The 144,179-nt window shown below is 45.4% G+C and overlaps 1 protein-coding gene across 1 annotated transcript; it reads right to left on the bottom strand.

The window, feature by feature from the left end:
• Positions 1-35,523: 35,523 nt before the first annotated feature.
• On the bottom strand, positions 35,524-115,189 carry LOC146785516 (uncharacterized). Its single transcript, XM_085633379.1, has 3 exons — positions 114,779-115,189; positions 48,651-48,921; positions 35,524-37,216 (listed from the first exon to the last, which is right to left on the bottom strand). Exons 1-3 carry the CDS (start codon positions 114,803-114,805, stop codon positions 36,789-36,791), a joined length of 726 nt encoding a protein of 241 aa, XP_085489505.1. The 5' UTR covers positions 114,806-115,189; the 3' UTR covers positions 35,524-36,788.
• Positions 115,190-144,179: the final 28,990 nt, after the last annotated feature.

Below are 144,179 nucleotides of genomic sequence, written 5' to 3'. Positions count from 1 at the left end.
GTCCAGTGTATAGCTTAACCATGGTATGGAATAGGCCTTGTCCAGCATTAGGCAGTCAAGTATAATGCCCGTACAAAGCTTAGCTGCTGGGTTCAACCAAATGCTAACCCATAATAGGAGTGGTGCCAACTGGACTTTACCTGCTATGAATCCCTGGTTTAACTCAAAGTGGGCAATAAGTCTAGAGGTGGACAGTGGTAAACTCAACAACTGTCGCAAGAAGAGATTTTCCTCAACCTGTAAAGAACAACATTTATTAAAACCTCAAACTCCTGCACCATACGTATCTGCACTGAGTTATATACCTTCAATGGTGGTAGGACAGTCCCCCTAATGTCTGATCTAATAAGGTTACAGACAGTACTGGCAGACTTGCTTAGTTTAAGGCTAGCCTGAGGGATATGGGTGTACTATTACCCTGATGAGCTGAAGGTTAACCCTAGATAACAAAAGTTATCAACACTTGTCAATTCTTGCTCATTGATACTAATTTTGTTCAGTCTTAATTTACCCGGGCCACACAACATAAAGTGTGACTTGGTCAAGTTGATTTTTAGGTTCAGGTTTTGCATAAAGGAGGCAAAACAGTTCACCTGGTGTCTCAACACATTTGGAGTTAGGGCTAACAATACCGCGTCATCAGCATACAGTAGCGCGGGAATTGGGGAGCCTGTGATTCTAGGTAAATTGGGATGGGGGAAGATAAATGGGCTGTTAAACTGTTAATATATATAATAAATAATAATGGTGCCAGTATACACCACTGCCTTACTCCACTCTTCAGTGGGAAATCAGAAGAAAGCTCACCTAAGAATTTAAGCGGACTTTAGCTGAGAGATCTGTATGTAGAGAGCGCAGAACATTTGCCAAGGGGGGGGTCCATGCTTTGATCCAGCAACATTAACCAGAGTTTAGTTCTGTTGACTGAATAAAGGAAGTGGATAAGTCCATAAAAGCTAGGTAAAGGGGGGCGAGTCTAGCCTTAGGGTATTTGGACATTGTCAAAGCCAATGGTGATTCAATGGGCAATGTGTCCAAAGTATTGAAGTGTACACTATAAGAAGTGAGAGAAAATGAGGAAGTGTCACTCACGTAGGGCCCATCCAGGCACTTATTGGAAGAATGAGAAGAATGTAAATTCGCCACTGAATTCTCAGCAGGGGTGGATTATATGCACGCCAAATTATCTGTTAAAACGTACCCTAGTGAGGGCGGGAAGGGAAGTGAACCAGCGTAGAAATGTAGGATTCCAGAATAGTATGGGCTGCATTAGCTACTGTCACATTGGAGTGATATGTCTGTTCTGAGGTGCAGTGAGGCTGCGGTGTGAGGGCCTGCATCGTCTTCAAGCATCCCGTCAATGAGGGCTTGTGATGTGAAGTCCGGTGTTCAGAATGCACAGCAGAGTGGGGGTGATGTATTACTTCCGAGGAGCTGTGAGGTTGCGACTTCGAAGATGTCATCAAGGCTGCTGTTGATGAGGGATGCGAGGGGCTAAACCGAGGATGTATTGTGCAGATGCCGTTCCGATGAGGTGGCTTGCTGCAATGTGATGCGTGTCTTTGCAACGGGGAAGTTCCACGCATTGGCAGAGATGTTCTGATTCTGCCTGGGGCAGCAGTGCACAGCAGAGGTGATGCATCAGTTTTAGTGGATCAGGTTGGCAGAGCCTCTTAGGCCCACTTCCAAGGGTCAAGGACAGGGGTGGCACTCCTGGGCATGGTAGACTCACATATGGCAGTGTCCAGGTGCTGTGCTGGTTCAAGACCGCCTTCCCTTCCTTAGGCTCTAGCAAGGAGGCCAGCCACCTAGCCCTTGGAGTCACTCTGGTGGTCCTGGCGTCAACAGATGTAGGCCCAGTCCTTCTCACCCAGGCAGAAGGGCAACAGACAGCAGGTCAGCACAGCAGGGCAGCAGTCCTTCAGAACAGCAGTCCAGCAGAGTGGCAGTCGTTTCAGCAGCACAACAGTCTTTCTTCCTGGCAGAGTATCCACAGGTCTAGAGTATACTGAATAGTTGGTGTCTGGGGTCCAATATTTATAGCTGGGCCTTCCTTTGAAGTGGAAGAAGCTTCTAAAGGTTACCCTTTGAAGTCCTCAGGCATCCTGTCTTCCCAGTCCTGGCTCCAGACTTATTAAAAAGGTATACAGCCCTTTATGTGGAGGCAAGACACAGCCTTGGCAAAGTGTAAGTAGGGCTTTACCCAGGTCTGCCTTCCCATCCTGCCAGTGATGGCCCATCCAGGCACACCTAAACTTTCTATTGTGTGTGGCTATCTAGGAGGAAAACAAAAACCCCAGCTGCCAGCTACACCCAATCATGTGACCCAGAGACAGGCTGCAGGCACTAAATGGCTGAGGCAGGAAAATCCCAATTTTCTAAAAGTGGCATTTTAAAAATTGTAATTTAAAATTCTACTTTACCATAAAAGAGTATTTTTCATTACAATTCCACACATTATCTGGTAACCTGTTCCCAATTGGAAATTATAGCTTATTAAATGCAAAAAGGTAACTCCAATGTTATCCTATGGGAGAGATAAGCCTTGAAGTAGTGGATAACGAATGTAAGAGTTTTTCACCAGCAGGGCATGTCAAACTTAAGATTACATGTCCTAATTTTTAAATACATTGCACACTGCCCTGAGGGCTGTTTAGTTCATTCCCTAGGGGTGACATATGCAATAAAAAGGAGGGTTTGCTCCTGGAAAAAGGTTTATTTTGTCAGGTTAAAATGGCAGTTTAAAACTGGCACACAGGGTGCAATGGCAATCCGGAGATATGTTTACAGGGCAACTTAAGTGGCTTTAAGGGCTGGTTGGCTAGCCTCCTGATAGGGCCACAGGGACAGAAGGCTCAAACAGCCAGGAACCCAGCACATGGACTCTGCCATCTGTGAGTCCTAACCTTCCAAGTGGTGCCACCCCAGTCCTGGTCCTTTGGAAGTGGGCGAGAAGATGCTCTTTCAGCCCATCTATGGATCCAGCTTAACTGAGGTATTTCCTCTGCGGTGCAGTGCAAACCCAGCAGAACCAAGGCATCTCCTCTGCTGTCAGGATTCTCTCAGCTCAAGGACTCTGCATTAACCATACAACTCGCATCAGATAAACTGCTGTGTGAAGCTTCACTGACCCAGGCCCTTGCATCGCAAATCTCTTGTTGATGGCAGCCTCAAAGACACAGGTTCTTGCATGACAGTCGCGCAGCTCTTTGGAATTGACGCTTCGCCTCGACTGTGTGAGGCATCCTCTATGCAGCGCTTTGCATTGCAAGCCTTCAACAGGATTCTCGGTGAAGATGCAGGATCTTGCATTGCAGCTCCTTGGAACCGATGCATCGCCTCTGCTGCGCAATGCATCCTTGATAAGGGACCTCGCAACGCTCCACAATCAGGATTTAAGGTACTTTTGTTCAGCGGGCCTAACTGGGTCCCTTTAACCAACCTCCGCTGTATTGTGGTCAGCCTGAACTTGTGACTTTGTCCCAGTGCGGCGTGATCACATAAAAACAGTTAGCACTTTCTGCTTGTTGGCGTTATATTTACTGAAATCTTCAAAATTGCATATCTCCGGCACTACTGGTTGGATTTTTCTTGTTTTGCTCTTGTTTTATATATTACAATTTACTCTCTTTTTCTAAACTGGTTTGGGATTTTTCTTCTGTTGTGTTTTCACTTTATTATGTCTGAAGTGCTGCATAAATACTTTACACATAGCCTCTAAGTTAAGCCTGACTGCTCTGTGACAAGATACCAGACGGTTGAGCACAGGTTAATTTGGGGTTCACTTTCCACCTCGCCCTGACAAGTATTGTGGTTGCTGCTTGAGTAGGGTTTTACCCCATCAACCAGTAGGCTTATTTCTCACAACTGCGAAAAATACATTAACCCTTCCCAGCTTCCTGTATTCCAAATTCAGCTAGTACCAGGAAAAACTGAGCCAATTAGGATTTCAAGTTGTATGAACATGTTGCATGTGGCATTAACAAATCCTCTGGGCGTTCCTTGTACATATTCATTTGGTATATTTAGCAAAATATGTCAGTGAAAAATACTCAGAATTTGGGAATAACCTACTGAAACTGGTGTTGCTGCAGTAATTCCCCATTCCAAAGGGAAATGTCATAATACTCTAGTAATTATGCACCCAATAACACCCGCCTCTACGTTATTCATAATTGTGTGTGTGGAATTACTGAAGCGTCCGGCATTGCTCGTGGGTGGAGGGGGCGAGCGTGAGGCATCGCGGGGGGAGGATCCGTGGGGGTGTCGCAGGAATAAAAAAAAAATCATCGTACCTTTCTGCCGGGTCCTGCGTCTTCTCTGCTCCTGCTCTCCTGCCTTTGACAGGAACAGGAAGCAGGCAGCAAGGCTCCCTCTCCTAAGGCAATCACAACGCTGCAATGCAGTGTTGTGATTGGTCGGGATAGCGCCGAGCCAGGAGCTTGTGGGGTGGGCATGTTCTCCATACAGGCTGCAATGCAGCCTGCATGGAGAAGGGCAGAGTGCGCATGACTAGTTTGGGCCACCCAAGAGGGCCGACCAAACAGTCTTTGCACACTCAGGAGTGGGCAAACCTCTCCTCCCTGGTAAACATCATTTACAACGGTGTTTACACATCGCATGCCATTACAACGCAGTCATAAAAACGACCACGTTGTTCCATCGCATGCCATTACAATGCAAGCCGTTACAACGACTTGCTGTAAGGGGCAGAAGGTGTTGGATTTTGAATCCAACACCTTCCCTACTGTTGCACAGACTTGAGTTGGAAATTAAATGATACTATTCCAACATACAGCGCCCCCCCCTACAGCAAGTCGTTGTAATGACTTGCGTTGTAATGGTCTGTGATGTAACAATGCGGTCGTTGTAATGACCGCGTTGTAATGGCATGCGTTCTAAACGCATGCCGTGTAACATGGCTTATTCCTCCTCCCCTGCCCTGCACGGAGAGCAGAGCAGCCCCGCCCACCCTCCCGCCCGCAATGCGCAAAGCAAACATAAAATGGTAATAACTAAAAGTTATTACCATTTTAAGTTTTGGCTTTCTCGCACTGACGCTCCTCCGCTCTGGTGGAGGAGCCGCCCCTGGGGGAGGATTGGATTTCATACTACAATTGACACGTCATCAGATAGTCACTTGGTGAATGATGCACTAAATATTAATTATGCAGTTACCAGGTTTTCCACAATTTCACCAAGAGCTAAATGTGTGTTGATAGGTGCATACACTGTCATCGAGGCACACCCACTTCCATTGTTCGAAACAGACTTTTAATATAACAACATATTAAGCCAGTTTTACTTTAAACCGAGCATTGCAACGCAGAATGTGACAGTATTCAAAATCACACAACCTGATTGTTTCCCTGGCAGAAAACCCCTGCGCCTCTCTGCCATTTACAGCAGGATATTTGTTCAGTGTACTGACACAGTCACCCCCATGGGCTCGCTGACACAAGTCATTCGGGTTAAATTACTTTCATTTCCTGTTCCAGACATTTCTCTCAAGACATTTGAACAAAAAGTCAATAAATACGTAAAATGATTTCGAAAATATAATTCCCACCGTAGAAGGAGATTGTTTTACCTCACTCCATCAAAAATGCCAGACACATTTATTTCAAGGTTATCCTTTGTAGATTAAAAATACCTTAAAAACGGTACTTCCGTTGGCCATCATGTCTGGACAAAACCTGGTTACTTCTTGTTCGTCGGCTACTCACTGAATAAAGGAGCTCTTCCAAAAGCCAATGGGGCTGACTCATTCCGACTTGTTTCAGATATCAGGCAATCTTGTCGTACAGTATCTCAGCAGTATTCTTCAGATCTCACAGGCTACCAAGGTGGGGGCATATTTCAAGCACCTTGTGCCACCAGAGCGTCACTTTTTTTGACGCCCCTGTGGCACACAGTGTACGCCCATACAGGCCACCCAGAGCCACCCTGCATGACTTTCCGTGCATGGCCTTGTAGATAAGGAGTAAGGTCACACATAAAGTATTCAAGGTCACCACGAATAAGTTCTGCTATCATGCATCTAATTAAATGATCCAATACAAATAATATGGCACATTCGGTGGCATTATTATGTATCTATTGTAACGTTTTTACAAGGGATCTGTGAAATGTGTGTAATTTGCTTTTGCGTGATTCTGCAAAATTTCAGAAAAATGGCATGAAATTAACTGCAATTATGCACAATGCAAAACTGGCGTATGGCACTATATTTTAGCACAAAATGCATATTAATGTGAGGCTGCACTTTGCGCTAAATAATAGTGCATATAAATTCAACCACTTTGCACAAAAAAAGTACAAAAAACACAAGCACTGCAAACTCTAGACACTTGCATTGTAGTCAATCAAATTGTTCCCATGCACTTGTGCAAAATATTTGCCATAAATGGACCTCAATAATATGACATGGCATAAGGGAGTCAATTCGGAAATTTCAGGTAACAAGCACAATGCGAAATTACCGAAAGTATGCACAATTAAGCTGGACTAGCGAAAATGTTACCAAGGCCTAACTTTTACACAAGTAGATAGAGTTATACAATAAATTCCAAAGCTTTAAAAATTCAAGAGGTTATTTATAAACTAACTGAGCTAACACTATTGTTTTACCAACAATTAATTAAAGTGTCCTGCACGAATGCACAGGGAAGTCATTTTACTAATACTGTCCTTTACAGCTCCCAGGCTGATAAGCAAAAAGGCAAAGCTGTATATTCTTGTAATGAATGATATACTTATTTTATTGTGTGCATCACAGCCCTGTACAAATCATCTATTTGGCATCTCGGTGTTCATTTTATAATCGAGTGAAGGCTTACTCGGAGGAGGTGGAGTCGTCTAGGCTCAGATCAAATATAAATCAGACCTTTTAGGCTCAAGAAAAATAAACAGCCATTATCACAAAGAAAAAGAAACTATGTCCAGGCAAAGGTGTCTTCAAAATCCTCCAAAAACAACCCAGAGTTAACCTATGGGGCCTAAACACTACTGGAAGAGTGGTAGGTTAGCTTTAAATGTACTCGAGGATGGCTTAGCTGCTCTTGGTTACTACTTGGTGGCTATCAGATATGAACTCTAATGATACGTATCAAGCCCCGCAAGGTGCTGTGACTGGTACCACCGCCTGGTAAAGTGCAGAGTAGCGCAGCACGTTTAGCTCCTGATCCTGCTGAGTTCAAGAAGCAGGGTCTAGTAGAGTCACCAACAAGGGAAATACAATGGGGCATATTAACAAGGGCTTTATCTCTGCTTTTTTGGCTTTAAAAGCCAAAAAAGGAGAGATAAAACTAGCGCACTATCAACAACAGGGTGCTAACATGCAAATTTGCATGTTAGCACCCTTGTACTCTACGCTTCCCCTTGCATCTCTAATGAGATGCAAAGGGGGCGTTCCAGAGTAAAATAATAGGAGAAATGTCGCTAAGCGACATTTCTCCTATTATCAAGAAGGTCGCTAACCCTGTTAGAGACAAAAAAAGCAGCGCTAACCGCGGTTAACGCTGCTTTTTTACGTCTGGTATTTTTCAGACTTAGCCATGATATCCTATGGAAGGAGGATATCATGGCTAAGTTTGCCTGTCCCTATCAACAAGGTAACGTGAGATTATCGCTGGGTTTCCAGCGATAATCTCACGTTTGCCTGTTAGCGTGAGGATTTTTATCGCTATTGAGATAAGCGTTGCTAATAGCACGCTATCTCAGCGATAAAAATTCACGCTAGCCGGCGATAATTATCCTAGCGCTAAGTGCGCTTAGAGATAATTATCGCCGGTTGTTGTTGATATGGCCCAATGTTTGCAAGTGCAAAGGGAGCTATTGACCAGGCTGATGCAGACAACAACCCCCAAACATCTCCCAGTGTCTTCGAGTCCCCCTTGATACTCGGTTGTATGCTGGGGCTAACAGGGGCAAACTACCACAGTAACTGAAGTCTGGACCTTCAAGATGTGCTTTTCTGATGCTCCTGAGAAACTGGCATCTTCATAATGGACCAGCTGCCAGCGCAATTATTTTTATGCCCTGGAGGCCTAGGCATCCTGGGACACTAGTCGGATAGAGCTACCAGGGAAGCTTCAAAGGCCAATATCTCGACAGTCAGCGATTGCAGTAACAAACGTATTTCACTAGTCGTCCCAACAGGCCTGGGGAACCCTTTCTTAGGAATATGATGGCTTCCACTCAAGGGAGCTTGGTGGTATCATGAAAACTATGGAAGTCTCTAGTTTATGATGTGTGTAGTCATTGGCCTTGGACATTAAATGCTTCAAATGTCAATGGAGACATTCATGTGTCCTTGGACACCTTCATCGTCCACATGAGGATTGATCTCCTCCCCTCACTAGAAATCTGTATGGATTTGCACTCGAATAGAGCCGCTAGGTGTAGTTGAGGGTGGGAGGGAGATGCAGTTCCAAAGGTTCTTTCATCAAGGCAGTGGAGTCATCCCAACATTCATAATCATTACTTCAGAGATCCTCACCTGTGATTCCCAGTTCATTGTTCCAGATTCCCTTCTTGCACTGGATCTGATTTTTCAGTTTTATTTGTCCTTCACTCAAAGTCCACAGTCTCTGGGTCAGAGCAGGCAGGCCTCCATGGATGCTTCACTGGCTCCTCATTCTTTGGATGATTGGTCCTACACGCAGCTTTTCAGCAGCCAGCCAGTCCTCTTGTCAGCCCCACCATGGTTTCGGGCACATGAGTTGGGACGTTGGACTGCACTCCAATGTCTGTCAGTTCAGTTCTCAGAAGACAAGGTGGGCAGTGAAACTCTCTGGCAGGCGCCTGACTACTTACAACCTCCCCATATGCTGGTGTACATTTCGGCTGGTAACCAAAGACCACAAACATACCTGACAGTTTCCATATGCGTATAACCCCCTAGTACTTTACAGTGATAGGGGCGAAGACCATGCTATTAGATTCCAGGATGGCCCCCAACTCCATGTACAAAATACATGTTGCTGATCCCTATACATCCACCAACTTACCTTCCGCAGTTAATAGTCACTTTAGGCCCCTAAACAAATTGGTGTTGTCTCCCGCCTGAAACCAGGGCCTGTGTATGATGTTGAGATCTGGTGTTTGGAGGACCTGATGGCCTCCTTGGCAAAACATTGTGGTAAGAAATGTCCTGTCTAGCCGCCTGCAGGCATAGACATAGAAAAGTGACCTGATCCATGTGCTAATCAACACAATTAAAGATGGCAAACATTTTTATGAATTGTCAATATGCAGTGCCCAGTCGATCGTGTCCATGCCCATTTAGTCATAGCTGTATTGGAGTCTTCATAGTTTGCTTTGTTCCTATCAATATGAAAGGAAATCCGAATCTCACACAGACTCCTTGTCCATAGCAAATCTTTCACACCTCAAATCACTCTCTCCTGACTCCCTTTTCCTCTTTTATTCTGTTTTACCAATTCCGTGTTACAAACCTGCAGATAATGTAAGATACCTGGGAAAGCCTGAAGGGCTTATAGTCATCTTCTAGCACTTTCCTCGTTGTTCATGCTTTTTCATATAATTTTCTTAGGGCCAGATGTACAAAGCTTTTTTCAGCTCGCAAACCGGACATTTCGCAGAATCGGGCCGTTTGCAAGCTGAAAAAGCATTTTTGTAAAAATTTTTAAAGCCCAATTTGCGATTTGGTAAGCTATTACTGAATCGCAACTTGAGTTTGCGAGTCGCTATTAGGAAGGGGAATGCCAAGGGCGTTGTTTCCTAATAATGACTCACAAGGGCATGTATGAACGTTTTGCGACCGGAATGCGAAATGAGATAAATTATGAAAAGACAAAAGTCCTAAGATTCAGACATAAGCTGAATTGTGTATACACTTGAGGCCTGAACCGCAAACTGCACTTTGAAATACACTTTGTAGTACTACAAAACGGACTACAAAATGCGATTCACAAATTATGTGCAGAGTTTTGCGACTCCACACAATTCCCTATACTTATGTGTGCAGAGGTCTCCGCCGTGATTGTAGAGTTTCCAGGTGTGGAGAACTCCTCACACAAAAATAGGGAGCGTTGAGTTATAAAACTCCGCTCTTACTTTGTGAATACCTAATAGTCGTAAACATGCACAAAAGTGTGCATTTACATTTGTGAATCGGGCCATTGGAATTTTGGAGGGAAACTTATTTCAGTGTTCAAGCGTGCACCTATCTGGGAATCAAGGTGCATGAAAAAGGCCATTTGAAACCACATCTGCGAGCCATGAAAATTAAAGTAGCCACACTGGATTTTGTATTTCAAACACTGTCTAAAAATCAGGATGGCCCTTGAATAATGCCTCTTCTTAAAGCTGTCATAGCAAAATACTTATCATCTTTAAGTTATAGTATCAGATGCTCTTCCTTGCAAAATGAATTCCTGGATACATGAGGCACAAAGCAAATTGTTTAGAACCATCTTTCGTTTTCCTCATTCGACAACCCAAGCTCAATTGCACCTAGAGTTCAATCTAATTCACCAGCAACTTGCCATAAATAGAGCTTTTTTTAAATGCTGATTCCAAATAAATCCAGCAGATACAAACTCTTTCAAATACATTCTTAGTAAAGAATTTGACCATCTGAGCAATTTTGGCACAAATCCCTGTTATATTACAATAAACTTAATTTTACAAGAACTAAAAATGATTCCACCCTGGGGGCTAGGAGTGTTGAACAATACGTTTACGTGTCTCCTAAAAAAGCATATAATTCACAGATTCCTTAAATGGATCTTTAAGATTTAATAAAGTTCTCACCTGGATACATAAAAATGCTTGCTATAAAATAAGAAACAAGATTTCTATTGTTCTAGCAGAATGTTAAGATCCACTGAGAAATGTGTATAAGATGCTCCCAATCCTATTAGGAAAACGTCTTAGTAGAAGTCTTTTTCACGTACCACAATGTGGAAGTGGAACTCCCTTCCTAAGGGAATTAGATGCATTGGACATCTAGGTTTGTTCTATGAGTCTCTAAAAACATTCTAGTTTTGTTAAAAAAAAACAAAAATTCCGGTCTGACTCTATGCCAGCACTTAGTCCTCTTTGGGCAGTTTTAGTGCTACTTACAGGGCGTAACCTCAGGGGGCTCACCTGCAAGGTAAGGCGAGGGGGCCCCCCAATACCCATTTCCCAACTCCCTAGCTGCTTTAGTTTGCAGCCGGCCAGCCCAAGGGGGCCACCCTTGGAGGTGAGCGATGTGGGCCCAACATGCAACACAGGGACTGGGGGGACGGGGGGCTCCTTTATGCCCCTGTCCACATATAATTGCAAATCCAATCTAATGAATGAAAATACATGGCACATGGTGACAGTACCCATCATAAAACGTTACACTGTGAGTGTTTCAGGGCAAAGCATTGCAACTGCTGTTATATGGTAGCAGTACCCGGGCATATAGTGAAAGAATCTACTCCATATGGGAGCACCTGAAAATATGAGGGCAATACATTGAATGTTTGATGAGGGCCTGGCTATATTTATGCGATATTATAATCCAAATAGCTGACTAACATATACATCCCTCAAGTTACTTTCCTATTTCACTATACTAATTGACCACTAATCCTTTATGGGTTCTGGAGTAGCGTGCCGCTAGCCGAAAAAGCGATTCAACACCTCATCAGGGGTAGCAAGCACTATATAAATGCAAACCTTTTCCCTCTTCTATCCCTCCACTATCTTTCTCAATCCAAATAACTGACTTACATATCCACCCCTCAAATTACTTTCATATTTTTTTACTATACTAATTCACCACTAATCCTTTATGGGTTCCGGAATAACGTGCTACTTGCAGAAAAAGCATTTTGACGACTCATCAGCGGTAGTAAGCTCTATATAGATGCAATTACAATTACAATGTTGCAGAGAGTCCGATGCTGGTATACCAGTGTATCTTGGATGCACTTTTGTGTGTCACAATTTAAAGTGGAATAATGCTATTTAATAATCACTATGTGTATGTAAATTAATGTATCACATTTATAAATTCCCCAACGGTAAGCTAATAATCTTATTTTATATTAGTGAGCACATTTTTTTCAATTCAAGAGCAACAAAAAGGACGCTTAAAAAAGTGTTCATACATTCTTGGTACAAAAAATCTTTGCTATGAGCAAAGTCAAAACCTATAATATTAAACCTATTGCATGGGACTTCAGACTGCTCTATCTTAGATTGTGTTTTGGATTATTTGATCTAGAGCAAGTAAAGCAATCATCGGGGTTGAACTGGACACAAAATAGGCCCAGGCACCAAAATATAAGTGGCCACCATCGCAAATCAGATGGCTAAAAAAGTGGTGCACAGATGCAATCAGGGCACTTTTGAATTTGCAAAGACATGCTGTGTAAGTGGTTTGCCAAGTTTGGGGGGGCTGCATGCATTTGTGCTTACTGCAGTCCATGTCTGTGGTAATTTCAGGGAAATCAACGGTAAAACGACCATAAACCAGCCCACAAACAACCAAAAAATGGGCCCACACATTGACCTATTAGGCAGCCCTTTTGGCATTGCCAGGTCGCCCTATAGGTCAGTCCGATCCTGTCAATCATGGAAGTTCGAAAGGCAGAATGTTGTGAGCCGCTTTTGCAGTCACAACAGAGTGAACTCAGAGCACTGGATACACAGTATGAGAAATATTCTTTTCATTCGGTCCTATACGTAGTGTTTTTACATTGTATGATAATGTACTTACAATGTGCTAACGCCATTGCAACAAAGCAGTTTGGCATGGTCCTATTATCCGGAAAGCACTTCATTAAACAATTCGGTGAACTATATGAATCTAATTTAAAATATCAATCTCAACCTGTTTTAATCTTTCTTAATATGCACATGCGTGTAATGTTCTTTATTGTATGGTTTTAACTAATTGATAACTAATTAACTATTAACTCTTGGTGGCCGACAGCACTGGGGGCAGTACCGACACCCACCGACCACCCACGCAACCTGGGAAACATCCTCGACTCAACGCTCTCCATGACCAAGCAAGTCAACGCTGTCTCCTCCTCCTGCCTCAACACCCTCCGCATGCTCCGCAAGATCTACAGGTTGATCCCGACAGATACGAGAAGAACAGTCACCCAGGCCCTCGTCAGCAGCAGACTCCACTACGGAAACGCCCTCTACGCGGGAGCCCCGACCAAGCTCATCAAACGACTGCAAGGCATCCAAAACGCATCTGCACGACTGTTCCTCGCCTTACCTCGCCACAGCCACATCACCCCCCCACCTGAGAAACCTGCACTGGCTCCCCGTCAACCAGAAGATATCCTTCAAGTTCCTCATCCACGCACACAAGGCACTCCACAAGACCAGCCCAGCCTTCACGAGAGGAACCATGGCAACTATACAGCAGCAAGGGTGAGGAGTGCCGATGAACTGGGAAACATGGTCATAGACAAATATGGGGGCAGATTTACAAGCCCCTTGCGCCACTTTTGCTTCACTTTTAACATGGGACAAGTGACGCAAGGGGCTTGTAAATCTGCCCCATTGTTGTAAGCAGAGATCGAAGAATTCGTGAATGTAAGTTTGAAACTTTGCACTAGTGGTGAATATACAGACATTTAAACAGGGAGATAGGAAGACCTTACCGTTTCTGGATACAAAAAAAGACACAACCTGACTATGAATTAAACTGATGCCAGACAGTCTGTCACCCATGGTGAAAAGTGAAGCACTTTGATGTCTCTCCGGCCAAGCAGTCTCACTTCTAGTGGCTGGTGAAACCCGGCACCCGAGTGGTCTCTGGGACAGGAGAACATAAGGTGGAAATTATGCAAAACAGGAAATCGTTCAGGCGGAAATGCAAAAAGTGTCAGTAAGATGCAGCTGCGAAATGGATCGCTGAGCTTCCCTCTTTATAAAGCTTACTCATCAAATGGGACCGCCTTATAATGCCCATCCTAGCTTTCATTTTAAATGCACTGTTTGCATTGTTTTAGCGGCGTCCCTAATTACTCTAAATGATTGTTCACTCCCTGAAAGGTAAACATCCTTTCCCTCACTCGGTAACAGAGCAACTGACAGCCGTAATTGGGGGGCCTCTGAACCTGACTCTTTACACAGAAGCCAGTGGCCCATTCTGATTCATTCATTCATGGGCTCCTCTAGTGTTGATTTTACTGAGAATAGACTGTACCCTTGGATTCTACTACGTGATCAGATCTTCCGCCTGCCCGTAAGGCTAGATAAGGAGCCTATCCGTCCATCCATGCACTCAGATTCTGCGTGACTCTTCCATACCACGGAAGGTTGCTCATGATCCTCCATCTTTTACGTCCTGATGAAGACCCGCCAGTTAGGTCTTTAATTGCCACACTCATTATCAGGGTCAAAACGTCGATGACATACCTATACACGCATGGATTGTTTTCTTAGCATCCTAAAGACAGATGTGCTTCGATTGATCGGCCTCTTTCTCTTATAGGGATATGTTTTGTAAATATGCAAGACCTTTCCTGACAGGCTTACTGCACTGACATGGTTCTTTGCCACTGCTCTTATTGTTGCCTCTAACTTTCAGATTCATCTATTCCTCTTCTTTCACGCCATTTGAGCACTCCTACAGGCACTTTTTCTCATGCACTTATAGGAGCAACCTAAAAGCATTGATTGCATGCAAATGCATTTTTGTTTGTAAAAAAATATGAACAATTGAATTGATTTTCATGATACAATGTCCAATTGTTTTTTCTTTCTCTCGTGCATACCAATTTTGGTTGATGGAAATACAATATTGAGTATTATTTTGTATCCTTGCCAATAGGACCAATTGGTTTTTGTATTGCATTGTGCCCAGGTCCTATGGCCATGTTTGGGTTACCCCATTAGCTTGTAATGACTTTTAGAAAGTTGGAATTTTCTTGGCCTAACCATTTGGTGCCTGCAGCCTGTATCCTGTCACATGAATAGGTGAAGCTGATATTTGGTCTTTGTATTTTGCTCCCAGACAGTGAGACAAAGGGGGACTAGGTGTTGGCAAGATGGAACATCTCTGAATTGATGAGGGGGGAGCTGTCTCCTACCACACTTGCATGTCATAAAGGCTCTACCTAAGCACACTGCCAAAGGGTTTCACACCAGTCTATTGTGCCCCCAGACAAGTTGGGACCAGGGCAAGGAGGCAGGAAATCTCAAACACCTCTGGAGGGTGGAAACCTCCAGAACGCCTCCTACTTTAAAACTGGCACTAAGTATAAATATTGGACCCCCAGACCCCAAGTACTAGTATAGAAGACTCAGAAGAACTGCTGTGCTGCTCTGGTTCTGGAGGGTGCTACTCTTCTGTCCTGCTGCACTGCTGCCCTCCTGCCCTGCTGCCCGAGTGAAAAGGACTGGACTTGCACCCAGGACCACAGGAGTGACTCTAAGGGCTAGCTGACTGACCTCCTGATCAGAGCCGCAGGGACAGAAAAGGCTCCAGCCACCTTAAGCCCACCACCTGGACTCTGCCTGCTGTGAGTCTTACACCCAAGTGATGCCACCCATTTCCTGGACCCTTGGAAAGGGGCCTGAAGTTGCTCTGCCAGCCCGTCTGTGGTCTCTTGGGCAGAACTGACGAAGTGCGATGTATCTTCTTGCAACTTTGCATGTGAACTGTTGTTGCATGATGCATCACTGATGCGGGACCTCTCATCTCAACCCGCAGCTCGTTAGAACTGTCGCTGCACTACGCATCCCGGATGCAGGAGTTCACTTTGCAAGCCTCCATCAATGGCTTCCTTGACAGGACCACCCATTGTAAGCCTCATCAACGGCTCCATCGAACCCATCGCAGCATGAAGTATTCTTGATGCAGGACCTGGCATCACCTCCTCCAGCTCATCGGAACTGCCGCTGCGAGATGCATCTTCAAAGTGAGATCTTGAAATGCTCCGAAAACAGGATTTAAGGTACTTTGTTCAGCAGGCCTAACTGGGTCCCTGTATCTGTCCCTGGCTCCATCATGGTAGGCCTGAACTTGTGACTGTGTCCAGTCCAGCACGACGAGATAACCACAGTTGGTGCTTTGTGCTTTTAGGAACTGTTTTCATTTAAATCTTTAAAATTGCATTTCTCTGGTTCTCAAGATTGGATTTTTGTCATTATGGTTTCCAATAATTAACCAAATTTTACTCTATTTTTCTAAATTCGTGTGGGATTTTTCTTGTGTTTTATTTTCACTTAATTACTGTTTGAAGTGCTGCATACATGCTTTACACATTACCTCTAAGTTAAGCCTGGCTGTTTTTGTGTCAAGCTACCAGATAGTTAAGCACAGACTAATTTGGGGTTTGCTTGTGACTCCACCGTGATAGGAATTGTGGTTCCTCTTGAGTAGGATTCCACAACCCTTAACCAGTAACCTAATTTCCTACAGAAGCCTCGCATCTAGGTAGGCACCCTCGCGAAATAGTGCAAGGGTGTCTGCATTGTGTTCAGGATAGTTTTTGTGTAGAATGAATCCATTCCTGCACACAAAGTATCTTGAGACTAGTTCCCCTATTTATGTGCCTGCAGAGGGCAGCACATATGCCAAGAGGAAATAAAAATGCTCCTCTTCATTACATCAGCCTCAGGGAGGAGCAGGATTTTGGCATAAATCATTACCTACAAGTGTTTGCAGAAAGGCGTTAGCTTAAAAACTCGTGGAGGCATGAAAACGCCCATGTACCAACCATGGAATGCCTCCCTAGCGCAAAGTAATGAAAATTGTAATATGCGTTGGTTTGTAAATCCCACAAGAAAACTTTGTTTTACAGTCTGCGTTAAAAAAGTAACAAAACCTTGATGCAAAGTTTTTATGAATCCGAGCCTTCGTTTTTATAAGATAATTTTTGTATCATATTTTAAGGGGGCTCCTCTCCCCTTAAGTCACCGGCTGCTCCTTCCGTTTTTTTAATAACAAACTCATTTTTGAGGGTGAGGTTTCCCCCTTAACCCCAAGACCCTCTCACCCATCCCCCACCAATAACCTTCCTTTTTTTTAAAATGAACATTTATTCTTACAATTCCTAATTTAATAGGAATTGTAAGATTTTTATCCCGGACTAGGATTCAATTCCAGACCTGGTGTACCTTTTCAACGAAAACATTATTTTCCTGTGGAAAAAGTATTCATTATGCATTTTCTCCAAAATGAGGTTACACTAGACTGGCTTTCTTCATTTGGAGATTCATCATAATGGCAGTGTTCTAGCATGGCAACAGACAGAGGACTAGCAGTTTGGCACCCATTGGACTGTGGTGTCAGCAGTTCTGCTGACCTCACAGACTCCACAAAAAGAGGTAGCTGACACTCCCTGTAGTCCTGTGCTATGCTATCCTCAAAGATTTACTGCACAAAAGAAGGAGTAAGACACCCTAATGATTGAGTTCATGTGTGTTGCTTGAACCCTCATTGAACTGCAACATAGCACAGGTGTCTCAGGGACTAGCTAAAAAAGCTGACAGAGGGGTGTAGCAGTCAATGGAGCAAGAGGTGCAGCGGCACTGGCGTTTTGGGCAGTTATGTACGATCTGCACACTAAGGGGCATATTTACAAGCCCCTCGGGCTGCGGGTACGTCACTTTTCCCATATTAAGAGCGAACGCACTGGCGGCACAAGGGGCTTGTAAATAAGCCCCATAATATGGATTTCTTTGCTACTCAGCATAGGAAGAGCGCCTCATTTGCATGCTTGCATTGGAGCTCATGGCACCCGTGCTATACTTATGGGCTCACAGGAAAAGAAAGCCTAGGAGGACCCACTAGTAATGGATTTCCCTCTGTGCCTGCCGGTGAGCTCAGGTGAAGATCAGAAGTGCAAATGTAGTGCCTGCAATGCACACAAAGTGCTGTATATGCACTGGCACAGTAAAGAAGGGAAAGCACAACCTTCTCAGCAGGGATGTAATACTTCTAATGGAAGAGTACTAGCACTTCCGGTTAGCACTCTAGGATAGTGAGTCCCTGCCCTTTTATATTGTTATGTCAATTCCTGGCATTGTGCCCAGTGTTTTGCTGTTCTACACATCCCCACAAATGACAGTTGTCTCTCTCCACTGTGGGGCTGTTGGGCAGAAGTTATGACCCTGGACGGTGGAACAGTTACTGAGCAGACACAGACAACCCCAGGGCCTGAGACTGGTAGACCGACATACTTGCACATGTGTGGCGACACACAGAGGCTCGCAAACTTACATGCCCAGATGCGCATACAAGGAAAATACAAAACAGTGATGGATGGAATGCTTGAATTAATCTCAGCCACTGGTAAATACTCGAGCTGCTTCCCAGTCCATCGCTCTTTTTTTCCCCACCATGCCACCTCAGATTAGACTATATGCTAATCAGCCTTGGTCCTACTGCAATACGAGCAATTCACCCGAGCTTTCAAACCAAGGTGTGCATACGACAAAATTGCATCAAGACATAACACACCATTACATGATATGTGACTTTCACAGAAACAACCATACTGCCCAATGAAAAGCCCTCCATTGCTTCTAAATTGTATTATTCACCTCTTTGCCAGTCTCTCTTGCATCGCAAAACCTTTTTTTTTGCAACAAACGTCAATGATGCAAACTTTACCTCTCCCCTTCATTTGATGAACAGTTTATTATGCTAGGCCATGTCTGCTGTGGAAGAAAGGTGTTGTGGTACTCATGAAGTGGCTCTCTTTATTCTACATTTTTAAATGTGTGCTATGCTGTGCTGCCCCCTTATTTCCATGACCGGCCTTTGCACGCAAGTTGGGATAAGAGAGTTCGTGCTATCTCTTGAGATAGATTGTGTCTCTCAATACTCAGCATTTTATGATGGCGCTGCCTCTGACCTTGTTGCACACTCATTTATCTGAGAGGGCAGGTTCAGTAAACACTTTCGGCATATTTACTAATAGTTCACTGCCGTTTCCTAGCGTAGGATCGGCAGTTAGAGGTCGCAATATGCTTGCCGAGACCGCCATGATCCTGCCAAGCATATTACGAGTTTCCTCTCACCCAAGCTTTTCAAAGGGCGGTTCCACCACCATTAAAAGCTTGGAGGATAGGGAACAATGTGGGCCCTACATATGCCTCAAACATATGTGGATGCCCACAGGGGGGCATACCATGTGCCCCCCTGTGTGCATGCACATAGTTTCCTGCACGGCATGGACTTTCAAGTCCATGTCATGCAGGAACCTTGTGAGGCCTTCCCATTGCAATGCCTTTTTAAAAGGTGGCGGTGACCTTCGGCAGAGCGGTGGCACAGCGGTGGCACAGCGGTTTACACTGCTGTGCCACCGCTCTGCTGAAAGGTCGTAATGAGGCCCCTACTGTCCACTGCACAGCAAACTGCTTGTGAGATCAGATTAAGGCAGGATTGCAGGTTCCCAATGTTAATAAGCCAATTTTGAAAGAGTAGCTAACCATTCTCTCTCTTGGGGGCTACTTAGTGGAATTTTTGCTCTGCTTCCTATACTAGAGTGATGACTAACAGCCTTGCTGCTGAACCAACATAATTTTTACTCAGCTGCAGCCTTATGGGGCTCTATGGGTTGTTAGCTCTCTGTGGCACTGCTTGCCACATGGACACTCAAACTCAAATGTTATACATAATGACCCATATTTATCAAGGTTTTGTGTTGCCCTTGTGCCACACAAGGGGACCCAAGGGCGACATAAAACCTGAATGAGATTTTCCAAGCCATACAAACTCACCTTGCATGGCCCAGATTGGCTTGATAAATTGAGAGTAACATAAGGCAGTGCAAATCGCTGCTTTGTCTAACTTACTCTGTGGCAGGGAGGCGTAACATGGGTGGAGCATATGTGTTCCTATGCATCACCCATGCTTTCTGACCCATCCCCAGATTTACCAACACTGCTAGACTTGGGCAAGCATGAGAATTGTATGCCTCCCCACCAGAGGCGCAGCAAGGAGAAATATATGTATTTCTCTTCATTGTTTCTTCTTTATAAGTGTGCTGCATTTTGCAGGGCACTTAGGGCCTCATTTATGGGGATCTGATGTAGGGCAGAGCAGCAAGTCACCTTGCTGCTCTGCCCAGTATCCAAGTGAAAGGGCAGGAATGCATCGTATTTATGGAATACAGTGCATTCCTGTACTTTCCTCCAGCGCTGGTGCCGTTTCGGGAGCTTAGCGCCAACGCATACACCCTTGCGCCATGGTGCAAGGATTCCTGTTTTGTCAGCAGGTTTGCTTTTGTGCATAAACATTCCTGAGGTTTTTTTTCCGCTTTTAATATGTGCTGCAGAATGCAGCACACATGGAAAGAGGAATAAAGGAGAAATAAAGTAATTTCTCCATGTTACCCCAGACAACTAGCAGCCTCATGCATCAACCCAAAATCCAGTCGGTAAAATACCGATTCGGTAATAGCTCCCGGTATTAAGTAAAAAATACCCAATCCCAATGCATCAACCCAAAAGCAGAAATCGCTATTTAAGGAATCCTTAAATAGCGATTCTTTAAATAGGGATTCCTTAAATACCGATTCCTTAAATAGCGATTGCATTTAAGGAATCCCAAAGTGAGATTCCTTAAATGCAATGCATCAAAGTTAAAAAATTTGCGATTTCGCTAATAGGGGGAGCAAATTACCATGAAGATGAACTGCATGGTAATTTGCAAAAACTTTGAAAAATGCACTTTTGTGCATTTTTCAAAGTTTCATGTTGCGCACACACATGCCCTTAGAGCATGTGTGTGTGCAACATATGTGCACATATCATTTTCAGGGGTGCAACAGGGTGTCCTTTTGACACCCTGGCACCCTTGAAAGTGCTCCCGCTATTAGCGATTCGGTAATATCGAATCGCTAATACAGACTGGCTTTACATTCATTCCTATGGGCCTCCAAGCCCATAGGAATGAATGGGTAGGTATTCCTTATTACCGATTCGGTATTACCGATTCGGTAATAAGGAATATTAAGGAATCGCTATTTGAATAGCGATTCCTACATGCATAGCCTTTTGCTATTCCTTATTAGCGATTCCTTATTTTTCGCTAATAAGGAATCGCAAATGGCATTGTTGATGCATAGGCCCCATAATGTTTTGGCAGCTTCCCCAGGTTTACATGGTCTTGTAAATCTGGGGAAGTGTCTAAATCTGTGGGTGTTGCGTGGGAACACCTAACGCAATGCCCATGGAACACCTCCCGAGTGCAGAATAACGCAACGCAGTGATTGGCGCTGCCTTGTCTTACTCCATATCTATGAGGCCATCTAAAACTAAGCAAAGTGGCTTTGTGTGGCCTTATGGATTTGATTTTGCAGTTTACACTGCCAGAACATCACAAAAAAGGATGCTCCGGCAGCGCAAGGGGCTCATAAATATGGCACTTAGAAAGAGGAAAATGCCTCTGAGGATTATTTTTGTGCAGGAAAAAACAATTCTGCCTACAATGCACACAACCTTGCACCGTGGTGGAAGGGGGTCTGCGTTGGCCCTAGGCAGCAGTGTGTGGGCCAGCGCAGGCAGAGAACAGGAATGTGCCGTATAATGTTAAATACGGCGCATTCCTGCCCTCTCCCTTTCACTAAGTGCAGCGCAGCAAGGCGGCTTGCTACATTGTGTTGCGCCGCATGAAATATTGATAAATATGGGACAATGTATATAAGCTTCAACAAGATGCTATAAGTAAATCTATGTTACTAAATAATATTCTTTGCAGTGATATGAATCATAAAAATTACATTCTCTTTCTCAATTAAGAGATACAGGTAGCAGCAAATAACCCCTAGTCATTTGAAATGATAATCGACCTATACATCGAAAAATGGTTATTTGAAAATTCAAGGCCAGTATCATGTACGAAAAAGTTAATTTAATCGAATGCAGGTAAGAGAGAGGTCTCAAGGGGGTCTGAGAAAAAAATATATAGAAAGAGCAGAAACAAGTGCTACTCCAAAATAAGGCAAACTGAACTCTGAGAAACCTGACCCACTGAAAACCATTGTATCAATGGTGCCTAAGAATAAACCCCAACATTTCCAATCTCGGAATATGACGAGTTGCATGAAAATCAATCCTTCTAATTGATTTTTTGCCATTACTGCAGATATGGATGTCTGGTGTTACGGTTTATCTTATATCTTAACGCTTATTAATAATGCAAACATTAAAAAATAATGTATAAAGGGGAAATAAACAGACTCTAATATAATTATCAATATTAATAAAAATAACTGATTTATATTTAAGTCAAAAATACAGTATATCACGGCACCAACACACCGCCTAATGCTTATTTTTTACCGTTTAAATTCAATACCTTCCTTTTCCCAGACTCTTTAAAATAATGTGGTTTTCCTTGCATTACTATCGTGTTTCACTGGCTCAGAGAATTACATGCTGATGGTTGATTTCTTTCGAATTTCATCTGTCATGCTACCGTCCAGATATTATCTCAGGATGTTGTTTTTGGAATAATTACCTGTTTCCTCTTATAGCACTTTCATTGTTTCTAAACATTGTAATTAACAGGTGTTACTACTGCCCAATTGAATGGTACCCAACTTACCAAGGTTGACGAGATGGAAGGCTGGGCCAAACTTTGTTTTGAATTAAATTCATGACTGTAGATTAATACATTTTTTGTCAGTGAGCATGTAATTCACTTAGGCATTTTGAAAGCCCTTTACGGCAGTGCGTAGAGCGGGAAACAGCGTTTCCAACGCTGTCATCACATCTCGTTACTGTTACAACGCGATACCTTTACATCGCAAGTCATTAGATCGAATTGCTTTAGGAGGCGCTCTAACATGAGGAATAATATAATTTACTATTCCAACACCTTCCCTACTGTTGCGCAGGCTGGAATTGGAATAGTAAATTACACTATTCCTAAGTCCAGCGCAACCCCCTACAGCAAATTGATCTAATGACTTGCGATGTAAATGTATCTCGTTCTAACAACGCGGTCGTTTAACGACCACGTTGTAATAGAATGCGATGTGATGGTATGCGTTGTAACATGCTATATTCACGTAGAGATAGATGTAGTAAAACCAATTCAGAGCAAGTTACAATACACATCACAGCAAGACGGTCAGTGCTGCTATCCTAGATAATGGACATTCATAGTGGTTGGTGCCTTCACTTTAGTTTTGTCTGAGGAGATCAAGACTGAACCACTGGGAAAGGTTCAATTTCCAATATCATTGGTTAAAACCTTTAGGGCCTGGTTTAGGGTTGAATGATGGTTGAAAGTCTTCAGCTTTCTGGAGGAAATGCTTAATCTAGAGGAGAATGCACAGAAGCTAAATTAACATTTCATGATAAATGATTAAATGGAACCTAAATAATAGAATAGATTTTTGAGTTGTGTCTAATAACTATGAAAAAGTCTTAAGTGCATAATTCCTTTGTCGCCTGGGAAGATCCTTTAAAGACCATTTATTTTGGTGTGTCCTTTCACTTTTCTCTGTGAAGTGTGTGTGAATGTGGGGGAAGCAGGGGGGCAGCGTCATGCCCAATCAGACGTGGGAAGGTGCCTAAAGCTGGAAGGTCTGGTGAAAGTCTAGTAGGTGGTTCATTTTCTGACGTTTCCTGAAAAGCGTGTGGTTGAGTTTAGCTCTCACACAATATACTTGGGAACTTGTGTTATGGTGGACAGTTTTGTGATAACTTTCCTTAATACCAGAATTTAAAATTCACTACAAAACTTTGCTTGTTATTTTTTCTGCATTTTTATTATTGCTAAATGAATATTTTGTTCATAATGATTTGTGTGTTTATCTCCATCTTGTGGCTGTTCACTGGATCCAATATTTAGACAGAGGGCTTTATTCAAAATCCTGTTCATGGTTCATCAAGCAAATTCACAAAAAGCACCTTCTTTCTCATGTGCCTGGCCTTGTTCGCAGACCGAAGTCAGCTTTTCCTTTTTCCAAAGACCCCCTTCGTTGGACATGCCTTCTCCTTTTGAATTTCTAAGGCATGGAACAACCTTCCCTTCTAATTAAGGGACATTGGGTATCATGTGTACTTCTTAAGGCAACTCAAAGCGCCCTTGTTTTCAAGCACTCTATAAATCCTGTTTGATTGCTGCTCCCCACTTGGTCTAGTGCCAGGATGGCCAGTTCTCAGACTGGGCGCTCTACAAAATAAATAAACAATAGGTAGAGTCAGGTAGCCTGTAGAGCTCACAAAGGCATTCCCTCAGTGAGTAGTGTCAGAAAATGCCAGACACAATATCGTGTTCTCAATAGCACTTAAAAATATTTCTACACTGGATTTAATATTATAATATCTACGCTCAATCGGATTATATTTTAAATTTTTTTTAGAATGTGATGTTTCTGCCGGACGTAATTTCTGACAACAACATTCTTACATGCAACCCATATCAGAATCGTGTGACTTTAAACAAAATCAAGCTTTTTTAAAATCTTCAGTTGACGGAAAGCACTGAGGGACATATTTACAAGCCCCTTGCGCCGCCGGTGCATCACGTTTTTGATGCACCGACGGCGCAGTATGATGCTCCATATTTACAAGGCCACATAAAGCCACCCTGCGTGGCTTTTTGTGGCCTTGTAAATATGGCCAATTTTCACGCAGCACTTTGAGTGAAAGAGGAGTGCCATGGGTGTTGCTGGGGGTGATCCAACGCAACACCCATGGATTCTGCTGTATTTCCAGATTTAAAACATTTCATAAACCTCGGAATGCGTCCGAATTCTATGCCTCCCCAGGAGCAACGAGGAGAAATTCTTATATTTCTTCTTGTTTTTTGATCTTTCTATGCATTCTGCAGCACGCTCAGAAAGAAGAAAACACCTCGCAGTATTGTTTTGTGCAGGAAGTTGCCCCTTTCTGCACAGAAAAAATCTCCCCTAAACCACAGACACCTTTGCACCACGGCGCAAAAGTGCCTGCATTGGCCCATAGCAGCCACTTGTGCACTAGCACTGGGGAAAGCAGAGGAATGCGACATATTGTTGTAAGTGTGATGTATCCCTGTGTATTGAAAGTGATACAGCACGGCACAGCCAAGTGCCTTGCGGTGTCGTGCTGCATTGCTTTCTTGTAAATAAGACCCGAGCACCAATAAGTGTACCCAGCATGAATGCATGGGCGAATTCAGCTATACTGACCTGTGTCAACGAGCACAACATCAAACCTTCAAAGGAAATGATAAAATGGTTATTTATACTTAGGGTTAAACTACAGGTGCAATAACACTTTGGCACACCAGGTTGGTAGTGGTGTTGGCAGCCAATTTACAACTTTGCTTTAAAAAAAAATTGCATTAATGTGCGCAAACAATATATGGACCTGTTACTAATTATCGTGCACAGTTGCCCAGATCATTTATTGACAAATTGAAGCAACAAACATGTTGACCTCTTGATATTTTTTTGCCACCTGAGATCATTGCCTCTAATGGTGGCACACATGTTTTTTAATTAGGACTGGTACGCTCACTGAATAAATAGTCTTTAGTCTTGAGAGTTACCTGATACTTTTTAGTCTCTCACCACACCTACACTCACCTGTTACACATCTACACTTAGAGCCCTACACAGGCACTTCACATATGGCTTTTTATTTAAAAGATCTCCGCCAAAGAGACCCCTAGAGGGTGCCCGTCGAGCATTGCAGTGCCGGCTCAACGAGGAGCAAAAGCTCTATGATTAAGCATGACACTCTTTTCAGTGTGTGAGCGCTCCTATTCCAAAAAAGGAACCACCCTTTAGGTTCCACTTTTACTGACCTATTAGAACTCCAAGCACCTACCTGTTACCTTCCCCCATAGGAACTGCGTACACACTCATATTCCATAAATGTACTTGGACATCCCTTACTTATATTTTTTAACCCCTTTCTAGTTTCTCATAGAGCTGTGTTTGTTTCTGACAGTTATCTGAACCCCAAATCCATACTGATCAATCTTTGCATTTGTAGTTAAAGTTTCATACTGAAAGTGTCTAGTGCATCATCTTTAATCACTTTCACTAAGGGTAACGCTAACGCCACACGCCCAGCGTTGCGCCATTTTCTCTAGGGGTGGGCGGGATTTGAGAAATTCACTTTCGCAAATTATCACGGAAATTTTAAAAATCTCCGCAAACACGCGGAAATATCGCGAAGATGCGGAAGTTTTTTTCCCGCCCGTTCGCGGTATTTTCGCGGGCGCGGCCATCTTGTTTCCACTTGTCTCGCGGTGCATGATCGCGAGAAGAAAGACGTGATCGCGCGACGCATGACGTTACTGCGGGCGCGAACTGTCACGAGACAGCGCAAATGGCTACCAACAATCCAACATCTCGTGGAGAACGCGACCGGATCGGGAAAACTTGTCGGCGAACGCGGGGATTCAGGTAAGGCGATCGCGCGCACGCGAGAATGTATTATTTTACAGCGCGAGCAAGCAAAAAATTTCCTGTAAAATGCGGATTGCGGAAGTTTAGACATTTTCGTGCTCTCCGCGGAACGCGAAAATGTCAAATTATCGCAATTTCCGCGAGCGGAACGGATTTTTAGCCCAGGCCTAATTTTCTCCCCATGATCCTCGGAGCCTCACATGGTGCGAGAGAGAGAGAGACCCATGGCGAAGGAGAGCATGGCATCAGTAGTCTGGCAGCATTGCCAGCATCCTCTGGAGAGGCTGGACCAAATCAAAGCCTGCAGGCCAGAAAGCTTGCACCTCACCTGCTCTGGGACAGCATGTACTGTTAAATGTTAATAGTATGGGTGGCTGAGCAATACGCCCCCGCTCACAGAACTCCTAGGAATTCAGTGGAGTTTTTGGGTAACTTTGTTTAGACAAGAGCAATGCGTGTGTGACTTAAATACTAGGGTCTATTGTTGCATACATACTAGGCTCCAATGTGTTGACAGATACAAGAAAGAGGGGAAAACAGATAGGGCTGGCAGTCCTCATCCCGACCTCATTTCATTTTTAAAGGCAGAGTATTGGCTCTACCAAGCTGGAACTAGGTGCTACCAGACAGTAAATGTCTGCATTTTTTATTTTCCCTTTCAATTGCAGGCAATCTGCTAACCTGCACCTGTTAGCCTTCCTCATGTCAGAGCATGGCTGAAGACATGGCTCTACGGTCTGCATTTGAATGTCCCGAGCAATTAAAGTGATTTCTAGCCCTCTGCCATTCATTGATTTTTTTCATTGAAAAATCTTTCCTATTCCTGTTTTCTCATGATGTGCCTTGCTTCCAATTGTTTCTCTTTTCGCTCCCTCCCTTTATGTTGGCCAGGTACCTAAAGGCCGCTAGCAGAAGCACTAGGACTGATTAGATACCTGTGACTTGAGAAAGAGCTCTCCTTCCACAGGGGTCTTTCCTCAGTCCTGTTGTCTTGTCTCATTTCTTTTCTCCTGGTCCCTCTTTTATATCTTTCCTCACCATTCACCCACACTCACTGCTCTGCGGTATGTGTATGGTTGTTTTAAAGTGCTACATAAAGAAGCAATCCAATATCCAAGTTAACATTTTTTGTTCTTCAAAATATTACTAGAATTCTCCCGCTGTTTCTTTCTCTGTCCCTTTCTCTTCTTGATCATACAATGCTTCCCTCGATGATATGTTCTGGGAGCCATAGTGTATGTTTTGTAAAAGGAGTGGCAAACCTTTCAATATAACGGACATTTAGTCACTGAATTTCAAGAACATTAACCAAAACAATGCAAAATAGCACCACTAAAGAAAAGTTCGATAGTAAACCTCCCACATTGTCTGAAATTTGGTGGGCATAGCTGGTTTCAAAGCACACTTAGGCTGCTACATCACTGGTAAAAACATAGGGCCTCATTTATGAAAAGTGACGCATCACTGCGTGAAAACAGTGATGCGTCACTTTTCACTGCGCCCTCCCTGCGACTCCAATGATGCGTCATATTTACAGTATGACGCATCATGTCGCAAGGAGTCACAGATACGTCAGTATTTCTGACGTATCTGTAGGCGCAAAAGTGACGCATTGCTGGAGTGTGTCACAAAAGTGACGCAACTCCAGCAATGTGTCCTTTCACATGGGGCAAGCCCCATGTGAAAGGGCCTGCGTCAGTCTTACGCCTGCTGTGAGGCAGGCGTAAGATATTGACGCATTTGCACCCTAGAAGTGGCGCAGTGAAATCTCGTAGATTTCACTGCGTCACTTCTACGATGCTTACTTACGTGGGAACGCCCACCCTGCATACATTATATCTGACGCAGGTATAATGTAGCGCAGGGGTTTACAAAGTGACGCATCTAGGTAGATGCGTCACTTTGTAAATATGGCGCATCATGGCGCATATTTTACGCCACTGGTGCGTCACAAAAAGTGACGCACCGGAGGCGCAAAAGTGACGCTGGGGCTCATAAATGAGCCCCATAGTATGAGATAAATACCTTTTGCTTTTAACATGTAACAAAGGAGTATAAATCCACAAATAAGTGTGCCCTAAATTCTGTAGAGGAATTCTCATGATGCACAAGGCCTATCTCTATTTACCAATCATACTGCCACATGCATCAAAAGTAGGATTTGCGATTACCACATAGCGATCTTTAAGGAATCGCTATTTGGTAATTGCAAATCTTTATGCATGTAGGAATCGCAATAAATTTTGCGATTCCTAAAAATGAGCTAATAACAAATCGCTATTAGCTGATGTGACTCCATTCATTCCTATGGGCCTACAGGCCCATAGGAATGAATAGGAGTGCATTTACAAATTGTGATTACCAAATTGGTAATCGCAAATTGCAAATGCAATTCCAAGGGTGCCAGGTGGCCTAAGGCCACCCTGATGCACTCCCCCAAAAAGGTAAGTGTACACATGATGCGCACACACATGTTCTAAGGGCATGTGTGTGCGCCTCATGTCACTTTGAAAAATGCACTTTTGTGCATTTTTTAAAGAATGCGCAAATTACCATCAACTTGAAGTTGATGGTAATTTGCGTTTCCTAAATGCACAGTTTGCATTTAGGAAAGGCTTGATGCATCAGAAAATTGCCTTTTTCCAATTGCAAGCGGGCCGATTCTGCGAATTGGCCCGTTTGCGACCGGAAAAAAGACGGGAAAAAACGTTGATGCATGTGACTCTCAATCTCTCATGTGTTTCTTCCCTCACTGTCTCATCCGTGCTCTTCCTTCTCCTAATTGTTCTTCTATATTTTTAGGCAACATCCATCAAGACAGAGCATGGAATTGCTTTTCAGTACAAAAACATAACTTTGAATAATAAGGGCATTCTTCAGAATAGAGATCAACATAGGAAATAAACAAGAGCCTGGAAACTCTTAAAGATCATGCATAATGTGACAAAACCCGAGTCAGTCCTTGATATTCGGAGTACCACAGATACCTGTAAGAAATTCTTCCACTTCTGCGAAGATAAAATATTAAGAAAAGATCAAGTCATCTTTTGCCATCTCAAATTCGGTCACCGCCTCAAGAGGCCCAAACCTTCAAATCCACTAAGAAATGCTCATTCTTCAAGAAGATAATGCTTGCTAACTTGATGAACACAAACTCTAAACTTGAATTATCCTCTCAATTCGCATATTCTATCTCTGGAAAAAAAGTAAAATGTCTAAGTGCATCATGTTCTCCCATCTAACAAACACATATAACATCCTTGTCCCAGGAACTACTCAGAGACTTCTTAAAATCTGGTGAAATCAATCCTCTGCTCAAAAAGCCTGGTGCAGATCCAGAAGACCTCAACAATTTCACCCAATATCAAACTTTCCCTTCCTAGTGCAAAAAAACTAAAAGTGTTTCACTAAATAACTAAAAATCCACATTGATGAAAAACAACTCTTCAATGATCTTTGGTCAGGCTGCATAGCATGGTCAGTAGTACGAAAGCAATGTTAGAAATTGTATACTTTGTGTAAATTTGACAATGGGGAGTCTTGCTTCCTTGTGCTTCTTGACCTGTTTTCAGCATTCAATATTGGCATCATTGCCTCCCTCCTGAAAATCAGTGAAGAATATGGTTTAGCTGGATTGAGTCCTAACATGCAGTCACTGATAAGTGGAACTGTCTAACTTTATATGCCCTCGATTTCAACAAGAAGTTCCTTAGGGATCCAGTCTGCCTCTAGCCAAGCTACATTTCAATGATGCTCCTTTTTTCTTTCCTGAGAATATTAAGCATTTCTTCTACACGCTGATGACAACTATCTGTATTTGAAAGTCTACATGCCAGAGGCCAATCCAAAACAAGGAAAGATAGTAGAACACTAACAGTCAAGGATGACTCAATATTTTAAACTCCCAGAGAACTATTGCAAAAAGAGACTATGCCAAATCAGACTGCATTGGGAAACTAAGTCATTCATACCCACAATGACTTTAAACCTAGTTCTTTCTATGGCAACTTCTTACTGCCCGGCATTCAGAGAATCCACCTGCCCCCAATGCAAGTGGATAAACTTATCTCCTGGACCACACAATCATCACATAGCATCCTAAACTTGCCCCAGTTAACTACTAAGATTTAAACATTTACTAACCCCTCCTACATATAAATGATCAAGTGACAGCTCCTCAAACACTCCTGCTCCATTCACATAGTGCCTTTGCATTCAGGAGGCAAATCTTTTAAGTACAAAGGTATGACTAAATCTCTACTCGTAAATCCTAGACCTATATTTTAAATAAATAAATAAAAAAATACTAAAGTAATTTGTCCCTGTAATACATTTGTTCTCTCACTCCTTGATTAATATGTACATTAAGCCTTGAAGGCTCCAGATCACTTAGAAGCACAGAATTTCATGGAAATTCTTATTTTAAGCAAGTACTCTGTGGAAATTGTCTTTCCCACAACTAATAGGGATAGCAAAGCTTATGTTATTTTAAATACTAAGGGGCCCATTATGATGGTGGGCGGAGGCACCAGTGAGGTGCTGGCGGAAAGTGCTTTTTTCCGCACGCCAGCAGCGGTCCTCACGCCCACCATATTATTATGGCCAAACATAGCCCATTTCCCGTCCGCCGCAGTACGATGCGAACCGACATCAAAGTGCGCCCGCCACAGCGGCGGTGAGAGCCAATAGAGACTCACCGCCATGCATAATGACGTCCCGTCCGCTGTACAAATGAGGATGCTCCAAACAGCCAGTCGCACCTCAGCGGAGAAACCGTCCAACCAGAGACGGAGGAAGCACGACAACGGAGCGCAAAACCAGAGTCCCGGTCCCTTCCATCCGGTCCCGACCGCAATGGATCCAGCTCTACACGTCTTCCCGGTGCTGTACCTGATAAACTACCAGCAACTCATGCACCGTCATGGACGACGCAGCAGGTACGCTAACACACAACTCCGCACACAACACACAACTCCAGGGCTGATATACGGTTCCTGTCCACACCAGACACCCTGATGGGGACAGGAACACATCCACAAGTGTACCCACACATGTCTTACCTGTCACAAAATCACATCTCCGCATCCAGGTCACCCAACAGCCGATATATTGATGCAATGTCTCGGTCACGTCACCGCAGCAGTGAAGACATAGGAAAACATGTGCATAATGCAGAAGGCAGGGCCAGCGCCAGGCATTGGCAGTGCACAAAGATCATAGGGCCACACCTCCACCCTCCACACACTAGGGCCCCCTCCCCCACATGAAGGGACATGCCATGAGCCTCTCATGTGCTCCCCCATGTACAACAACCACCCAGGTGAACCCACACCCTGCACCACACACCAAAGAACTAGGGAGACATGCTCAGCAGGGCTGCAGAGGAACACGCATCACAGAAACACAGGGCAAGGACAAACCTCACACCACACCTACACTACACTCATGGCAACACAAACTGAGTCCAAGCACAAAATGAGCACACATACATTACAGGAACAATCATTCAACTGGACACACAGCCTGTCAAGTCACACAGACATACCCCACTCTGACACACAGCCACATACTCAGACCAGATGTCAGCAGTAATGGAAAACAGCAAATAGGAAGGCTAAAGTGAGGTGCACATAAATGGAAGGCCAAGGAGACAACCACTAAGCATGTGTACATCACATGCAACAGAAGGAACATATAACAACACCCTTAGCCCATCAAATCACACATAGCTTGCACAGTGAGTGAAATCAAACCACAGTCACTACTGTGCAATAACTCAGGGAGACAGCAAGGCAAACCATGTATAGGCACAGGGATGATAGGAAGTTTCTGAAGTCAAACAGTGAACAGCCACACATCTGTATCCAACTACATGACAGGTGTGTGTCAGCAGCATAACACACAGGGCCCATTGTTACACTCCATGACTGTCAAACACAAGTAGGATCCTTCACACTTACCCCCCCAAACTCACACCTGCAGCACACAACACCAGTGTCAAACACACAGAAGGGTGCCAATAATGTCCAGTCGAAACACTGACAATCAATCACACTCCCTGGGGGGCATCCACAAACATCACACACACACACACTCATGGATGCCTGAACCAATGCTGGCACAAAACAACAGCCAAAGACAAAACTCAAAAACAACATACACAGAAGTACAACAAGACCAGACCTGACCTGTGCAGCAAAACTGTAGAAAGGCAATGGGAGCCCAGACAGAACAGGAGAACAAAACATCATCACTCAGCAACAATGCACAGCCAACATACCCCAACCCAAACAAGAAGTGGATCATCTCAAAACAATCATGGGCACAAACTAGGACCAATGGGCCTACAATGAAACACAGACAGACATACCACACCACCCATCAAGTCAACATGGTGTCATAGTGTACCACATGCATGCACATGCACTATCCTGACTAATGACAGGTCACATATGAGAGGAGAAAACCCCAAGGATGCACCCAAAACAAGCCCAGAAACAAGAATAGCCCTAAGTGCATGTGATAGACACATAAGTAATGCACACTACACTGGCAACACACATCTGAATGAATCACAACACACTAACAAAACACACACACTGACATGCAAATAGAACATCACACGCAGAGCATCTGTCAGCTGCAAGAGACAACACAACCCAAACACTGCACACATCCACATCAAACACACAACAGATGCACATGCCAAAACATCACATTGCAAACAAAGCTGGACATCAGGGGGTGCACACCAGGCAAGGACAAGGCAAAATACACTCACAGCACTGCATGCACGATAAGCAGTGTGTGCACACCAAACATACCAGTCCCACACAGATATGAGTGACACAACATGAACCCACACAACACTAATCAGCACAGCACACAGACAACATCACACTCAGGAAGTGAAGCAGTACCACAGCAAACATACATACATCTAACCCAACACCCACAGATGCACAAGTCTGGGACTCCCAGGTGACAACATGACTAGAGGACTGTGCAGCACAAACAGTAGAACTGCATATGACCAACCATGGCTGCAAAACAAGACAAGAAAATCACATATAACCAATTGGTCAACTGTCCTGAGTGGCACATTGGTCCTGTCCACAGATCAGCACCACAAAGCATAGTGTAAAAAATGAACTGATGGGGAGGCACACACACTGGCAACCCAAGGGGACAGCTGACATGAGAGTGAAGTGATGTGTACGCCAGTAGTGGACAGGTCAGGAGTGACCCATACAAAAATAGATGGCGTGCAGACTCACAATGGGTAGGCATGAGAAGTACAGATAGGGAATGATATGACTCCACACCACACATGCCATAATGGAGCCAAAAAATCCCCAAGTGACAGCAATGCATGAGAAAACACACCCACAATGTCAGTGTGGCTGAGGAGGTCTGCACAGTGAGCACAAACAGTATCAAGACACATGGATGATCAACAAAACACTACACTGAACTGACAGTTACACACTCTGCCTACTCACAATTGCCACCAACAACAAGTAGGAGTCCCCCAGAAGTGCTGCAAGGACACACCCACACACTGCACAGTGCACAACCTACAACCCCCACATGTGCACACAATCACAGGCACAGGGCTGACCAATCAAACTAACAGGCACTCAGCTCCTGGGTGACACATGTGTGCAGTTGATATTGCATGGGCACACACACATCAACACTACAGATAAACTCACTCTCTCAACACTGCACACTTCTTGACCACCCAAGTGCACACATTGAAATTAACACATGTGACTAGGATGACTGCCCATCACAAGATGACCATACACCAACACTGCTCTGCACACATCAAGTAATATCACACATACATGATGACCCTGACCAGCCTGCCATCCTGTGGATAGAATCCCACTCTGTGCTGGCAGTGCATCCAAACATGACATGTACAATATAGCTAACCTGACAAAATAATGATAATGATAACAGTAGTTCATCAAAAACCACCATCATTGCCCCCCCCCCAAGCCTCAGAGTCAAGAAGAACTGAAGTGCCTATCACCTCTGTAAAACCCAGCAAAAGTGAGACAAGCCGTTGGTAATGTTGAAGTGGCATACAGAGCATGTGTCACAACTGTCTTTATTCACATATCACACAGATAGGCACAAAAGTAGACAAGAGCAAGGCCAGTGACCAGCACAAAGTGCAGATGAGGTACATGAGATTCTGCACAGGGAAGGGGCAAACTGCAGTGAACATCAGGCTAGTGGTCAGCACAAAGTGCAGAGTGTGTCCATGAGAAGCTGCACATGGAATAGTTTAACAGAACAAGGAGCAACAAGGCCGGTGGCCAGTCCAAGGTGCAGAGTATGTTCATGAGAAGCTGCACCTGGAATAGTTTAACAGAGCAAGGAGCAACAAAGCCAGTGGCCAGTACAAAGTGCAGAGTATGTCCATGAGATCCTGCACAGGGAATGTGTGTGACTGTACCCTGCCATGGTCAGCATACAGTCAGGAGGTAACAATGGGCAGTCCAGGCACTGCTGTGGGAGATACAGGTGTGTGAGGAGGACTTCCACTCAGACTTGGCTGTCAGTTGGAGTGGGAGGTGGCTGTGTGTCGGAGACAGTTGGAAGAATGGACCGGGGAGAGAGAGGCCCAGCTGAGGTATAGCCATCAGTGGCTTGGGAAGCCGGAGGGCTGCTTGGACCAGGTGGGGTGGTGGCACGTGGAGGTGGAGTCATGCTGCAGTGAGACACAGTGTGTGTGGGAGATTGTGGAGGGGTGCTTTTCCACTTTTTGGGGATTCTAAATGGCTTCCCTGTCTTGGGATAGTTGCGGGGATTCTGCTCATGCACAGAACTATGCATAAGAAACCAGGACCTCAGTGAATTGTGGCGTACCAAAAAACTCACCTCCCAGAACCCCTAACCGACTAGCATCAGTGTCTCATTCGTTCTCCATATCATTTCGAAGCTACCAATAATTAGACAACCAAGAACAAGCGACTTAGAATACTCTCAGGAATGGTGGGAATCAGAAACACCTTTTCATTGTTATTCTCATATCAGTCCACAACAGGAGTAATCAGAGACACAGAAAAGTTTAAAATGTTTATTTTTAACTACGTGCTCTAAGGTGCAGTACTTTGGCTAACACAAGCAGACAAATGATTAGAAATAAAACCATCAGCATTGTTACAATTCCATAGAAATAGAAGGGAGAAATCATATTATAATGATAGTGGAAACAGGTCCTATAATACCTTGTGAACAACCCTCCCCTGGCTAGTAAGCTAGTTTTATAAACTAATAGAAGGTCTCTAGGTTTGAATGCGGAACCCCATACCTCAAAGATCAGCTTAGGTGAATCACATCACAGGATCAGCTCTGCTCTCTGTGTCTGGAAAGGTTTTCTCTAAGTGACTGAATCATGCATGCAAATGCAATATTAAAGGCACTCGAGTTTCAGATATTTGCAGCTGTGTGCTTGTTATGTCTAGAGCGTGGGCTGATCAACCTGAATGCAACAGCATACATTGTTATTTGACCTTGACGGTTTCTGCACACAGTGTTCAGACTAAGGTAGCGGTGCATGTCTAGTGAAGAAAAAGCAAGCAAGCAGTTTTACTTGTAATAACAACTACCTATAGTGTCGTGTGCAAAAGCAGCAAAGTGGCAAGATGGCGTTTAACTTCTAAAGCGCTTATGCTAACATAGCAATGTGTGCACATAAAACCCTGTGTTCACTACAGGATTAGTGTCAAGTGGTGCAGACACAACAGGCACACTCACCACCAAAGCTGCATCAGGTGCAGACGGTGGCCCTCCCTCTGGAGACATGTTGGATCCAGCGGTACGCTTGGCCTGGCCTTGCCTTTGCCCCTCCATCCCCTGTTTACAAGGTGTCACCCCTACAGTGCCCTCCTTTCCCTGCTTCACAGGGCTCTGGATGGGAGTTGAGGTTGTGGGTGAATCTGCCTTGGAGCTCTTTTGATGTGTACTCTTTGCAGGCACCAGCTTCTCAGCGGGACTGCTCGTCTTTGCGAGATGCTTTTGGGACAGGAGAGTCCTTGGCTGGGGATGCCTCTGAGGCATGTGAGCCTGAGGCCTGCTTCTCAGCTTTATGGCCCGTAGTGTCGCCTGACGGGATATTGCCTTTGCGCTCTGGGGTGGTTTTAGTTTTCTGTGGGGATGGTGTCTGTGCCCTGGACCGCTTGGGCTGCTGCTGCTATGTGCTGCGTGTGCTGTATCTTGCCCTTGATGTCTGTGGTGTGTGGTCACTGTTGTCAGATGAAGCCACTGGCAGGGGGGTGGCCAAAGGGACTGGAGCTGGACTCTGTGACTGTGCCAACTGAATGGCTGCCGTCACTACAGAGGACAAAGACTGGACAGCCCGGTATAACCCACCCACGTCTGAATGAATGCCCTCCATGAAAGCAACAACCTGTGGCAATTTTTTGTCGTGGTCTAGGAAGGCGTTGATGAGAGTTGTCTGGCCCAAACACAGCTGGCGCAAAAGGTCCACAGACTCAGCACTGATGGCAGCAGTGGAGAAAGGGGCAGGGGCAGAGGTGCCTGGGGTGAAGGACACTCTTCCCTTCTTACTGGTGCGAACCCGGGCAGTACTGGTGGAAGAAGCTGGGAGGGTGGGCACTGGACGCTGTGTGGTGGAAGAGGAGGCAGAGTTCCTGCTCCCAGTGCCCGCCAACATAGATGTGTCACCGCTGGCATCAGATGACGTTGAGGTTTGTGTCTTAGGCTGTGATTCCTCAAGCAGACCCTGTCCCCCTCTGAGGCACTGATCACATCAGTGTCACTGTGCTCGTGTGTAGCAGTCGTGCTTGATGCCTCACCACTGGTGTCCACCCCCTGTCCTTCCGTGCCCACGGGAGATGCTGCATGAGAAAGAGAGATGTATGGTGAGTTCATTGGCATCAACACAACCATCATAGGCAAGCAAAGCATTCAAGAAGATGATGATCTCTCCATGTTGCACACAACCCTGTGCAGTAACATTGTGCAACCTCAATTCTGAATAGGCATGGCATGAGTGAGCCATGTGATGACCACACAGTCAAATTGCCTGCTGGTGGCTTCGTTTAACCTGACACACAAATACCTCTGAGCACACCTAGGGCCCCTGATGGGGGAAAAGATGCACCTCACAACATATTGCCACTGTCAAATCTGGAGGGAGCAGAAGGGTACAACACAGATACAGACTACAACATAACAGTCCACTATGGCCATGAGTCCATGCCATCCACCATGTCGTACTTTCGTGCACAAATACTGTTGCACATTAGTGTCAGATGTGTAGTCCTTACAATTCTGAGGCCAGGCTATGCACACATTGATGAAAGCACACTCAGATGATGCACACTGCCGTTCCCTTCCATGGGATGGCCCTGACTACCCCAATGCAGACGAAGCCAGAAGCCCACGACTCAGAATGCAATGTCAATGCCCAATACTCCAATGACATGAGAAAGTACAGCTAGTGTGAGAAGGTGGCCTGCTATATGCTGTCCACTAGTTCTAGTGGGCATCTTGTATCACTCCAAACAAACCCTTATGGTGATAGGTTAAAGACAACCTTTATTGAAAACTATCCTAGTGGTAGCTATGGAGAGCAACCTTCAGGCTAAGTCTTGAAGGAATGTAAAGCAACTTGTTTTACCAGTCTATAATCTCTTAAATGATCAAATGAAAGGACAACCACACCAGGGATATATTTAAAATATATGTATTAGGTTAAAACACACCCCTCTAGTCTCTTTATGAGACTGGAGTTCGAAGTACTTAAGTTACAAGATAGCAATCATCAGTAATAGCACAAATACACGTTTTGGGCCCTAGGGGCGCACCAAACCATATACCAAAAAAGCGGTATAAGAACCACGACTGGACCAGGCACTAGGTCTATTGCCTCTAGAATCGCTGGGACCCCAAGGAACCACCCAAGGTAGTGACACAGGGGACCCACGGGGACTGTATGCAGTGTGTAAACACATCCACGGGTTCCTTTTATCTTCTATGGGCAATGTCGCGGTTGGAAATTTAAAGATTAGGGACACTCCTAATCGAGTCTGGACCAAACCCTTTTGGACTTAAGAAGTTCTAGGGATAGCACCCACGTGAGCACCGGAGTACTCGAGTTACCTCACCCAGGGAAGCATAGGTGTCTTTTGATGTTGGGTCGCATCATCGATTTCAATGGAAGCCTGCAAAGAACTGCTGCTGCCGTGAAGAGGAGAAGTGTCCGAAGAGATCCAAGCCTGGATCTAGGATGTAAGGAACCTGAAAGTAGAGGGGACAGAGTCTGGGTCACTAGCCAGTGACCGAGGGCAGGATGGACCACTGCCCACAGATGTCGGGTGCTTCAGGTGAGTTGATGGGTGTCTTGACTCTTCAGCCACGAGGTCCAGGAGGCGTCGGAGAAGTCCACGAGCTGGATTCGAGCTGTCCCACAAAGTCTGTTGAGTGCTGCGGTGTCGGCGACCAGATTGGACCCAACAAGCCTTGGCAAGTCACTGGAATTCAGAGAAAGGACTGCGGTGCAGACCAGCAAGGTCTGAGGGACTCACCCAGCAAGGGTAAGGCAGGGCACATCTGGAGCAACCAGAAAAGCCCAAGCAGAAAAGGAGTTGCCTTCATGGGGACCTGCTAGCCAACGGGCTAGTGATCACAAAGGAGCCTCGAGCGGTTGCACTTGAAGATGGCCCACGGGTCACTCGTGGAGTGCAGGCCAACATTCTTCGGTGCAGGAGGTGCTCAAGGCTGGGGGTACTCGGAGCCCAAAGCACAACTTCGAGGAGGACCAGAAAGATAGTGTTGCTGCAAAAGTTCATGGTGTCCTGGGGTCACCGTTCCATGTCACCCACGATAGCCACGGGCCTCAGCTTTGCTGTGGACTCAGGGTAGCCTCGGGGAAGTCTGGAAATCTACCTCTGGTGTTGCAAAGACTTCGGCGTCCGGCGGGAGCTTCAGCGATGCAGACCGGTCAGTTGCTTCTTTGGTGCCTGCCAAGCAGGGGAGTCACTCCTTGACCCCAAGGGAGATTTCTTGAGTCTTCTAGTTAAAGTAGAACGTCGAAGGTCCAGGATATATGTTGCAGAGTTTCGTCCAGGGTAATCTAAAATCCTAGGGACTGGATTACTATACTTAAATTAAGTTTAGGGGATGGACTAACTCTAAGGCCCCACCTATGGGTGGGCCAGGAAAGAGGGGTGGTTACACCCATTTCCTTTGTCCAGTTTCGCGCTAGAGCAGGGGCAGGTAGCCCCTGCAACCGGTTTGAACTGGGCTATGCACAGGGACACCAAACGTGCCCCCAGTGCAGGACTTCAAAGCACCAGAGAGTGCTCCTGCCCAGCCACAATACACATCAGCCAGTCTGGGGAGGTGGGGACACCTCCCCTCAACAGGAAACCTATTGTCCAGGCCTCCCCTGCCGGAGTTTCGATCAGCAGCAGGAGAACAGACCCATGTCTGTGGCAGAGGCATCCATTTTGTGATGCCAGGGCTTAGGAAAATCCTGCCGGGTTTAGCCAGTGTGAACATGTCTCTCCCTCTAGGAGGGTGGAATGCTACCCCCGCCACCAGAATTGGCAGGGGGGGGGGGGTAGTATTCCAAAGCGTTTGACACCAAACACGACATGGTTTGATGCAGCCATCCCAAAGTTAGCATTTACCGCGAGGTTATAATGCACTTAAGAGTATATGGTATGGCTGTATCACAGAACAGCCATAAGGAAGTATTTCCGAATGCTGCAGAGGGGCTAGGCTCATGCTTGGGCACCCTCTCACACAAAACCAAGCACTCTGCCTTCAGGATTGTCAAGGCCTGCCATAGGAGTGGCTTATAGGTTTACATGTGTCTGTATAGGGTAGTGATATAGGTAGCCTATACCACAGTAAGGGGTGTAAGCACACCCTTCCCCAGGCTGCAGTAGCAGACCTGTGGTGCCAGTTTGGAGTGCTTCCCAGGGGTGGCATAATACATGCTGCAGCCCCTGGTAGGCCTCTGAGGTACCTATGCCCTAGGTACATAGTATACCATATAGTAGGGGCTTATAAGGCACTCCAGAATCCAATTAGATATGTACCTAATGTACATGGAAACCATTTTAGAGACGAAGCAGCTAGGCTGTGGTCCTGATTAGCAGGGCCACAGCCAGACTAAGGTCGAAAAACAGTGAAACACCAGCAAAAAGTGGGGGTACCCATGTGAAGCAGATCCGACTCTCCTACACAACCCCCCCCAAACGCAGGGACATTAAACTAACCTTGACCAGTTGAGTCTTCATGTTCTAAGTGGAAATACCTAGAGAGTTCATCTGCATTGGCATGGTTACTCCCAGGTCTATGTTCCACTGTAAAGTCCATCTCCTGTAGGGAAATGGACCACCTAATCAGTTTGGGGTTTTCACCCTTCATTTGTTTTAGCCATAAGAGGGGCTTATGGTCTGTATGAACAAGGAAGTGAGTACCCAACAAGTATGGCCTCAACTTCTTCAGAGCCCAAACCACAGCAAAGGCCTCCCTCTCAATGGCTGACCAATGTTTCTTTCTAGGGGTCAGCCTTCTGCTTATGAAAGCTACTGGCTGATCCTGACCTTCTTCATTCAATTGTGTAATGCCCCAACCCCCTATTCAGATGCATCAGTTTGAACAATGAACTTCTTGGAGTAGTCAGGACTCTGCAGAATGGGAGCAGTACACATGGCCTGCTTCATGTCATCAAATGCCTTTTGACAGCTAGCTGTCCACTGAACCTTTTTGGGCATTTTCTTTGAAGTTAAGTCACTCAAGGGTGTCACTATTGATCCATACCCTTTGACAAATCTCCTATAGTACCCAGTCAGGCCCAAGAAGGCTCTCACCTGAGTCTGGGTAGTGGGAGCAGTCCATTCCATTATGGTCTGGATTTTGCTCTGCAATGGTTGAACCTGGCCTCCACCTACAAGGTGGCCCAGATACACAACCAGACTCTGCCCTATCTGGCACTTAGTAGCCTTGATAGTTAGGCCTGCTTTTTGCAGGGCCTCCAAAACATTCCTTAGGTGGACCAAGTGATCCTCCCAGGTGGAGCTAAAGAAAGCAATATCATCTAGATATGCTGCACTAAAGGCTTCCAGGTCTGTGAGAACTTTATTCACCAACCTTTGGAAAGTGGCAGGTGCATTCTTCAAACCAAAGGGCATTACCATAAATTGGTAGTGCCCACTAGGGGTAGAAAATGCTGTCTTTGGCTTGGCATCATCAGCTAGTCTGATCTGCCAGTAGCTAGCCGTCAAGTCAAATGTGCTAAGGTACTTGGCCGAGGCCAAAGTATCTATAAGCTCATCTGCCCTTGGTATTGGATGGAAATCAGTCCTAGTGACTGCATTGAGATCCCTGTAGTCCACACAAAACCTCATCTCTCTTTTTCCACCACTGGTGTGAGGTTTTGGCACAAGGACCACTGGACTAGCACAAGGGCTATCTGAGGGATCAATCACACCCAAATCCAACATTTTCTGGATTTCTGTCCTGATACAGTCCCTGACATGGTCAGGTTGCCTATAAATCATATTTTTAATAGGCAGACTGTCCCCAGTGTCCACTTCATGAGTGCACCAGGTAGTCTGACTTGGAGTCAGGGAGAACATGTGTCTGAACTGATTGAGAACCTGTCTGCAATCAGTTTGCTGCTCTGCAGTGAGGCTGCCTGCCAAGGCTACACCATCAACTGACCCATCATCAGGGTTCCGTGAGAGGAGGTCAGGGAGTGGGTCACTCTCTTACTTCTGTCCCTCATCAGTTGCCATGAGCAAGCCCATGTCAGCCCTGTCCACATATGTCTTGAGCCTGTTGACATGGAGAACCCTTTGGGGACTCCTGGGAGTTCCTAGGTCCACTAAATAAGTAACCTCTCCCTTCTGTTCAACAATAGTGTGAGGTCCACTCCACTTGTCCTGGAGAGCTGCTGGGGCCACAGGCTCCAACACCCACACTTTCTGTCCTGGCTGGTAAACAGTCAGTACAGCCTTTTGATCATGCCAGGCTTTTTGCAGTTCCTGGCTAGCCTCAAGGTTTTTGTTTGCCTTTTTCATGTACTCAGCCATCCAGGAGCGGAGACCAAGTACATAGTCCACTATGTCTTGCTTTGGGGGCTTGAGAGGTAACTCCCATCCTTCCTTCACCAAGCACAATGGACCCCTGACAGGGTGACCAAACAGAAGTTCAAATGGGCTGTAGCCAACCCCCTTCTGAGGCACCTCCCTGTATGTAAATAAAAGGCAGGGCAAGAGCAGGTCCCATTTTCGCCTAAGCTTCTCTGGGAGTCCTTTGATCATGCCCTTTAAGGTTTTGTTGAATCTCTCAACTAAACCATTGCATTGTGGGTGATAGGGTGTGGTGAATTTGTAATTCACTCCACACTCCTTCCACATAGCAGTTAAGTAACTTGACATAAAGTTTGCTTCTCTGTCAGATACTACCTCCTTAGGAAAGCCTACTCTTGAGAATACACTCAAGAGAGCTCTTGCCACCACAGGTGCTGTAGTGGTCCTTAGGGGAATTGCCTCTGCGTACCTGGTGGTATGATCCACCACCACCAGTATAAATCTGTGCCCAGATGCTGTTTGAGGATCCATGGGACCAACAATGTCAATCCCAACCCTCTCAAAGGGAACCCCCACCACAGGTAGTGGTATCAGGGGGGGCCTTTGTAGTGCCACCTGCTTTGCCACTGGCTTGGCAGGTTACACAGGAGCGACAAAACTCCTGTGTGTCTTCAGACATGTGAGGCCAGTGAAAGTGAGGAACAATTCTGTCCCAAGTCTTGTTCTAGCCTAGGTGTCCTGCTAGGGGAATATCATGGGCTAGTGTCAATAGGAAACCCCTAAACTTCAGAGGTATAACCAACTTCCTGGATGCACCAGGCTTGGGGTCTCTACTCTCTGAGTATAGGAGTCCATCATCCCAATAAACTTTATGGGTGCCACTAGCATTCCCAGCAGCCTCATCAGCAGTTTGCTGTCTGAGGGTTTCAAGAGAGGGGTAGGTTTTCTGCTCCTTGCTCAGATCAGACCTGGAAGGGCCCCCTGTCCCCAAGAACTCAACCTGGTCAGGTTCAAGCTCCTCTGGGACAGTTCCTTCTGCAGGCTCAAGATCATCTCCCTGAGGAGACTGATCAGTATCCTGAGACAGGTGGGAAGGCTCTGCCTTAACCCTTCTGCTCCTCCTCTTGTGAGGCACCTGGTCCATTATTCCAGAATCCAGGGCCTGTCCAGTGTTAGACATTTTAGCCTGTGACCTAGTCACAGCAAAGACATGTGCAGGGATCCCTAAAATATCTGCATGTGTCCTGAGCTCCACTTCAGCCCAAGCTGAAGTTTCTAGATCATTGCCAAGCAAACACTGTACTGGTAGGTCTGCACTTACCACAACCTTCTTAAGGCCAGTTACCCCTCCCCAGGAGAAGTTAACAACTGCCAGAGAATGGTCTGCTCTGACATTGCTAGCATTGGTCACTTGGTACATTTCACCAAGTATAATCTGCCCAGGATCCACAAGATATTTTGTCACCATTGTGACACTTGCTCCTGTGTCCCTGAATGTTCAAGCGTCTACTCCATTAATTAAAGGCTGCTGTCTGTATTTGCCCAAGTTATTGGGACTCACAAAGGGGGACATATCCATGACCCCATCACTGACAATCACAGCCTGAGTTGGTTCTCTGACTAGGCCAGAGTCCATCTCAGAACCCAGGGTCAACCCTACTACACCCTTATTCTGTGTATTCCCACCACCAATTGTAACTGCACTAGGGGGAGCAGGTGCCTTAGGGGCATTGGTGGGGGCTTGAGTATTTTCTTTGGCCTTGGTGCAGTCACTAGTCCAGTGAGTTTTCCGTTTACAGATTTTGCACCAAGGTTTCTTTTGGCCTTTACGCTTTCCTTACTGTGAATCCCCACCTGAAGAAGATTTTTGGGGGCCCTGAGAAGACTTCTGGTCTTTGCCCTTGTCCCCACCCTTATCAGAGTTTTTGGAATCTTGCTTCTTTGGGTCACCACCTTGGTTCTGTACCTTCTGCCTCACCCTGGTTCTGACCCAATTGTCTGCCTTATTTCCCAATTCTTGGGGAGAGGTCAGATCAGAGTCTACCAGGTACTGGCGCAACAGCTGATTTTGACAGTTATTAAGAATCTGCTCCCTCATTATCAGATTGTACAATCCTTTGAAGTCACACACTTTACTGCCCAATAACCAACCTTCCAGAGCCTTAGCAGCACAGTCAACAAAGTCAACCCAGTCCTGATTTTGTGCTTTTTGGTTGTCTCTGTATTGTTCAGTGGTTAGGTCAAACCCATCTATTGGAGCACTTTTCAACACTTTGTAGTCATCAGCATCCTCTTCTTTTGCAGTGATGAGCTTATCTCTACCTTTGTCTGCAAAGGAGAGCCATAAGATTGCAGTCCACTGACCTTGAGGGACCTTCTGTACTTTACAGGCCCTCTCCAAGGCAGTTATCCATTTGGGGATGTCATCCCCACTCTGGTAGGGAGGGAAAATCTTACTTAGGTTTCTGGGGTCATAAGACCTCTCCCTATCTCTAGGGAAATTGCTGCCACCAAGGGACTCTAGTCCCTCCTTTTTACTTGCTCTCTAGAGCTCTAGGGCTCCCCTATCTAAGGCCATCTGCTGCTTTCTGAGGTTGAACTTGTCTTGCTCATACTTCAGCAGTCTCTATCTCCTCTCCTGGGAGGTTTACCTCCCTCTGTGAGAAGAAACAGAGGTTCCTATAGAGGAGTTAGAATGGATAGATCCCCTTGACAGAGATCTAGCCGTTCTAGCCCTCTTGTCAGGCCTACCAGGAGGAATAAAGGAAGTGGCATTATTGTCATCCTCCTCATCTTCATCCTGATGGTCTGTGTTCAACAGAGTCTGGTCATTGTCACCAGTCTGGTCAGCATTAGAGTTAGGGTCAGGGGAGTTTCCACCCCTAGACCCACCCTCAGGTGCTGCCCCACCCACACTGTCTACATCATCAGGCCCACTAGGCCCTGTGATATCATCCAGTTTCAGTATCTTTATGAGATGCTGTGGATGGACTTTTGCCTGTCTGCAGCTTCCCAATGGAACATAAGGCCCTAAGCTGAACAAAGGTGAGATCCTCATATTTATAGGGAAGGAGCTCACTGGTTCCTGGTAGGGACCCACTGGTTCCTGGCTGGTTAGACATTACTAATGTGGTGTGGTGTGTTGCACTACCTACACTAGTGTGGCCTACTAAACTCTCTTGAGTTGTAGAAAGGGTGTGATATCCCTTAACACACAACTCTAAGTTCAGTAGAACTTACTGTAGCTAAACTTGATATTATATGTACCTCAGGTACCTTTAGTGGTTTTCAGTTGATCAATTCAATTGAGATTATCTGGTAAAACAATAGCAAGCTGGAATCCCATACGCTGCACACCAATGTGAGAAGGTGGCCTTGATATATGCTATCCACTAGTTTTAGTGGGCACCTTGTATCAGTCCAAACAACCCCTTATGGTGATAGGTTAAAGACAACCTTTATTGAAAGCTATCCTAGTGGTAGCTATGGAGAGCAGCCTTCAGGCTAAGTCTTGAAGGAATGTAAAGCAGCTTGTTTTACCAGTCTATAATCTCTTGAATGATCAAATGAAAGGACAACCACATCAGGTATATATTTAAAATATATGTATTTAGGTTAAAACACACCCCTCTAGTCTCTTTATGAGACTGGAGTTCGAAGTACTTAAGTTACAAGATAGCAATCATCAGTAATAGCACAAATACACGTTTTGGGCCCTAGGGGCGCACCAAAACATGTACCAAAAAAGTGGTATAAGAACCAAGACTGGAACAGGCACTAGGCCTATTGCCTCTAGAATCGCTGGGACCTCAAGGAACCACCCAAGGTAGTGACACAGGGGACCCACGGGGACTGTATGCAGTGTGTAAACACAACCGCGGGTTCCTATTATCTTCTATGGGCAATGTCGCGGTTGGAAATTTAAAGATTAGGGACACTTCTAATCGAGTCTGGACCAAACCCTTTTGGACTTAAGAAGTTCTAGGGCTAGCACCCACGTGAGCACCGGAGTACTCGAGTTACCTCACCCAGGGAAGCCGGATGCATGGGTGTCTTTTGATGTCGGGTTGCGTCGTCGATTTCAAGGGATGCCTGCAAATAACTGCTACTGCCGTGAAGAGGAGAAGTGTCCGAAGAGATCCAAGCCTGGATCTAGGATGTAAGGAACCTGAAAGCAGAGGGGACAGAGTCTGGGTCACTAGCCAGTGACCGAGGGCAGGATGGACCAATGCCCACAGATGTCGGGTGCTTCAGGTGAGTTGATGGGTGTCTTGACTCTTCAGCCACGAGGTCCAGGAGGCGTCGACAAAGTCCACGAGCCTGATTCGAGCTGTCCCGCAAAGTCTGTCGAGTGCTGCGGTGTCGGCGACCAGATTGGACCCAACAAGCCTTGGCAACGGCAAGTCACTGGAATTCAGAGAAAGGACTGCAGTGCAGACCAGCAAGGTCTGAGGGACTCACCCAGCAAGGGTAAGTCAGGGCACGTCTGGAGCAACCAGAAAAGGAGTTGGCTTTGTGGGGACCTGCTAGCCAACGGGCTAGTGATCGCGAAGGAACCTCGAGCAGTTGCACTTGAAGCTGGCCCACGGGTCACTCGTGGAGTAGACGCCAACAATCTTTGGTGCAGGAGGTGCTCAAGGCTGGGGCTACTCCGAGCCCAAAGCACAACTTCGAGGAGGACCAGGAAGATAGTGTTGCTGCAAAAGTTCACGGTGTCCAGGGGTCATGGTTCCATGTCACCCACGATAGCCACGTGCCTCAGCTTTGCTGTGGACTCAGGGTAGCCTCGGGGAAGTCTGGAAATCTACCTCTGGTGATGCAAAGACTTTGGCATCCGGCGGGAGCTTCAGCGATGCAGACCGGTCAGTTGCTTCTTTGGTGCCTGCCAAGCAGGGGAGTCACTCCTTGACCCCAAGGGAGATTTCTTCAGTCTTCTAGTTAAAGTAGAACGTCGAAGGTCGAGGATATATGTTGCAGAGTTTCGTCCAGGGTAATCTAAAATCCTAGGGACTGGATTCCTATACTTATAGTAAGTTTAGGGGATGGGCTGACTCTAAGGCCCCACCTATGGGTCAGGAAAGAGGGGTGGTTACACCCATTTCCTTTGTCCAGTTTCGCACCAGAGCAGGGGCAGGTAGCCCCTGCAACCGGTTTGAACTGGGCTATGCACAGGGACACCAAACGTGCCCCCAGTGCAGGACTTCAAAGCACCAGAGAGTGCTCCTGCCCAGCCCCAATACACATCAGCCTGTCTGGGGAGGTGGGGGCACCTCCCCTTGACAGGAAACATATTGTCCAGGCCTCCCCTGCCGGAGTTTCGGTCAGCAGCAGGAGGTCAGACCCGGCATTCATTTTGTGATGCCAGGGCTCAGGAAAGTCCTAAAGGGTTTAGCCAGTGTGAACATGTCTCTCCCTCTAGAAGGGTGGAATGCTACCCCCATAGTATTCCAAAGCGTTTGACACCAAACACGACATGTTTTGATGCAGCCATCCCAAAGTTAGCATTTACCGCGAGGTTATAATGCACTTAAGAGTATATGGCATGGCTGTATCACAGAACAGCCATAAGGAAGTATTTCCGAATGCTGCAGAGGGGCTCAGCTCATGCTTGGGCACCCTCTCACACAAAACCAAGCACTCTGCCTTCAGGATTGTCAAGGCCTGCCATAGGAGTGGCTTTTAGGTTTACATGTGTCTGTATAGTGTAGTGATATAGGTAGCCTATACCACAGTAAGGGGTGCAAGCACACCCTTACCCAGGCTGCAGTAGCAGACCTGTGGTGCCATTTTGGAGTGCTTCCCAGGGGTCGCATAATACATGCTGCAGCCCCTGGTGGGCCTCTGAGGTACCTATGCCCTAGGTACATAGTATACCATATACTAGGGGCTTATAAGGCACTCCAGAATCCAATTAGATATGTACCTAATGTACATGGAAACCATTTTAGAGACGAAGCAGCTAGGCTGTGGTCCTGATTAGCAGGGTCACATGCAGACTAAGGTCGAAAAACAGTGAAACACCAGCAAAAAGTGGGGGTACCCATGTGAAGCAGATCCTACTCTCCTACAGCTAGGGCAAATGCATTACAGCTGCACCCAACACAGAGGCCACTTACAAGCCACTGCATCACACTACCAACATCACGGAGCCCAGCTCTGGCACAGGCTGTGAACGCAGGCAGCCACTCACTACCAAAGTCACCATTCTCAGAATACTCACCCCCAGCTTGCTGCTGATGCTCCTTCAAACGTGCATCCAGCTCAGGCTGTGTCACAGCTAAGATGCGGGCCATTAGTGGTATCATGCTACTGCGCGCCAACCTGCCAGTCCGAGGGAGCAGCCCCCGCGTCATCTCTGCCACGTTCTTGCTCAGCCGGTAGATGTCGTCCCACCTCTTGTGACAGTGCGTGCGCTGTCGGTTGGAGACACCCAGAGCCCGCACCTTGCATGCAATGGCCCTCCACACGGCCTTATGCTGGTGGACTTTGAGCTACAGGCATGAGAGACAAGAGGGTGAAAAAATCAGTGACACAATGTTATGTACCACTATCTCTCAGTACAGGAACATGATACTAACTTATCCCAACTTCACTGATATGTCTAGCAGAGCCAATAATGCATCTCACATGGTACATTAGCATGTGAGAACCATATGAAAATGCATGCAGGTATGAGGGTGGACACAGTACCTGCCCATCTCATACACATGCAGGATGCCAGCACGGAAAGCTATGTATAGGCTGCCCACATCTACTGTCCATTTTCAGGGTGAGAAAGTCATACATTACATTTCAATATATGTTCAGGGGAAGACTCACTGTGTCCAACACTGTGCAGCCCTCAATGTCCTTGCCCTGTGAATGGCTCACTGTGTCATGGAGGTCACATTGAGGGACATGATCTGACAAACCCACACCCTTCTCACAAGGCCTGTTGTGTGCAGTCTACAGGGCTTAGATGGCTCATTGATGGAGAGTCCAGCAAAAAACAAACATGTAACACTCTGTACATTCAGTGATGTGTCCTTGTCAGATTGGGCAGTGACTTTGCAGGCCAGGTGAGGTAAGACTGAGGTCCAACTTGGGGCATCAGAAATGTCACAAGAAGGGATCATTTGAGAACGTAAACAGTGCCTACACATGTGAGTCTGTACACATGCTGGTAGAAATGGAACGGTCTGCGCACAATAGTACGGCAATCTGCTGAGTCATAGGTGAATGACCACCAAGAGTGTCACCCTCGGGTATTGAAGTCCTGAGTGTAGTGCTGAACTGAAGATGAGGCACATTTTGAGTCAGACACAATTCCATCACTACCCTCTGGACGAAAACGTTTGCTAAATCCACAGATGGGCCTGTGAAGGACATTAGGGACCCACACAGCCATTCACACAAGCAATTTCTGTCCTGACTCCTGCATTACCAACTTGCTGTGTCAGTGCATGGCTGACAATACATGTCCCTCTAATCTTGATGTGCAGGCAGGCAAACGTGTGAAATAGGCTACACACCTTTTCCCCTGGAGACAGCATGCTAGGCAGTGCATGTCACAACCCCACAGTCTAAGGCACATTTTGCAGCAAATCAACTTCATGTGAGCCCCCCCTGCACTCTCACTCCCACTCTGGAAGACTTACCACAACATTTGGAGCACCATATAGCCTCGGACTCTGTGTGAGCACTTCGTCCACCAAGACCTCCAGCTCCTCGGTGCTGAAGGGGCTGGACCGGATCTTCTTAGTCCTCACCATCACTGTGGCCAGGAGACAGCAGCAGCAGCAGTTGGTGGTGAGGGGTGGCAGGCATCAGGTCCTGGAGACAGCAGCAGCTGCAGTTGGTGGTGAGGGGTGGCAGGCAGCAGGCCCCAGAGTCAGCAGCAGTAGTTGGTGGTGAGGGGTGACAGGCAGCAGACCCTGGAGGACCTCCAGCTCCATGGTGCTGAGGGGACTGGACCGGATCTTCTCAGTCCTCGCCATCACTGTGGCCAGGAGACAGCAGCAGCAGCAGTTTGTGATGAGGGGTGGCAGGCAGCAGGCCCTGGAGAAAGCAGCAGCAGCAGTTGGTGGTGAGGGGTGGCAGGCAGCAGGCTCTATGAGCTGTGGAAATGTGAGGCTCTCTTCCACACATATATAGTCCCCTGGGGTCGTTTCAGTGGTTCTAAGCTGCTGCAATTGGTGTTCCAGGTCAGCCTTTTTCAAATGCATCCAATGACCGGCTCTGTGGTGGCGGAGCACGCCTACCGCGATTTTCAAAATTACATTAGGCTACCATGATTGCGGTTCCCATTGGCTGTAGGGGCAGGGACCATGGTGGTGGCACACTGCAGGGGCCAGGCGGTCGCTACTGCGGTGGTGCATCTTTCAATTGCATCCAATGACCGGCTCCGCGGTAGCGGAGCACACCTACTGCGATTTTCAAAATTGCATTAGGCTACCGCGATTGCGGTTCCCATTGGCTGTAGGGGCATGGTCCATGGCGGTGACACACTGCAGGGGCCAGGCGGTTGCTACCGCGGTGGTGCATCTTTCAATTGCATCCAATGACCGGCCCCGCTGTGGCAGAGCATGCCTACCGTGATTTTCTAAATTGCATTAGGCTACCGCGATTGCGGTTCCCATTGGCTGTAAGGGCATGGTTCATGGCGGTGACACACCGCTGTGGCCCGGCGGTAGCTACCGTGATATGGCTGCCATACATTGCTTAGAATGACCGTGATTTGTGTGGCAGAGCATTCCAACCGCCATTTGACAATGTGCATATGCCTATCAGTACCGCGAGTGTGCCTGTGGCATTGACAGTGACACACCGCTGGGGCCAGGCGGTACCTATTGCGATATGGCTACCATACATTGCTTAGAATGACCGTGATTTGGGTGGCGGAGCATGCCAACTGCCATTTGGCAATACTCATATCACTATCACTACCATGAGTGTGGCTTTGGCATTGGCAGTGACACACCGCTGGGGCCAGGCGGTAGCTACCGCAATATGGCTGCCATACATTGCTTAGAATGACCGTGATTTGTGTGGCGGAGCACTTTGACAGCACCTATGGACACATCATGCTGTGTCAATGGCCAATGGGCAGTTCTCAACAGTGCATGGTGGCCACATGATTAATGGCACATCATTGTGCACACAATGCCAATGTAACATTTACCCCACTGCTGACTACACATGCCATGTTTGTGTATATGATTTTGAACATTGGCATGTACTCCCTCACATGTCACTTGTGATACTGAGGGGCATGTACACAGAACAGTGTTGTGAAGGACTCTCCAATGGGTACACATGTCAATGTGTGAAAGGGCTGAGAAAATCAAAGTGATGAATGTCTTAATGAACAATGTGCAGATTTGACTGTCTACTTTTCTTGGCTCATGCACACACTTGTTGTTTACGCAAAGACTGTGCTCATTGTGTTGTTGATGTGTGCCCTGTTCAACTTACGTCTGAAGGTGTGGCACGTACAGCAGCTAGGTATGAGACAGTTGCAGTTTCACACATATGCTGTATGAAATACTCTCAGGGCTGCTCATGCTAGATGTGGCCATATTCCTTTGTGCATTCTCATAGTCAGATATTGTTTTGGAGGTACTTGATGTGTGAAAGGGGGCAAGTATACGAGTAGTGTAGCTGAAGGTGTCCCTACATGTAAGGTGGTCTGTAACTCAACTGTGATGACAGTCATTGTTGGCGTTGTGTCAGTCAAAACGTAAGATGTTGTACACATCTCATGGTGTATTGCATTGACATGTGTCCCCTTTCATCTCAACTAGGAGGAGACCAAATGTGCACCGTCCCTTGACAGTGCTGGCAGACATGGAGGATGAGAAGGTCATACGCACATTCCGTCTGGATAGAGACACCCTACAAGACCTATGTGCTATGTTGGAGACCCACCTGCAGCCTCGCAGAACATATCCAACTGCTTTAAACCCATCTAGGGTGATGGTGACCCTGCAGTTTTTTGCTACTAGATCATTCCAGCACACGGTGTCCAGCGCAGGTGGGATGTCGCAACCTCTGTTCAGCATGGTGCTACGGGATGTCCTGTCCGCTATGATGATCTACAAGGACAGATATATCCATTTCCCCAGGAGGCATGAATTGGCGGGTGTTAAGGGTGATTTTTATTTCCCTTGGGCACATTCCCCATGTTGTTGGTGCCATTGATTGCACACATGTTGGGCTCCTTCCACCACATGCACGTGAGCTCATCTAAAGGAATTGGAAACATTTCCACTCCATAAATGTGCAAGTGGTGTGCCAGGCGGATATGATCATCTTGCACATGTGTGCCAAATTTCCAGGCTCGACCCATGACTCATACATCTTGCGTAACAGCATTGTACCACAGCTGATGGCTAATCTGCTTCCTGAGCGTGAATGAATGTGGGTGAGTATGCAGAGTCAATTAGCGTGCTGTATGTGTGACATGCTGTCCTCTGCCACAGTTACTTTACAAGGTTTTTCTGTGTTTCTTACACCTAGGTGACTCTGCATATCCCAACCGTCCTTGGTTGCTGAGCCCACTGCGGAATCCCAGGACACCAGCTGAAGTCCGCTACAATGATGCCCATGGGAGGACATGTCGTGTGGTGGAGCGTACTTTCGGTCTCCTGAAGTCACGATTTTGCTGCCTGGACAAGACCGGAGGTTCACTGATGTACTCGCCCAGGAAGGTGTTTTAGATTGTAGTTGCATGCTCCATACTCCACAACCGGGCCTTGCGCAAGGAGACCCCCCTGCTCCTGGATGCTGATGAGCAGCCAAGCCCCCCGCCTGCAAACCAATCTGTGTCCAGTGACGAGGTTAGTGGAGAGGAGGAAGGTGTCGACCTGCATCAACAGCTCATCAACAGCTACTTCACTTGAAGGTGAGTGACAATATACAATAGACCCATTGTCTGCTCATGTCGCTTTTGTTGACAAGGTGTATGTTCACTTTGTGACTGCAGCCGGTTGTTGATCAGTGGTGGCTGACAATGTTTCTGGGACAGGGTAATTTGGCACATCTACAAGATGTTTATGTCGGCACTGTTGCTCATTGTAATGTGTGCATATTAGAGTAGCCTGATAGGAAGTGTTGTGTGATGGCTGTGATGCCAACCCCTGACAATTGAATATTGTTCTGCTGTGTTTTCCTCGGTCCCTTCAGCCTCTCCTTGCCACATACATTCCATACTCCAGGTACATTGTATTCATGGTGAAGACTGCACATCCTGGAATAAACACAGAGCAGATACAACGACATGTGTGTGTAAGGAGTATTTATTTACAATGGTGACATGTGTGGGGGTGAATATTTACAATAAGGTGAATAGTGAAGCAGTGAGTTGTCAGTTATGGTACATGAGACAATAGAGTAGTCACCACATTGATGTGGTGACCCAGTCCAACAGATAGATGCCATTCACAAGGCAGTGTGAGTAAGGACAGTCCAAAACAGTAAATGCAGTATTGATGAGGGTTGCCATCATGGCTGGCTCTGTGACTGGCGTTTGGCAGGTGTTTTGTCTCAGGATCCTCCCAGGGATTTCTTAGGACGGCCCCTTTGTCATTTGGCAGGGGTGGCCTCTGCTGCAGGGCCAGTGAGGTCTGAGGACTCGCCCCTCTCTGTGTCCGCAGGGGAGGATGGTGAATTGTCATACTGCGGCCCACCAAAGGGAGGTGAAGGTGTTGGTTGTGGTGCAGGCCTGTCCCTCAGTACCGCCACTAGCTGGCCCAAGAGGTCCACAATTTGGCCCATGCAGGTGTCCATTGACCTCATCAGCAGGAGGAGCTCGCGTGAATCTTCCTCAGCCTGGCCCCTTCGTCCCTGGGCCTGTTCATAGGCCCCAAGGCCTCTGTTGATGTTGTGCAGGGCTTCAGTCCCAGTGTCCGGTTGTCTTTGACTTAACCTTGCCCTCCCACCGGCCCTGCTGCCACGGACCTTTTGCCTCACCACCCGCACCCTCTCCCTGCCCTCCTCAATTGGTGGTGTGGGGTGGTCATCCTCTGGGACAGGGAGAGTGTTGCGGGCAACAGTGGTGGTGGTGATGGTGGTGGTGGTGGAGGACGCACAGGCCGTTACAGCACGGGTCTGCGGATTAGTTGGTGTTGCTGCAGATGTGGTGGGGGGACGATGGGGTCCTGTGACCTGTTGCGCCCTGGCACACCAGATGGGCCGGCTTCGAGCTCCTCGTTCTCAGAATCCCGGGAGTCAACATCCAAGAGTCCATGTTCCGGGGGAGGGACTGGCTCTGCAGGTTGCTGTTGTTGTCCTCTGCAGTCAGTTCTTGGTCACATGTGAGACAGATGGGAAATGGTCATTGAAGTGCACCCCTCACGCCTGGTGTTAGATGTATCTTATTCACTGTTTATAGACCACACAGTTGGCTAGTTATCACATTGTTTATATGCACACTACTGTGCATCCTGACATGATGTTGAGGTACATGCATTACTTGTCCATGGTGTGACGTGTCAATACATACCATGGGCCACGTGCATATTTTGTGATTACAAGGACATGTTGCCATCTAATGACTAGCCAACAACAAATTTATGTGTGGCCTCTTTGTTGATTACTCTGCCTGGCAGACATTACATCTGAGCATGAACTGGCCATTGTTATCTCAGGCATACCTTTGTCATGTCATGTGCAAATCTCAATTTGTACTACCGACCATGCTTGCTTTTTCAGATGGTCCTTGCTGCTCTGGCCCCACGGCACTTACACATGGCATTCAGTGCTGTGCATGATTGTGCACAGACTTTCTTCAACATGTGAATTGGTGTGTCACACTTTGGTTGCTGTAACAGTCACATTCGCTTAGCTGTCTGCACACTGTAAGCGGTAATAGGATCTGTGTGTATTTTTGTGTGATGAGAGGGCTGGTGTTGTCATATGGTACCATCCTTTTTGAGAGGGATGGCTGGGTGCATGTACTGTCTACTTACCTGTTCTGTTTTCACATTAGGGTGGAATTTGGGACACATCTCTGTGTGTGTATGGTGGTGGGCTCCATAATGCTCAGGGGTGGGACACGAGAGCATAAGATGGCTACCTACCTGTTAGCTTAAAGTGTACAATGCAATGGCTAACACATGCATCTGGGTGGGAGGGAGTGCTCCATCTTGATGAGCTGGGGAACAAGGGGGCATGGTGGGAGTAGTAGTGCAGGCCTCCCACACACAAACAGGACAGCCTTGGTAAATGGCTACCTACCTGTTAGGTGAGGGTGAACCATACAATGGCTGCCACATGCTTCTGTGTGGGTGTGGAGTGCTGCATTCTGCTCAGGGATGGGACAAGGTTGCCTGGTGTGGATTGTTATGCAGGCCTCCCACCCCCAAACAGCCCTCCCTGGGAAGATGGCTACCTACCTGTTAGGTGAGGGTGAACCATACAATGGCTGCCACATGCTTCTGTGTGGGGGAGAGTGCTACATCCTGTTCAGGTGTGGGACAGGGGGCCTGGTGGGAGTTGTAGTACAGGCCTCCCACACACAAACACCCCTTCCTGTGAAGATGGCTACCTACCTGTTAGGTAAAGGTGAACAATACAATGGCTGCCACATGCTTCTGGGTGGGTGGGGAGTGCTCCAATTTGCTAAACTGGGGAACAAGGGGGCATGGTGGGAGTAGTATTGCAGGCCTACCACCCCCAACCAGCACAACCTGGGAAGATGGCTACCTACCTGTTTGATGAGGGTGAACAATGCAATGGTTGCCACATGCATCTGGGTGGGAGGGTGTGCTCCATCCTACTCAGGGGTGAGACAAGGGGGACTGGTCGGAGTTGTAGTTCTGGCCTCACACACACACACCCCTCCCTGTTAAGATGGCTACCTACCTGTTGGGTGAGGGTGAACAATACAATGGCAGACACATGTTTATGGGGGCTGTTTGAGTGCTACATCCTGCTCATGTGTGGGACAGGGGGCCCTGGTGGGAGTTGTGGTACAGGCCTCCCACACCCATATACCCCTCACTGTGAAGATGTCTACCTACCTGTAAGTTTGGTTGTTGTAATACAATGGCTGCCACATGCTTCTTGGTAGGGGGAGTGCTCCATCATGCTGAGCTGTGTGACAATGGGCCCTGTTTGGAGTTGTGGTGCAGGCCTCCCACCCCCATACACCTCTCCCTGTGAAGATATCTACCTACCCATAAGTTTAGTTGTTGTAATACAATGGCTGCCACATGCTTCTGGGTGGGGGAGAGTGCTCCATCTTGCTGAGCTGTGTGACAAGGGGCCCTGGTGGGAGTTGTGGTGCAGGCCTCCCACCCCCCATACACCCTCCCTATGAAGATGGCTACCTACCTGTAAGTTTGGTTGTTGTAATACAATGGCTGCAACATGCTTCTGGGTGGGGGGGGAGTGCTCCATCTTGCTGAGCTGTGTGACAAGGGGCCCAGGTGGGAGTTGGGGTGCAGGCCTCCCACACGCCATACACCCCTCCCTGTGAATATGGCTACCTACTCGTAAGTTTGGTTGGTGTACTACAATGGCTGCCACATGCTTCTGGGTGGGGGGGAGTGCCATATCCTGTTCAGGGGTGGGACAGGGGTGCCTGGTGGGAGTTTTAGTGCCGGCTGCCTTTACACATACAACCCTGGGAATGTAGCTGGCTACCATAGGGGGAATCAGATGGGGTGAATGTTACATCTGTGAGACCTGCGTTTGGTATGGTGGTGCAGTTGAATGAGATCGGGCCTAGGAGGTGTAACTTTGGAGTTGTGTAAGACAGTACATGGCAGTGTAATGGTATACATGTGTTTGTCCTTACCAGCCTGAACTCCCCCGTCTATTCCTGTGAGACTCTCTGGATGCAGTATGGCAAGCACCTTCTCCTCCCATCGTGAGAATACTTACACGTATGCCCAAAAATATCCCGATGATCCCTCTTACATATGATATTGGGATAAAAAGAATAGGATTTCTTGCTATATGGAGGCCTATTGGATCAGAATTTGGACAACGGAGGAATTAGAGATTTACAGGCAGACCTTGAGGGAGCTACTGCATTTGGATGTATTTGTCACTCTTCCCTGGTTGCCCACATCCGCAAATGGCTCTCCGATCTAGGTTTGAGTCGATACTGGTCAACCCCGAGCTTGCTGACCCCTGATTCAAAGAGAGAGATCAAATCTATATCCTAGGAATTCATAACGCACAAAGTCACTTTAAATCCTGAGTTGGGGAGACTGACGACTCAATGTTTGACTTTTAAACTGACTCCGAGCTTTGAGCCCTTTTTAGATGAGATTTAACCACAACTGGCAAAGTCCTTCTATATGAAATTCAGGTATGAGACATTACAAGTTAATGCTTTTACAGCTAAATGGGCAAAAGTTCAACTGAGGGCTAGTGATCCTAAATGCTCACTGTGTACATTAGGTGCTAATGAGGATACTGAGCATGTTTTATTCTTTTGCGCAGCATATGCCAGCCCCAGACGTAAGTGGATCAAGCCCCTGTGCAGATGTTTGAACATCAGGAGCTGCTTAGAGTCCCTTAGAATTTTAAAAGTTGACAGTGGCCAACTTATTGTATTTGGCATTATGACATTTTTGTTAGCTGTCAGTCATATAAGATATAGGAATGGGCTTAAGTTTTAAAAAGTTTAAATAATGGATTTTTAGAATTTTGTATGCATTTCTAATTTTTTAATGGTTTTAGTCGGGAATCATCTGAAAATCCCAGCAGTAGTGGAGCCCAAATTGGTACGCTTGTGCTAATTGAACTGTTATCTTTGTACTGTATTGGGAAGAATTTTAATCAAATTAAGTGCAATAGGGGTCAAGAGTAAAAGGAGAAATTTTAAACAGTATATATGTTTTGCATTTTAGACCCTTGTAAATATAATATGTTTTTTGTTTATATTTAGATGAATGTAAATTACAATATGTACAAAGATCTGTTTTATAAGCTTTGATGATTCTTTGAATTGAATAAAGATTTTGATGATGATGGTGAAGATTGGACAAAAGGAGTTAGTTATCAGATAATGCTCACCCCTGAAGATGCATAAGCAAAAGTTTACAAAACAGCTTAATCACAGACATCTGAAAGTGCAATTAGTCTGTAAATTGAAGGGTCATACATAGTAAAAGTCTTATACATCAGTAGAAGGATATGCCCTTTTTATGATTGTGCTATCTGTTGGTTAGATAGCAGACTTTAAATATCAGTTGGAGTATCAATGGCAAACTAATGGGATGTACCTGGAATACATAAAAATGGTGACCCTAGGTTCCTTGTGCCCTTGATGTTTACCTAGATCTAATCATGTTTACCACTTCTGACATTGCAGAGGCTAAACATTTTCCCACGATATCTATTTTCACACTGTAAAGATCCTCTATTTACTCAGATCATTCTGAACGTCCTTGCATCATTCACTTGTAGAAGGGTATTTTCTATAATCTTTTCATTAATCTACTAGAACATGTGATGGCAATTTGACATGTGGGACTTCAGTTGTCTTTGGTGCACGATTCCCATACTCTCTTGGCCTCTTCTTTTTCTCAGATTCATTTATCGAACAAAATGTTGGACCACCAACCTTATTCTGTTTAGATGGTGCAAAGTCCAAAATACACAGGTTTCCCTATTTTCCTTCAGATGTTGTGTGGACAATAGCTCTATACTGCGAAAGTGAAAATGTGTATTTTGGAGTTGTCTAAAGAAAACAAATGTAGTTGTAGTCCCTGATTCTTCTTTGCTGATGTTAGATTTGTTGGCTTAAGGTGGTCTTCCCCCAAACTTTTTGCCATCCTCCTTCATTTTTCTGATCTTGTTTTTGCTGACCTTAAGACATGGCTCCCCCCATTGGCTGCCCTTAATGTGGCCCATCCCCGCCCCCCACCACATCATCTAATGATGTCAGCGAGCACCACGCGCCGACGTAATTAGGTGATATCGGACGCGCTGGAAGCCATTTGCTTCTAGCGCGTCCGTGGAGGAGAAGGTGAGTTTCTCCTCGGGGAGGTTTAAAAAAGAGGCATCAGAGGAAAGGAAATAGTTTTCCTTCCCTCCGATGTCGCTTTTCAGCATTCCTGCTGCACGATCAGGCATGGGGCGCGATTGTGCAGCCAGAATGCTCACTAGGCACGAGGAATTTTTTGTTTTATTTTAGTTTTTTAATTAAAAGGATTGTGTTGCAGGGAGCAGCCCCTTGGTCAAGGGTCGCTCCCCTTTGGGGAGAAATTTGTTTGGCAATTTCTGCCCACCTGGGGGGCAGATCGGCCCAAATAATTAAATATTTTTATTGGGATCATTGTGGCCGTTTCTGCCCCCTTTGGCTTGGCTGGTGGATTGTGTGTGGACTGGTGCATTATTTGCATATGTGATTATAATGTTTTATTTCTCCTTTTTATTCTAGTGCAAAGCTTTTGATTCTTGTCTGCAGTTTCGGCAGTGGTTGAGCTGCAGTTTTCTGTAGTTTTGTTTTATTTGGTAAGAAAAACATTTTTGTTGTGTTTACTCCAAATGAGCATTTTTGTCATGTATGAATGATTTTTTCGGAAGTAGTGTCATAATAGCATCATATTTGGTGCCAGATGTACGACCCTTACAAATTGTGTCATTTTGCGACTCGCAATTTGCGACTCGCAAAATGCAATTTACAACAGTGTCTCAGATACTGTTAGCTATTTCTAATAGGGTCTCAAGTCATGAGGCAGGTGCTATTTGCGACCCCATTAGGAATGACCAGCACTCACAGGGATGGTGGCCTGATGGAGTCAGCAGACCACCATGTCTGTGACTGCTTTTTTAATGAAGCAGTTTTATTTTTTTTAAATGCAGTCCGTTTTCCTTTTAGGAAAACGGGATACATTTAAAAAAGAAAAATGAAACGTTGCTGTTTCCTTTTTTAAGGGCAGGCAGTGGTCCCTGGGACCACTGCCTGCTCTTAAAAAATATTTCTGCACAAACGCACAAAGGAGAAGGGGTCCTCTGGGGACCCCTTCCTGTTTGCAAGTGGCTTACCTCCTACTTGAAGTAGGTGGTAAACTGCGAGTGTTTTGTGACCACAAATGCGGTCGCAAAACAATGGTACATTCCATTGTGACTCGCTATTAGGAAGGGATGCCCCTTCTTAATAGCAAGAGTCGCAAACGCTATTTAGAGAGCCACAGACTCGCAAAATAGCGTTTGTACATCCCAGGACTCCAGGACCGATTGCCCTTGTGCGATTGCAAAAACAGTCGTACATTTGGCCCTTAGTTTGGGTTTTGAGCGTGAAATTCTTTGCGATGTGTTTTGCATTGTCTTCTGTGTAATTTCTTTTATTTTTAATTTTTAGTGGGATATGGTTGGTCATTGCTGTGTCTGTGCAGTGTAGGTGGTGGTGAGTGTAGCCGCTTCTGGCAAGTGAGTGGTATAGTTTTGGAGTATTTAGGTCTTTGTGATAAAGCCACATTTTGTTCATTACTTATTTTACAAAGCGTTTGTTGTTGTTGACTTGTTTGATAAGTTACCTTTATTAGTAAGGATTATGGCTAGCCACAGAATTCCTGCTCAGCAGGTGGTTGGTATGCTTTTTGAATCTTCCTCTGACCATGATTATCAGACTGACAGTGTATCTGAGGGAGAGGAGAAGTGCAAGATTCAGGCTGTCAATCAATCAATCAAGCATTTATAGAGCGCACTACTCACCCATGAAGGTCTCAAGGCGCTAAAGGGGGGTGGTGGGGTGCTGCTACTGCTTGAACAGCCAGGTCTTGAGAAGTCTCCTGAAGGTCAGCAGGTCCTCGGTCTGTCGCAGGTGAATGGGGAGGGTGATCCATGTCTTGGCGGTGAGGTGGGAAAATGATCTACCACCGGTGGTCGTTCGGTGGATGCGTGGAACGGTGGCGAGGGCGAGGTCAGCGGAGCGAAGCTGGCGGTTCGGGGTGTAGAAGGTGAGTCGTTTGTTGAGGTATGTTGGTCCAGCGTTGTGGAGTGCTTTGTGACCGTGGGTGAGGAGATTGAAGGTGATCCTCTTGTTGACAGGGAGCCAGTGCAGGTCTCTCAGGTGGGCAGCGATGTGGCTGTGGTAGGGGATGTCAAGGATGAGGCGTGCGGAGGCGTTTTGTTTGCTTTGAAGTCTTTTCTGGAGTTTGGCCATGGTTCATGCGTAGAGGGCATTGCCGTAGTCCAGCCTGCTGCTGACGAGGGCCTGGGTGACCGTCCTTCTGGTTCCGGTGGGGATCCATCTGTAGATCTCGCGAAGCATGCGGGAAGGTGTTGAAGCAGGAGGAGGAGACAGTGTTGACTTGCTGGGTTATTGATAGTGATGAATCCAGGATGAACCCCAGGTTGCGTGCGTGCGTGGTTGGTGGGTGTCGGTGCAGCTCCCAGCGTGGGCGGCCACCAGGAGTCCTCCTAGGCGGAGGGGGTGGAGCCGAGGATGAGGACCTCCGTCTTGTCCGAGTTCAGTTTCAGGCGACTGTTCATCCATTCGACGACGGACATAATTCCTTCGTGGAGGTTGGTTTGGCGGTGGCGGGGTCCTTGTTGAGGGAGAGGATCAGCTGGGTGTCATCGGCGTATGAGACAATGTTGAGGTTGTACGATCGGACGATGTTGGCAAGCGGTGCCATGTAGATGTTAAAAAGGGCTGAGGGATGATCCTTGGGGTACGCTGCAGGTGATCTTGGTGGCTTCGGATCGGAATGGAGGGAGGCGGACTCTCTGGGTTTTGCCAGTGAGGAAGGAGTTGATTCAGTCCAGGGCTTTGTTGCGGATCCCTTCATCATGGATGCGTGTGCGTAGGGTGTGGTTGCAGATGGTGTTGAAGGCGGCCGAGAGGTCCAGGAGGATGAGGGCCACAGTTTCGCTGTTATCCAGCAGGGTCGATGGCGGCGATGAGGGCGGTTTCGGTGCTGTGGTTGCTGCGGAATCCAGATTGGGACGAGTCTAGGGTGTTGTTCTTCTCCAGGAAGTGGGTCAGTTGCCTGTTGACAATCCTTTGGATGACTTTCGCCAGGAACGGGAGCAGGGAGATGGGCCAGAAGTTCTTGAGGTCATTTGGGTCCACCTTGGGTTTCTTGAGTAGGGCGATGATCTCAGCGTGATTCCAGCTCTCCGGGAAGGTGACGGTCTCGAAGGAGCTGTTGAGGATCTTCCAGAGTTGGGGTGCAATGATGGAGCTCGCTTTGTTGAAGATGTGGTGAGGGCAGGGGTCGGATGGTAAGCTGAAGTGGATGGTGTTCATGATTTTGATTGTGTCATCGCCGTTGACATTGTTCCAGGAGAGCAGGAGGCTGGTGTGGCTGGGGGTGGTTAGTCTGATGTGTCTGTGGCTGTCGGGGGGGTCTGGGTGTTGAAGCTGTCGTGGACGTCTGCGATCTTGCAGTGGAAGAAGGTGGCTAGGGAGTTGCAGAGGTCTTGAGAAGGTGGGATGTCGTTAGGGCTGGAGCTGGGGTTGGCGAGTTCTTTCACCATGTTGAAGAGCTCTTTGCTGTTGTGTGCGTTGTTTTTGATGCGCTCCTTGACGGAGGTCCTTTTGGCGGTTCGAATGAGTTGGTGGTGCTTGCGGCTGGCGTTCTTGAGGGCTGAGTGGTTGTCCGGTGTCTGTTCGTGACACCACTTCTTCTCGAGTCTTCGGGAAGTCTGCTTGGATGCCTGGAGGTCAATGGTGAACCAGATGGCTCTTCTGTCGGTGCGTCTGTTTGAGGGTTTCTTGATCGGGGCAAGAGTGTTGGTGCAGTTGTCGATCCATTGCCTGAAGTTGTGGGCGGCTGTGTGGGTGTCGGTGGGGTCGGTTGGTGGGTCTCGGGGGAGGTTGGCGATTAGCTTGTCTTTTGTGACCTTGTTCCAGCTGCGGTGGGGGATTCGTTGTGGGTGGTTGTGCGTGGTGTGTTTCTCGAAGGAGAAGTGGATGCAGCGGTGGTCGGTCCCGTGGAGTTCGGTGGTGTGACTGAAGGTGATGTGGATGCTTGCGGAAAAGATGGAGTCGAGTGTGTGTCTGGTGGAGTGGGTGGGTGTCGTGACGAGCTGTTTGAGTCCGAGGTTGGTGAGGTTGGCGAGCAGGGTGGTGGAGTTGCTGCCGTTGGCGTTCTTGAGGTGGAAGTTCAGGTCTCCGAGGAGGATGTAGTCTGAGGATGGAAGGGCGTGCGTGCTGATGACATCGGTGATGGAGTCACTAAACTGTGGCCGGGTTCCCGGGGTTTGTAGACGAGGGTTCCTCTGAGGGTGGTGTTGGGATCGATGTGGATCTGGAAGAGCAGGTGTTCGGCAGTGCTGAGGGTGTCTTCGGTGCTGGTCGAGATTCTGAGGGTATTCCTGTGGACAATGGCGATTCCTCCTCTGGGTCTGTTGGCGCGGTCCCTGCGGGTGATCTTGTAGCTGTCTGGGATGGCTATGGCAATGTCGGGCGCCCAGGAGGGTTTCATCCAGGTCTCCATCAGGAAGGTGATGCCTGGGAAAGATGAGTTGAGTAGGTCCCAGAGGTCGATGGCACGCTCTTGGACGGAGCAGGTGTTGAGTAGTATGCATCTGAGATGGTAGCGACCTGCCCTGGTGGGAGGGGCAAGACGTGCAGGTGTTCGGTGGCTGGTGAAGCTTCAGAGTGGCCTGGAAGCAGGTAGGTGATCGGCTGGCGTTGAGTTCGTTGAGGATGTTGGCGTCGTAACGGTGTCGGGCGTCGTGGCACTCACGGGGGCAAGGGGGTCTGGTACTGGCCGTGGTCCAGGCACAGACGGGTGCAGACAGGCTTGCCTTAGGCATGCCTTCATTGCGCCAGCAGCGCGGTCGCGCAGCGGCCACCATTAAGAAGGGGAGGTGGGAGGGAGGAGCAGCTGGGAGGCGGGTGCGGGATTGAATGGGTGAGCAAGGGGTGTGGGGCAGCAGGGGACGCAGCGGCCGGAAGGAGAAGTGGCAGAAAGGCCAAAAAGCAAAGAGAGAGTTATAGAGTAAAAAGAGCAGGGAAAAGGCAGATAAAGTATAAAAACGGCAGACTGGCAGAATCAGGCAATTAGGAGAAAAAGAACACTGAGAGTAGACACAGAGGACTGGTGGCATGAACTCGCGGCAGCAGCGAGAGCGGAAAACAGGGCAAGGTCAGGTGGAGCTGTGCGGCGTGGGGAGTGACCTGCCTGGAAACAGGATCAAGGGTCCACAAGGAATCATCTGATGATGAAGCTACTCTCAGTGCGGATGAAGGTACTCTCAGTGTGGATGTAGTGCCTGTTTTAGAGGAGGACCCTGATGTGTTGATGGTGCAGCAAGAGGCATCTTGCTTGCAGCCTGGGACTGCAAGGCTTTCCATTGGAAGTGCTGGACTCAGGGTTGATCCAATCATGGTGCAGCCGGTGTTGCCTGCCTTTAGTGGTGCTGCAGGGTGTAGAGTGAATTGTGAAAAATGTTTGCCTATACAGTTTCTCAGTTATTTATAGATGATGTATTTTTGGTTGAGATTGTTGAGCAGACTAATTTGTATGCTGCGCAGTGTTTGAGGGACAACAGTGCCAGACCTAGTCCCCACTCTGGAGCTACCCGGTGGACTCCCACAAATCTGGATGAGATACAGATGTTTTTGGGTTTGACTTTTTTAATGGGCTTGATAAGGAAGCCGTCCCTGGCTTCATATTGGTCTACAAGTCCATTGATGGCAACAGCCATATTTCCTGCAATTATGATTCGTGATCTGTATTTACTTTTGCTTCGGATGCTGCATTTTGTTGATAATGCTTTAGCGTTGCCACGAGATCACCCTGACTGTGACTGCCTTTTTAAGATTAGGGCTGTTTTCAGAGATCTATACTCCAGGGAAAGAAATACCGGTGGATGAGTCTTTGGTCCTGTTAAAGAACTGTTTGGTTTTTAGACAGTACATTCCTGGCAAGAGGGCACGTTATGGAATTAAGATGTATATGTTGTCTGAGAGTAGAACAGGATATATCTATAATTTCTGTGTGTACACTGGTAGGGATTCCACTATTGACCCCCCTGGTTGTCCATCAACTTTAGGAGTTTGAGAGAAAATTGTGTGGGAAGTTGCTAGAGGACTTGTTAAGGTCACCATTTGTACCTAGATAATTTCTACACTGCTGTGCAATTGTTTGAGGAATTGTTCGAAGTGGACACTCTTGGTTGTGGCACAGTCCGCTCTAACCACAATGGTTACCCAAAAGAGCTTGGTTGCGAAAAGCTACAGAAGGGACAGTGCAGTGCCTTGCGTAGTGATGAAGTGCTAGCTCATAAATTTGTGGACAGGAGGGATGTGTACAAGCTGACTATCATCCATGATGACAGTACTTCACCTGTGACTGTTTGAGGTCAGGTTGCTGAAGTACACACACCTGTGTGCATTGTAGACTACAATATCACATGGGTGGTGTTGATAGAGTAGATCAGAGGTTGGAACCTTAAACTGCTGTTCACAAGGCTTACATTTGGTATAAGAAGTTGGCCATCCATCTTTTCAATTTAGCAACTTTTAATGCTTTTGTTGTGTTCAAGGGGTATTCTCCAGCTTCAAAGATGACTTTTGTTAAGTTTCAGGAGTCTGTGATAGGCGGCCTTGTTGTAATAGAACAGGCAAGTGTTCCTGGAGTTGGAGTGGTGAAGAATGTGACTAGATTGAAAGATCGCCACTTTCTGGATTTAATTCCTCCCACGTCCAAAAAAACAATCCCTGTTAGAGATGTAGAGACTGTTTGCGAAGAGGTAAGCAGAAGGAGAGTCGTATGCACTGTGCTGATTGTCCTTCTAATCCTGGGCTGTGTGTGCCCACATGTTTCAGATTGTATCATACTCAAAATAGTTTTTGGGAGCAACCGTGAGTCTAATAGGGTACTGCCTGGTCTGTATGGTTTTATATTTGTTGTTCAGTTCCACGGTTGGCGTCAGAATTATGTCTTTAGTTACCGCTGTTTTGTTTGTAGTTATAGTTTCGTATCTATTTCGAATTGGTTTGTGTTCTCTTTCTTGTTGCAAACATTTTTGATGATGGTGCGCATGGACAGGCATTTGGCTGGTGGTGTGCATGGACTGGCGCTTGGATGGCAGGGTGCATGGACTGACGCTTATCTGGCGGTGTGCGTGGACTGGTGCTTGGCTGGCAGTGTGCGTGGACTAGCGCTTGGCAGGTAGTGTGCGTGGACTAGCGCTTGGCTGGCAGTGTGCGTGGACTTGCGTTTGACTGGCGGTGTGCGTGGGCTGGTATTTGCCTGATGTTGTGTGAGTAGTGACTTGCTGTTGGTCATTACACACTCTGCTAGCCAAATGGCACAGCACACACTATGTAAACAACCAGCCGGTGTGATTGCTGTGTCAGTCTTGTGGGCGTATGAAAGTGATGGGCCCTTGAATGGCGCTGTCTTTTGATGTGAATGTTCTAATGTTGTAATGTGCTGGGCCACAGCTGGCGGTGTGAATGGTCTTGTATGTCACATATGAAAGGTGTGTTAATGGCCTGTAAAGAGGTTGGTGCCTTGCCGTGGTTTTACAGCTCACGGGCTGTGAGTCATTGGTTCATGTTTTTGACCTTTTAATTATTAACAATGCATTTCCTTTGTGTGAAATCTCTTGTTAATAAAACCTTTCACTTACCCTCATGCCAAATCCAACCAGTATGTGTGTGTACTTGAGGAATAGATGGACAGGCAATCTTATCTGTCTTTCTGTGCTAAGGTGTAGTGTATCTCTAGGGAAAATGTACCAACTTTAGATATTTCTGTACACCAAAAGAAATGGGGGGTACTGGGTGGTGTGACTCTCATGGATCCCAACAAGTTTTTTTACTCACAATGCCATGCAAACCTCAAAATGTGACTATAGTCACACATTTTTCTGGAATTACTGTGTCATAATCTTCTGGTATCAGAAAAGTCAACATTTTCCTACCGTTCAGCATTCCCCCCATGTCTCCCGATAAAAATGGTATCTCACTTGTGTGGGTGGACCAAGTACCCACGATAGGCAAGGGCCGAAAACATATTGTGGAGATCACAAAATGACCTGGTTTTGCAAGTGGGGTCACCTGGGTTTATGGCCCCGGTCATTGCGGCCATCTAGGGAAACCTACCAAACCTACACATTTCTGAAAACTAGATACCCAGGGGAGACCAGAGAGGTATGGCTTGTGTGGAAACACCTACATTTTCGTACCCAGAATCCCCTGCAAACCTCAAATTTAGCTGAAAAAATAAAAATGTTCTCAAATTTCTGTGTGGGAAAGTTGTGGGATCACCAGGCTGACACAAATTTCCTCCTACCCAGTGTTCCCTCAGGTCTCCCGATTAAAATGATACCTCACTCATGTGGGTGGGCCAAGTACCCGCGACAGGCATGGCCCCAAAACGTATTGTGGAGACTTCAAAATTACCTATCACAAAACGACCTGGTTTTGCAAGAGGGGCACCTGTGTTTTTGGTCCGGGGCTCGGTGGCCATCTAGGGAAACCTACCAACCCCCACACATATCTGAAAATTAGACCCGCGGGGTCCAGCGTGGCCCCCCAAATATTTTCCTACCCAGAATCCCATGCAGACCTCAAATTTAACTGAAAAAAACACATTTTTCACATATTTCTATGTGGGATCTCACGTGCCGGCACAATTTCCTACCACACAGTGTTCCCCTCAGTCTCCCGAGTAAAATTACAGCTCACTTGAGTGTGAGGAGATGGGCCATCACTGGCAGGATGGGGGGAGGAGCAGCCCCAACTTACACCTGCTTCCACACAAAGGGCTGCTTACCCACTGTAGTTAGTCTGGAGCCAAGACAGGGAAGGCAGGATGCCTGAGGACTTCACATGGAAACCTCTAGAAGCTTCTCCCCCACTTCAAAGGCACAACTGGGCATAAATGCTGGACCTCAGACACCACCAGTTCAGTACACTTCTAGACCTGTGGATACTCTGCCAGTAACAAGGACTGCTGTGCTGCTGAAGAGCTGCCACCCTGCTGGACTGCACTCTGCTGGACTACTGCCTTGATGTGCTTCTGCTTTGCTGTGCTGACCTGTTGCCTGCTGTTCTCCTGTCTGGGTGAGAAGGACTGAACCTGCATCTCTTGAACCCACAGTGACCCCAAAAGCTTGTTGGCTGGCCTCTTGATCTGAACCCTCAAACACATATTAGGCTTCCAACAACCTTGCACTAGCACCTGGACTCTGCCATCTGCTAAGTGGTGCCATCCTACTCCTGGTCCCTTGGAAGTGGGCTTAAGCTGCTTGCCAACCTCTGTGGATCCAATGAAACTGACATATCTCCTCTGCTGCACGGCACAAACCTGAGTAGAAACTGAAGCATTGTCACTGCTGCATGAACCAGTCACAAAGACCCACATTGCATCGCAGCTCTTCATTACCACTCCATGGGCCCGACTGTGTGACGCATTTTCTGCGCAGGCCCCCACATCCCTCATCAACGGCGGCCTCAATGACAATGCTGGACTCTATACTGTAGCCTCACAGCTCTTCGAAAACCAACGCATAGCCCAACTGTGTACCGCATCCTCGGCGATGGACTTTGCATTGCAAGGCCTGTCAACGGGATCTTCGAGGACAATGCAGGCCTTCGTATCTCAGCCTTGCTACATCTCGGAACTGACACATTGCTTCTGCAGTGCAGCACATCTTTAGACGTGGATTCACACAACACTCTGCAAAGCAGGATTTAAGATACTTTGTTCAGTGGGCCTAACTTGGTCACTGTAGCTGACCCGCGCTACACTGTGTTTGGCCTGAACTTGTGACTTTGTCCCGGTCCGACGCAACCAGCTATCCGCATTTGGCACTTTATGCCATTTGGCGCTATTTTAAAAGTTTTATATCTCCGGTTCTACTAATTGCATTTTTTTTCCAGTCACCATTGTGCAATAAAACAGGTTGAGATGAGATTACAGGATTTTCCACAGTTGGGGGACCATAGCTACCATCCTGTACCGCCCTGGCTCTATCCCCGAATTTACACCTTCGGTTGGAAGGTTTAGTGTATGGGGGTATCCCACCGGCCTCTCAGCCCCCCTTACGCACCTCTTCCCACTCTTCCACTTTGGGAATGATACCTGCGCCAGCAGTTCCCATTTGCTCATATTGCTGTTTTACTTACTCATTGGACTTTTTGGTTTTCCTGAGCACCTTCTGTTCCTGCAATTCAGCTTTCCCCATATCGATCCCATACATCCCAAAACTCTTGTCTCTTGCTACGTGTTTCCGCCCAATCTAGTTTGTTTGTCCTACGGACTGATCCCAGCCAGTCCACTAAAGTTGGCGGATTGTGGTGAATCCATTAATTGCAAATTTCCCGCCCAGCCTGTAATATCAAAAGGAAGAGTAGATTGTTCTGTTATTTACTTAACCAGGGTCCTTCCCTGTTGTCATAATCTCTTCTCACCCCAAACAGGGTTAACTCCAGGCTTACCTCTATTTCCTTTTGAAGTACTTCTGAGAGGATCTTACCCACATCTTCCCGAACAAAAGACCTGGAATTGGGGGGACAGCCGAAACATGTGGACATCGTCCGCTCTCTCCTCTCCACATGTGGAACACTTTTTCGCCTCTTCTCCATTTGGACAATTTCTCTGGTGTCCAGTAGGCTCTATGCAATGTGAATAAATGATTCTTTTTGAAAGGTGCAGACTTGATTATATAGCAGCATGTAGACATTGATACTTGCCATAGATTCAGAACAACCAGCGTCGGCAGGTCTTTCTCCCAGATATCTGTGGGTAGGTTGAATTCCTCCCCTCCTGCTGATATGAGCGACCAGTCCCACTGTGCTAATTCTTTCTTCATTGCATCCCCTTGAATTTTCATCTCTAATTCCCTATTTCCTGTGCCATCCTTCCCTAGAGTCTTTGTCCAGCTCATCAGTTGATATAATTTGAATTTAGAAAGTGTCCTGTTAGTCAGAAACAATAGTTGGTCCCAACCGACTATTGAATTTTCTGTTATTATCTGACCCCACTTTGTTACTCCTCCTATTCTCCGTGGAGTTGATAATGTATCTTCTAAAAATTCTGCCATTCCTGGTGAGTTCCAGATTGGGACATTATCACTATAGTACGGGATTTTCCACAAGCGTCTAGCTTGATACAATAGTTTGGCGTCAGACCCTAATATCTTTAGTTTCAAATTTGGGTGACCAAATTTGTATAGAAAATAACTTCCTTCTGACGTTGTCATGGGTTGCAAGTAAGGTTAGTATAGCCGATGCTCTTTGAATAGCACTCTAATGTTCTTAAAGTGAAAATCCCTGTAATACTGGAACAGATCTGGACTGGCATTCCCGCCATGATCCTTCTTCCTCCTAATCTTCTTCCAAGCAATTCTGACTCCTCTTGAGGCCCAGATAAAACTGCTGATATCTCCCTGTATTTTATTAAACCACTCTCTCCTAAATTCTAAAGGTATGGCATTAAAGATATAAGTGAATTTAGAGAGTATCATCATCATTACTATATGAGAATGGCCCAGGAAAGATAACGCAAGGCTTTTCCATGCATTCAGAAATTTTCTTGATTCTGTTAGGACTTTATTAAAATGTACTTGGGCGATTTCCCCATTCTCTCCCACTACCTGAATGCCCACATACCTTATCTGTTGCTTCACCATAGGATTGTTACTCTGGGAAATTCCACTCTGTAATCTCAGTCTTCTGTTGGTTTATCTGATAACCTGAGATTTGCCCAAACTGCTTGAGTGACTCTATTTTTCTTGGAAGGGAACCTACTAGGTTGTCCGTAAATAGCATTAAGTCATCCGCGTAAGGTGCGACCTTCTTAACCCATTCCTTATACTTGAAAGAGGCCGTGCGTTCTCTGTTAAAACTGCTACATTATGGAATACTATGCCCAATCACCTGAGAAATATAGATGCGGAAATCCCCTTTAGGAGAGCTCTCAAGACTTGGCTTTTCGGCTTGCCCTAGATACAGTGGTCCTCCCTGGTCTCTTCTTCTCATAGATAGGATGCTAGCGCCGGGACACTTCCGTTGGAGGTAGCCGTGCGCTGTAAAAGCTTCAATAATAATAATAATAATAATAATAAAGAGGTTATCTGCTGATTATATCTCAGGACATTTGATAGGGGATCTATATAAAGGTTGAACAACAATGGGAAAAGGGGGCATCCCTGTCTAGTACCCCTTCCAATATTTATCTTCTCTGTAAGAACTCTGTTTACTAGTATGCGCGCAGATGGGTTGTTGTATAAAGACTTTACTGCCCCTGCAAAGCTACTTTCCAAGTTGTACATTTCTATTGCTTTATGTAAAAAGACCCAGCTGACCCTATTGAACGCCTTTGCGGACTCAAAAGTGATTACAGATAAGGGGATTCTTTCCTGAGTAGCCACATCTATTGCCCCAACCAATTTGTGTGTTAACTCTTGGATCTGTCTGCACCTTATCAAACCTTTCTGATCCTCATAAATCAAACTACCAGCTACCTTGCCCATTCTTCTTGCCAGTATTTGAGTATATATCTTGTAATCACTGTTTAACATAGATATTGGCCTGTAAGATTCGCACCATTTCCCTGGTTTTAATAAAATGCATATTGTCACCTCTTCCCAAGATTTTGGTAGCTCTTGTCCCTTTACAAATAACTCATTAAATAACTCGGTCAGCCGGGGCACAAGCTCTTCTTTCAAGGATTTGTATATCTTGTTTGGCAATGCGTCTGGTCCTGCTGCTTTCGCTTTTTTAAAACTCTTTTACCACCCTCATCACTTCTTCCTCTGTAATTTTGGAGTTTAGCTTACCCCTATGATTTTCTGATAGGGCCTGCTTCATCCAGATCTTAAGATAGTCTTCTATTTGTTGTTTGCTGGCCCGTGTGTCCTCGGTACACAGATTCTTGAAAAAACTATTAAACGCCCTCCCAATCACTGTTTCTTCCATGCTAGGTTCTGCTTGATTTTCCTCCTGAACGCATAAGATCTGATTGCGGCTTTGCTCTGTCTTAGTCTTCCATGCTAAGATTTTGCTGCAGGCCTCCCGATATTGGTAGTGAGCGACTTTACCAGCCTCTCACTTCTCCTTGATTATAGCTTCTAGTATGTCAGTTATTACAGCCTTGTAAGCATCACACCGAACCTGCCATGAAGTCTCATTTGTGTTTATTAAAAAGAAAGAATTGGTTTGAACTCTCAGATTTTCTACTACCTCAGGGTCAAGGAGCAGGGTTCTGTCCAAGGTCCATCTGGGTGTGTGCTGTGACTTCTGGAGGCACACTGAATGGTCAGAAAGGTGCGCCGGGAGATGCTCAACCCTTTTTACATTGCTACATAGTGTCTTATCTACTAAAAAGTAATCAATTCTTGACGTGTGACCCAGATTTTTATTCCTAAAGGTAAAGTTTTGAGATTTTACTCCTTTTTATCACCAAATATCTACCAGTCCTAGATCTTCTAGGTGGAGCTTTAGCCAGCTCCTCATTTTAGGCAGAGTTGAGGTGTTCCTTATTGGTAATCTATCTTTCCTAGGATCTATTACCAAGTTAACCCCTTCGGTGCTCATGACGGAATGGTTCCGTCATGACCCACGGTTGAGCTGTGCTCATGACGGAACCATTCCGTCATGACCACGCCCGCGCAAGATTCCGTCAGCACAGCGGCGGAATCTGCGCAGCATCGAAGGGGTTAAAATCACCACCAATTATAACTTGAGCTGAGACATCCACAAGATGTGTATACAGAGCCTGCATTGCGGTGGGATCATCTAAATTGGGGCAATAGTATCCGACTAATGCGTACATTCCCCCATACATGCGTACTTTTCCTACGGCCCATCTCCCTTTCGGATCGCTACTGGATTACTCTATTTTTGCATTTGCTGATCTCTTGAACAGGATACTCACTCCCTTGACACAAAAAGCCTGATCTGTACATATATAAACATCCACCCACCCTTGCTTCTTCAAAATTTCTTCCCATTCTGCTTTTAGGAGGTGCGCTTCTTGAAGTATTATTATATTACATTTTATGCATTTTAAATATTCTAGTATTTTTTGCCTTCTACGTCAGACCCTCAAGCCTTTTACATTCCATGTTAGAATGTTAACTCCCATGGCCTAAGGTAGAGTTTACATCTGTATCTCCTGTTCTTACACAAGTCGGACCAACCTTTTTTTTAAAACAAAATTCCCAGTATGCTCCCAGACCCTTTGTGAACTTACTCTTGCAAACCACTTTCCCAACCCTCCCCCTATCCCTCACCCCTCCATGGAGAACCCTTCCTCTCTCTCTTTGGCGAAACATTCTCGCCAATTTGAGCCCCCTGCTCCATAGGCATTCTTTACACTTGTTGCACCTTAATCTTATTTATTAGGGATTCTACTTCTTTGGATTCCCTCAGGTTGTACATCTGATTTCTCCACATTATTCTCAGGGATGCGGGGAAACGCATCTGTACTGATGCCCCCAGAGATCTCAACTCCTGCATGTACTGTTCTAATTCCCACTGGCTATCCTGCGTTACTTTTGAAATGTCCGATCTTATTCTCAAGGCCCAGTCGTTTTTTGTGTGGGAACCGGCTCTGATTCTCTCACTTAACATTCTCTCCTTTAGGGTATAAGTTCTGAAGTTAATTAAGATCTTCCTTGGGTTGTTCCTTGGTTTGCCTTTTCCAAACGGGTCCCTGTTACCCTCTGAATATCTTCTGTCGATACCTTTGCTTCTACCCGTGGGAAAAACTCCTTCAGAAGAGTGATCACGAAGCCTTTAATGGCTTCACCCTCTTGTCCCTCAGGATCATATAGGATTCTCAGATTGTTACGTCTTGCCTGATTTTCCAGTGACTCAATTTTACCCCTGAGGTCCTTCTCATTTACTTTCAAACCCGGAAATCCTCTTTATTAATTTCCACACTCTTCCCCAGCTCATCCACGGTGAATTCCACTACATTAATATGTTCCATTATGGAGTTGATTTTTGTTTCCAGAACTTCACAGGTTCCCTGGATTCTGTGCTGTTTTTTTTCTGAGGTAGCGAAACTCGCCCTCATTTCTGAGATCAGAGACTTGATTAGGCTTTCCGTTCTCCTTGTTCCTTCTGCGGTTTTTTGGACCTGCGAATGAAGTTGCGCACCTGTCTCTGCGGAGCTCTGGAGGGCTTCTTCCCCCGTGACTTCGATAATTTCTAGAGCCTGAAATCTGTTATTGCTGAGCGGAAAATCTGCCACTGAGCTAACCTCTGTCATTTCTGGCATACCTTCTTTCTTACTCTGTTCTCCTGTGAGTGTTATTGTTTCGCTTGGGAGTATCTGTTTAACTTTAAAGTATGAGCAGAGAGAGGGACTGATTTTCACCTTTGGACCTATTACTCTTGCCCGAGTTGATGCCGGGGTGGACTCCAGTATATGGGGGGGTGTAGCTAGCTTTTTACTTCTTTCACTATTTTGTATTACTAACGTAATGGGGTTTTGAGTTAATTCTGTGGTCACTGCAAGACTTGCAGTCAGGTTTCTGCTCCTCAAACAGTATCTTATTCCCCTGCTCAAGGTAATGTCCTGAGACTGCTCCTTTAGAGACTCTCTGACTATTCCTGCCTTCCTCCCCCTGCTGTTTTGCATAGAAGTCAGGTCTCGTCTGTGGCTACCCCCCTAAACCCGGTCACTTACCCTGATTGCCTGCCCCCTCCCTCTATGTCCCGGTCTGGCTGTCCCCCCTCTTCTCGAGGTCCTCTCTCCTTTGGGCACCGGAGCTAATCCTGCTGCTGCTACCGCTCTGTCGCTTGCCGCACTGCTTCCACTGCTACCGGTGCCACTGTTGCTGGGGCTGACCGGAGCTTTAGCTCGGAAGGACACCCGGGCAGCTGCTCTCCTGTTGGAATGTAGTACCGACACCGCCTGCGCCCACACTGTATTCACCGTTGCTCCGAGACCCGAAGACTGCAACGGCTTCACCTTTGCGCCAACAATATCGCCGCTGACTTTCAGGTCCAACGGAGCGATTGGTGAATCGTTTGTGATGCCTGCGGACCCAAGGGACATAGTTTGTTCACCAAAAGGTAATCCTCTTCCTCTTACTGCGGCTTTAAGCGCCCGCGTTTAATTTTCCTTATTTGCCTTTAGAGATCGGGAGCTCACAACCGGTCCACTTGCCAGCCGCCATATTCTCCCTACTAATTGGATTTTTGTTGTTCTGGTCTTGTTTTTATTTAATAAAAATTACGCTATTCTTCTAACTCAGTTGAGGGCTCCTTTTGTGGTGTGTTGTCACTGTGTTACTGTTTGAAGTGTTGCACAAGTTCTTTACACATTGACCCTGAGTTAAGCCTGAGCTGCCCTGTGCCAATCTACCAGAGTGCTGAGCACAGGTTAATTTAGGGTTTGCTGTAACTTCACCCTGAGAAGAAATGCGGTTGCTGCTTGAGAAGGGGTTCACCCTCTCATCCAGTAAACCAATTTCTTACTATTACTTTTCCAACCACCAGAAAGCATATGGTAACCACATCCTGATGGTATTTGCACCTTACACTTGCCTCTTATAGTCCTGGAGAAATGTATTTAACCACTAAGCATATATGTGCAGAAATGAGTCTGCCCGGTGAAGGATTTAAATTAAATCAGAATTCTTTTTTAATTTTGGGCAAAGGGGACATTGAAAAAAAGTCACTAAAATGTAATTAATTGAGTGTATTGTATGTATGGACAACAGGTATAGTGATACAATTGAGAAAAACTGAAGTGGTTAGATGCAGGGCTGCATTAGCTTATGCAGGCAGCACAAACAAAATCGGCTAAAGGTTGACCAATAACGTACCAAGAGTTAAATACCTGTAATTAGTACTCACACTTCCACCAAAAACTTCACACTGTAATACCTCTCTACATGTAGGCTGCTCCCTCTCTTTCCTATGTGTCTCACTTTTGATGTAAAGATCAAAAAGAAGCACAGGGTTAACTAAACTACTGACTCATGCACAGGCTATCCACCTACTGTGGGTTTTGTAGAGTCATATTCTGAATGTCAATGTACCACTGATGTGCCTTCTACTTAACTTTTAAGACCAGGTATCCATCCATCATAAATTTGATTCAAATCAATAATGAACACGATGTGTACCATCTCAGATTTAATAAGTGTTTAGAGGCGCCATTACATTTTCCTTACATTTAATCAGATACGGTTGTGAACAGTGGCGTCAGCCACAAACAAACTGTGGTGGGCGGGTAGAGAGGGTGCGGAGGAGTGCGGGAGGGGGAGCGTGGGTGAGAGATTTAATAATAATAATTAAAAAAATGTAAATAGACTTACCTGAAGCTGCCTTCCACGTCACACCTCGGTCTTCCTGGTCCCAGCAGCCCCTGAGACGTCATCACAAACTCACTCTGCAATTCCTGCGCTGGTCTCATTCGATGAGATGAGCGCAGGGATTGGCCTGAGCGGGCTGGTTTGCACTGCACTCAGGTACAGGAGTCTGTGCTGTGTCTCCAACCCGGCTGCGCAATGCAGCCGCTCGGCCTTGTCCAGGATTGGCCTGAGCGGGCTGGTTTGCACTCCACTCAGGTACAGGAGTCTGTGCTGTTTCTCCAACCCGGCTGCGCAATGCAGCCGCTCGGCCTTGTCCAGGATTGGCCTGAGCGGGCTGGTTTGCACTCCACTCAGGTACAGGACTCTGTACTGTTTTCCAACCGGCTGCGCAATGCAGCCGCTTTGGAGAAACCTAAGTGCGCATGTGTGTTTGGCCTGCCTAAGCCAGCCGACCAAACACACATGCACACGTATAAGTGTACCAACCACTCCTCCCATGGCCCCGGCCTTGCCCCTCCCTACAGCACTGGCTCAGAGCCAGCTGCTAAAAAATAAAACAATGTTAAAATATTATATTATTTTTCAACCGCTGGCTCTGAGCCAGTGGGGCAACGCTTACCCGCCATTGTGGAGGAGCTGCCCCTGGTTGTGGAAGCAGTATTCCTACTTGTTTAAATTAGCCACTACCTCCCCTCTTTTGTAAAAACAATATGTTATGCTTGTGCATTTTCTCCTTCTCCACTCTTGTACTGAAGAGGTGGAGTGTGGGCTATGTACGTCACATGTACTGTGGGGCAACTGAATTGTCTGGTACATGGTAGGACTGCACAGAACACTGAACCATACCCACCCACAATCTAAAGAAATCATGTCAAGGAAGGCAGGCCCTTCCACATATGCAGCTATCTCTCACTCTCCTTTGATCTTACTCCACGTTTAGGCAAAACCACTCATTCACAGCAACACCTTAAAAGCACCCTCTGCTGTACACACAGCACCAAAATACTTCCAACTTTGGGTTCACACCGCTTTACTTACGTTCTCTTCATATATTCACTAACACTTTAAAAGGTTAAGTGTCCCATCCCTCACTCCTTTCTCTTCGCTCCATGCAAAGGCAAAATGACAAAAACATAGTAAAAGCCCAACTGTGGTCAACATGAAAGACAATGTAACAAAATTACATACTGCAAGCACCGAAGCCACCATCTCTTCCCTCCAAGCACACCTCTTATGTAGCATCCGCTCAGACACCTTATCATTGTTATGAAAAGCTACACAAATGCAACTACCGAACATACACAATCACAAATGAATGCCTGGCCTATTGCCTTTGCCAGTGCTTGCTTCTATGTGTTTTTATTCCTAGATGTAACGTTTCACCATCTGCACCAGGATAGGAGAGGCCTGAATGTGAAACGTGTAAAGTGTGGTACCCTGGCTTATTTTTCTTTAACAAAAACATCACTTGGACTTTGTGCCGAGCTCTGTGGTCCTTCTCTAGATGAGACTGATTTTACGACGTTTCCTGACAATGAACCTCCCCCTCGTTACACTTCGCGCAACGCAGGCCTTCAGGAGCTGCAAGTTAAGCTAAACTCAAAAATTTATCTGCAATAATTAAAAACTGTCCATTTCAAATGTGCTGTGAATGTAGCTGTGCAATCAGGCGGACACCGTCAGCGGGGGGAGGGGGTCCCTATGAAGGAACAGACAGAGCTTGTATCATGTTAATATTAATAAGATAAGACTTAAGAGCACGCAGCCCTATCTCGCCACCACCAGAGGACCGACTAACTACGGCATCAAACGCTTAATCCGGACAAAATCCTAATTTATATGCTAATTAGGCAGGATGTAAAAATTAGAGGGTTAATTAAGCCAGTCTTCCTGCCCTCGCGCTATCTGCTGTGGACACTGAGGTGAGGGGGAGGGGCCACACAGGCCGATCACTATGAACCATGCCTTACTTCTTCTGTTCTGCCAGGAGCCCTGCTTTCGAAACACGTGCAGCTCCATGCAGTTTGGAGTGTATCTCAGTTATTGGAAAAATTTAGAGGATTTATGATGACTTCCACAGACTTTACCGTAGGAGAGAGAGGTTTTTTAATGGGGGTCATTAGAAGGACGATAATGGAAACAGTACTATCTGTGAGCTGTGCAGATATTACTAAGACTTCGAAGAACGGTATGCTGGCAGAGAGGGGCCCTTAGGGAGTTGCTCTTTTGACCTGGAAGAGGTTTAGACAATACTACCTCAGTTATACATCACAATACAATGAAAAACAAATAATACTTTATTACAGCATAGAAACAGTCCTATCTATTAATTTCTTTCTCCATCCCACCCTTTCTGAGTTTATTCTCAATTCAAAATGATAAATTCCCCGGAGGGGCGAAGATAGGGAAAAATAAGAGGAATACACATATCTTTCACTTACAGTCTCAGTAGAGCTAGGCAGGTTTATTATGCTCCAGCAGATGCCATGTCACTCAGGTCAGGTAGTTGCTGGAAAAAAAAAAAAAAAAAAAAATATATATATATATATATATATATATATATATATATATATATATATATATATATATATATATATATATATATATATATATATATATATATTACCTACTGGCAGTCACCAGTAGGTAGTTATAGTTAGGACCTATTTTCCATAGGAAATCCGCAACATTCTATTTGGAATAACGTTGGCGCCGATTGACGAATCTTTGCGAAATTTTCCAAACTTTTGGCCAGCCCCGGTCCACTCCTATCCTGAAAATTTCACGGTGATTCGTCAAGCGGGGGCCGAGAAAAAAGGGGGGTCCCAAAACAAGTTTTCCCCATGCATTTTCCCATAGGACCTGTTGACGCAGCTACAGCCCGAACTGCTGAACGGAATTACACCAAATTTGGCAAAGAGGTAGTCCTCAGTTCAGACTCGTGCCTTTTGCTTAAATTGTGTAAATCCGTTCAGTAGTTCCTGAGAAAATTAGAGTTAAAAAGATAGATATATCTGGGCGGAGCCTAACCACACATCTCATCGTGAGATCTGATTGGCTGTCAGTACTTCATCCAAGAAGTGTTGGCAGCCATACTGGGACCAATATACATGATAGCACCTCATTTAAAAGCATTGGAGTTAATAGAAGGTTTTAAGACTTTAGTTACATTATAAATCATTTGTTGATGGTACCATACTCATTTTAGGAATTGTGGTGTGTTCTAAGGTGATTTTACCATGTGAAAAAGCCTTCTGCTGTGATATCATGAATCATGTTTGAGAGAAAACTATTTTATCATGCTTTTCCCACAGAGGTTTGGAAGGTGATCTATAAGCTAAACTGAGAGCATATTTTCTGTAAATTCACATTATCTTTCTCAGTCATGTGAGAATGAAGTCTGACATTCTCAGTAAAACATGTACATCCAACAAGGGCAGAGACTGTCAGTTGATTCCTTTGTGTTCTACTGCAGCTTCCCAGAGTGTTCTAAAGAACAACTAGAGCGCTAACAGTCCTACTTATGACAAACGTATTGCACACCTGAAGCCATCTTGATTGGAATAAAGTGTTAACTCTTAAAACATTTAATTTAAAAAGGAACAAAATGAGGGGGTTCAATTTGTCATAGAAAGTATGATTAGTGCTGCAGAAAGAAAAATTAGGGCACATTTTGAGTGACTTCTCAAATCCTCTTCTATTTCATAAATAATTCTGACATGCAGACTGAAACATGCACTTTCAATACCAGCAGCAGACTTCCTTGGTGAGCAGTAGCTTTACTACAGTGATCTAATAAGCAACTAGAGTGCTAACATTCTGAATTTATGGCAAATGTGTGACACATCTGAATGCCTTCTTGATGGAATCAAAGTAAAAAACTGAAAGTATTTCCTACTGAGGAGACTGTAGTAAATGAGGAAATTAGGAAACTTCATAACAAATAAGTCTCCCAAAATGGCCACCAGAGACAAAAGAGCACAAATGTAGCACAAATATCACCCAGATGTAGCCCAAGTATAGCCCAATGACAGAATGTCCCAGAGTGTTCTAACGAACAACTAGAGCGCTAACAGTCTTACTTATGACAAAAGTATGGCACACCTGAAGCCATCTTGAGTGGAATAAAGTGGTAACACTTACCATATTTTATTGACAAAGGAACAAAATGAGGGGGTTCATTTTGCCATAGAAATTATGATTAGTGCTGCAGAAAGAAAAATTAGGGCACATTTTGACTTCTCAAGTCCTCTTCTATTTCATAAAAAAATTCTGACATGCAGACTGAAACATGCACTTTCAATACCAGCAGCAGACTTCCCTGGTGAGCAGTAGCTTTACTACAGTGATCTAATGAGCAACTAGAGTGCTAGCATTCAGAATTTATGACAAATGTGTGACACATCTGAATGCCTTCTTGATGGAACCACAGTAAAAAACTGAAAGTATTTCCTACTGAGGAGACTGCAGTAAATGAGGAAATTAGGAAACTTTATAACAAATAAATCTCCCAAGATGGCCACCAGAGACAAAAGAGCCCAAACGTAGCCCAAATATCACCCAGATGTAGCCCAAGTATAGCCCAATGACAGAATGTCCCAGAGTGTTCTAACAAAGAACTAGAGTGCTAACAGTCTTACTTATGACAAAAGTATGGCACACCTGAAGCCATCTTGATTGGAATAAAGTGGTAAGACTTAAAACATTTAATTTACAAAGGAACAAAATGAGGGGGTTCATTTTCCCATAGAAATTAGGATTAGTGCTGCAGAAAGAAAAATTAGGGCACTTTTTGACTTCTCAAATCCTCTTCTATTTCATAAACAAATTCTGACATGCAGACGGAAACATGCACTTTGAATACCAGCAGCAGACTTCCCTCATGAGCAGTAGATTTACTACAGTGATCTAATGAGCAACTAGAGTGCTAACATTCAGAATTTATGGCAAATGTGTGACACATCTGAATGCCTTCTTGATGGAACCAAAGTAAAAAAACAAAGTATTTCCTACTGAGGAGACTGTAGTAAATGAGTAAATTAGGAAACTTCATAACAAATAAATCTCCCAAGATGGCCACCAGAGACAAAAGAGCCCAAATGTAGCCCAAATATCACCCAGAGGTAGCCCAAGTATAGCCCAATGACAGAATGTCCCAGAGTGTTCTTAAGAACAACTAGAGCACTTACTGTCTTACTTATGACAAAAGTATGGCACACCTGAAGCCATCTTGATTGGAATAAGCTGGTAACACTTAAAACATTTAATTTAAAAAGGAACACAATGAGGGGGTTCATTTTGCCATATAAATTATGATTAGTGCTGAGGAAAGAAAAATTAGGGCACATTTTGAGTGACTTCTCAAATCCTCTTCTATTTCATTAAAACATTCTGATATGCAGACTGAAACATGCACTTTTAATACCAGCAGCAGACTTCCGTGGTGAGCAGTAGCTTTACTACAGTGATCTAATGAGCAACTAGAGTGCTAACATTCAGAATTTATGGCAAATGTGTGACATATCTGAATACCTTCTTGATGGAATCAAAGTAAAAAACAAAGCATTTCCTACTGAGGAGACTGTAGTAAATGAGGAAATTAGGAAACTTCATAACAAATAAATCTCCCAAGATGGCCACCAGAGACAAAAGAGCCCAAATGCAGCACAAATATCACCCAGATGTAGTCCACATGTAGCCCAATGACAGAAGTGTGCAAAACACTTATTTTTTGTGTATTTGCAGTTTTATATAGTGCAGACTTGTCAGGTATTGGAGTGCTTTACATGAGCATTGGTTACATCACACAAGATCAAATTCATTTTGGTTGTAGACATGGGGAGATTAAGTGATTTGACCAGAATCACAGAATGTTGAGCTGAAGCAGAAACTCCAACCTGGTTCCCCAGTTGCAAAGGCTGCAGCTCTGGAAGTAACACCGCATCCTCTCCCCTAGGTGCAACATTTAATCAAGTGGTCAACTGGATAAAAAAACATAAAGATTACAAATAATTTAAAAGTTCTTTGTCGCTATTTGAAAACTCAGAAAATATGTCCTCATTTTAGTTTTTTAGAGCACTAACCATAATTTTGATACAAATAAGACCCTCTCATATATGTAATTTCTAAAGGAAATGTTTTAGGTATTACAGTTTTGATTACATCAAGATGTCGTCAGGCGTTCCACACTTTTGTAATAAATATAGAATGTTAGCAATCTAGTTGTTCAATGGGATACTGTTGAGAGGCAGAGGCCAGGGGCACGGACTCTGAAAATTGAAGACAGGTAGGAGAGTGCAGAGGCAACAATTTGACCACACTGGGCAGGCAGGAAGGGCAGTGGCAGCACAACAGACTATGGAGGGTAGTGGAAAGGGGGGCAGGGGCAACAAACCAACAATACAGGACTGGCAAGAGAGGCTGTGGCAATATAATAGACCATTGTGGGCAGAAGGAAGAGGCAGTGGTAGTACAACCATACATGCCAACAGACCCGTTTCAGCCAGGAAACGTCCAATGTTTTTAAGCTCAAATGGGCTTTATTTGATCTGTCTCCTGTCTACAATCTCCTCTTTTTCAATGTAACTCAAAGGGGAAAATCAATACCCCAGTTTTTTTTCAAAATCTCCCTCCTACCAAGTTCAACATGTTCGCAAGTATGGTACATTGGATCATGGTAGGCAGGAGGAATTGGGGTAGGGACATGGACTCGGAAAACAGAGGACAGGAGGGACATGGAGAGGTGCACCAAACTGACCCTACAGGGCAGGCATCAGGGTTTGCAGCAGAACAATACACCACACAGTACATGCGGGACGGGAGTGCAGCACAACAATCCATAGAAAGCAATAGGGAGGGGACAGGACCATGCACATGGACAACAGAGAACAGAGGGGAAAGAGGCAATGGTAGCTAGCTGACCATAATGGACAGACAGGCGAGAAAGCTGCAGCATAACAGACCATAAAGGGCAGGAGGGACGGATCAGGGGCATTAAAATGGAACAGACAAGCCAGGAGGGAGGGACTAGGGGTCTGCACATGGAAACAGAGGGCTGGGGGCAAGGGGGCAGCGCAGGAGCAGCAAGATGACCATGGAAGTCAGGCAGGATGGGCACTAGAAACAAGACACACCATGGAGAGCAACAGTGAGACTATGATGGCATACACACAGACCATGGAGGGAAGGTGGGAGGGGGTCAGGGGCAGCTAGCTGACCACACAGGGAAGGTTTGAGGGGCCATGGCAGCACAGAAGACCATGCATGGCAAGCGGGAGGGTTAGTGGCAGCACAATGGCTATGATGGGCAAGAAGGAGGGTGCAGGGGCATGCACAAAGGACCATGGAGGATAGAAGGGAGGGTCAGGACCTGGGCACAGACAAGAGAGTTCAGGGGAAGGGGCCTCACAACAGACCGCGCGGGGCAGGCAGGAGGAGCAGTTGCAGCAGAACAGATCAGGGAGGGCAGAAGGGTGTGGCAGTAAAATGGACCATGGAGGACAGGAGGAAGGGGATAGGGGCATGGCATGTGGACAGGCAGGGTGGAGGTGGCAGGGACAGGTTACAGTCATCTGACAATGCTAGGCAGGTGGGAGGGGAGTGGCAGCTCAAGAGAACACTCATAGTAGATAGGAGTGGCAGGTCCATGGAACATGGTGGGCAAAACGGTTGGAGCAGGGGCATGCACAAAGCCATCGGAGGGCAGGGGGAAGGAGAATAGGGGCAGCAAGCTAAGCACAGAGGCTAAGCGGGAGGTCAATGATGGGCCATAGTATTGAGCAATGGAGGGCAGGAGGAGTGGACTTGTACATCATGCTAAATGGGGGGCAGTGGCAGCACATCAGACCATGCATGGCAGGAGGGAGGAGGCTAGTCCATGGATTCAGACAACAGAGGATAGGGAGGAGGTGGATGGGGCAGCAAGCTAACTGTTCAGAGAAGGTGGGTATTAGGAACTTTATTGTTTTTAAAATGTGTGTCTGTGCGAACTACTTAAAATATGAACAAGTATGCAGCATAATCTCACTTTTATTCAGGAAGAAGAGGACGTTTGTGACTGTGACTCCAGGCTCACTTGGCAGAAACACCCCCTGACCCTCCACCCCCCATCACAAAATGTAATGCCCGTGAAAAGGGTAGGTGGACGCAGTGTTATATAGAACATAGTCCTGAGAGCACGATTGAAAATGAAAACTAGATATAGTATATGGTATAAACTATGCACCAAAAAGTGTGATATAAGATGAACTGGGGTGTGAAATATAATATGCAATACATTGTGCGCAATGACAGATTCATTGGAGAGCGCGAGATAGCACAGGCACTAGCGCTTGCTATGCGATATGCGCCTTGGAGTGTAATATGCACAGGGCAGTGTTGTGTAACCTAACTAGTCTCTAAAGTTGTAATATAAAATATGTGCTGGGGAGTGTAACGTTGCATATGCACTGTGACAAAGATATGGATCCCAGATTGTAATATGTATGGCATAGCGCTGTGCGTTATAACATAGGCATCGAGGAAGGCACGCTAGATGGAGCAATATAACCCGTGCGAAGGCAAGTGTGGCATGACATATTCACGGGGTGGTGTTACAGTGCACATGGGCTAGAGAGTGTCATAGCATACGCACTAGCTGGTGGAATACAACACAGAGGTGTGTGGCACTCGGCGGGCACTGGTGGGTGTAACACAGCATTGGGCTCAGCCAGGAGCACGCTTTGACTCTCAAGTGAGGTTCGTCTCCTTTCCAGAGAGTAAAATAAAAAGTATTACACATCCGGCGGTGGATGTGTGTTTTATTAACCGTGAGAGGGGTTTCTTGCATAGTTTGGTTGAATTTTTGTCGAATCCGCTTTGAATGGCTTGGTGTGCGTGTGTATTAAATGTGCCCATCAATAGCTACCCATGTTTGTATAAATAAACGACAAGGGTGTCTACTTGGAGAGTACCCACCGGCGGGGGTGCCGGGATTCGGCACGGTAGGGCGTCAGACACGTCAGAGCTTCACTAGCGGTGTAAATACATTCCACGTGGATTCATTGTATGCATAGTCGCCTTTTAATAAATATCACGCAAATCGTCATGGTGATAGGTACATCGGTTTGTCCAGCATGTCCTAGGTGTTTCTATAACTATATATTTTTTAAAAATAATAAAAAACAAAGGCAGGCCCCGGGGGATGGGGTCCCCGGGGCCATAAGTGGCCTGAGGAGGGGGACAACGCAGCCCCCCTCCTAAAGAATTAAAAAAAAAAAGGCCATGACCCGGGGGTTGGGGTCCCCGGGGCCGATTAAGGCCTTGGGAGGGCCAAATTTTTTTTTTCAACAAAAACAATTAGGGTGCAGGCCCTGGGGGATGGGGTCCCCAGGGCCAATAAATTAGAAAAAGAAGGGGGGCCACACAGCCCTCCTTCTTAAAAAATAAAAATAAATAAAAGACCGGCATCGCGCCGTAGGCCACGCACCCTCCTTGCGGCACTCTGCAAACACGCCCCCTGGCCAGTTGTAAGTTGGGGAATTAATTCCCCTTCAATACTGAGGGTCCCTGAGGGCCAACTAGCCCAACAGGTATCTCCAGTATGCGCCAGGGAGCTGCGTTGCAGACAGGTGTTCTGAGGCCACGCCCCTTTTTACACCTCTATGCAACGCAGCTCTGTGGCGCTTACTGGAGGTACCTAGTGGGTTAGTTTGTCCCTAGGGACCCTTAGGATTCAAGGGGACTTAATCTCTCAACTTAGAACGGCCACAGGGCGCGTTTACACAGTGGTGAAGGGAGGGGACGAGGCCTGAGGTGACGTGTGCAAACACGCCCTGTGGCGCGTTTTAAGTTGGGGACATAATTCCCTTTCAATCCTGAGGTACCCTGGGGGCCAACTAGCCCATCAGGTGCTTCCAGTAAGCGCCACTTCTCTGCGTTGCAGAGAGGTGGTGCAGGCCGTGCCCCTTTTTATACCTCTCTGCAATGGCGCTTACTGGACGTACCTAGTGGCTATTTAGCCCCTAGGGCCCTCAGGATTCAAGGGGACTTAATCTCCCAACTTAAAAAACGGCCACAGGGCGTGTTTACACAGTGGGGAAGGGAGGGGACGGGGCCTGAGGTGACTTGTGCAAACCCGCCCTATGACGTGTTTTAAGTAGGGGAAATAATTCCCCTTCAATCCTGAGGGCCCCTGGGGCTAACTAGCCCACCAGGTGCTTCCAGTAAGCGCCACTGAGCTGCGTTGCAGAGAGGTGGTCCATGCCGTGCCACTTTTTACACCTCTCTGCAACGCAGCTCTGTGGCGCTTACTGGAGGTACCTAGTGGGCTAGTAGGGCCCTAGGAACCCTCAGGATTCAAATGAACTTAATCTCCCAACTAAAAACGGCCACAGGGCGTTTACACAGTGGTGAAGGGAGGGGACGGGGCCTGAGTTAACGTGTGCAAACACGCCCTGTGGCGCGTTTTAAGTTGGGGAAATGATTAATAATTCCCCTTCAATCCTGAGGGACCCTGGGGGCCAACTAGCCCACCAGGTGCTTCCAGTAAGCGCCACTGCGCTGCGTTGCAGAGAGGTGGTCTAGCCCGTGCCCCTTTTTACATCTCTGTGCAACGCAGCTCTGTGGCGCTGACTGGAGGTACCTAGTGGTCTAGTTGGACCCTAGGGACTCTCAGGATTTAAGGGGAATTAATCTCCCAATTTAAAACGGCCACAGGGCGTGTTTACAAAGTGGGGAAGGGAGGGGACGGGGCCTGAGGTGACGTGTGCAAACACGCCCTGTGGCGCGTTTTAAGAGGTAGTTTTAATCCCCTGCCCTTTTATATACTAGGGGCTTACAGAGGAGGTCATGCTAATCACAGGGGGACCCCAACGCATAGTGTTCCCTAGTGTATGTAGGTGTTTTCACTGTATTCTGAGTGTCTTTTAACATAGCACTGGCTCTAGGACTGGTTAGTCAGACTCAGTTACCACCAGTATCCGTCTGAAAAAGTTGAGGGTACAGGATGATTTTGCAACAAGGCTTCTTTCTGCTCTTCTGTTTGTTCTTTCTGCACGTTATCCTTCTTCCTGCACTTTTCTTCGTCTTTGAGGACTTCTGTTGCTTCTTTCTGCATTTCTTTTTTTTCTTTTTGTGCGTTTCTTTTTCTTTCTTCACATGTCCTATCTCTGTAGGCATAGTTAGAAATTAGCATTTAAAAAACCTTTGAAATTCACTGAAAAAACCATAGGTTTCAGGCATGTTATAGTTAGGAATTAGCATTTAAAAAACCTTAGAAATTGACTGAAAAAACCATAGGTTTCAGGGGCGTTATAGTTAGCTGGACTTTTCACTCGTACAAAACCATTGAAATTCCCCCGTTGTAGTTAGTTCAGCTAACTATAACTTGCGCGCCTGCAATGCACTGCTGATGACGTCACATATTACATCACTCATAACATGGTCAGTGACATCCCTCATGACATCACTGATGACATCTCAAATGACATTCATGAGCCGTGCTCCCGGCCTGTCATTTCAAACTGCAAGGTTCCGGAGCTAGGCACCCCGGGACATTGCTGGAGCCGGCCCGGGGGGAGGGTCTCCATTTTCATGGAGGGCTCCAGGAGGGGGGCTGCGTGGCACCCCTCCAGGTGTAAACATAGCCCCAGAGAGTGGTGGTCCCCGGGGACGGGGGTCCGCAATGGACCCCCGCATTTCAATAATTAGTGCCCCGGCGAGTGGTGGGCCCCGAGGCTGTGTGGGGGGGCTTTAGCCCCCTCACACGTATTATTACTAATAGCCCTGGGGAGGTGGGGCTCTCCGGGGCTGGGGGTGCTCTACGAGCAACTGCATGATAATTTTCTATTGCCCCCGGGACCTGGCCCACACAGGGGCTTCTAGAAAATGAGGCGCAGGAGCCCGTGCTTTGTTTTAAAAAAAAAATACAACCGAAATTTCAAAAAATGCTTTTTTGGGCCCTGGGGGGTCCCTGTGGGACATCCTGAGCACATCTAGGAGGTCAGGGTGTTTCTACCCTGCCCCCTTTCCTTTATTTTTAACCTTTTTTCTTGTGACCCGGTTCTACCGAGTCACAAGATGGCTGCCAACACTTTCTGGTTTGAAGAGTTGGCAACCAATCAGAATCAAGCTCATGCTCAGGAGGGTTCGCGAATCCTCCTTGGTCACCAGATGTCGATATTTTTTTATTTTTGAATTTCTCAGGAACTACTAAATGGATTTACACCATTTGAAAAAGAACGCTTTATGAACCAAGAGCTTCTTTTATGCCACATTTGGTGTAATTCCGTTCAGCAGTTCGGGCTGTTGCTTTGTATAAAGTTTCCAATGGAAATTAATATGGTGAAAATGTGTTTTGGGACCCCCCTTTTTTCTCGGCCCTCCCGATGAATCACCCCAAAACTTTCAAGACAGGAACTGCCCTGAGCGAACCATTAGTTTAGAAAATTTTGCGAAGATTCATCAAACGGCGCCAAAGATATTTGCAGATCAAAAAACACTTTTCATATAGAAACAAGGTCCTAACTATAACTACCTACTGGCGACTGCCAGTAGGTAATATATAAAATTATATATACGACCTGAGGCCACCACACCCGAAGATAATGACACAATTCAGAGTGACGTTGAGACAGCGAATTCAGCCACATCAATGACAACCTTCAACTCGATCAGTTCCCTATCTAGCAATGAACCGGAAGCACGACCGAAAACGTTTTTAGACGAGTACCGGCTGATACGCAGAGGCCGGCAATCGAGTCACACAACACCACAACCACAGAACCAAAACCAACGGGGGAGAGGAAGAGGAAGAGGTCGTGGCAGAGGAAGAAAAGGAGAAAACTAGACAAACAGAGGCAAAGGAAGAGGAAATTCCACAGGGCGCATGGGAAGCATAGTAACTCGCTCAACTACAGCCCTGTAATGGATGACGCCCAGGTAAACCGCACCATTATCAACCTTACTCCCAAACCTCTCAGCAAAACAGAAGCCAGGACGTTATGTTTAGGACTGTCCTTCTGTCCTACAGAGCCACTTAATTATGCAAACACTCGGATTGACTTTTTTAAATTTTGTCGCAAACTGAAGTTAAAGTAATGGTATAAATTGAAACCACACTGCAACAGAGAAACCAATTTAATCTACAATGTGAATGATGATCTTAACATCAGTGACATTGGCACCCTGACAATTCTTAATGAATTGGGCAATGAAAGAGCCCCCAATGAACAAGACAGGCACCAGATGCTCAGTGACCTGGACATCACTTTTGACAAAGCAACTTCCACCAATTTTAGACCCAAGTCAACTTTTTTACCAACAATGCCTCATGATAATATCGATACAATTCAAGACATTGTGTCTGAACAATTGTTAAAATATAAACAGAAAGCATAGCACAATAGATTGTTACCCATGATGCACAACATGACCTTAGCACAGAAATGTATATAGCAGAAGCAGAACGCCAGTTAAATGATCCCCACTTCTACTCCCTCACCAGCAGGAATGACTATAGTAGAAGTGTGACGAACATATGGAACTATCTATCTGAATGGAAAGATAGGGGATTATTAGAGTGGGAAGAGTACTGTTTCCTTAAGAAAGACTTTCCCAAACTACCTGTAATGTATCTCCTCCCCAAGATCCACAAAGATCCCATCAATCCCCTGGGGAGACCAATAGTTTCCTCTAGAGGAAGTGCTTTAGAAAATGTATCCCAATACGTAGATCACTTCTTAAAAGACCAAGTGGCCCTCCTCCCTTCGTATGTGAGAGATACCAAGGACTTTCTCAACAAAATACAAGGAGTAGTCTGGGAGGAAGAATAAATATTCATAACCATGGACGTCAGTTCACTCTACGCCATTATTGAACATGAGGTAAGGATCACAGCATGCCAGAAATATCTTTCCAAACGTCCCATCCAATATTTGGAACACACTGATATGATCATTGCTATGATCCGATTTTGTCTCCAAAACAACTTCTTTCTGTTCAATGGCAGTATCTATATCCAGACCCTCGGTACTGCCATGGGAACATGTTTCGCGCCTAGTTTTGCGAACCTGTTTCTGGGGGCGTGGGAAGAAGAGCTCAGGCAGGACAACATCTACAGAAAGGAGTTTGACCAAGTCGTACTTTGGCTGAGGTATATCGATGACCTCTCTCTGATTTGGAGAGGCACGATTGCCGAAGCCAAAGGATTCATTGACAAACTCAACAAGAATGACCGCAATCTAGTTCTGACCAGCAATATCAGTCACAATAATGTAGAATTTTTGGATACTAAGGTTGAAATCATCAACAACACCTTACAGACGAGATTGTACAGGAAAGCCACGGCTGGCAACAGCCTTCTTCACGCCTTAAGCGGTCATCCTGACCAGCTCAAGTGGAGCATTCCCTATAGAGAACTTCTTTGAGCTAGACGCAACTGCAGCTCGGAGGAAGCTTTCTCTAGGGAACAGAACATCATGCTCACAAGATTCTTAGAAAGAGGCTATCCGGGTTGGGTACTACGCAAAGCCACTGAGAAGGTGAAAAACATCAGTAGGGAGACCGCCCTTGAGAATTCTACTAAGGACAGTGCAGACGAAGGGGAGGACACCACCAGAGTGATCATGTCTTACAATGGCGGGTCTAAAATTGTGAAACGCATCTTTGCAAAAAATTGGGATATGCTAAAGAAAGACCCCATTATAGGTTCTAACATCACATCCAGACCACTGATTACCTATTGGAAGGGATGCAGGTTGAGGGATATTCCTGTACACAGTGACATCATGAGGAAACCTGACAGGGGTATCAATTTGCAAGGGTTCTTCCCCTGTGGCCACTGCAAGGCCTGCCATGGTAGCCACATGCGGAAGGAATACCTCAGTACCAACAGTGGCAGGATGACCACCATACAACAGTTCCTCACATGCAGCTCTTCGTATGTGATCTATGCCTTAGAATGCCCATGCAATCTCCGCTATGTAGGCAGTACAACACATATGGCAAAAAAACGCGTTCTGGAGCATATGAGGGCAATAACGAAGAAATACTCCAACTACCCCATTGCCAGACTCTTTGAGAAATACCATTTTTCAGACAGTAATAAACTACAGTATTTTATTATTGAACAAATAGAGGTCAACCACAGGGGTGGAAACCGTGAGCTCACACTCAGAAAACAGGAATCCAGACACATTATAGAGTTAGGAACACGTTACCCAAAAGGCCACAACATGGACGAAGAAATGGCAATACATCTACATGAGGAGTAACGAGTTTGACTAATGTACTGCCTTGCAATGAGACTGTATCTCTGTCTGTAGTCTTATTGAATCTCTGCTGAAAGTTTTAGTGAATCTTTGCTATTTATTTTATTTTGCTTTGTTTCTGTACATGCATATAATTCTCTGCTTACAGTTATGTGTCTGTGCACATTATGCCTTTGTGAACATCCAGCCTCATAACTTTTATCTTTTATCTTCTTCATTTCATATCTTCATAGGAGGAAAGGAAGGGACAGGTTGGATGGAACCTATAGAATAGGTCCTTACCCTTTTCTTCGTGGCATCATTCTCCTGGAATGGCGTCTGCCGCAGATAAGACTTTGATATTTTTTGCTATTTTTCCTTCTTTCATTTTTGCATTTAGTATCTCCACACAACAATGTTTGAGTTATTCACTGTCACTGTGATTTTCCGTGCCTCATGACACTGTGCAGACTGACCAGGACACCAGTCACCCACTAGGGGTATACTAGTGTATGTTTTTACTGTGCCAGGCCATACTCATCTTCCACTAAGGGAAAACACTGTTGTGATTTGTAACTGCCCAGACCGATCTCCCACTTGGGGTACACATTGCAGATCGCTCATCTTTCTGACCACACCCTGGGTAACACTGTCCCCTGAAGAGATCCCATGTACAGACACTGATTCATTCACGGGAGGGGGAGATAACATCTGGTCCTCCGGAAAATATTCTCTAGACGGGTGTCGTCGACTTGCTGTATTTCCAAAACCCATATTGCTATGTATAATTGTGTGCAACCCGGACCGCATTTGGTTGCTTACGTGCACTTTTTAATATGAGCTATCCTGTGCTTAAGATCTATTCACTAGGGCCGTTTGTCAAGTCGGGCACTATGCCAGCAAACAGACTGTCAGGCACGTCTCAACACATTACAAGATGGCGCTCATTGTAGCATGTAACATAATGTATTCACGGACCACTCGTGGCCGTTGTCAGTTTCTGTTTGTTGAACATTTAATGAGGCTGTTTGTATCGTGCACTTGGTGTGATCAAGCCGCAAGGCGAAACGCGTCACGATTGATTTATGACAGAATAAATCATCATTTTTCTTTCCTGAATCCTTTCCTTTAGTCTCTGAGAGCGCCTGTGATTACTTTTCGGGATTGTGAACATTGGATTATCGGTAGCTCCGTCGACCTGGCGCCACCACTCATGGGACTCCGGCTTCCAGCAGGAGCATTTCGCTACATGGATATATATATATATATATATATATATATATATATATATATATATATATTATCTACTGGCGGTCGCCAGTAGATAGTTATAGTTAGAACCGTGTTTCCATAGGAAATCTCAAAATTCTATTTTGAATAACTTTGGCGTCGGTTGACGAATCCTCGCGAAATTTTCAAAACTAATGAGGCGCTCCACTCAGCTCCTACCCTGAAAGTCTCGGGGTGATTCGTCAAGCGGGGGCCGAGAAAAAAGGGGGGTCCCAAAACACGTTTTCCCCATGCATTTTCCCATAGGACCTTTAGTCAAAGGTACAGCCCGAACGGCTGAACAGAATTACCTTGAGAGGTAGTCCTCAGGTCAGGCATGTGCCTTTTGCATATATGGAGTCAATCTGTTCAGTATTTCCTGAGAAAATTGCAGTTAAAAGTACATATATATCTATAAGCGCGCACCGTGCGGACACGGTGCGCGCATGGTGCGCGCACCCTAACATGCCTGAGCGTAATTCTGATTGGTGGTTACATGTCAGTCAACGTTAGAATCGGTCGAAATCAGGAAGTGTATGCCGCCATTTTGTTTGTTTTGTGTGCGACAGGGAAAAAGGAAGGTGGCGAACGTGAAAAGGGGGCAGGGTAGAGAGTTTCTGACCCCCTAGCCTTTGTCAGGGGGTCCCTGAAGGACCCCGAAGGCTGAAATTTTTTTTAAAATTTTTTTTAAAAAAATCGCAGGGTGCGCGCACGGTGGAAAACATTTAAAAACATAAAACCTTTTAAACGAGCCATTCCATATTACAGGATACAGTCAATCTATAACTATAAACATGGGTAGTTTATTGTAAAATAAATATATAAAAAATATAATAATACATACATAACTTAGCATTTAAAAAACCGTACAAATTCACTTGAAAAACCATAGGTTTCACACACGTTATAGTTAGGAATTAGCATTTAAAAAACCTTACAAATTCACTTAAAAAACCATAGGTTTCACACATGTTATAGTTAGCTGGACATTTCACTCGTAAAAAACCAATGAAATTCCCCCGTTATAGTTAGTTCAGATAACTATAACTCGCATGACCGCCACTCTATCACAAGGATGATGTCATGAGTGATGCCACTGACCATGTCATGAGTGATGTAATATGTGGCGTCATGAGCAGTGAATTGCGGGCGCGCGAGTTATAGTTATCTGAACTAACTATAACGGGGGAATTTCATTGGTTTTTTACGAGTGAAATGTCCAGCTAACTATAACATGTGTGAAACCTATGGTTTTTTAAGTGAATATATATATACATACACATATATATTTTTTTCCCACTGAAAAAAAACAAAGGTTAAAGTGACGTTCTAATTAGGTGACTTTTCAATGACAACATTCAAGTTTTGACCTAAAAAAGCACAGACCATACCACTTATAGTTAACAGTGCTAACTATAACTTACACCCACGCCAACCACTGTTTATTACTTCACATATTACATCACTCATACATGTTCTATTATTATTATTTAAAATTTATAAGGGACGCCGCTACTCCGAAGGGTTTCCCGGCTCCAGGCAGGGTAGGCCAGAGAGAAGAGGTATGAAGAAAGCTAATTTAAAAACAACCAGGGTTTCAGAACCTTGCGAAAGGCGAGCAGAGAGGTCCCAGCTCGCGAGGAGGCTGGTAAGGAATTCCATAAGGTCGGTCCTAAGAAGGCCAGTGACCTGCCTTTCATACGGGCCTGTCTGATTTTAGGAACAATTAAGCGAATTTGCTGAGCAGAGCGCAGGGGAGAGACGGAAGGTAACACTGCATCAAGTCCTGCAGATATTTTGGGACCTAGCCTGTTTTAGTGCCTGTCTTAATTCTAAACATATATCACAGAGCCTTAAATTTCACCCGATTTGATATGGTCAACCATTTTAAATCTTGCAGACACCCTGAAACAGGAAAACGTAGGCAGTCGAAAAAGAAGTCTTGCTGCTGCATTTTGCCAAGCCCTAACTGACTGAGATGATTCACGGAGGAGGACACCCTGTTGCTTGCCCTATGGTCCTGCCCAAGAGGCAAGGTTTATTGAGAAGAGGTCATTGGGGAACTAGAAGCACAGCTTGGGGTGGAGATCGTGCAAACACCACACTTGGTAATCCTACGCATCCCCATTGATGTAGACTTCCTAATGAAACAGATGTTATTTTGAATGCAGGGGTTCATGGTAGCGAAATGAGATGTGGCTAGAAGGTGGGGCCAGGCCCAACTCTCGACAGAAGTCATGTAGCAAGAGGGTATGAACAGGTGCGTGGAGGCAGAAAGGGTGGTCTACAAGGGCCAAAGCTGCTCAAAGAATGTAATAAGGTTTGAGGACCTGGGCACATGTATTACGGTTTTCAAGAAGCCGCACATGGCCCATGGGAGGCCTACACGCTGGAAAGCACACAAAGTAGACACCTGTAATGGCCAGGTACAAGTTCTGTGCCTAAAAGGATGGACAGGAGGGCGATGCGGGGAGGGATGGTGACAACGCTAATAAGAAATTGCATGTATCTTTTGTTGCTTGTGCTGTGTGCATTGTTTGACATAAAAAAAACAATAAAAAGAGTTCTACAAAAGAAATTTGTTTATCTCTTAAAATAAAAGCATTAGGCCAGCCATTCATGGCCAAATGTTCACCTTCTGTTTAGTTACAAAATATACGGTAGTTGACATTTTCACATCTAGGACTCATCCTTATGGAATTAGCAGCACTCAAATTAAGCAGCTCCTTAAAGACCCACTGCTTCACCCTGGCATTTGGATAATCACATCTTTACAACAGTGATCTCCAGTTTGATCCCTTTTCTGACCAGACGGATGCCTTAGATCTGCTATACCTTCTTCATCCAGGCTCTCATGGCTCTTGTTTTTCTTAGAGGCATTGTTCCTTCCCTGTCAGATGATCATTGGTTATACATCACCCGGTTCTTGAAATATACTGACTCATAAATGCACTTAGGCTAGTGCAAGATGACTAGACCTGCTTTACAAAATACTCAAATAAAATACAAATAAATGCTAGCATCAATTTGTTTACAGTCAAGTAGTTGTGCCATATTATGTGAAACACAAATAAAAACCTTATGTTCTTCACACTGAAGTGATGAACAAGCTTCAAAGAGCATGAAACTATTCTGCTCATTTCATCTTTAACTTAAAAATTATCTGATTACAACCAGGAACCATGCAAGGATTTACAAAGCTGCAGGCAAAATTACAATATTGCCAGCAGGAGTGCTCCCAATGCATTAAAAGGAGCAACATTGTGCAATGTTTCAGCAATTTGGCACCATCACTAGGTGGCATCGTAAGGTTGCTGCTGCCTTACCTTACCTCATATTACAGAATCAGTGAGTCTGATGACAAGCCTTCTGCACTGATAAGTTAACAGATTTAAATTCATACTAATTTGTCTTGACAATATTGTCCTCGACAGTAACTCTCCTTGTACTTATCCAAACTGCTGAAACTATAAAAGCCGCCCAGATGCCTACGTTTGGCATCTCAATACCTGCATCTTGATGTGAACAGTGGTGTGGGGGGAAGGCCTCCTGGTTTACAAGGCTCAGCTCGTTGGAACTCGCTTTCTCTGCCTTTTTTCCTTGAGGACAACTTTAGGAAGATGTGGAAAATGATGAAGGGCCACTTGGTCCATAAAAACAGAAACTTGGTTCTGAAAAGTATTCTCTCTGAGCACTTCCATCCTTCTTCTCCTTCTCAACCTAGTGCCTGAGTGCTCCAAAGCACCCCGGCCCAAGATTTCCCCTTAAACTTATCTCTTGTTCATCGCTCTCCTCATAAAATCAACAATTATATTGAACGTTTATGTACACATTGATAAAAGCTGGTAGACATATGATTACTCAATGGTACTCAAGTTATCAACCTCTAAAGCGTAAACAACTGAGATGTCAGTTAGATGTGTGCATCCAGCAGATAGGCTCCAAAAGGTAGACTGTCCAATCTACACTCTCCTGCATTCCCCCACCTCATTTAAAATGCAAGCGAAGCTATGTCTCCCAATGGCAACTCCCCCATTTGGAAAACCCTTTTGAGTAACTTGAGCTAACAGGATTGGCACTAGATGGGCCACTAATTTAGAGGCAGCCCCTCCAATGACATACAACTGATAAACCCTCTGTCTGGAACTGTCAGTGAAATTATGCTGGCCCTGGCAGAAAATATTTTTAAAATCTCTGATATGCTGGGGCACAGTTTTGCTAAATTCTCATGCAACGCAGATCAGCAGCCAAAAATGCTGTGCTGTGTGGAAAATGTATTGTTTATCGTGACACTCGCTCAGCCATTTTATACTCTTTTCCCCATCTTGTCTCTGCATACAACAGCTTGTGTCTAGGAATGTTCACCCCTGTTTGCCCTTTCTGTGCCTCACGAGTCATCTGACTCCTATGTGACTTTCCGAAACGGGAAGTTTCTTAGATTTTGCAGAAAGCTACATTCTTCTTTGCATGCCTGTAGCGATCATTCAACCGTCACATGGAACATCTGCAGATATGTTCTTCACGTACACCTCTCCTGACTTTGTCTTCTTTGTCAGCTTGTGCGCAGAGGGAAGGGGGGGTTAAGGGTATAAGAACTATGAAGGCTCTGCTGTGACCATATTTGCCTCCTCAGACAGCTACGGGTGTCTGTTTTGCTGATGCTCTCTCTCTCATGAGAAAAAAATAAACGTCCTTTGTCTATGTGCTCCAGTGTTGGTCTCACTTTGTTTCTGGACCTGAGGACGAAGGGTGGCTCTGCACCTTTGGGTGGTCCCTAGGGGACCCCCCAAATCCACAATTGGTGCCCAAGAACAGGGACCCATCAGAGACGCTGCTGCCCGGTCGAGGGGTCTCAAGGAGGAAGATTGAGCGGACGGTAGTGGGGTGCACCTACACAGAGAGACCCTTGTCTTTGTAGCCACTACCCAACTTTCTCTCCATCCGCGAAGACCCCCGCAAGTGATGCTGGTCCTGACTGGGGCCCTCAATAGCTTTGGGTGATTTCTGCAGTAAGAGACCACCTGGAGGACAAGACAAAGGATTCTGGTAGGGTCGCTAAATTGCGACACCCTTATGTTCTGGTTATAGTTCTGATTCGTTATTGTTTCATTTTTTTTATTCACTCTTTGCAAAAAGTGTAGGCAAGCGGGTAATGTGGACTTTTTGTCCAATGCAGGATCTTTGATAATAAGAAAAGGGTTTGGTAGAAAGTATTGTAAACATGCCCGTGTGTAGTACATTTGTACGGATATGCTGTTGTATATCTCAGTCAGATGTTTTGGAAGAAAGTCAACCAGCCCCACTGGAGGGTACCCCGAATAAAGAAATGTACATAAAATACGGTATTTCTCCCATTATGTACAGCACATTATGGAACAAATAGACGTCAAAGGATAGGGATAATACCTGGCCAAAATATGGCTCATTTGACCATCAGAAAATAGAGGCAGTAGAAGCCCAATTGCATAGGCGCAGATCTAGACAATCCATGTTTGATTCATTGGGGTTATGGAAGAAGGAAAGTATAGAAAGGGAGAGGAGAGCTCAGGCTCGATCCCAGAAGGCAGTATTGAAGTCAGAGAAACAAAAATTGGCGGAATTACAACAAGAAAAGGTGGCTTCAAATATTGCCTGTTTAGATAGAGAACACCGGCTAAATGCCTCTAGACACTATCCTATGCGAAATACCCCCTTGGCACAGTCAGACCCCCATGAGGATGAATTACTCCTACACCCCCGCCACCACCATATCACGTCCCTCCCCCTCTACCTCCCGCTGATGGACAACAACTTCCCGGTCCAGACTTGCGTCCCGACCCTACAGCTCCACCCCATCTCACTCTGGTCCCGAACACTCAGTAGATGCTAGGCTACGCACCCCCCGCCCTACTACAGACGAGAAACACGCTTTAGATCAATTGACCCATACCTATTTGGAAGACAATTTTACCCCTGATCAAATACGTACGGTCTATTCAGCCTACCCAAACCACTTGAAGAATTATTTTGCTTGTAGACTGGCATATGAAGTGATGACCTTATACGAGGGGCGCCATGAGGTTACACCAGAGGACTATGTTAGAAGGCTATATCGTAAAGTGTCAGAAGGTGGAGCAAGTGAGGAGGAACAAGATGCCTTGTTTGCGTTTATCTTACAAATGATGGAAGAACTAAGGAGGGATCAAGAGGAAAGGTAAGAAGGTGATAGTGGTGCAGTGGGTGGAGTGATTGAAACAATGGCACCAATCAGAGAGGCGGCCCCAGTTTTTGTCCCGGCCAGAGGGGACGGAACACAGGATGGTGTAGATAACCCAAATGCAAAGAGCAGGACATTGTACAATTGGGTATACACTCCTTGGCTCCGAGCGGACATTCTGGCTTTTAAGAAAGATTTACCAGACCCCAGAAAAAACCCTGCCTCCTTCTATGAGGAACTAGACACTGTTGTCTCCACCTATACTATGACGCTAGTGGACATTGACCTGTTTTTTGGACTAATTCTCCCCCCTGACCTTTGGAGACCCATTAGGAAGGTGTATGACATAACCATGTTTCACCATACTTGGGTAGACTTAGACAGAATGGATAGAGATAGAAAACCTGGCGACCGACCTGCAGCTGCCATCTTAACTCTCCCAGCCCTTAAAGTGACAAAACTCAAACAGTTAGTCCCGGCTCGAAAGGTGGATTGGACGATTATTCATGCATGCAAACGAAAAACTGACGAGACAGTTTCCGATTATTTTTCTAGACTTGGCCAAGTCTTTACTGACTATAGCGGAGAAGACACCGCTACTGACACCGGATGTCACTTATTGGTCCAAACATTTGTTAAAAGCTTACTGACCCCCATTTCCATGAAATTGCAGAATAGTGAAAGTACATGGCCCTCGTCCACCCCAGCTCAAATTTTGACAATGGCACAGTACTATGAAGATTTGCAGAGTAAAATTGAGGAAGAAAAAGAAAGAAAAAGAAAAGACTTAAAAGAAAAGGTCTTGCTTTCCCAAGTCTATCATCACACACAGGGAAGGGGAGGTTACAGAGGCACATACACTTCCGCTCCCACTTCATAGTCTCAGGGACCCCCACGGCAACTGTCCCATGATCAATGCGCTTATTGTAAAGAGACGGGCCACTGGCGTGCCGAGTGTCCGCTCTTACAACACCCAGATGGCAGGTAGGGAACGGGGTGCCCCTAGAGGCAGGGGCAGGGGAGCACCGCCACCCTCCCATGAACACAGCTCAATAGCCTTTGACACTACCCGACAGGCTAATGCCCAAGAGTTTACTGTTGATCACTTCCCTGATCTTGACTATGCATGAGACAGCCAAGGGCAGGGGAAGGAACCAGTGGAACTACATGTTGACCTGACAGGCCCCTATATCACAGCTGCAGTGGTTGGCACAGAGGGTAGTTTTTGGGTTGACACTGGGGCCTCTAGGAGTGCCCTGTCCTAGAAACTGATTCCAAGGGCACCCCTGTCTGGTTTATCTGTCACTTCTGTAGGATTTAACGGCATGCCCTCTATTAACCCACTGTCCTCAGAAATACACCTTGACATTCATGGTAACACTGTAATGGCCTCCTTTCTATTATCACATAACTGTCCAGATAACTTGCTGGGTCTTGACCTCCTGAAACATTATAGAGCCACCATTAGATGTTCTCCTGACTCAGTTCGAGTCATATTGTTTGACAACGATTGCAACTCTGGTCATGAGTCCCGCATATATCGCCTTCTTGACTCTCCCGACTCCCAGTTACAAGGTCTGGAAGAGTTGCCAAACACTTTGTGGGCCACTTCTGACACCGATGTAGGACACACAGTTATGGACCCTGTGTGCATCACGGTCAGGGCCAATGCACCTTTACCCCGACTTCCCCAGTACAAAATATCTGCAGAGGGTGAACAAGCACTGTACCTCATTATACAGGACATGAAAAAAGCTGGAGTGGTTGAGGAGGTTTGCTCTAATGTGTGCAACAGTCCTATTTTACCTGTTTTGAAATGCTCTTCTGACTCTGAGAGAGTATACCGTTTTGTTATTGACCTCCGGGCCATTAACAAGATAATAATACCTCAGTTCCCAGTGGTGTCTGACATCACCACCATTTTGACCATGATTCCCTCAACAGCTACCAACTTTACAGTTATTAATCTTAAAAATGCCTTCTTCTCCATTCCCCATCCACCCTGACTCTCGCTATCTTTTTGGATTCACCTTACGAAATAGATCCTACCGCTTCTGTCGCGCCCCTCAGGGGTACACGGAAAGCCCTAGCATTTATAGCCAAGCCCTAAAAGCTCAGCTGGACCAAATACACCTTCCTAAGGCATTGTCTTGGTCCAGTATGTTGATGACCTATTGTTAGCAGCAGACACACCAGCACTTGCCTGCACTGCCTCCCTTGCCACTTTGCATTTTCTAGCATTCAATGGTCATAAAGTGTCCAAAAGCAAACTTCAGTATTGTAAACAGCAGGTGACCTATCTCGGCCACCTACTGTATAAGGAGGGACGTACACTCACACCTGACCGTATTCATACCATATTACAACTATCTGTTCCTACCACACAGAAAGACGTTCGAGCACTTATTGGCCTCACCTCTTTTTGTCTGCAGTGGATTCAAAATTTTTCCCCTATAGTCAAGCCACTCCTTGCACTGCTTACCAAGGATACCCCCAACCCTTTTCCATGGGCACAAGAACATCAACAGGCCTTCCATGACCTTCGCCAGGCCCTCTGCTCCACACCAGTGTTAGGAACGCCTGACTATGACAAACCTTTCAGCCTCTATACTCATGAACGATCAGGTTGCTCTCTTTCGGTCCTGGCCCAGACTCATGGCACCAAACAGCGACCTTGTGCTTATTTTTCTGCTACCCTGACCCTGTGGCAAGCGGATTGCCCTCTTGCCTTAGAGCGGTTGCGGCTGCAGCTGTTTCTATACGTCAAAGAGAAGGCATTGTTCTAGACAACAAAATGACGGTTTTAGTTCCCAACTCAGTAGACATATTGCTCAATCAGACTAAGACTCAGCACCTCACCAGTGCACGTCTGACTGGATACGAACTAACGTTGTTGGCACCACATATCACGCTGAAACGATGTACCACACTGAACCCTGTCACATTGTTGCCCACCCCGGACCCTGACACCGCAGACACCCCACCACATGATTGCTTATTTCACACAGAGGAACAGACAAAGGGGCGGATAGATCTCAAAGACACCCCTTTACCAGAAAGCGATGGACAACTGTGGGTAGACGGGTCCTGCATAAAATTACCACATGGTGCCACCTCTGCGGCCTATGCTGTTATCACCACTCACACTGTTGTAGAAACGGACCACATACCCCAGAAATCTGCTCAGGCAGCAGAACTGATAGCTCTCACCCGTGCCTGTATCATTGGTACGGACCTTGCGGTTACCATCTACGCAGATAGTCAGTACGCCTTCGGGGTGGTGCACATCTTTGGCATACTGTGAAGGGAGAGAGGATCCTTAACATCCCATGGTACCCCTATTCTGCACGGTGACTTAGTTACAGCACTACTCCAAGCCTTAACACTGCCACGCAAGCTAACCATTGTTAAATGCATCACACACAAAAAGATAATGGATGATGTGGGCCGAGGGAATGCCTTTGCTGATCAAACAGCACGACAAACAGTGCGAGATAGATAATACACCCCTATGTACGTAGTAAAATCCCAAGCAGAAAAATGGCACAATGCCAGACAACAGATTAGAGACATTCAAAGCACAGCAACCAAAGAAGAATTTCAAACCTGGGAACAGGAGAGCATGTTGGATGAGGAAAATTGTTGGCGCTCCAAACGCACAAAATTATGGAAGTTACCAAATGCCTACCTCCTCCCATTATTGAACATGACCCATTTACCAGCCCATATAGATGCCACCTCAATGACTAAAATACTACAGGGAGTCTGGGACAATGCCCAACTACGCCCGGTGGTCACTAAATTGGTCCAACAGTGCCTAGTTTGCCTTCGCCACAACATAGGAAAAGGAACAAAAGTACCCCGTGCAGGTTCCGCTAAACCCACCTCTCCCTTTGAAGTCCTTCAGATGGACTACATCCAAATGGACAGGTGCAACAACCTCAAGTATGTCTTGGTGGTCATCTGCGCATTTAGCAAATGGGTGGAGGCCTACCCAGTAAAAGATTACACCGCCCTTACCACCGCAAAAGTGCTGTTGAAAGAATTCTTTCCCCGATATGGTCTCTGCCGGGTACTCTGGAGCGATAGCGGGAGCAATTTCATTGGGGAAGTCATCAAACACTTGTTGGCAGGGTTGGGGGTCCACCAGAAATTTCACGCTGTATTCCATCCTCAATCAGCAGGTCTGGTTGAACGTTATAATGCCACCATCAAGTCCAAATAATCCAAAATAGTGGAGACAACAGGCTTAAAGTGGCCTGACGCCTTGCCTCTGGCCCTTTTGTCTATAAGATCTGTACCACATTCCCGCACATCATTGACACCCTATGAGGTTGTTTTCGGATGCCCCATGAATGTATGGGGTGCCCCTTCTGCTACTTCATTTTCTGATTCCCCTTGTGAATTGCTGAGTGACTATTTGTCCATACTTACCCAAACATTGTCCTCTATACACCAACAGGTCCAGGAAGCTCTGCCTGATCGATCAAAAGGACCTGGGCATGCCATTCAACCGGGAGACCATGTCATGGTAAAGAACTTTGCTCGTAAGAAGACGTTGGAGCCCCGGTGGAAAGGTCCCCTCCTGGTCCTCTTGATGACCGAAATAGCGCTGCGGGTGGAAGGTAGAAAGTCCTGGGTCCATGCAACACACTGCCGGAAGGTGCCCAGCTTTCTGCAGACTGGACCAACCTTGACCACCTACAAAGACATCCTGGAAAATGACACTTCTGTGTGTGACATTACTGAACCGGAATTGGAACTTTTTGAAGATCAAACAGCTCCTGGTAAGCACAGGTACCATCTCCGACCCCGCACCACCCCGGGTGCTCCGGCGACAGGACAGGTTGGTTCAGCCATAGTCACAGGGCGGTAGTATAGACTGGAAGGGTGGATAGGTGTTCCTTCTAGTGGTTCACTGAGAAGCCTAGACAGTGTAGCAACTACCAGCTACCAGCGACGCTTAGGGTAGTACCTTCTTGTCCAACAGCCATAGAGCTCCAAGAAGAATGGATCAGCTAAAAGAGGAAAGACAAAGTCCGAAGAAGAGAAAGACAAAGTTACTGAGCAAATTGTACAGCTGCAAAACAATTTCTTTGACTATAGCCCTTTCCTTCGTTATCAATATCATCTTCACCATCCTCTTCTGGATCATTGAGGAACCAGCCCCAGCAAAAGACACAGTATTACCACTGCAGACGGTGTCTCCAACAATACCAGAGCATCACCATTTCATGCTTCACCCACATCAAGCAGTGCACCCGGACGCGTTCAAGCACAATGCCTTTGTTCAAAGCTTTCACCAAATGCATCAGGCTATCAATACCACGAACTGTTGGGTCTGCGGAATGTTGCCCCCACATACAGCAGAAGGTGCAGGTACGCCCTTGCTTCCATTGTAATTTTCCCCCAATGGGTCCTGTCATGCCTGGCGAGAAAGACTATGGGCCAGACGGAACAAAACAGCATACAATTTCTCATCATGTACAGCAGCTTGGGGGGGCCAAACTAATGGCACAAACGGCACCAGAGAAGAAGAAGAAATAGTGGGACATCAAGGGATGTTGCTGGTGAAGGATCCAATCACAACGAAAAGAAAAAAAAGGACACTGTGCTCTACGTTATTCCCATTCCTGGACATCACTGCATCTATCAACAAGGGTCTATACTAGTTGGCTCTAGCAAATGCACTATCACCACCAACACTACCAATGCCAAGCGCAATATCTGTCTACTTCATCTGTGGAACAACTGCGTATTACCACCTCCCTGAAAACTGGTCCGGCAGCTGCTACCTGGCCTTCCTCCTGCCACCGGTGTTCATTGCTCCTCCTAATTACCACAACAACTTCATGAAAAGGCATGCCCCAGTTTGTCAAGAGAGATCCCTCAACACCTCATTGGTGGGTCAGACAGAAACAACGTGGGAGCAATTTACAGACTTCAACAAAGGTTTTAACCAAGGCTTCTTCTTCTTTATCGGTCCAGTACAAAACAGCAAACTGATTCACCGCCTCACTAGGACATTGGAGGCTGTAATAAACCAGACGTCCGCGGCACTGGGTAATTTGACGCAAGAACAAACCGCTATCAGGACCGTGACTTTGCAGAACAGGCTTGTTCTTGATGTGGTATTGGCTGACCACGGAGGAGCATGTCGCATCATAGGGGCAAGCTGCTGTATATATATACCTGACAACGCCCCGTCTGTACTTCTGGCCATAAAGAAGTTGTACCTACTGGCCTCCGAATTGCATCAGGAGCTGGGAACATGGACATTGAGCGGATGGTTCTGGGATCTTCTGTTTACATGGGGCTGGAAGATACTCATGTTTCTCCTTATTCCTGTTGCGCTTCTCTTTTGTTGCTGCCTTTGCCTGCACTGTGGGTCTCCCTTGTGCAGTCTGTGTGCTCAAGCTCTCAAACCTCCCGCTATCCTTGGCCACTCCGAAAATGACAAAATTATGATGGCACAACAGATACAAGAATTGATGGACATTATTGTTGACTAAATTGCTTCATTCCTGTCAACAGGAGGGACTGTGGAAAATGAATTCTTTATCTTGACACTCTCTCAGCCATTTTGTACTCTTTTCCTCATCTTGTCTCTGCATACAACAGCTTGTGTCTAGGAATGTTCACCCCTGTTTGCCCTTTCTGTGCCTCACGAGTCATCTGACTCCTATGTGACTTTCCGAAATGGGAAGTTACTTAGATTTTGCAGAAAGCTACATTCTTCTTTATATGCCTGTGGCGATCATTCAACCGTCACATGGAACATCTGCTGATATGTTCTTCACGCAACCTCTCCTGACTTTGTCTTCTTTGTCAGCTTGTGCGCAGAGGGAAGGGGGAAGGGGGGGTTAATGGTATAAGAACTATGAAGGCTCTGCTGTGACTAGATTTGCCTCCTCAGACAGCTACGGGTGTCTGTTGCTGATGCTCTCTCTCTCTCATGAGATTAAAATAAACGTCCTTTCTCTATGTGCTCCAGTGTTAGTCTCACTTTGTTTCTGGACCTGAGGACGAAGGGTGGCTCTGCACCTTTGGGTGGTCCCTAGGGGGCCCCCCAAATCCACAGCTGTGTTGCATGAGAAGGAGAGAGTAGGAGAGCACCATGTTTACAGAGATATAGCACTTTCCTCTCCCTAGCACCGTCACAGAAATTTGCTGCTGAGGGCCGCGCACACACCTTTCATGCCATAGTGCAAGTGTGTCTGTGTGAGTCTAGCATAGGTTATGTATTGGAAGGACACCCTTCCAGTACAAAATACTATGCTTACACTAACTTTACACCTTTTCCCACCTTGTATGTGGGCTGTACAGTGCAGCACGCAAGGAAAGTCGGAAAAGAAAGTAGAAATAAAAACATTTCTCCTTGATAGTGCCTATTTGAAATGGCCGTTATTTTTTTACACAAACCGCTAACTACTTTTTTTAGTAGACAGGTTTTCTTTTCAAACCAATGGGTGGTTGTATGGGAATGCCCATTAACCCCCACAGATCGCCCCCTTGGCACCAAGGAATGCAAAGCAGCTTGCATTTCTTTCGAATTAATTTGCAGAGTAACTTAGGAAAAAAGATTTTGCGGTGATTTGCGTCATGCAAACACTGCACAAATCTTTGTAAATCTACCCTTTTTGCACAGAGGGCATATTTTATGCTAATCTTGGAAGAGGTCCTCACTTTGCGGGTCTATATTTAGAAATCACATAAAACAATTCAATCATACGGGTGTGGAAGGGCGACATAACGTCACATTCTTTTTGTCCAACTAAGTGGTTTCTTACATTCAAGCAGAGCTGTCATGATAGAAAATTAACTAACCACAAAGGCAGATATCTCTGTATTTGCTGACCTTGTACTGACCTAATTCAGGTCATTACAAGCTCAGCAGGGCACAAGTCCCAAAAAATAGAAGTGGGGGGACCAAACAAATTAGGCAGTATGCAAGGGACATCACAGTGCGTGACATCGCATGTGACATCACAGAAAGTGACACCATAAAAAGTAACATCAGATCTTAAGACCTCACATATATGTTTAGCATCAATCAATCAATCAATCAATCAATCAATCATTTGTAAAGCGCACTACATACTCGTGATCGAACAGCCAGGTCTTGAGTATCCTCCTGAAGGTCAGCAGGTCTTGGGTCTGTCGTAGGCTCAGTGGGAGGGTGTTCCATGTCTTGGCGGTGAGGTGGGAGAAGGATCTCCCGCCGGTGGTTGTTCTTCGGATGCGCGGGACGATGGCGAGTGAGAGGTCGGCGGAGCGTAGCTGGCGGTTGGAGATGTAGAAGGAGAGCCGTCTGTTGAGGTAGGCTGGGACGGTCTTGTGGAGTGCTTTGTGTGCATGGATGAGGAGCTTGTTGACGGAGAGCCAGTGAGGTTCCTCAAGTGGGGGGTGATGTGGCCGTGGCGTGGTACGTCGAGGGTCAGTCGTGCCGAGGAGTTTTGGATGTGTTGTAGTCATTTGATGAGCTTGGTCGGGGCTCCCGCGCAGAGTCGAGTCTGCTGCTGACGAGGGCCTGGGTGACTGTCTTTCTTGTATCTGTCGGGATCCATCTGCAGATCTTGCGGAGCATGCGGAGGGTGTTGAAGCAGGAGGAGGAGACGCCATTGACTTGCTTGGTCATTGAGAGCGTTGAGTCGAGGATGATTCCCAGGTTGCGTGCGTGGTCAGTGGGTGTCGGGGCTGCCCCCAGTGCCGTCAGCCACCAGGAGACATCCCAGGCTAAAGGGTTGGAGCCGAGAATGAGGACCTCCGTCTTGTCCGAGTTCAGCTTCAGACGGCTGATCTTCATCCAGTCGGCGACGGCCTTCATTCCTTCGTGGAGGTTGGCTTTGGCAGTGATGGGGTCCTTGGTGAGGGAGAGGAGCAGTTGAGTGTCGTCGGCGTAGGAGATTATGTTGAGGCCGTGCTGTCGGGTGACGTGTGCGACCGGGGCCATGTAAATGTTGAACAGTGTCGGGCTGAGGGAGGATCCCTGGGGTACGCCGCAGATCATCTCAGAGGCTTTGGAATGGAATGTGGGGAGGCAGACGCTCTGGGTTCTGCCGGAGAGGAAGGAGGTGGTCCTTTGCAGAGCCTTGTCTCTGATCCCTGTGGCGTGGAGGCGTGCGCATAGTGTGCGGTAGCAGACGGTGTCGAAGGCGGCAGAGAGGTCTAGGAGGATGAGTGCTGCGGTCTCACCATTGTCCAGCAGGGTCCTGATGTCATCGGTGGCGGCGATGAGGGCAGTCTCTGTGCTGTGGTTGCTGCGGAACCCTGACTGTGAAGGGTCCAGGATTCTGTTTTCTTCAAGGTATCGGGTTAGCTGTCTGTTGACGATTTTCTCGATGACCTTGGCTGGGAAGGGGAGCAGAGAGATGGGCCGGAAGTTCTTGAGGTCTCTTGGGTCAGCCTTAGGTTTTTTGAGTAGGGCGTTTAATTCGGCGTGTTTCCAGCTCTCTGGGAAGGTCGCGGTGTCGAGGGAGAGGTTGATGATGTTGCGCAGGTGGGGTGCAATGGAGCTGCTTGCTTTGTTGAAGACGTGGTGCGGAAATGGGTCTGACGGAGAGCCGGAGTGGATTGTGCTCATGGTCTTGATGGTGTCTATCATGAGTACATTTGAGCGCAGCACAAGATTTAACAAATTAGATTTTGTGTTGGGATTGTGTCAAAAAAGAGATGCAACACCAAAGCGAAATGTGGAGCTCAACTTATACATTTATTTTTCAACAACTGTACCACAAACACATTTAAAACAAGGAGAAAGGTGGCAGTAAATCTGTTCTGCTTAATTGGTAGCAAAGTCTGCTTTTTTAAATTTCTTATGGGGTTAAGGAACCTGTTGCAGAGATCTTCGTGTGCCCAGTAAATCTCAGGGATTAGTAATAAAGGTGATAACTCTGGAGGTTAATTTATTTTCTGTAGAGGTCTGTGTTTTGTCTAGTCCCAGTTTTGAATTAAAGTAGCATGGAGGGTTTATGTGTCTCCTGATATGCACATCAAGTAGCATCATGTAACATGCACATGGATGTTTTTTATTTTATATAGATAGATAAGTGCATTACTGTTTTTAACACAGATCCCTTTACTTGAAGTTCATAAATTGTAAACCAGTATAGCAGAATGGTCTATGAAGGATATGTGACTGCTATACCTTGTAACCCTCACTGTTTTATGTAATACATCATGTACATTGATTTACACACTTGCATGATTTATTTTTAATGTATAATGCGTGCGTGTGATGTAAAGCACTCTGACACCCTGCATTGGGATGAGTGACGCTATAAAAGAAATACAACAAATTAGTGATATTTAAATTATTTGTGTACATACTGGGACAGACCAACACATCTCACATTCTGACAGTTCATGCATATCTCTTATATACAGGGACTGAATAAAGTCAAAATATCATGCCTTTAAGTACCTGTGAACTGATAACAAGCAGTGTGCATTTGTTTCCTCTTCAATTGCATTTGCATCAAAGTTTGAGGCTCCAGGGAGCTCCCAGCCAAGGATTCTCCAACAAATGGAGGCCTGATCGTCCCTTAAACTTGGCCTTTGTTTCGGGCCCAGCTGGAATTTGAACTAACAAAGCCCCTCACCTGCACGTTGCTGCTTTGAAGGAAGCATACAACATGCAAGCTCTGCTGAATGTGTCCAGGTGTTGACGGGTTCAACATTTTCATAGCCCAACTTCTTGGCAGGGTGAACGGCGTCCACCCTGTGTAAATAGTGAGTGGACGCCGTCTACCGGCATGTGCCGTAAAGTTCAGCAAATATTAAAGATGTCTGCCACTAATGAGCCTGACCCAGCGAGACTGAAGAATGTATGATGTGTGTGCTTGTGCGTTCCACCTAACACCCATGTCACTACTCATCTTCAAAAATGACAGCCTAGATGATCTGCAGGTGAGGCCCACTCCTGTGCAGAAGGCGCTCAACCTGTCGATCTGTCTTACCACCCAGAGGCTTCAAACTACTTATTCAAAATGGTTCTTTCGAAATTACTGGTTTTAAAGGCATTGCTGACCTTCACAGTTAGATTGCTGTTTGAAATGTATTTTAAAAACCGTCCGCACTCTCTACCAGGAAAATAATTCCAGCATCCAAAAAGGCACTTCGACAATTTTCCACAAGTCAAAAAACCGAGGCAGGCCTTAATTGCACTTTGTCGACAAGTAAACAGAACACAGCGTGCCCGTCTGCGCCAAACTGAATTACAAAAAGCTTTTCCGGGAAACCGCCTTCATAAATCACCCAGGGTTTATTCATTTTCTAGCTATGAAATCTTCGCTTAACTCATAATGCATATTTCCCCTTACCCTGCAGATGCTCATTATGTACCTTATATTCAAACACCAAAATCAATAAGCAATTTGATAATGCATATCAGCTGAACACATCGAGGATTATTATGCACAGAATTCCCCGCTGGTCTGGAAGCTGCGATCAGGGTATGTAACTATGTTGGCTCTCGCCATGCTTTCCGTGCTTTCTAAGCCGGAGCGCCGCCATTTCCCTAAGGAATCTCCTCAAACAAAGAGAAGGCGCGCGCTCATCTTGGAAATGCTGAGGCAAAGCTTCTCAATGTTTCCTGCAAATGCTATTTTTTTTTGTTAGGTGTTATCATTTAACTGCTAACTGCTCATGTGAAAGTTGTCCACACACCCCCTTAAAATACACTTACCACCCCTCTAAAAAAAGTAAAGAAATAGAAAAAAACACTTGTAATATGCGTCATTCAACCAGCTGTCGTCCCTCGTTTTCCTTGAAACTAATGTGTAAAGCTGTGTTGTGTCGTGCATCAGAGGGAGAGGCCGCAAGCCCAGGAACGTGAGGTGCAGGCAGAGTGGAGGTTTGAAAACACTCTTTTTTCTCAAACCAAAAAAACAGTGGTCAGGCTATAACCCTTCACTTCAGACTGCTACAAAGTCATGGTAACATTGGTATAGCCACAATTGGCCTATCTGAGTTACCTAGAAGTCCCTAGTAAAGTGCACTACATCAGTGGTGTACCTAGCCACTTTGACGCCAGTCCCTGCCTTTGCCGCCCCGGTGCGGCCGCATGGATGAGTGGGGGGGAGGCGGCTGCCCCAAAACGTGGGCCGCCTGGGACAGACTGCCCCCCTCTTGCTACTCCAGTGCACTACATGTGCCCAGGGCCTGTAAATCAAATGCTACTAATGGGCCTGTGTTAGACGTGTCATCCTTAGGGTGGTCCTCCCCCAACTTTTTGCCTCCGATTTTTGCTGTATCTTTTTGATGGCCGTAGGACTCTCAGCATTTACCACTTGCAGTGCTAAAATGCATGTGCTTCTCACCTTAACATGGTGACTTTGGTCTATAAGTCCCTTGTAAAGTGGTACCCCATGTACCCAGGGTCTGGGCACTGGATGGTACTAGAAGGCCTGCAGCACTATGTCGGACGGAGACTGGTGGCCCAGGCAGAAGTACCCATTCCCCAGGAGCGAAGAGAGAGCCCCTCCCTTCCCCAAAGATACAGCCTCCACAGTGCCAAAGACGGAACACACTAGAGCAGAGGTCTTCAAACTTTTGGATGCCGAGACCCCCCTGTCAACATTTTGAGGCGCAAGGACCCCCTCCTGACAAAAATGTCTAAACCTGTTGACTAAATTGCGTGGGATGAAAATGTAAATGAGGTTATGTGATGCCGCGTATTTTGGGATAGCATTGCTTCATTATTTTGATATTTGTTACACACGTAACGCTGAGGAAAGATTTCACCCAATCAGTACCAATTTATAACCAAAATACAGCAATTATCATCAGAAAGATTTTGAGTCAACCTTTGTGAAGGGCCTTCCACTCTGCAGCAATACGTGCTGCCACATTAGAAGCTCACCTGGCCCTGACCGGAAGAAGCAGGGGTCCCTTAAAACCCTGGCGGTTTTGTGTAGAGTTAAGCCGTTTACCCATGCAGCTTTCCTCTCACCCCCTCCCTTCCATCCCTCTCTCCTCTCCTAACCCCGGATCCCTCTCTCACTTTGCAGGTCATTTTCTTTCACCCCTTTTTACAACTTCTGAACTCTCCCCATTCAACCTCTCACTTCACCTTTAATCACCTCTTGCCATTCTGTCCTTTCACTGCCCTCATCTCTAACAGTCTCTCACATTTATCTCATGGCCTCTCTGGCCCTGTCACCTCCCGTGCCCCTCAGCACTTCTCATTCACCTCGTCTCTTCATTCAAATTTTTGTCTATTTGTATCTTACACCTCTCCAGTCCACCCATTCCTCTTTCACATCTCCCCTTTGTTCTAACAGAAGCCCTCACCTTTGGATCACACTCACTTCTTGCGTGTCCACACTTCTCTTCGGCAATTCACATTTCTCCTCATCCCTGACCTCTTCAATCAAATTCTCTCACTCCCTTGCTGTCCTCTCTCATTTTGGGTGCGGATGCAAGTTCAGAATGGGATGAATGAATGTATGATTACTGATGGGCTTGTTTGAGTGAGTTGCATATTGAGTAGTGAGGTGGACAGGTGAGTGAAGTGTCACATGAGTGCAGGATGAGTAGTGTACTCGTGTGACTGCAGGTTGAGGTATAGTGTGAGCAGGACAAGTGCATTTTGAGTGCAGAGTGATCACTGTGAGTGCAAGGTGAGCGGGTGAATGGTGCAAGTGCATGGTGATCAGTGTGAGTGCATTGTGATCACTGTGAGTGCAAGGTGAGCGTGACAATAAAGGGCGAGAATGAGGAATGAGTTGTCTGAATGCAGGGTGCATTCCCAGACCCATGAAGTAACTCAGCATGTTATTGACGGGGCGTAGACTTTAAGATCCAAGTTAAACTATTGCGGCATTAATCGGGGATCGAGGGTGAAGGAAATAAATAATGTGCTGATCCTGCAACAAACTTCCAGTCCTATGGTTAGGGTTACCAGCAGACTATTTTGATGGCCCAGTCGGTACAAAAAAAAGCAGTCACCTAAAGCGGTATTTTCAGCGCTTATCTGTGCATACTTCCCAGGGCCGGCTTTAGTGCTGGTGGTGCCCTGTGCGACAATGTTTTTTGGTGCCCCCCCAATGACCACCCCCACCACGGATTCTTTCACTAGCACCCTTTAACAGTGACCAAGTCTCCATAACCCCACACTCTCAGATGCATTGAATTAGTTATATAGTGCCACTCATACCAGTGTAGGGTGTCCGAGCACTTTGCATAACACACACATTACACAGAGACAATCAATCATAAGTGTGTAAATCAGTGTATAGGAAATGTTACATAAGCCAAAGGACTAAAAGTATAGGAGTCACATGTCATCCATACTGGTAGGCAGTATAGTTCAAGAGTGCTTGGTGTGGAGAAGCACAAACTCAGAGTCGAAAAAGAAACAGCATAGTTGGGAGTTTCCTTTAATAATAAGAATTGATTTCTAGCCAAATTAACCCTTTTTGCAACATTAATCAGTGTTCTAATAATGTATACTTTGCGGTGTGTATGCAGTTCTAGGATGAAAGTTAATAGCTCACTGTTCTATATTAGGACTTTAAGTTATAAATTGCAAGTAACAAAAGGATGTCTCTTTTGAAAGCAGTAACCTGCTGATCTCTTCACATCATACGCACTCTGTAATCTACTTGGTACTCGTTCTTTGCAGCAGGCATATTAACCCTCTGCACTAACTTCACCTAAGTCAAAACCTCAACTATACAAAATTCTGATCTCTCTCCAGGAAGATAATTAATCACACGAGTTATCTTGACATTTATGTGAGGCCTGGTAATTGCCGGGGAAAGAAACGCTGCAGCAGGTGCTTCAAAAGCACAATAAACGTTCACACACGGCGCCCCCAGAAAGCCAACTTTGTATTCCTCTCCATGAAATGCATTCTCACACTACGGCAGTGAATGTAAAATCCAAATGTAAGGAATAGGCACAGTGGGGACCCAGGGGGTACTGGAACCAGCAAAAAAACCTAAGCCTCTGTAACCAGTTTACAAAGGCATGTTAAAATGCAAATGGTCTTTAAAGACCTGTGAAAAAAACACGGGGTGCCGGAGATAGGAATCCAGACACTGCCCAGCTGAGCCCCCAGCAGCTCAAGTTTCACTGCAGCAGCCCGGGATGAGACACAAGACGGGGGAAAGTGTGGGTGGGGGGGGGGCTGAAGCCCTTGGGCCTGGGCAGAAGTGTGACTGGGAAGGCGCGACCCCCTTTGCATCACTCCACGGCCCCCCTGGGGGTCGCGCCCCACAGTTTGAAGACCCCTGCACTAGAGGAATGCAAGTATCTTCAGAAAATGAAGAGACCGAGGAGGACAATCAGAAAAGGTCTACTGCAACCAACAGGGAGAAGGTCCAGTCCAATTAGATGCAGGATTTCTAGATTGGAATGACAAGAAATAAACAAACACAATTAAGTAAAGAACCTAATCTAGGAAATATACAACACCCCCAAGACTTAAACTAATAAACTTTAGGTTGCGTACCATCCCACACTTACTTGGTTCAGGACTGGCTGTTGTCTCATAAGATGATCCACAATTGTCTCAGCAGAAGGTCTCTTTAAATCAAAAGTAGAAAGGCTGGTGGGAGTAGTCGTTCCTTAATCCAGCTTTAAACAAAAAACAAAAAAAACGAAATACTGGAGCATACCTCTGCTCGTTCTTCAAAGTGCAGTTCAGGTAATAAAAAATATACTCCAGAAGATCCTTGGACAGAAGGAAACTGGAGTTATTGTATTCGGTCTGAGAAACTAAAAATGTTCCGGCGTATCAAACAGTCATTTTATTGCCAGCAGAATAGGTCTTTAAAATAAAGAAGCTGATCTCAGCTCTTAACGAGCTTCTGGGGGAAGCTAGTGCTATCCACACAGAACACAGCAGTGTGAAGAAAATCAACGCGCCCACGCATTGCACAAAAACAAACAGCTGCGCGTTATGCAAATGGAGACGGCAGCGGGAAGAAAATCAACGCGTCCACGCGTTGATCAAAAGTTGAATGCCTGTGCGACCCGCAATCTAGGTGACAGCGGGGAGGAAGTCAACGCGCCTCGCATTGATCTGAAAAAGAAAGACAGGTCGTCTGAGGCCAAAAAGAAACAATGCTAGGTTGAGGATTGCAGCGCGTCCTTGCGCTGATGCTTGATAGGAATGTACGGGGAGTCAGCAGGTGGGAAGAAACTCAGCTGTGAGTCACAGCGTGACCTCGCGCTCAAGGCAATATAAAAAAAACAAGTCAGGAGTTCATCGGGCAGCAGGCTCCAGCAGACTCGATAGCGCAAATCCAGGGACAGGAGTGATCGGAAAAGAACCAAACTAGGAACAGGGCAAGGTTCACACAATGAAAGCCAAGCACTGACGCACAGTAGCTGGAGGCTTAAGAACCTCCCAATCACCTGACCAGTGCTAAGCAGTATGGGACAGTACACAACTCCCCTCACTCGCTGGGTATTCTGGGAGATGTAGTTTAAACACAGTACAGGATGCCTGACTCCTAACACACTAGTTGTGCCACCCACACAAGTAGCCTTTCAAACCTGTCTCAGGCCTGCCATTTCCGAGCCTCTGTGCACGGTTTACTGCCACTTAGACTTGGCATTTAAAAACCTTGCCAAGCCCCAAAACTCCCCTTTTATTACACATAAAGTCACCCCAAAGGAAGGGCCTAAGTGACCTTAAGGGCAGGGTGCTGTGTGACTAAAAGGCAGGACATATACTTTTAAGTTTTATATGGTTTGGCAGTGACAAACAGCTAAATTTGTTTTTCACTTCTAGGAGGCCTACCCCTTCCATAGGCTAGCATTGGGGACACCTTTTAAGCTGTAATTCCTGATTGGAAAGGAGTAGCTCCTTCATGTTTAATATCTTTGGAATGGTGATGATAAATCCTCCTTAGTGGTAAATTTGGTTTTGACATTACCATTCTAGAAATGCAGTTTTTAGAAAGTTGAAATTTCTCTGCTCTTAACTTTGCTCTGTGCGCCTGCAGCCTGCCTCCAGTACACGTCTGGGTGACAGCTACCCTTTCTGCATACTCTCTAGACAGCCACAACACAGGAAGGGCTGGGTGTGAAAAGGGATACATCTGTATTCATCTGCATAGTAATAGTCTTCCTGGGCAGGGAGAGGGAGAGTAGGTTCATGCTCACATCTCAATAGGTTGTGTCCTGACTTCACACAAAGGGTTGATTTACCCCCTCCAAGTAGTCTGGAGCCAGGGCTGGGCTGAAAGAGATCTTGTGCACTTCAGAAGGCTCTTTTGAAGTCACCCCCTACATCATAGGCACTATGGAGTATAAGTGTCAGGGCTCTGGCCCTATCACATCAGTACACTACTGGACCTGGCAGAAACTCTGCTGGAGTAAAGGCTGCTGTGCAGAAGGATTGCCACTCTGCTGTGCCTGACTGTTCTGGGGAATAGCTCCATGCTTTTTTGAGCTCCCCTGCTGCCTGCTGACCTATGCCCTGCTAGTGGACCAAGAACTAAGCCTGTGAATTACTCCAAGGGCTTGCTGGCTTGCTCCTGCTCTCACCGAGTTCTCAGGTATATCAAAGACCTGGTGATTCCTGCTCACTGCATCCTACAACCAGGGCAAGTGCTCCACGTTGCAGGGGCGTGCCTGACACCCGCTGGCATGTCTGAGGAGCGAGTGAGGTGCCAAATCTCAGCCCCTCACACCATTCTGCAACAGTGAGCTTTCCGTTTGTTTTTCACTATCGCCTGAAAGACTAGTGCTCCCACTTCCTGAGCTCCGGGGAGGAGCAGCGCCTCGCTGTTACTGAGCGCCTGAAGATCAGTGCTTCTCACTACCAGCGTCCCTGGGAGCGTCGATTGGCATGGTTGCCCTGACGACCGCAACTCCCTCCAAGGTAGATTGGCCGGACGGCTGTGTGTCTGACCTCTGCCCTTAAGCAGGGCTGCAGAGTGAGTGGTTGCATTCACCAGAAGGTTCTGTGGTTTCAAGGTCTGTGCGATCTACTGCTGCCCGCGACATTGGCGGTAGCTGGGCGTAGTAACGGAGGAGCCTTCCGGTCTCTTTAAGGCCGCACAGAAACCTTCCGTGTTCTGACTTGAGAACCGTCCTTGTTTTGGTTTTCCAAATTACCGTAAAGGCTCTAAAGGAAGCCCAGTTGATTTAAGCATTGCAGTGACATTTATTCTTGTAAAATTCTTTTGATCTACTTATTGGACTTTTGTCATTTTGGTCTTATTTAATTCAGATAAATATCTCCTATTTTTCTAAACCTGTGTGGAGTCATTTTGTGGTGTATTCATTGTGTTAATGTATGTGTATGTTGCACAAATACTTTACAAATTGCCTCTTACTATAAGCCTGCCTGCTCTGTGAAAACTACCAGAGGGTGAGCACAGGTTATCCTAGGTGTGTTTCTAGCTCACCCTGACTGGAGTGGTGTTTTTTGCCTGGCTTAGGTGCATACCCTAGCCAATCAGAAGCCCCATTTGTAACAGCCTGCAGCACTGATTGTGCCACCCACTTAAGTAGCAATTTAAACATGTCTCAGGCATGCCACTGCAGAGCCTGCATATGGAGGTTTAAACTACTGTGTCAACCTGGCAAGATAACCTACTTGCCAGGCCAAAACCTTCCTTTTAAATGCATATAGTTTGCCCCTAAGCTAGGCCCTAGACAGCCCATGGGCAGGGTGCAGTGTATTTTAAAGGTTGAACATGTACTTTTAAGTTTTACATGTCCAGGTAGTGGAAAACACTTAAATTCGTTTTTCACTATTGCAAGACCTATCTCTCTCATACTTTACCATTGGGATTACCTCATTACAATTTATAAGTGCAATTTCCAATTGGGAAGAGATAGGACCCCTAAATTTGGTGTTTCTGGAATCACGATTTAAAAACACAACTTAGGGTGAAATTGGTTTTTAAATTGCAATTCTGAAAATGCCACTTTTAGAAAGTGAAAGTAGTGGCCAACGTTGAGTAGGTCACAATCAGGTTGCACAGCTGTATACACATAAGTACCTTAAAGTAGTACACTTCCACCAAAGTAATCAATTGTTTATCCATTTTATTTTCTCCTTCTTGTTCAACACTTTTCTTATTTTCTACCACGTCAAAAGATGTAAAATTCGTAAATTAACTTTTAGCATATTACTGTTCTTAGTATTGCCTATCCAGGCCTATACATGAACTCGTTGCGAATTTTGGAATCCTCCTCTCGATACGATACACATCTACTCAATGCATTTCGGTTTGAAATAAACCTTCATCAGGAGTATCTACAAGTTAAAAATACGTGTATGAGTCACATTACATTTACAACCCAAGTGTTATCAACAAATGTAATTGGCCTGACTTCCCTTGTGTCTTTTATCCCATCCGGTATCAACTACAAGTGCCTGTAAAACCCAATTCCATTCCCTTAAACATCTCACCATTCTGAACTAAAAACTTCAAATCATGGCTTGTGACCCCCTAAAAAAACCCAGTGGTGAACATTACTTGCTTTTTATTAAAAAAACATAAAAACATTGGCCTTAACCCATACACCCTAAATCAACGGACTCTCTAGTTATCTTAACCACCATCAACCTCTCATCACCTCTATCCTGCTTACCTACCCCCCAAAGGTACTAACCCATTATCCGTCTCAGATTTAAACACCATGCCCGTTCCCCGTGCATACCTGATGTCTAACGTGCAGCGCTTTGCCTTTCTCAAACACACTCGTAGTATCTTAATTGGCAACCATGATGACTCACTCAAACTATAAATAGATGTTGCTCGCCCCACCTCTAGGGTCATTGGTGTAAAACATCACGTGCACTTTCACCAACTTCTCCTCCCAAACTGTGCAATCCGTACAAGTGTTAACTACATTTGCCACAACCCTTTGCAAAAGAAACCTTAGCTTTAGCACCCTCTGCTGTATAAATACAAATATACCAAACGAAAACATATATTAACATATCAAATAAACATATTAGCAATCCTTTTAGAAAGTTGACATTTTCTAACTGTAACCATTTGATGCCTCCTGCCTGTCTCTGAAATACACGTATGGGGTGGATGCTTCCTGCATTCCCTGTAGACAACCACACACAAAGATATGGTAGGTGTGTTTGAGTGGCCATCTGCATGCTGATGGGTCATCCTGAGCAGGATGGGAGGGAGGAGCTGACACTTACACCGGAAAGGGTTGTGTTCTGTCCTCACACAACGGATTGCACACTACCCTGTAGTGAGTCTGCGGTCAGGGCAGGAAATAATGTGACTCTGTGCACTTCAAAGCATCTCTTTGAAGGCTTCCCCTCTTCAAAGGCCCATCTGGGTACATGTACTGGACCTCTGACACCACCAGATCAGAACACTTCCGTAACTGAGGACATTCTACCAGAATGAAGGACTGCTGTGCTGCTGGAGGGACTGACACTTTGCTGAAGTGTTTTGCTGTGTTGGCCTGCCTTATTCCTGGGAGTGAGAAGCAGTGGACCTGGATCTCTACATCCCTGAACCAGAGTATCTTCAAGGGCCTGTTGGCTTGCCTTCTGTTTTCAGAAGTCTCAGGGATTTCAAAGACTTCTCTCTTTAACCTGCAAACAACAACTGGACTCTGCCTGTTGCATGTCATGCTCTATCAAGTAGTGCCAATCCAGTCCTTGAAAGTGAGTATAAAGTGCTACATCTGCCAGAACCCACGCATCACCATCGTTGCGCCGATCAGAACCAACGCATCTCCGCCATTGTGGGAACCAGATCCATGCATGTTATGTTATACTTTTTTATAAAGCGCACAGCTGCCCCGGCAAAGGGGCGTCCCAGTGCTGATAGTAGAAATTAGGAGGCTACTAACAAAAAGCAGGGCCTATTGCGGAGGGAAGAGGTGCGTTTTAATTGCCTTACAAAATGCCAGGTAATCATTCATGCTACGGATATGTATTGGAAAAGAGTTCCAGAGTTTGGCTGCCAGTCTACGGAAGGAGCGTCCACCAGCACCCCCCCCTCACCCGGGGAACAACTGCCAGATGTTGACCCATTGAGCGGAGTTGGCGGTGGGTGTATAGGGTAAGAGCAGGTTGGCCAAAATGCCAGGAGAGGAGAAATTCAAAATTTTAGAAGCAATGCAGAGGGATTTAAACTCTACGTGTCTGGCCACCAGCAGCCAGTGTAGCCAACGGATAGCACTAGTAGTAGAGCAGGTTTTAGGGAGGCCAAGGAGAGTTCTAGCAGCTGCGTTTTGGACCCTCTGCAATCTCAGGATTTCAGTCTTGTTCGTCCACAGGAACAGCAAGCTAGCGTAATCTAGTGTCAACAGAATGGAGGCCTGAACAATAGCCTATCTGATGGACGGATCGAAAAAACCCAGCAGAGGTTTGAGCCCCCGCAATATACCGAAACAGGTCCCTGCCACTTTCTTAGTTTGGACCTGGAAGCTAAGGGCCGAGTCAACCCAAACACCAATTTTTTTTTCCACCTGTTTGGGGGCAGCTGCACAGCCCAGGGTAGCAGGCCACCAGTGTTCACTCCACAGCTCAGAGTCTCTCCCTACCAGCAAAACCTAAGACTTGCTGGTGTTAAGCTGGAGACAGTTGGCAGTCAGCCACTCAGCGATAGCTGTGAGGTAGCTCCGAAACTTGCCATCGTCCCGCATAGATTCGTCAGAGAGTGCACTACCAACTGTGTATCATCTGCATATGATACTGCTGTAAGCCCTCTACTCCTGGCCACAGCTGCTAATGGTTGGACATACAAGTTGAAAAGCGTTGGGCTCAGAGCTGAGCCCTGTGGCACCCCTTGTTTGGTGGTATGGATCATGGAGGCAAAAGGGAGAGCTGTTACCTGGAAGGTCATCTCAGAGAGAAAAGAGACGAACCAGTCCAGGGCTGAGCCCACAATGCCCACCTCCTCCAACCGTTGCAGCAGGATCTGGTGGGAAACTGTGTCAAACATGGCACTGAGATCTAATAAAATCAGTGCTGAAGTGCGTCCCGCATCTAGTACTACCCTCAGATGTTCGGTCACAGCTAGGAGAGCAGACTCCATGCTGTGACCCGGGTGAAAGCCATTCTGAGAGGGTCTAGTGTGTTGTTATCTTCCAGAAATCTAGTCAAGATGGAGTTAATGAAGGCCTCAGAGATCTTGGATACCCATGGCAGGAGAGAAATAGGACAAAAATTCTCTGGTTTAGCTGTATCGAGGGTGGAATTTGTTTAGCAGGGGGACCACCCTTGCTTGCTTCCACGTCCAAGGGACAACTGCCATGGACAGGGACATGTTGATTACCTGACCTAGAGGTGTAAGAAGCACAAATAGCAATTTCATAAATTGACCAGGCTTAAGGGGGTCAGCAGGAGAGCCGGATTTAACCTTGCTACATAGCATGCGCAGATCATCCTGGGAGATCGACAGCAAGATGTGACTAGGAAGGGGTCTAAACACAGGGTCAGTACACATTGCAGCTTGAGGAAAGGACTTCAAACTTGGAACCATTGCTTTGCCTCCGGAACCGCCGCATCGGAACCACTGCATCGCCATCACCGCATGGAGAAGTTCGACGCATCGTCTCTTCAACATGGGGAAACCCAGCACATAGCAACCGCCGCACCTCGGAAGCGCTGCATCACTCACAGAACGAATGCATCACTGCCATTGCATGGAGAAATCCAGCACCTCACTCCAACTGCATTGGGATCACCGGCGCATGTCATTGCTAACAGCCAGGATCAAAGTATTTTTGCTCAGCAGATCCTGCGAGGGTCTTGTATCTGGTCCGTGCTCCATCGCAGTAGGCCTGAGCTCTTGATTTTATCCTGGACCATTGGAACCAATTAACTCTTAAAGTGCTTACTGCTTCTAAGCGCTATTTTTGCATTTAATAAACCTCGACTTCTACTGATTCGATTTTTGTGGTTTTGGTCTTGCTTTATTTATTAAATTATTCTCTATTGTTCTAAACTGGTAAGGAGCCTTTTTGTGTATTTTCACTGTGTTACTGTTTGAACTGTTGCACAAATACTTTAAACATTCCCTCTTAAGGTAAGCCGTACAGCTGTGTGCCAAACTACCACCAGACGGTGAGCACTGGTTAATTTAAAGTATGTTTCTGACTTACCCTGACTAGGATTGTGGTTCCTGCTTGGACAGTGTGCATACCTCTGCCAACCAGAAACCCAATTTCTAATATTTAGGACCACCTTTTGGGGTCGGGTTCCCCGGGCCTCCACAGCAGTTGGTCACGGCCTCAAAATGTCTTCAGAAACAGAGCAGTTTGCCAGCTCATCCTCGTCTGATCTACTACCTTCCTGGGGCAGTCTTGAAACACTACCATCAGCGCCCTGTGGCACAACTCACATTCCTAATCACACTGTCCCCACTCCTAGTGGCCGAGACCATGGTGCATTTGACGTGTACCACTTCCCAGGCTTCAGTTTCAAAGAGAAGTCTGAATTTGCTTCCTGAATTGTGGTCCTGTGAAAGTTGATGGGTATCCCACCTGGATGCAACCACATGGGCTCAGTGTTTTTAACTCATATCGTCATTTCACTGTCGTCGCTCGCAGTCACAGCAGGACAATCTAGTGGTGGTGGGGCCCACCTAGGAAGATGAGGAAACACACCCTCAATATTCCACCCCAAAACACAGCTGGCTTGAGCCCTCTCTGTGGTGGCATGTGGCGTTTGCAGGTATTATTTGCCAAACAAGTATAACTCCAACTCTAGGTGATGGTGTTGAGCGTGGGCAATGAGAGTGTACTTGAATCCCAGACCCCCCAAGGATTTCAGATATTCTGCAGACTCCCACCATTGGAATGTGGGCCCATTGTACAGGTGCAGTTCTTTGACCAAACTGTGTCTGGCAATTACCTTCTGCAGTTTGGATATGGCGTCATCTACAGAGCTATTTAGGATCTCCACCTCGGGCACTTGGATAAATCATCAATGGCTACACAGAGGTACCTGCTATCGGGGGGAATTGTACAGTATTTTCCAATCCATCATCTAATTAGGAAAGCCACATGTTGTTAAAGAGGTGACTCTTGGTGCGCACAACCCCTTGATGGCCTGCGTGGGCCAACTGAATGACTTGTGCAGCCAGACCTTGACCTTGAGGGATTACTTACCAATGCTCTCCTAACAAACAGCAACCTCCCCATGCAGCCAGCTCTTGCTGCACATTGTGCAGTGATAGCAAGATTTGCTGGACCTCAGGCATCTTCAAAGAAAGGTTTTGTTTCAAACACCCCCAGTTGCCTGGCTTCACGACTGCCAGTTCAAGTTGCAGTCAGTCATCCTGCCTGGTAGCTGCCAAAGTCCTGTCAAGCGACAGGAGAATTGACCATGACCTCTCGATAACCAACTGGACATACCCTTCTGTCTTTTGAGCCTCTCACTCATCAGCTGGTCTGACATCACACGGTTGGCAGGACAAATAGTCTGGCTTTTGTGCTCCTGGTTGATAGATAAGGTCAAACACATACTTGTGCAGTTGCAAAACCTACTTTTCAATACAAGGTTGTTGTTTGTGTGTGGATCCTTTAAACAACGGCATCAGAGATTTGTGGTCTGCGTTGACTGTTAATGAGTGGCCATACATGTAGATGTGGAAATGTTAAGAACCCCAATACACAGCTGGGTCTTCTTCCCCAATTTGTGAATAGCTTCGTTCAACTGGCATAAGCGCTAGTTTGGTGTACACGACCAGGGTCCATTCAACGGCTGTCTGTTGCTGAGGCAAAACAGCCTTTAGCCTCATTGGGCTGACATCCACAAATATCTCAGTCATTTTAACAGGATCAAAATAGGCGAACGTAGTGTAGGTGGACAGAACTTCTTTGGTTTGACAGAAAGCTTTCTCATGACTCATGCCCAAGACTCAGGGGATGGCAGACTTTATAAACTCACTCAAAGTAGTAGTGAGTGTTGTGAAATTCTCGAGGAACCTTCTGTAGTAATTCACCATTGGCAGAAAGCTGTGCACTGCTTTGACTGAAGATAGGGCACTCACTGTTCTGATGTCTTGTATTTTGGTAGGGACAGGGGTTACCCCAAAAAGTTAATGGAGTTCTTTAAAAACTCAAATTTGTTTTAGTGCAAGGTCAGTCCACTGTCCTTCAGCCTTTGGAGCACCATCTCTACTCGTTGGTAATGTTCTCCTAGCATCATGACATGGATCAAAATATCTTGCTCACATTGAGCATGCCTGGCAGAGTGGCCAGTACATCATGAATCGTTCTTTGAAAAACTTTGGCAGCGCTTGAGATACTGAAGTTCAATTGCTTGTACCTCTGTAGGCCTACAAGGTCGAAAAGGCGGTGATTTACCGCGATTCACGGGGCTAGGAAGATCTGATGGTATCTAGACTTCAAATTGACATTTGAGAACCAGCAAGTTTTGTTAAGTTCTCCTATATTGTCTTCCACTGTGCAAATGAAGTGCCACTCTCTCTCAGTGATGACATTTGGCAACTTCTTACCCATGCAGATCTGTACCTGCCCTGGTTGTTTGGGTTTTCTTGTCAGTTTCCCGTAGGTAACACCTAGAGGGTAGAACCCTCAGCCAGTTCCATGATGTTCCCTGCTTCTGATTTCTTCAGTTCCTCTTCCACTTAAGTGCAAAGATAGAAAGCCACTTGCTGGTGGTGTGATGCTGTTGGCTGGACTGTGGGCTCCTTCTCCCACCTTGCCGCCAAGACATGGAACACCCTCCCCTGAGCCTACGACAGACCCAAGACCTGTTGACCTTCAGGAGGATACTCAAGACCTGGCTGTTCGATCAGTAGCGCCCACCCAACGCCTTGAGACCCTTGTGGGTATGTAGTGTGCTTTACAAATGATTGATTGATTTATTTGATTGATTGATTGATTGGGATTGATGTGGAGTTGTACTTGTTTGCCTTCGAGGCACCCAATCTCTCTGAATAGTTCTGGGAATTTTCCCAGTAGCTTTCTATTCCGGTGTCAAACCTAGTTATACCCGGCACTCTAGATATCAAATCTTTTCTCATGTACCACCTTGATAAGCTGTCTTCACAAAACCATGTAATCAATATATCACTGGTCAAACAACAAAGATAGGTTATTATTTTCTTTATTTTTGAAACATCACAAATTAAATCAGGACTGCAAAAAGCCCCCTGTTGCAGAGAACATGTAGATGGGGGAAAAGTTGTACAGAAAATTCACAGTTGTACAGTCCTGATCAAGATGTGTGAGAACAGCTGATACGTGTTTTGTCACATCCAGAGACTTCCTCAAGGCTTTCAAGACAAGAAATAATGTCCGTGATAATAACCGATCCTGCTTCTTCATATATTAAGTGGAAATGTAGGTCAAAGGTGCTTAAGCAAGTCCGTCTGAAGGATGTCCACAGCGTATTCCAGAGTGGAAGCCCAAATTCAGATTCCAATGTGTTTTTGTTCCTGTGCACTAATGAGCATTCCAGTATTTGGTACTTGAAAATATACAAGCCCTCTGAGATTCTGCTTTTTCAGGAGTCGCATCCGTATTCGGGATACCGGCTCGGGCTATATTAGGCCCCTCTTAGTGATTAGAGCAAATGCGCAACGTGGGCCTCCAAACTCGAGGTCAATGGAGTTTGGAGGCCCATGTCGCGCATTTGCTCTAATCACTAAGAGGGGCCTAATATAGACTTCTACTGTGTTGCCGTCATTCACGTCCAGCGTGTCTAGGTTTGGGGTAGTGGAGGCAAGAGCTCAAATTGTTGATTTAGCAGATGTCAGCACTGTTCATATGGCTTGCACACCTTTGGGAAGTGATTGGCTTTTCTTAAGGCCACTCACTTTTTCCTCACTGCAGGGCAGCCTCCCTGAATGTGTGGTCACGCTGCCCTATTGCCCGCATGGTCATCAGGGCTTCTTGCCTTCATCACCTTTCTTGTTTTCGTTGGCTCACTTTGCAACATATTTTATGCTCTGTTTTAATGGGCTTGTTCGGGTCGCTTCTATATGTGCTATCAAATTGCACTTGCTTGTCAATTCCTTCAACCGGGTCTACAATGTGTCTATTGATTCATTGGTTTCCTTTCTGACCTGGTGGGAGACAAATCGTTCATAATTGGGGTTTGGTAGCAGTTCGAAGTAGGCTGTGAGGGCTATTACCAGCGTATCATTGGTGTGAGGTGGTCCGGCTTCACAGTGGCTCTTTGACAGCTAATATATCACGGCCACCCCTAGTTACAGCAGGAGAGGGTGCTGCTTGTCGTTTTACACTCTCATCACAGCAAAGTGTGTGTTGAAGCAATCTACCCGCAGCCTCCATTTTGCGGCCTGGACTGATGGTGGGCCTACAAACATAAACAGCTCAATGGCTGGGATTTTGGCTATTGGAGAGTAATTCTCTTGCACCCCCTGGTGGTCATTGTTTGCACTGCACGCGATGGTGTTTGAGTACATTCGTCACATCAGCTTACTCCCGGCATTTCCCTTGGGCAGCCAATTGGTGAGTGTGTGGCGTGCTTTCAGCATGGTGATTGCCTTCATCCTTTTTGATTTTTGGGTTTTGTCTGCTGCACTCAGTGGGTGTGCCACTTTTCCAACTCTCGCAGCACTGCTTTTCCTGTGGTGCTGTTTTATAAAATGGTGCTTTATAGATATTGAACCTCTGGAATGGGCCGATAGCTTCTATGTGGGTTGATTTCTATAGGCCATACTAAGATAGCAGGGGATGTATCACATAAAGTGACCAACTGGGCACTAGTTAAGACAGTCTGTGCAACAATTTTGGGTAGACAAGTTCCTTGAGTAGTTGAAGAACTGGAGCAGTGCTATTGTATCCCCTTAGGCCCTTGTTACAATGGGGGTCTCTATTTGGCAGTGGCTTGCACCGTGTTCAACTAGGGACACTTTCTTCTAGTCAGGATAAGGGGATTACACAACTGAGATAACCCCTACACACCCGCTTGGTAGCGTGGCATGAGCAGTCAGGCTTATTTTAGAGGCAATGTGTTAAGTATTTGTACAAAACACACCCAGTAGGACAGTGAAAACACAAACACTACAAAATGGACACTAAACCAGTTTAGAATAATAGCCAATATTTATCTAAACAAAACAAGACCAAAACAAAAAATCCAACATACAGAAGCAAATATATGAATTTCTTAAGAATAAAGCGAAAATACAGTTTCTTCAAGTCAAGGGCGCCAACCGGGGCAATCACTGCATCGTGACCGATAAATACAACAGTTCAGTCCAACCTCGATGGAGTTGAGGGCCGGCTGGTGGCCCAGAACTGCCTCGGCACCACTTGGCAAGTTCAGGACTCACAGCAATGGAGTCCAGGCAGTCTAGATGAAGTCTTTTTGTCCCTGACACTTCTTAACAGGAGGCAAGCTCTACTTCAAGCCCTTGGAGAATCTTCTTATGCAGGATACAGCAAAATAAAAGTCTAGTTCTTTCCACTGCCCACAGACAGAAGCAGCAACTGCATGTGAACCCAGCAAAGCAACACACAAGAAAGGGGCAGTATTCTTCCTGACAATTCTTCACCTCTTCTTTTTGGCAGGGTCCTCTTAGTTCAGAAGTGTTCTAAAAGCCCGGATTTTAGGTCCAATGTTTATACTCCTTTTCACCTTTGAAGTAGGCATTGTTCAAAAGAAAGGTTTTGTAATTTACAAGTTCTTGTGTTGCCTGGCCATGGCTCCAGACACTCTCCAGTGGGGTAGAGACAGCATTGTGAGAGAACAGGCACAAACCTATTTAGGCATCAGTATCAACTCCTCCCAGCACTCTAACTCAGAAATACCCATCAGTCTGGTGATGGCTCATAAGGATATGCAGTACACACCTCTGTTCCCTTTGTGAGACTGCCTAGAGTGAATGCACAAACTGCTCCTGTCAGTCTAAACCAGACAATGATTCCACAGGCAGGCAGAGGCACAAGGATGGTTAAACAAGAAAATGCTCGCTTTCTAAAAGTGGCACTTTCAAACACACAATTTAAAAACCACCTTCACTAAAAGATGTATTTTTAAATCCTGAGCTCAGAGAGCCCAAACTTCAAATCTCTAGCTGTTCCCAATTAAAAGGTACACTTGCAAAAGGTTACAAGGCAGCTCCAATGATAGCCTATGGTAGAGCTAGTCCTTACAATAGTAAAAAACGAAATTGGCACTATTTTACTATCAGGACATGCAAACCAAACCATTACATGTCCTGCCTTTCACATACACTGCACCCTGCTCATGGGGGTACATTGGGCCTACCTTAGTGGTGTAGTTACATGTAGTAAAAGGTAAGGTTTAGGGCCTGGCAAGTGGATGCCCTTGCCAGGTCGACATGGAAGTTTTAAACTGCACTCACAGACACTGCAATGGCAGGCCTCAGACAGGTTTACCAGGCTACTCATGGGGTGGCACAACCAGTGCTGCAGGCCCACTAGTAGCACTTGATTTGCATGCCCTGGGCACACATAGTACAATTTACTAGGAACTTTCCAGTATATCAAATATGACAATATGGAGAACCAATCAGAATTGTAATTTCACAGGGAGCACTTGCACTTTAGCACTGATCAACCGTGGTAAAGTGCCCAGAGTATCTAAACCAACAAAAACGAACTCCAGCACACAGTAAACAAGCATTGGCATAGCCAATAGGTCTCGCCTTTGGGACCTTATAAGTGTTTAGCCATGCAACAGTTGTGTAACTAAATACTTATAAGGACCCAAAATCGAGACCTATTGGCTATGCTGAGTGGCGTGCGGCCGCGAAAGTGAAAGAGATCGCGATTGCAATCGTGATCACCATCAAAGCGGCCTTGCGGCCGCGAAAGTGAAAGTAATCGCGGTAAAGCACGCGCCCACGCACATGCACTGTAGCTCTAGGCTGGCCTGGTAGCACTTTTTGGAGCCCTCTCAATAAGTCTCGCCAGACCAGCGCATGCGCTGGGTCAGGCGAGACCTAAAAATGCAGGAGGTAAAGGCAAAAAGATAGGGTAAAACATGCGAAGGATGCCTGGTCAGACAGCCCTCATCATGAAAGTCCCAGTAATTGCTGTGATATTAATTGCACCTGATAAAATCTGACTCAGATGAGTTATAATTTTTCATGGGCAATTAGTACCCTCAAATTCTAGGTTTTGTGGAATAACATGCAGAATTTGGTACTTATCGCACCAAAACATGCATGTTCTGGTAAGCACCAGTCATTTTTTCCCAAAAAACATTGGCAGGTTTGATATGCTGATATTTATCACAAAGCTCATAATTGCGATAAGTGCATTAACATGAGGTTTTCTTTTCAACACTTTCTATTGACATTTTACACATGGTAGCTCTAACAATTCACATTTGAAACATAGTATTCCAAAATTATCTTTTGTGACAGGATCTGGGTTGAATTCAACAATATTGCAATAATAACAATATAATTTACCTACAAACTTAATTCCCCCCCTTCCCAACCACCCTTTTGTGTCTAAGTGCCTAATATCTGTATTCACGTCTATAATTCCATAACCATCTATCCGAAGTGCCGCACTATGTTTCCACCCATGCCATTTCCTGTTCCGGGGTTTGTTGTGAATCCCTCCCCTCCTCTACCTCCCCCATCCAGGGGATCCTTCAAATCTGCAATCACCACGGACCTTGCTTGCACATCCTCCTCAAGTCTATCATCTTTCATAATGTGTTTCATCCGAACCAATTCTGTTGTAGCTCACTCGTTCATATCTTTCAGCCATCTACTTAAAGGCGGTGAAGTCGGGCTAAGCCACGAGGTTGCTGTTCTCCTCTTTGCAATCACCAACCCCAGGAGCACAAACCTCCTACTCATGTTTTTCTTTTTTCGGGGTAGGTATTAAATTAAATAGAGCAGAGCGGACCGTCCTGGGGACAGACCATCCGGATGCCGTATGTATGTGTTACAACACTCCCTCCCAGAATGGACCCAAACTCCTGCACTCCCATATCATATGCACGAAGCGTGCTGCTGCTTCTCCGCATCTAGGGCAAGCGTCTGATCATTCCGGATACATTTTACTTAGTCTGTATGTGGTTAGATACACTTGTCGCACTATATTATATCGAATTAACTTTCATTGGAGCTCACTTCTCAAACTCTTACATGTTCTTTCGCCCACTCCCGTTCTGATATACGTTCCTCCAACTCCTCCTCCCACCTTCCCTGAACCAGGAGGGCATTGACTGGGCTATCGTCTCGAAGGACCCTATAAATGTGGGAGATCAAGCACCGCCCATCCGCCATTGATAGCATACTTGTAACAATAGCAGTACATGGGGATTCCTCCGGGAAGGAAGTCCAGATCTCCCTAGCCACTGCCGCTATCTTACAATACTGCAGGAATTAGCCCACTCCCAGCTCAAAAGTAGTCACAGCATCCTCTTGGGTAATACATTTGCCATTATTATTCAGGTCTCCCATTGTAAGACATCCTCTGTCCTTCCATCCTGGACGGACATGGGCTCTGTGATTTGTTTAAATGGCCTAACGACCCACAGTGGCATGTCAGAGGAGTACGGTGCCTTCCAGATCACTCTCTAACTGCTTCTTCCCAAACTCTTGCCACATATCTAATCAGGTAGTGATATTTGTTCGGAATCGCAGCCCCCATCATGAGTAGATCAGGCAAGTACTACCGCTGTAGATGCCTGCCAAAAGGGTTTTCTCCCTATTACTACCCTCTTCCAGCCAGCGGACCGCATATTGTAGTTGGGCTACGGCGTAATATAAATGCATATGGGGATCACCACCCCCATCTACCCACTTCCGTTGGAGGGTGTCTAATTTAACATGTTTCTGCTTGTTCCCCCACAGCAATTCCACCGGTAAGCTATCTAATGCAGAAAAATAGGATTCAGGAACTTAATAGAAAGAGTGTTGCAGGGTATGGACAGCGGGGTGGTATTATTTTTATAACCGCCACCTTACCCAGTAGGGAAAGAGGCAAGGACTTCCAAAATCCCAACGAAGCTCGCACCTCTTCTAATATCCAGGACACGAGTCAGGGGTACACGCGGGTACACGGCGCCCACCCACTATTTGCACAGGCTGGATGCCGTCCACCCTGCTAAGAAGTTGGGCCCCACAGAAATATGTTGAACTTGACCCGTGTAGTTCCAGTGCAATTCTGAGACACCGCGACACGTATAGCAGCGCCTGCACGTTGCCTGCTTTCCATTCCCAGCAGCAACGTGAAGGCGAGGGGACTTTTTTTTCACCTACAGCAGAGCAACGATAAAGACAGAAGTTAAATGGCCATCAGGCATCCATTTGATCGAGTATCGGACTGGAGGTGTCCAGGAACCTAGCAAATGCACCGGCGAGGAAACTAAAGCACACAGCTTGTTATCTCTTCACAGGTACTTAAGAGATGCATATTTTTTATTTTGTTGTATATAAGTGCCTGCACTCTAAGAATGTCAGATGGGTTGGTCTGTCCCAGTTTTTTCTACAATTAACAATGTAAATAGCACTATTTTATTTCTTTTATAGAGCTACTCATTCCAATGCATAGTGTTAGAGTGCTTTACATAACATACATATTATCCATTCCAAATAAATCATGTAAGTGTGTAAATCGATGTACAAGATGTGTTGCATAAGACATTCAAGGTTACAAGATGTAGGAGTCAAATAACTTTCAGAGCTCACTGTGGTCTACTAGAAAGATTATAATTTAGTAGCTGCAAGTAACAAAAGGATCTCTGTGTTCAAAGCAGTAATCCACTTACCTATCTACATAAAATAAAAATCTATTTTAAAAAAAAACATATTTTATTGCATTTTCAGTTGGCACATGTTATAACATACAAATATCCGAGCATCGCTTCCAGTGAGGTCACTTCCTGTGATGCCACGTGGAATGTCATGCGTCGTGACGTCATGTGCTTTGATGGCACGCATCATGATGTCACTTGCATACTGCCTAACTTGGTCAGTCCCCCCACTTCTTTTTTTAGGACTTGTGCCCTGCTAATATCCTCCCTATATTATACTCTAAGAATAACGAGGAGGAATGCCACAGTTGAATTACCAGGCACCTCATACCCTCTTTTTTCTATGGCAGATTCACTTCACGGTGTATATCGGTTGCCTCCCATGCCATTTTCCCAAAAGGGACTATTAACGATTTACCTGGGTTAATGGGGAGTCCGGAGAACTCACCGAATTTCCGTACTTCTTTTAGGAGGGGTGAGACCGCTCAAGGTGGGTGCCTTAGATACACCAGCATGTCGTCTGGATACAAGGAAACAACGTGTACGGTATCTCCCCTGGGGATTCCATGTCCCACCATGTTTTTTTCTGAGTGTTGCCTCTAGTGGCACCATTGCCACCGCAAAGAGCAGTGGCAACAGGGGCCACCCCTGTTGTGTTCCTCTTGACAAAAGAAATTGATCCAACACCAACCCCTGAGTTGCACCCGAGCCGTCCGATTCATTTATAGTAACCTAGAGGAGAAACCCCTGTCGCATCCCCATCTTTTGTAGGACTGCCCAGAAATACGTCCACTCTACCGGGTCAAAGGCTTGCTCAATATCTAACATAGTTAGGGCACAGTCCTTATCCTGTATTATCTGGGCATGCCAAATATATGCAACTCTTCTCAGTTTATGCATAGTGTTTCTCCTAGGTATAAATCTTGCTTGGTCCGGGTCTATTAAGTGGGGCGTGTGGGGCAGCAACATGGTCACAAGAATCCGGCTCAGTATCTTGACATCCAGATTCAGGAGGGAGAATGGCCTATAGGAGCTTGACAGTAAAGGGTTCTTATCCATCTTTAAAATCATAGATGCCAGCGCCTCCTGCAAAGAGCCAGGCATGGATCGTCTCTCACGCACTTCACTGTATACCTCTAATCATTTATCAGCTAGGAGCAGTGCGAACCGCTGATAAAATTCAGCCGGGAGACCATTGCTGCATGGGCATTTGGTGGTTTTAAGATGACTGATAGCGGTTATTAACTCTTCCCTTGATATGGGAGCCGCAAGGGCCTCTTCTTCCTCAGGGTCTATCTGTGGTAGCTCAATGTGACTAAGGTATTCCTGTATTTTTCTTGGGGTGCATCTGACTTGGTTTGCTAAAGTGTCTACAATTGCCTGCTGGGTACAGACCAGCTTCCCATTTCTATTGTGTAATTGCAAGAAAGGGGGTGTGACGGATTCAGATTTAATCAATCTCACTAGTAGGGCCCCAGACTTATCTCCTTCCATATGAAGGCGTTGTTGATACGCTATATATTTATGTTTTTCCAGCTTACACTAGGAGGTCATAACTTCTTCTTGAGCCTTCCCCCACTGCCCCAGAGCCTGTGGATACCCATGCAGGGCAGCTTCCAGGCCACCTAGTTTTTGCTCCTGAGCCTGAATGTCCTGTTCCAGCTGTTGTCTAACTCCGTAAGTTGTCTTAATGGCTATGCCTCAGATCACAACCTTCATGGCTTCCCACTCTATTGCTCTAGTAGACGCAGTAGCCCAGTTTTCAGCAAAATAGTGTGTAAGTGCTTCCTTGAGGGTAGCTACGTATAAGGGATCTTATAGTGCTTCTGCGCCAGGCGCCAATGCGGTGTTGCCGGTCGCCCTCCTCCTGCTTTGAGACTCAGCATGAAGGGAGAATGATCTGACAAATATCTAGGTAAATATGAGATCCCATCCACCCCCTGTGTCAATCCTGAAGAGATACCGCAATAGTCTAAACAACTGAAAGTATTTGTTGCGGAGTGTGGTAGAAGAAAAACACTCTTCAAAGGATTTCGCTCCCACCACTCGCCTCTGAGTTGCAGGCCTGTCACGATATCCAGGACTGCTCTAGTCGTTCGAGGTTTAGTATTCTCTTTGGGAGGGTCTCTGTCCAGCTGTGCATCTAGAGCACAATAAAAGTCTCCTAGTAAGATAACTTCCACCCCAGAAAAGGGATAGCTACTTCCATCATTGTTGTAAAGAAGTCGGGACTGACAGAGTTGGGGCCATAGCGAGGATGAGACATATCTCCTGTCCCTTCCACTTCCCATATAATATCGCATACCGCCCCTCCAGATCCGTCACATGTTGTGCGCATTGAAATGGTGCCCCAGGAGCCACCCATTTCAGTGTCCTCCTAGCGAACCCAGAGTAAGAAGTGGCATATATCTGGTCCCTCCATCACCGTCAAATGCATGGTATCGCATGCCCCCTTGCCTGCATTTCTTGCCGACCTGCAATCGCCACCCTATAGCGTTTCAAATATTCTACCACTCTCCTCAACCTCCTGAAATTTACCAAACCCCATACATTCCATGTTATAATTTTCAGTTCTTGTGCTCCCATATTTGCTTGTATTTGCTGGTATTTCTTTCTGATCATCCTCAGTCCTGCACTTCCTGTGACGGTCTCCTCTCTCCCCCAAGTCTTTGACTGTACCCCAGAATCAGAAACTAGACACTTTAACTTTGATATCTGCATGTTTCTCCAATTAAACTCAACAACCAAACTCCCCTTACCCCCTCCCACGGGCATTTCTGAAAGACTATCGTACCTTAAATAGGCAGGAGGCAGTCTCTCCTTTAAAAAGTCCTTTTACTTAAGTCTATTGAGTGCTGTGCTAGCGGCCTAGTCACTGAAGAGTGTGCGGGGTGGGAACCTACATCTCTCTCCGCAGGAACATCCCCTTTGGGGGGTTGTCTCCCTGGGGCAACCCAACTCACCAATCACATGTCTTTAGCTTAATTGTATGCTATGTCCATATCTTTCACACCGATGTCTCTCTCACCTTTGCGTTTCTTCTCAAAACATGCCCACATATTCAGTGCGATTAGTAATCATATCCTGCTCACTCGACCGGTTCTTCCAGCCTCTCCGAATTTAGCTCAATATCCTGGGTCACATTCTCCGATTCATGTATTGTTTCAGTTTCTGAAGCATGCAGTGTCCCATCGGGGCGGATTCTTACTCAGCTGGGACTTCCTCGCCGAGCTCGTGATTTCTGCCTTGGGCCCCTGTGTCGCTCCCTGGTATTGTCTCCCATCGTCAATGTCTTTGATGATCCCGTGGGATCACTGACTTAATAATATCGAATACAAAAATATCTCCATACAAAAATATCAATGCAAAAATTTCGATAGTCAAAATATCGACATCCTATCTTTATGATGTAAATGACTAAAATATCAAAAAAATAATATAGATGTCAAAAATATCGATCTACAAAATATCGTTTTTTTATATACAAAAAATAATGTTAGATAAATTAAATAATAATATTTACTTTAAAACGATTACTTAGATGTAATGTACATTTAAAAAATATAATAATCAAATTTAACTTAAAAAGCTTTAAAAGTACAAATATAAAATTTGATATAAATGAGGATTTACTTTAAAACAATTAATAAACTAATAACTTTAATTTATTTTAAAATAGTATAAATATATAAAAATTAACTATTAAGGGGCCGATTCCGATCCTGTATTTTTTTTCCCGTCCGACTCGTATAGGAAATTTTTTCCATACAAATCGTACAAGTCCCGTCCGACCCGTGAAGTACGATTCGTACTGGAAAAATACAACTTTTCCCGATCCGATTTGTACGGATCGGCCCGATCCTTACAAATCGGATCTGGAAAAGTTGTACCAGACGGACCCGGACACTTTTCCGTACAAATTGTAAAAATGCAGTCCAACCGTACTAGTACGATCAGGACCGGCTTTCCGATTTACGATTTGTACGGAAAACGTCCCGTACAAGGGGAATGCCATTACCCGCTACGAAGCGAACTTTGTACGACTCGTATCCCGGGAAAAGTTGTTCCCGGGGTGCGAGTCGTACAGGGGTAAGAGTCGTACAGGCATAAACCCCCGTGCGTTGTGTATGTATGGTGCATACCCCAACATCGCGTATGTACTGTGCGTACCCCCAACATCGCGTACCCCAACATCGCATACCCCAACATCGCGTATGTATGGTGCATACATACGCGATGTTGGGGTATGCGATGTTGGGTACGGTGCATACATACGGGATGTTGGGGTATGCGATGTTGGGGTACGCAATGTTGGGGTACGCGATGTTGGGGATACGCACAGTACATACGCAATGTTGGGGTACGCACCGTACATACACAACGCATGGGGGTGTATGCCTGTACGACTCGTACCCTGGGGACTCTGCTTTTACAGCTGTTTTTGGCTCCCGTAAGAAAAGAGCCGTACGGAGTGCCGTAGGGACGAATCGTACTTGCTGGGCTGGAAACCGCTGATTAAATACATACAGACGTCGCGTGCAAGCTGCTTCGGATCAGAATCGTTGGTTTATTTTAGCTGTATGGTCTTTTGTACGATTTGTATGGAAAGAGGCTTTCTATACGAATCGTACTTCCTAGGTTGTAAGAAACGTTTACCGGGTACGAGTTGTACGGGAAAAACGCTCCATACAACGATTTGTACAGCCTTTTTCCAGGATTGGAATCCGCCCCTAAATATATATATATTAAATGAAAAAACCAAAGGTTTCACACATGTTATAGTTAGCTGGACATTTCACTCGTAAAAAACCAATGAAATTCCCCCGTTATAGTTAGTTCAGCTAACTATAACTCGCGCGCCCGCAATGCACTACTGATGACGTCACATATTACATCACTCATGACATGGTCACTGACATCACTCATGACATCACTGATGACATCTCAAATGACATCACTGATGACATCACTGATGACATCATCCAGTGAATGTGTGTTTTTCTGAAAATTAAATATGTTTTATATATGTATATCTCAAGGTCAATGGAAGTATAAATGGGTATATAAGTGTCTAAATGGATGCTTTATTTTTGAAAAATGTATTGTGTAACTGACTGATTAAGTGTATCATAGTGAATACATGGCTTACTGAGTAATGTTTAAATATGAAAATATCTGTATCAGTCTCTCACTTTGTGTATAAGTGGCTGCATGGGTTGGTGATTAGCTTCATGGGTGTCTATATAGGTTATTAGTTGTTTTTTTGAGTATCAGTCTGAGTGTCTGCATGGTTCGGTGGGGGGTATTACGTAGTGCATAGGTGCATGAATGAGTGATTCACTCTTTGTATGTGTTGAAGACAGCATGTGTGCAGGACTGTATGGGTGGATGAGTGTGTGTATGGGTGTGTTAGTGAGTGAATGACTGTCTCAATAGTATCTTTATGAGTAACTACATATCTATTAAACTAGTATATGTGACTATTGGTGTATATAAGTGAGTATATGTGAGAGTGAGAGATTGAAAGAGTTCCTGTATGAATAAGTATGTGTTTCTATAAGTGACTGTTTATAAGACTAAGTATGTGTAAGTTTCCGTAGAAGTAAGTGTGGTGGTGTGTGTATAACTGTATATGCAAATAAATGTATGTTTGTTTCTTTATTAGCATGAGTGAGTATGTGTGAGTAACTCTATGGATGAGTGGCATTGTGTAACAGGATGTATAGGTGTATGAGTACATATGATGAGTGAGTACATGTATGAGTGACTGTATAGGACTGTTTGTGAATGAGTGGATGTGTATGTGGTTCTTAGAATTACTGAAGAGGTTGTTGTAACTGGTATTGGTATGTCCATTGTTTTGAAAATTTTAGTCTCTATTTTTGAATGTGTGTATCAAAGGTTATATTAGGGGAAGAGGAGGTCTGCCACTCTATCACAAGGATGATGTCATCAGTGATGTCATCAGTGATGTCATTTGAGATGTCATCAGTGATGTCATGAGTGATGTCAGTGACCATGTCATGAGTGATGTAATATGTGACGTCATCAGTAGTGCATTGCGGGCGCGCGAGTTATAGTTAGCTGAACTAACTATAACGGGGGAATTTCATTGGTTTTTTACGAGTGAAATGTCCAGCTAACTATAACATGTGTGAAACCTTTGGTTTTTTCATTTAATTTCTAAGGTTTTTTAAATGCTAATTCCTAACTATAACGTGTGTGAAACCTTTGGTTTTTTCATTGAATTTCTAAGGTTTTTTAAATGCTAATTCCTAACTATAACGTGTGTGAAACCTATGGTTTTTTCAGTGAATTTGCAAGGTTTTTTAAATGCTAATTTCTAACTATAACGTGTGTGAAACCCATGGTTTTTTCAGTGAATTTGTATGGTTTTTTAAATGCTAATTCTTAGCTATAACATATGTGATTCCCATATTTTTTTTTATTGATTTTTTATGATTTTTTTTTTATAAATTCTTATATTAAATGTGTTTTTTTTTTTTAAAAAACAAGTTTTTTTAAAAACTTTTTATTCTCTTAAAACGCTATGTTTTTTTTCTTAAAAATCTGCAATATTTCAAGTTTTCTCTTTATTTTTTTTACCAAACAGGTAAGATATATTAGTATAACTTTGAAAATATTTTTTTTTTTAAATTGTTTTTTTTTTTAGTGCGCGTACGGTAAGCTTACGGTAAGCGTACGGTTTACGCAATGTCCGTAATTTAACTACGCTGTTTGCGTATAGTTACGCAATTTGCGTAGCCGCGCGTACTGCGCGTGTGGCGAGTACGCATGTACGCTACACGCGCACGTTACGCGGAAGTGTTGGGGAGGGACTGTTATGCGCATGCGCGCGAGCGCGTGTCTTTTTTACGCGCATGCGTACTTTTGCCGTAAGCATACCGTAAGCGCACCGTAAGCGTACGGTTGGTCATGTGATCATGAAACACAACTTTTGATTGGTTGAAACTACTTTCAGTTCTAGAACTCTCCTACACCACACCCATTCCCCTCATTTCTGCTTGTGATCCCTTAGGAGAAGGAGCTGGGTTGTCTTTGTGATACGATGGCAGAACAGCAGAGCTCTTCTGAGAATGAGGCTAGCAGCACTACCTTGAGGCAGAGAAGGAGGAAAGAAAAGACCTCTTTCATATGGGAGTATTTTACTTTTCCAGAGGACAAGAAAAAGGTAAATGCACCCTTAGTGACTTGTAAGCTGTGTGGCCGTGTACTTTCAAGAGGGAATCCCAACAAGAAGTATTCCTTCGGGAATCACACCATGTTGAGACACCTTAAAGATGTACACAGAAGGACACATGCTCGACATACTGAAGGTAACCCTTCAGTAAGTCAACCAAGCACATCCACAGCAGCTCAGCCTGGTCCATCATCTGCAGGGCCGAGTCCTTCTTCTGCAGGTCAGGTGAGCCCTTCATCTGTGGTGGGAGCATCTCCTTTTTCTTCTCCTCTGGAAACCAACCATCGTTTTTTGAGGGTTGAAATACGGTGCGCCACTTGTCATGATCTAATTTGTCATAGGGAGACCAGTGTTTCCCTAGTGAACAATAAAATAGATCAGCACATTTGTCGTAGAGACTAATATTCCCACTCTTTCTTTCCTCTGTCCCTGCATGAACACAACGGCTCTTTTAAGAGCCAACCTTACCTTTCATCTATTTTTTATATATGTTTTTGAAACTTTTTTTTGATTTTTTTTTTACCGTACGCGTACGGTACGCGTAATTTTTTTTTTTTTTTTTTTTAAAAACACTAAAAATCAATTATCACATTACAAGGTCCTTGAGAGACTACAATGAAAAACTGAAAATGTGATTGTGGAGAAGTGGAAAAAAGGGACCTTGAAATTTTTGACTTACCATACCCACTCAAAAAATTATTTATTAATTTAAATTTAATTTTAATTGGTTTAAAAATGGTTCTAGTTGTCGAAAATTTTCTATCTCAATCTGAAAAAAAAGAAAAAAGTATTAATATTTAATAAAACATTTCATAATACAGTACACATATTTACATATTTAAAAAAAAAAAAATTGCCTTTTTTTGCTGTTTTCAGAATATATTGCATTTCACTATAAATTGTGAAAGCAATTGCATTCATCATTTAACAGCGGGCAAAAAGAAAATTAACAATCTCAAAGATTGTTTTAAAAAAGCCCACAATCTCTTTTTGCATAAACATAACTTTAAAGAAATTATTAATATTCTTAAAAAATATCATCTAATATCAATACTTATTTCTTTAAAATACCGTCTGACATTTTTGTTTCAGAAGTATAATCACAAAAATATATCTTCAATAACTCCACAATACATCTGATTCCATTTCCTTTAGGCCAAATAGTAATTTTAAAATTCTTTTTTGAATACATTTCCAATGGTAATTCAATAAAAATCAAAAGTTTAAATTGTACAGATCTCACCGATTGTCTGTAACATTTTGGTTTCCGAAAGATTAATTAATAATTAAATAAGTCCACAATAGAATTGTTTACCTTTCCGCATGGCCAAATAGTAATTTTAAAAATCTTTTTGGAATAAATTTCCAATGGCAATCCAATAACATTCCAAAATTTAAATTGTGCAGATGTTACCGATTTTTTCTAAATTTTTGGTTTTCCAAAGTTTCATTAAAAATTGAAAAAGTCCACATTACAATTGGTTACCTTTCCATTAGGCCAAATGATAATTTGTAAAATCATTTTTTTTGAAAATTCCAATGGTAATCCAATAAAATGGTAAATTTGTTTTGTACAGTTCTTGCCAAGTCTCTCTAAAATTTTGGTTTCAGGAAGATTAGATAGGAATTTGCTAAATCAAAAGGCAAACGTTGCTTAAAAATCAATTGGGAATCATTACACAGTGTCCAGCCTTTTTCACATTTAAGATAAACTGTGTAATGACCAGAAGTTACAGTAGGTCCATCATGGAAAATTATTGTAACTGTTACAAAAGTTTTTCCTGAAATTGATAATTGCTGTCCTGTAAACTTCTTTATTAAAGTATCTAATTTTGAACCATCAGCTTTACAGCGTTGCATCATTAAAATTACATACTGTCCGTATTCTTTTAAAATTAACGTTGAAAACATGTCAGATTGACACTCACTGCATTCCATGCTATGATTAGCATCTTTAACTAATTTAGCAAAAGTGACTGTTTTACTTTCTGGCAATGTTAAATAAATAAACCTTTCAGAATCAACATTAGAGCCACATATATTATAACAGTTTTCACAACTATGTTCCCATTTATAAGAGAGACCAAATAAATTTTCAATGGGAACCCCTTCTTCTTCCAGTACCTGAAGAAAAAACATCAAGAATTCCTGTGCGTCTTGCTGTACATTTTGAGAAAACTGTGTTCGTCCTGAACATACATCTAAAAGTTTTCTAATTTCAGTAGCACTTTCTATTTGAGTTTTATCATTACTCAGCTTTTGAAAAAGGAGACTCAACTCAGAACAGAATCTTTTTCCCTGATTTACTATTATCTGCTCTTGCACACTTTCCAGATAAAATGCAACATTCAGCACTACATTAGCGTAGCAGTTGACACCAGAGCTATTTTCAAAATGATATCCTACAACCTGTTCTTCATTTTCCTTTTTCTTTTTGCTTGCAATTACATCACTCCTCTTTTTTTTCCTCCTCTCTACATCTTCATTACAGATATTCTCATTTCTCCTTTTACGAGAAACTACACGTTTCTCCAACACAGGATACTGACCTAAATGAGGAGCATAGCTTCTTCTTAATCTATTATACTCCTTTACACAATTTGTATCAGCACTAACTTTTGAGTCATCAAAGTCTATCATGAATAAACCTGATAATGTTTTCACTCGTGACAAAGCAACATATGCCATACCTTCTTTGAACACAGTTGAACCAATGTTCACAAATGCACAATCTACAGTCAATCCTTGAGACTTGTGAATAGTTACAGCATATGCTAGAGAAAACGGAAACTGCTTCCTACGTACATATAAGTCTTTCACAAGCATGAAACAAACTGAACAACGACAAATGTCTTTAACTTCTTCTATCTGATCAAATTTTATTTTTAAACATTCAATTCCATCTTTTTTCTGATAATTAATAAAACCCACAACTCTTCCCATAGCTCCATTAACTAAACCTTTTTCAACATCCAAATTTCTCCTTAAAAATACTCTACAGTTCATGCAAACATATAGATTTATTTCTAATCCAGCAGTTTTGGAAATGTTCTTCTCTAGTGAATCCAATTCATTTTTCAGTTTGCCTGTTAATGTGATAGTAATTCTTCCATCCTCAATTTTGTCCACTGCTTCCAATTTCCTGATATCTTCCTTTTCCAATTTCAAAAGCTCCTCATTGAATATTGAGCATTCACGTAGAGTTGGCATTAAGCAGATGACACTTTTCTTTTCTGCAATGTTCTTGTATATCTTCTCTGCAACTATTTCTTCCTTTGGAAATAAATTATGTAGCAACTGACTAATGCTTTTGTGCCAGCTTCAGTGAGTAGTCCAATTCTGATATCTTTCAGAATACTTCCATATTCTTCATCGTTTGCTTGTCTCATATTGGTAGTGAGTTCCTTGTACTCAAAGAAGGACCAAATATTTGCATTACCGATGCTTCCCAATGACTTCTTTGTGTCTTCATGTGTCACAGTATTAAACACTGGTTGTCCTTTAACTGGAGTAAGCTGTAGAAGATCCCCAAAAACTATGACATGTTTTCCACCAAATAACACGTCATAGTCTGTCCTTAGAATTTGCTGCATTCTTAAATGCACAAAGGCAAGCATTAAGTTTGATACCATGCTCACCTCATCAATAATGAGAACTTGCATCTTCTTCAATACTCTTGAAACTTCCAAGCATGCTTCTCCAGTTAGCTTGTTGTATTGTATTGTATTGTATTTTGTTCTCATGCTCCACTGGTAACATTAGCAAACGATGTAAGGTGATTCCTTTTATGTTATATGCTGCTAACCCAGTTGGAGCAGTAACCACACAAGACAAAGTAGAATCCGTTTTTTGCTGTAGGTAGCTTCTGATGACTTTTATTAAGAAACTTTTTCCAGTTCCAGCTTGTCCACTTACATACATCCTGATTGGATGAAATGATGTGCATGAGCACTCTTTTTTTTCATGTAGAAATCCGTGATCAATTTTGTTTCTGATCTCTTCATAAATTTGTTGCTGCTCTTCGTTCAGTTGTCTTTCCAAATTTTGTAAGTCTATAAATTCTTCTTGAGCTTGATTCATAGCCGTTTCCACTTCATTCATGGCTATTGATGCTTCATTTTCAACAATTGGTTGTCCTAGGGGATCTTGACTGAGTGTTCCTGAACTTTGGCTGTCCTGAGAACTGTCTCTAGCTACTTCTGCTGCAATTGTAGTTTCCTGTTCAATTTCTTCATTTAACATTTGCAGATAAGTTGAGAATGTACTGCATTGTATGCTGTCTTTGCAAGCATTAAAAGAATCTTCATAGCTTTGAAATTCTCCCAGTAGTTCATCCTCTGTACGCCATGGTTTAAACAGCTGTTAAAGAGCCAAGTAGTAAAATTCCTTTTTGTCAGTACTGTCGCAACTCAGCTTCCTGTGATTTATCAAACTTCCTTTTGTTTGCTTCACCAAACATCCTTCCTCACCAATGACTTTATATTTTCCATTGTTGATGTCTTCTGCGGCTTTCCGTGAATAAATGTAGTTCTGCAGCACTTCATAAAGACACATGTTCTCCAGATGATGACTTCTCTTTGGGTAATATGTGTCCAACATGTTTGATTTCAAAATATCTGTACTTTCTGGGTCATTCTCGGCCAAATATTCAATTTCTCCAACAGATTTCAATACCCGATTTCTCATTGCTGCAAGGCCTAAACTTGCCCAAATTATTCTTCTTGATTTCGAGTAGAGACTTGCAGAAGATAACCTATCTGAACATTCGTAGGATCCAATTTCTCGATGCGATAACATCTTTAAACTGAAACTGTACAGCTTCTTACTGACAGTCTTCTCGTGAGAAATCTCGTCCCACATTTCCTTCAATTCTGTTTTTTCTGATTTCGTAATGTAAGACGTTACATATCGAGCAACAGCAATGGAATTGTCAGATACATACTGTATATCCATGTTAGCATTCCACATGGATAAAATGACTGGGTTGTAGTCATTTATATTTTTTGATTCTTCTTTTCTTTTAAGGTTGT

The sequence above is a fragment of the Triturus cristatus genome, chromosome 11 (genome assembly GCF_964204655.1).
Source record: "Triturus cristatus chromosome 11, aTriCri1.1, whole genome shotgun sequence".
Taxonomy (NCBI): Eukaryota; Metazoa; Chordata; class Amphibia; order Caudata; family Salamandridae; genus Triturus; species Triturus cristatus.
This window is presented reverse-complemented; position numbering and strand designations above follow the sequence as displayed.

What these genes read in the sequence shown, in the direction of transcription:
- LOC146785516 (XM_085633379.1), bottom strand. Translation starts at nt 114,805, where the DNA reads ATGAGACAACAGCCAGTCCTGAACCAA. An exon ending in AACAGCCAGTCCTGAACCAA is followed by an intron (nt 48,922 to 114,778) that starts GTAAGTGTGGGA and finishes TCATGCCTGTAG; the next exon opens with CTCAAAGTCCACCAGCATAA. An exon ending in GCATCAGCAGCAAGCTGGGG is followed by an intron (nt 37,217 to 48,650) that starts GTGAGTATTCTG and finishes TTTCTCATGCAG; the next exon opens with CATCTCCCGTGGGCACGGAA.